Source organism: Chlorocebus sabaeus, chromosome 11, assembly GCF_047675955.1.
Source record: "Chlorocebus sabaeus isolate Y175 chromosome 11, mChlSab1.0.hap1, whole genome shotgun sequence".
NCBI classification, from domain to species: domain Eukaryota; kingdom Metazoa; phylum Chordata; class Mammalia; order Primates; family Cercopithecidae; genus Chlorocebus; species Chlorocebus sabaeus.
Genome location: NC_132914.1, coordinates 7642296 through 7761760, shown reverse-complemented (window position 1 = coordinate 7761760; position 119465 = coordinate 7642296). Strand labels below are relative to the sequence as shown.

Here is a 119465-nt window from a genome sequence, read left to right as displayed (position 1 = left end):
GGTACCAGTACCATGCTGTTTTGATAACTGTGGCCTTGTAGCATAGTTTGAAGTCAGATAGCATGATCCCTCCTGCTTTGTTCTTTTTGCTTAGGATTGTCTTATCTTTGCGGCCTTTTTTTGGTTCCATATGAAGTTTAGAGTAGCTTTTTTCCAATTCCGTGAAGAAAGTCAATGTTAGCTTGATGGGAATAGCATTGAATCTATAAATTACTTTGGGCATTATGGCCATTTTCATGATATCGATTCTTCCTGTTCATGAACCTGGAATGTTTTTCCATTTATTTGTGTCCTCTCTTATTTTCTTGAGCACTGGTTTGTAGTTCTTCTTGAAGAAGTCCTTCACATCTATTGTAAGTTGTATTCCTAAGTATTTTACTCTCTTTGTAGCAAATGTGAATGGGAGTTCACTCATGACTTGGCTCTCTGTTTGTCTGTTATTGGTGTACAGAAATGCTTGTGATTTTTGCACATTGATTTTGTATCCTGAGGCTTTGCTGAAGTTGCTTATCAGTTTAAGGAGATTTTGGACTGAGAAAGTGGGTTTTTCTAAATATACAATCATGTCATGTGCAAACAGAGATAATCTGACTTCCTCATTTCCTATATGAATACACTTTATTTCTTCCTCTTGCCTTATTGCCCTGGCCAGAACTCCCAATACTCTGTTGAATAAGAGTGGTGAGAGAGGGCATCCTTGTTTTGTGCTGGTTTTCAAAGGGAATACTTCCAGTTTTTGCCCATTCAGTATGATATTGGCTGTGGGTTTGTCCTAAATAGCTCTTATTATTGAGAGATACATTCCATTGATACCTAGCCTATTAAGAGTTTTTAGCATGAAGGTCTGTTGAATTTTATCAAAGACCATTTCTGCATCTATTGGGACATGTGGTTTTGTCATTGGTTCTGTTTATATGATGGATTACGTTTATTGCTTTGCTTATGTTGAATCAGCCTTGCATCCCAGGCATGGAGCCTACTTGATTGTGGTGAATAAACTTTTTGATGTGCTGTCAGATTCAGTTTGCCAGTATTTTATGGAGAATTTTTGCATCAATGTTCATTGGGGGTATTGGTCTGAAAATTTTTGTTGTGTTTTTGCCAGATTTGGTATCTGGATGATTCTGGCCTCCTACAATGAGTTAGGGAGGATTCCTTCTTTTTCTATTGATTGGAATAGTTTCAGAAGGAATGGTACCAGCTCCTCTTTGTACCTATGGTAGAATTCGACTGTGAATCCATCTGGCCCTGGACTTCTTTTGGTTGGTAGGCTATTAATTACTGCCTCAACTTCAGAACTTGTTATTGGTCTAGTCAGGGATAATGACATGATCAAATTCACACATAACTATATTAATCTTAAATGTAAACGGGCTAAATTCCCCAATTAAAAGACACAGACTGGCAAATTGGATAAAGAGTCAAGACCCATCTGTGTGCTGTATTCAGAGACCCATCTCATGTGCAAAGATACACATAGGCTGAAAATAAAAAGATGGAGGAATATTTACCAAGCAAGTGGAAAACAAAAAAAAGTGGAAGTTGCAATCCTAGTCTCTGATAAAAGAGACTTTAAACCAATAGAGATCAAAATAGACAAAGAAAGGTGTTACATAATGGAAAGGGATCAGTGCACCAAGAAGAACTAACTGTGCTAAATTATATGCACCCAATACAGGAGCACCCAGATTCATAAAACAAGTTCTTAGAGACCTACAAATAGACTTAGACTCCCATACAATAATAGTGGGAGATTTTAACACCCCATTGTCAATATTAGACAGATCAACAAGACAGAAAATTAACAAGGATATTCAGGATTTGAACTCAGCTCTGGTCCAAGTGGACCTAATAGTCATCTACAGAACTCTCCACTCCAAATCAACAGGGTATACATTCTTCTCAGCACGTCATCATACTTATTCTAAAATTGACCACATAATTGGAAATAAAACACTCCTCAGCAAATCCAAAAGATTGGAAATCATAACAGTCTCTCAGACCACAGTGCAATCAAATTAGACCTCAGGATTAAGAAACTCACTGCACAACTACATGGAAAGTGAACAACCTACTCCTGAATGACTACTGGGTCAATAAAGAAATTGGGCAGAAATAAAAATGTTCTTTGAAACCAATGAGAACAAAGACACAATGTACCAGAATCTCTGGGATACATTTAAAGCAGTGTGTAGAGGGAAATTTATAACACTAAATCCCCACAAGAGAAAGCAGGAAAGATATAAAATCAACACACTAACATCACAATTAAAAGAGCAAGAGATGCAAGGGCAAACAAATTCAAAAGCTAGCAGAAGACAAGAAATAACTAAGATCACAGCAGAACTGAAGGAGATAGGGACATGAAAAATCCTTAAAAAATCAATGAATCTAGAAGATGGTATTTTGAAAAGATCAACAAAATAGATAGCCCACTAGTCAGGCTAATAAAATCAAAAAGAGAGAAGAATCAAATAGATGCAACAAAAAATGTTAAAGGGAATATCACCACTGATCCCACAGAAATGCAAACTACCATCAGAGAATACTATAAATGCCTCTACACAAAAAAACTAGAAAACCTAGAAGAATGGATACATTTCTAGACACATACACTCTCCCAAGTTGTTGTTGTGTTATTGTTGTTTTGTGTGTGTGTGTGTGTGTGTTTTTTTTTTTTTTTTTTTTTGAGACAGGACCTTGCTCTGTCATCCAGGCTGGAGTGCAGTGGCTTTTTCATAGCTCACTACACCCTCAAACTCCTGGGCCCAAGTGATCCTCCTGCCTCAACCTCCCATGTTGCTGAGACTTCAGATGTGTGCCACCATGCTTGGCAAATTTTTAAAATGTTTTTTTCTAATAGAGACAGGCCCTCACTTTATTGCCTAGGCAGGTCATAAACTCCTGGTCTCAAGTAATCCTCCCTTCAGCCTCCCAAAGTGCTGTGATTACAGGCATCCCCTATGTTTTCTTGTAAGACTTAAAATTTTCAGTCTTATATTGAAGTCTTTAATCTTTTGAGTTGATTTTTATATACAGTGTGAGATGAGACTCTAATTTTATTCTAGTGCATGTGGATATCCAATTTTCTCAACACTGTCTATTAAAGAGACTGCCCTTTCTCTGGTCTGTGTTGTTGGCAACTTTCTTGAAAATCAATTGACCACAAATGAGTGGATTTATTTCCAAACTGTCTATTCTGTTCCATTGCTCTATACGTCTGTTGTTATGCCAGGACCATGTTGTTCTGATCACTATAGCTTTGTAATATATTTTGAAATAAGGTAAACCAATGCCTTTAACTTTCTTTTTGATCAAAATTGCTTTGGCTATTCAGGGTATTTTGTGATTTTATCCAAACTTTAGGATTACTTTTTGTATTTCTCTGAAAAAAAATGTTATTGAAATTTTGACAGTGATTGCATTGAATCTGTAGATCTTTTTGGGTAGCATGGATACTCTAACAATATCAATTTTTCTAATCCATAAATATGGGAAATCTTTTCATTTATTTGTGTTTTCAATTTCTTTCATCAATGTTTTATAGGTTTCAGTATAAAAGTAGGCCTTTCACCTCACTGGTTAAACTTCTTCCCAAGTGTTTTATACTTTTTGATGTTATTGCAAATGGGATTTTAAAATTTCTCTCTTAGAAAGTTCATCATTAGTGTATAGAAACACCACTGATTTTTATGTGTTGACTTTGTATTCTGCAACCTTATTAAATTTGTTAGTTCTAACAGTTATTTGGTGGAGTCTTTATTATATGTGTGTATGTGTGTGTCAGTCTGTCTGTCTGTGTCATCTGTAAAAAGGGACAATTTAATTTCTTTCTCTTTCATTTAGATGTCTTTCATTGCTTTCTCTTGCCTAGTTGCTCTAACTATATCTTCTTGTGTTGACTAGAAGTGGGGAGAGTGGACATTCTTATTCTTTCCTTATTTCAGAGGAAAAAACTTCATAATTTTTTTCAAACCTTGAATCTCATATTAGCTGTAGGCTTGTCATATATGGCATAAAAATTACTTTGTTTAGGTACATACCTGATGTACCTAGTTTGTTGACTTTTAATTATGAAAGGATATTGGATTTGTCAAATGCCTTTTCTGCATCTCTTGAGATGATTATACAGGTTTCTTTTCTATCATTTCTTCTGTTAATGTGATATATCACATTTATTGATTTGAATATGTTGAACCATCCTTGCATTCCACTTGATCATGGTGATAGATCCTTTTAATATGCTGTTGAATTTGGTTTGATATTATATTAAGTACCACGTTATGTTTTGATACATGTTTACAATGCGGAATGATTAAATTGGGCCAACTGACAAATTCATCACCTCACACAATTTTTTGTGGTGAAAACATTTCAAATCTATTTTCTTGGCAGTTTTGAAATATACAATGCATTAATATTTATTAGAGTGACTATTCTGTTAATAGAGCAGTAAAGCTTATTCTTTCAGTAAAGCTTATTCTGTCTAAATGCAACCTTTTACTTTTTGATCAATATCCCTCTATTTTCCATTTACTACTCTCCAGTGTCTGGTAGCCATCAATCTACTTTTCTATGAGTTCAACTTTTTTAGATTCCACATATAAGTGAGATTACATGTCATTTGTCTTTCTGTGACTGGCTTATTTCATTTACCATGGTGTCCTCTAGATTCATCCATGTTGTCACAAATGATACGATTTCTACTATTTTTAAGGCTGAATGGTATTCCAGTAGTATGCCAAATTTTCTTTGTCCATTCATCTGATGATGGACATCTAGGTTGCTTCTATATCTTAGCTATTGTGAGTAATACTGCAATAAAAACTGGAGTGCAAATATCTCTTTCACATACTCGTTTCATTTCCTTTGGATGTATACTCAGAAGTGGTATTGTTAGATTATACGGTAGTTCTATTTTTAGTTTTCTGATAAACTTCCATACTTCTTTCCATAATGGCTACATTAATTTACATTCCCAGTGACAATGCACAAGGGATCCCCTTTTCTATACCCTCACCAACACTTGTTATCTTTCATCTCTTTGATTGTAGTCATTCTAAGAGCTGTGAATTGATATCTCATTGTGGTTTTAATTTGCCTTACCCTGGTGATCAGTGAAAATGAACATTTCTTCATATATCTGTTGTACATTTGTATATCTTCTTTTGAGAAATGTCAATTTAGGACCTTTGCCCATTTCTTGATTGGATTATTTGTTTTAAAATTTTTTTTTTTTTTTTTTTTTTTTTTTGCTATTGAGTTTTTTCAGTTCCTAAAGAAGCTTTTTAGTTTGATGCAATTTCATTTCTTTATATTTGCTTTTTTTTTTTTGCCAGTTCTTTTGGGGTCATACGCAAGAAATCTTTGCCAAGACCAATGTCATTAAAATTTTCCCATGTTTTCTTCTAGTAGTTTTACACTTTCACTTTTTTTTTTTTTTGTACTTTATATTCTAGGGTACATGTGGACAATGTGCAGGTTTGTTACATATGTATACATGTGCCATGTTGGTGTGTTGCACCCATTAACTCATTTACATTAGGTATATCTCCTAATGCTATCTCTCCCCCTCCCCCCACCCCACAACAGGCCCTCATGTGTGATGTTCCCCTTCCTGTGTCCAAGTGTTCTCATTGTTCAATTCCCACCTATGAGTGAGAACCTGCAGTGTTTGGCTTTCTGTTCTTGGATAGTTTGCTGAGAATGATGGTTTCCAGCTGCATCCATGTCCCTACAAATGACATGAACTCATCCTTTTTTATGGCTGCATAGTATTCCATGGTGTATATGTGCCACATTTTCTTACTCTAGTCTATCATTGATGGACATTTGGGTTGGTTCCAAGTCTTTGCCACTGTGAATAGTGCCACAACAAACATATGTGTGTATGTGTCTTTATAGCAGCATGATTTATAATCCATTGGGTATACACCCAGTAATGGGATGGCTGGGTCAAATAGTATTTCTAGTTCTAGATCCTTGAGGAATTGCCACACTGTCTTCCACAATGGTTGAACTAGGTTACAGTCCCACCAACAGTGTAAAAGTGTTCCTATTTCTCCACATCCTCTCCAGCACCTGTTGTTTCCTGACTTTGTAATGATCTCCATTCTAACTGGTGTGAGATGGTATCTCATTGTGGTTTTCATTTGCATTTCTCTGATGGCTAGTGATGATGAGCAAATTCTTCATGTGTCTGTTGGCTGCATAAATGTCTTCTTTTGAGAAGTCTGTTCATATCATTTGCCCACTTTTTGATGGGCTTATTTCTTGTAAATTTGTTTGAGTTCTTTGTAGGTTCTGCATATTAGCCCTTTGTCAGATGAGTAGATTGCAAAATTTTTCTCCCATTCTGTAGGTTGACTGTTCAATCTGATGATAGTTTCTTTTGCTGTGCAGAAGCTCTTTAGTTTAATTAGATACCATTTGTCAATTTTGGCTTTTGTTGCCATTGCTTTCAGTGTTTTAGACATGGAGTCCTTGGCAATGCCTGTGTCCTGAATGATATTGCCTATGTTTTCTTTTAGGGTTTTTATGGTTTTAGGTCTAACATTTAAGTCTCTAATCCATCTAGAATTAGTTTTTGTATAAGGTGTAAGGAAGGGATCCAGTTTCAACTTTCTACTTATGGTTAGCCAGTTTTCACAGCACCATTTATTAAATAGGGAATCGTTTCCCCATTTCTTGTTTTTGTCAGGTTTGTCAAAGATCAGATGGTTGTAGATGTGTGATATTATTTCTGAGGGCTCTGTTCAGTTCCATTGATCTGTATCTCTGTTTTGGTACCAGTACCATGCTGTTTTGGTTACTGTAGCCCTGTAGTGTAGTTTGAAGTCAGTAGTGTGCTGCCTCCAGCTTTGTTCTTTTTGCTTAGGATTGTCTTGGCAATGTGGACTCTTTTTTGGTTCCATACAAAGTTTAAAGTAGTTTTTTCCAATTCTGTGAAGAAAGTCTTTGGTAGCTTGATGGGATGGCATTGAATCTATAAATTACCTTGGGCAGTATGGCCATTTTCACGATATTGATTCTTCCAATCCATGAGCATGGTATATTCTTCCATTTGTTTGTGTCCTCTTTTATTTCATTGAGCAGTGGTTTGTAGTTCTCCTTGAAGAGGTTATTCACATCCCTTGTAAGTTGGATTCCTAGGTATTTTATTCTCTTTGAAGCAATTGTGAATGGGAATTGACTCATGATTTGGCTCTCTGTTTGTCTGTTGTTGGTGTATAAGAATGCTTGTGATTTTTGCACATTCATTTTGTATCCAGAGACTTTGCTGAAGTTGCTTACCAGCTTAAGGAGATTTTGGGCTGAGATGCTGGGGTTTTCTAAATATATGATCATGTCATCTGCAAACAGGGACAATTTGACTTCCTCTTTTCCTAATTGAATACCTTTTATTTCTTTCTCCTTTGTCTTTGGTTCTGTTTTTATGCTGGATTACGTTTATTGATTTGTGTATACTGAACCAGCTTTGCATCCCAGGGATGAAGCCCACTTGATCATGGTGGATAAGCTTTCTGATGTTGTGCTGGATTCAGTTTGCAAGTATTTTATTGAGGATTTTTGTGTCGATGTTCATCAGGGATATTAGTCTAAAATTCTCTTTTTTTGTTGTGTCTCTGACAGGCTTTGGTATCAGGATGATGTTGGCCTCATAAAATGAGTTAGGGAGGATTCACTCATTTTCCATTGATTGGAATCGTTTCAGAAGGAATGGTACCAGCTTCTCCTTGTATATATGGTAGAATTTGACTGTGAATCTGTCTGGTCCTGGACTTTTCTTGGTTAGAAGGCTATTATTTATTGCCTCAATTTCAGAGTCCGTTATTGGTCTATTCAGGGATTCAACTTCTTCCTGGTTTAGTCTTGGGAGAGAGTATGTGTCCAGGAAATTATCCATTTCTTCTAGGTTTTCTAGTTTATTTGCATAAAGGTGTTGCATATAGTATTCTCTGATGGTAGTTTGTATTTTGGCAGGGTCAGTGGTGATATCCCCTTTATCATTTTTTATTGCGTCTATTTAATTCTTCTCTCTTTCTTTTTTATTAGTCTTGCTAGCAGTCTATCAATTTTGTTGATCTTTTCAAAAAACCACCTCCTGGATTCATTGATTTTTTTTGAAGGGATTTTTGTGTCTCTATCTCCTTCAGTTCTGCTCTGATCTTAGTTATTTCTTGTCTTCTCCTAACTTTTTAATGTGTTTGCTCTTGCTTCTCTAGTTCTTTTAATTGTGATGTTAGGGTGTCAATTTTAGATCTTTCCTGCTTTCTCTTGTGGGCATTTGGTGCTATAAATTTCCCTCTACACACTGCTTTAAATGTGTCCCAGAGATTCTGGTATGTTGTATCTTCGTTCTTATTGATTTCAAAGAACATCTTTATTTCTGCCCTCATTTTGTTTTGTACCCAGTAGTCATTCAGGAGCAGGTTGTTCAGTTTCCATGTAGTTGAGTGGTTTTAATTGAGTTTCTTAGTCCTGAGTTCTAGTTTGATTGCACTGTGGTCTTAGGGACAGTTTGTTATAATTTCTGTTCTTTTACATTTGCTGAAGAGTGCTTTACTTCCAATTATGTGGTCAATTTTGGGATAAGTGTGATGTGGTGCTGAGAAGAATGTATACTCTGTTGATTTGGGGTGGAGAGTTCTGTAGATGTCTAATAGGTCTGCTTGGTGCAGAGCTGAGTTCAATTCCTGGATATCCTTGTTAACTTTCTGTCTCGTTGTTCTGTCTAATGTTGATAGTGGGGTGTTAAAGTCTCCCATTATTATTGTGTGGGAGTCTAAGTCTCTTTGTAAGTCTCTAAGGATTTGCTTTATGAGTCTGGGTGCTCCTGTATTGGGTACATATATATTTAGGATAGTTAGTTCTTCTTATTGAATTGATCCCTTTACCATTATGTAATGGCCTTCTTTGTCTCTTTGGTCTTTCTTGGTTTAAAGTCTGTTTTATCAGAGACTAGGATTGAAACCCATGCCTTTTTTTGTTTTCCATTTGCTTGGTAGATCTTCCTCCATCCCTTTATTTTGAGACTACGTACGTCTCTGCACGTGAGATGGGTCTTCTGAATACAGCAAACTGATGGGTCTTGACTCTTTATCCAATTTGCCAGTCTGTGTCTTTTAACTGGAGCATTTAGCCCATTTACATTTAAGGTTAATATTGTTATGTGTGAACTTGATCCTGTCATTACTATGTTAGCTTGTTGTTTTGCTCATTAGTTGATGCCGTTTCTTCCTAGCATCGACGTCTTTACATTTTGGCATGTTTTTGCAGTGGCTGGTACCGGTTGTTCCTTTGCATGTTTAGTGCTTCCTTCAGGAGCTCTTGTAGGACAGGCCTGGTGGTGACAAAGTCTCTAAGCATTTGCTTGTCTGTAAAGGATTTTATTTCTCCCTCACTTATGAAACTTAGTTTGGCTGGATATGAAATTCTGGGTTGAAAATTCTTTTCTTTAAGAATGTGGAATATTGTCCCCCACTCTCTTCTGGCTTTTAGAGTTTCTGCTGAGAGATCTGCTGTTAGTCTGATGGGCTTCCCTTTGTGGGTAACCCGACCTTTCTCTCTGGCTGCCCTTAACATTTTTTCCTTCATTTCAACTTTGGTGAATCTGAGAATTATGCGTGTTGGAGTTGTTCTTCTCGAGGAGTATCTTTGTGGCATTCTCTGTGTTTCCTGAATTTGAATGTTGGCCTCCCCAACCTGGGCAGCAGAGTGAATCTCTGTCTCAAAAAAAAAATGATGCTGAGATAACTGGCTAATCATATGCAGAAGATTGAAACTAGACTCCTTCCTTACACCATTTACAAAAATTAACACAAGGTGGATTAAAGATTTAAATGCAAAACCCAAAACTATAAAAACCCTGGAAGACAACCCAGGCAATACAATTCAGGACATGGGCAGGGCAAAGATTGCATGATGAAGATGCCGGAAGCAATTACAACAAAAACAAAAATAGACAAATTGAATCTAATTAAAGAGCTTCTGCACAGCAAAATAAACTATCAAGAGAGTAAACAGACAACCCACAGAATGGGAGAAAAATTTTGCAAACTATGCATCCAACAAAGGTCTAATATCCAGCATCTATAAGGAACTTAAATTTACAAGAAGAAAACAACCCCATGCAAAAGCGGACAAAGGACATGAACAGAGACTTCTTAATAGAAGACATACATGCAGCCAAAAGGCATATGAAAAAAACTCGATATCACTGATCATTAGAGAAATGCAAATTAAAACCACAATGAGATACCATCTCACACCAGTCAGAACGGTTATTATTAAAAAGTCAAAAAATAATGGATGCTGACAATGTTGTGGAGAGAAAAGAATGCTGTTGGTGGGAGTGTAAATTAGTTTAGCCATTATGGAAGACAATGTGGCGATTCCTCAAAGACCTTAAAGACAGAAATACCATTTAACTCAGCAATGCCATTACTGCGTATATACCCAAGGAATACAAGTCATTCTGTTATAAAGAGACATTCATGTGTATGTTCATTGCAACACTATTCACAATGGCAAAGACACAGAATCAACTTAAATGCTCATCAATGGAAGACTGGATAAAGAAAATGTGATACATATACACCAAGGAATTCTATGCAGTGAGACTGTCCTTTGCAGGGACATTATCCTTAGCAAACTAAGTCAAGAAGAGAAAACCAAATGACACGTGTTTTCACTTATAAGTAGGAGCTAAATAAGTTGATGAGAACACATGAACACTTACAGGGGAACAACACACACTGGGTTTTTTGGAAGGTGGAAGGTGGGAGGAGGGAGAGGATCAGGAAAAATAACTAACAGGTACTAGGCTTAATACCTGGGTGATGAAATAATCTGTACAACAAGCCCCCATGACACAGGTTTATCTACGTAACAAACCTGCACATGAACCCCTGAACTCAAAATAAAAGTTAAACAAAAAAAGAGAGAGAATTCAAATGGGATTGAGTGTTGTTACCTAAGCCTGTGGTCATGGCAGCCTCTGAGCACTAGAGGGCACCCTAAGCCTCAGAATGCTACAATTTTTGCAGACTCAGATACACAGCCTTGGTGGACTTGGGAAAGATAAAAGAGAATTCCCTGGGTTCCCAGATGGATTCTGGGCTGCCTGAAGTTGTGAAAGGTATGATTGAGGCACTCTCATGGCCACCACAGCTGGCACCACACTGAGTCACACCTGAGGCCAATGGCCTCCCAGACCAACACAGTACTTGGGCTCACCCAAAGTCTGAGGACACTACTACCTGGCTACCACTGATGTTTATTTAAGATCCACCGCTACCTGTAGTCAGCAGGTGGGGAATTCTGCTAGGGTTGGGTCTGTCCCACCAGAACAATGGATTCCCTTTTGTCCTGGGGTGGGCCTAGAAATGCTATTCAGGAGGAAAGGCTTGGAACTGAGGTCTTCAAGAATCTGGTGCTTTATTTTACTGTGGCTCAACAGGTACCCGAGTTGCCAAAGTCCTCCATATTCCTCCATCTTCTTCCCCCAAGTGGAAGAGTCTCTCCACATACTGCACTGTCTGGAGTTGAGGGAGAGGTGATGCAGGCACTCCCATGGCCACCACAGCTGGTGTCACACTGGGTCATATTCCAAGCCCACTGCCTCCAAAACCAGTACAGCACCAAGGTTTGCCCAAAGACTGCAGTCACTGTGGCCTGACTGCCACTTGAATTTATTAGGGTTCCCAGGCCATTGTAGTCAGCCAGTGGTGAAGCTGGCTGGGACTCAGTTTTCTTCCATTGGGATTGAGGATTCCCCTCTGGCCCAGTGCTGGTCTAAGTGGGCACTGGTAGAATGCTGCCTGGTGTTGAGTTCCACTGTAAGAGGGTGGCACTGAGCTCCAATGCAAAGTCTCACACTCACTTCACTCTTCTTCCCCTAAGCACACAGATCCTCTCTCCATGCTGTGTTGCCCGAGGCTGGGGGTGGGTAGTGTAGACAATGCAAGACTGTCCTTCCTACCTTCTTCAGTGTCTCTTTCCTTGTTATTATATTAAAACCAGGTACCATGATCTCTCACCTGTTTGTTCTGTTTTGTTTGTTCTTATGGTTGTGCTTTCTTGCTTGGATATTTGTTCAATTTAGTGTTAATCTCTTGTGGTCCTTAGTATTTATGGGACATCAGTTGTAATGTCTCCCTTTTCATACCTGATTTTATTTATTTGAGTGCTCTCTCTTTTCTTCTTAGTCTAGGTCAATGTTTGTCAAATTTGCTTATCTTTTTAAAAATCAACTCTTAGTTTTTTCAATCTTTTGTTTGCTTTTCTAGTCTGTTTGGTTTACTTCTGCTCTGTCATTTATTCTTTCCTTTTTGTACTTAGCTTTAGGGTTAGTTTTTTTTCTTTTTTTAGTTCCTTGAGTTATAGCATTAGGTTGTTTATTGGAGATTTTTTTAATGTAGATGTTTAGTGCTGTAAACTTCCCTCGTAGAACTACATTTGTTGCATCCGATAAGCTTTGATATGTTATTTCCATTTTCATTTGTCTCTAAATACTTTTTGATTTACCTTTTAATTTCTTCTTTGACCCATTTGTTGTTCAGAAGCATTCGATTAATTTCCATATATTTGTGAATTTTTTCAATGTTTTTGTTACTGATTTCTATTTAATAGTATTAAGTTTGGGAAAGAGACTTGATGTAATTCTAGTCTTCCTAAATTTGTTTAGACTTGTTTTGTGACCTAACATATGATCAATACTGGAGAATGTTCCATGTGTGCTTGATGAAAATATTTATTCTGCTGCTGATAGAATGCTTTGTATATGTCTATTAAGTGTAGTTTAATCTTATGTTCCCTTATTGATTTTCTGTTTGAATAATTTGACAATTGCTGAAAGTTGAGTATGTAAGCCCCCTACTGTTTACTGCATTAAATTCTCTCTCTCCCTTTGGATCTATTAATATTTACTTTATATGTTTAGGTTCTCCTATGTCGGATGTGTGTAGATTTACAATTGTTATGTCCTCTTGATTAATTGACCCCTTTAGCATTATATAATGACCTTCTTTTTTTTTTTTCCTTTTAAAGTTTCTTTTTTCTTTTTCTTTTCTTTTTTCTTTTTTTTTTTTTTTTTGAGACAGAGTCTGGCTCTGTCGCCCAGGCTAGAGTGCAGTGGCAGGATCTCTACTCACTACAACTTCCACCTGCTGGGTTCAAGCGATTCTCCTGCCTCAGCCTCCCGAGTAGCTGGGATTACAAATGCCCACCACTGTACCCAGCCAATTTTTGTATTTTTAGTAGAGATGGACTTTCGCCATGTTGGCCAGGCTGGTCTCAAACTCCTGACCTCAGGTAATCCACCTGCCTCGGCCTCCCAAAGTGCTAGGATTACGGGCGTAAGCCACCGTGCCTGGAGCTTTTACAGTTTTTAATTTAAAGTTTATTTTGTCTGATATAAGTATAACCTTTGCTGGTATAAGTATAACCTTTGCTCTGTGTTAGTTTCCATTTGCATGGATTAACTTTTCCCAGCATTTCATTCTCATTCTGTGTGTGTCCTTAATGTTAAAGTGAGTCGCTTGTGGTCAGTGTATTGCTGAGTCCTGTTTTTTTAATCTATTCAGCCTGTCTGTCTTTTGATTAGAGAATTTAATCCATTTACATTCAAAGTAATTATTTATAAGTAAGGTCTTACTACTGCCATTTTGTTAATGATTTGCTGGTTGTTTTGTAGATGTTTTGTTACTTTCTTGCTTGCTGTTTTCATTTGTCATTAGATGGTTGTCTCTAGCGGTATGCTTTGATTTCTTACTCTTTTTAAAAACAGAGACGGGGGTCTCTGTTGCCCAGGCTGGAGTGCAGTCGCATTCACAGGTGTGATTATAGTGTACTATAGCCTCAAGCTCCTAGACTCAAGTGACCTTCCTGCCTTGGCCTCCTAAGTAACTGGAACTACAGTCATATACCACTGCATTGGTTCTGATTTGTTACTTTTTATTTTTGGGGTATCTACTATGGGTTTTTGCTTTGTAATTACCATGAGGCTTATATAAAATACCTAATAGTTATAATAGGCTATTTTTAAGCTGACACAATGTAACTTTGGTTGCATAAAAAATAAGACTTTCACTCTGCTGCTCAATACATTTTATGTTTTTGATGTCATAGTTTACATCTTTTTACATTGTGTACCTCTTAACAAATTATTGGAGCTATTATTACTTTATTCATTTTGTCTTTCAACTATCATACTAAAGATATAAAAAATTTACATACTAAAGATATAAAAGATATAAAAATTTCATCATTGTTACAGTATTAGAGTATTCTGAATTTGACTACCTAAGTACTTTTATTAGTAAGTCTTAGACTTTCATGTCTTGATGTTGCTAATCAGCTACCTTTTTTTTTCAGCTTGAGGAACTTCCGTTAGTATTTTTTCTAAGACAAGCATAGTGTTGATGAACTCCCTTAGCTTTTCATTTTCTGGAAAAGTCTACCTCTTTTTCATTTTTAAAAGACAGATTTTCTGGGTAAAATATTCTTGTTTGTTTTTTTCCTTTGGCACTTTGAATATATCATCTCACACAGTTCTGGCTTGTACATTTTCTTCTGAGAAGTCCACTGCTCTTCTTTTTGGATCTCCCTTGCATTTGATATGCATCTTTTCTCTTGCTGCCTTTAGGATTCTCTCTTTGTCTTTGACAGTGTGATTATAATTATATGTCTTGGAGTCTTGTTTGCATTATATCTGATTGGAGACCTTTGTCTTCCCTATACCTCGATATTTATTTTCTAAAATATGTTTTCTGGCCTTTTGTCTCTTTCTTCTCCTTTTTTAAATCATATAATTTGGATATTTACTCATTTGATGCTGTTTCATAAATTTTTGTCATTTCTTTTTATTTCTTTTTCTCCTCCGACTGGTTTTGAGTTCACGTATATTATACTTTCTTCTGCTTGATCAGTTCTGTGGTAGAGGCTCTCCATTGCATTTTTATTTCTTCATTGTATTTATTAGCTCCAGAATTTTTATTAAATTTTTTTCTTTTTTAGAATTTTAACCTTTCTGTTAATTTTTAAATTTATTTTGGTAATTGTTTTCTGAATTATATTGAATTGCTTCTCTGTATTATCTTGTTCACCAAGCTTCTTTAAAACAATTATTTAGAATTCATTGTTAGACAGTTCATATATTCATTTCTTTAGAGTTGGTGTCTTAGTCTGTTTTGTGTTGCTATAAAGACATACCTGAGACTGAGTAATTTATAAAGAAAAACATTTGTTTGGCTCACAATTCTCATGTCTGGAGAATCCAAGAGTGAGCATCTTATAAGAGCCTCAGATTGCTTTTACTCATGGCAGAAAGAGAAGGGGTGCCAATGTGTGCCAAGAAAACTTAGCAAGAGGGAAAGCAAGAGATAGGGTCGAGGCGTCAGTTTCTTTTTAACAACCAGCTCTCACAGGAACTTATAGAGTAAGAACTTACTTAACCTTTAACCCAGGTAGCGCATTCATCTATTCAAGAGGGATCTGCTGCCGTGACCCAAACACTTCCTATTAGGTTGCACCCCAACACTGGGAATCAAATGCCAACATGAGACTTGGTGGAGACAAACAACCCAATCCAAACCGTATCAATTTTTTACTGGTGCTTTATGTTGTTTCTTGGTGATGCCATGTTTGCCTGATCCTCGTGGCTGTGTTCTTGATCCTCGTGGCTATGTTGGTGTCTGTGCATTTAAAGAGGTAGGGACTTATTGCAGTCTTTGGAGACTTGCGTTGTATGGGAAAGCCCTCTATCACTCAGCCCATCCAGAAGTTATGGACAGGTCATTTGGCATGGTTCGCAGAAAAGCATGCTACTGAAGTCCTCATGCAGGTAGGCCTGGGGCCTTGGCCAGAAGGTGGGTGAGCCTGGTGTCAAGATCCATGGGGTTGGGCCTGGAGCCTGGATCTACTTGAGTTTACCTTCTGATTGGGTCCGTGGGAATAAGCATAGATCCTGGAGCCACAGGCATTGGCTTGATGCTAGATGGGCCTCAATCCTGTAACTGCAGGTGTCAGTCTGGAGACTTGGTTCATGGATGCTAGCTTGATGTCTAGGGCTGCAGGAAAAGGCTGGGAGTCTGAGTCTTTGGGGAATGGCCTGGCCCTAGGGTATATCTGAAGCCCAGGACTGCTGGGGCCAGCCTGGTACTAAGGCAGTCTGCAGTCTGAGGCCATTGGAGTAGGTCTGGTGGTATGGCAGGACCCAAGACTGAGTCCAACAAGCATGGTTGGAGCCTAGGGCTGTAGGATCTGGCCTGACACCAGCATGGGCCTGGAACCCAGTCTATGACTGCGACCCTGGAGTCTGGGGCGTTGGGCCTGCCCAGTGTTGGGTTTTGCTAGGGCAGGCTCAGTGTTGAAGTTCTAGGCAAAGTCTTATGCTTACTTCCCTTTCCAGGGAGGGTATCTGTCTCCACATCATGCTTTCTGGGTTTGGGGCAGAGGTGATGTTGATCATGTAAACCTGTCCTTCCTCTCCAATGCATCTTTTCTTATTGCTGTGCTACACACATGTTCTATAGTCTGTCACCCGGTTTTCTTAGCTTTTGTGAGGTTATTTTTGTGCATGAATAGTGTTCAAATGTTTCTGTAGGGAGCGAGTGTTGGAAAACTCTATTGTGCCATCTTGCCGAGATCCAGGTGAAAGGTGAAAATTGATTTTTAATCCTTTCTTAGTATCCAGGTATTACAAACACCCCTTTCTGACATTTAAGTCTCCAAAACAACCCTCTTGTGGAAACATGCCATTTGGCACACTTTCTGTATTTTTGTACTTCTTGTCAATTTCAAATATATATTTGACATAAATTAACTAAATTATTTAGTCATTTATTCAACAAAACCTTTTGAGCACATACTATGTGTCAGGTATTATGTATTAAATACCCAATTATATTCCATATACTATGCATCCAATCATATGCCAGGTACTATATATATGTGTGTGTGTAAATATGAACACGTGTATATATCTTTTTAGAGTATATATACTGAGGAACTCTGCCTATATACTAATTAACATAAATCTTTATGTACATGTTTGAAAGTAATATTTAATATAAAATAGAGTCTTTACCTATATTTTAGATTTATTTTTATCAAAATTATGTATCAGACATTAATTGTTAAAATATTTCCTGTTAATACATTCCTAGATGGTTAAAAAATATTGTTGTGGTGCTTTCAGACTTTCCATCATTGTTTGACAGAATATTAGTAGTAATGTTCTCTCCCCTTCTTTTATTGCTCAATATTTCCTCTTCATGGTGAAATCTCCACTCCATATAATAAGAGTTAACATTTACATAGTGCTCACTATGTGCTAGGGATTGTCTCAATGCTTTATATGAATTAAAAACTTAATACTCGCAATAACTTTATGAGGTACATACTTTTTTATACCCATTTTAGATTTGGGAAAGCTAAAATACAGAGAGGTTAAATGACTTGCTTAAAAGCATGCAGCTAGTAATGACAGAGCTGAAATTTGAACCCAGGTGCTCTGGATCAAGTGGCCACATTCCTCACCATCATGTTATATTGTTTTTCAAAACAAAATACAGTTTATATGGAGTCAAAACATTTCCAATTTTCATTGTCTTATATCCACTTAAGCATAAATTTGTGAAACTGTTACTCTTTGTAGGTAACCTGTTTACTTTGATGAAACAAAGGCAAACCTAGAATAAGGGCCACCTCCATACAGATAAGAAACAAATTTATATCAGCAAAATTGTCCTCTCAAGGTTTGCTTTTGTCTCTGTCTAGTCTCAATTTTTTCTTATCTTTAATGTCTATATCACTTGGCCACTTCAATCACCTAGTTAAACAAATCATGTTCTTTGGAAAATGATGTACTTTAGAAATAAAAATGTTTATCTTTGCCACCTTAATAATTATTAGATTACTTTTTTAAATTACTCCTTTACAGAATTATCTCCTTCTGTTGTCCACCCAATACAATTCATTCATTATTAATAATCTCTCTCTCTCTCTCTATTGTATGTTGTAATGTAACAGTCCTAACACTTCTTGTTTAATTGGCTCCTAAGTAAGTTTGTGCATTTGTTGTCATTAGAAATGTATCTTTTTTCTTCCAATTTTTGACTGGATTATTGCTAATATAATACAGATTTCTGTTTCTCTTGAAAATCAGGAGGTCTGAAAACATTGGGCCATCATTTCAACATGACAACAGTGACTTGGAGGTGAGTAACCTCTTCTTCCTTCCGACAGGACATGCACCTGCCATTGTACCACATTCCGATCTCAGCTCACTTCATGCATTTACATTAGTTGCCTCGTCACTATGGGCAAATGCATTTATTTAGAATTGGGTGAGTCATAGATACAGATGTTGGCATTACTTTGATGAAACAGTATCATGTCTTCTGCTTGGTGCTGCTGTTGACTCTGTGATCTCACCAGCTCAATCTGTAAATATAAGCCCTCCTTCTTGGCCTGTGGGGATTTCTGGGTTCTTATAGCTCTGTCTATTTTCTGTAACCTGCCACTGTCCTTTCAGACCAAAAACAAATGCTATGTCCCCCTACCTAGTCATATCCTCCAATGTCTTGCCCTTCCTGCCTAGCATGATCTCATGGTTATCTGACAAATAGGTAGGCCCTAGAGTGGTTGTAAATATTTTTTTTGTCATCTAAAATCTTGTTTGTATATGTGTTCTAGTTTTCTCTAAAGGTTTTCTAGTTAGAAACAAAATTTTAAAGCCAAAATTTTAAAAGATATTTCTGGCCCTAGAATTCCTCACTTTTTCCTTACCATATTGTTGCTTACCCCAAATTTCTGCTATAGTATCTATAAGGAGACCACATAATCTATAGGGAAGGAAAAAGGAATTTGTCCCTCACCACTGAAATTTATTATTTTTGGAATCACAGTGGACTATAAAAACTCCTAATAAATATATCTAAAGAAAGACTATAATTCAAGAAACGTATATTATATACATATATGTATAAATTTGTAATAACATCATAAATTATACAAATAGGTTATGTTTGCATTTGAAAATGTAGGGTAGCTTGCTCATTTTCCTTCTTTCAGCATATTTCCTCAAATGTTCTATAAACATACTTTTAAAAGATACACTTCTCACTTCTCTTTTAAATAAACTTTTTATATTCGAATAATTTAGATTTACAGAAAAGTTGCAAAGATAATAAAGAGAGTTTCCATTTACTGCTCATCCATTTTCAATTTCCCCTAATCTAATAGTTATCATCTCATATCATCATGGAACATTTGTCAAAACTTTGAAACCAGCGTTGGTACATTATTGTCGTGGACTGAATTGTGTCCCCACAGAAGATATGTTCAGGTCCTAATCCCTTGTGTCTATGAATGTGGCCTCAATGGGAAATAGGGTCTTTGCAAATGTAATCAGTTAAAATGAGGCTCTACTGGATTAGAGTAAGCCCAAATCCGATGATGTGTCCTTAAAAGAGGAGGAAAATGTGGACTTAGAAACCCACGGGAAGGATGCTGTGTGGTGGTGGAGGCAGAGGCTGGAGTGATGAATCTTCAAACCAAGGAATGCTTATGATTGCCAGCAGCAAGCAAAAGCCAGGAAGAGGCAAGGAAGGCTCCTTCCTTAGAGCTTTTGTAGGGACATGGCCTGCTGACACCCTGATTTCATTCTTGTCATTTCCAGAACTGTAAAAAATATATATTACTATTGTTTTAAGCCACCCAGTTAGTGGTACTGTGCTGTGGTAGCCCTGGAAAACAAATCCAATCACTATTAAATAAACTCCAGATTTTTAAAAATGTCAGCAGGTTTTTAAAAATGAATGCCTCTTTTCTGTTTCAGCATCCAATTCAGGATATTACATTGCATTTAGCTGTCCTGTCTTTGTAGTGTCCTCTGGTCTATGCCATGTTCTCAGTCTTTTCTTATTTCTTATGACCTTGACAGTTTTGAAGAGTACTGGTCAGGTGTCAGGTGTTTTTTAGCGTGTCCCTCACTTGGGGTTTGTCTCATGTTTTACTTGTGAATAGATTGGAGTAATGGGGTTTGGGAAAGAACACCACAGAGGTAAAGTGCCCTACTCATCACAAAATATCAGGGCATACATGATATATACGTGTTATCACTGGGGATGTGATCACTGATCATTTGTTTGAAGTGGTATTTGCTAGATTTCTCCACTGTAAATTTATTTACCATCTTCTATACTCCATGCTTTGGAAGTAAATCACTAAGCCTAATATAGATCTACTGGTAATGATGTCTCTCAAGCTTTGTTTAAGGGTTTTAAAATTTCTCCTTCAGTTTTTAAATATACATTCACTATGCAGAGTATTCTTAATCGACAGGTTCTTTTCTTTCTTTTAGCACTTAGTAGATATCATCTTCATTGTCCTCATGCATGCACAATTTTGACAAGAGGTCATCTGTAATTTTTTTTCTCTCTATATATACATAATGTGCTTTTTTCCCTCTGGCTGCATCTCTCTCTCTCTTTCTGTCTCTCTCTCTCATGCCTGTGCAGATTTACATATGTTATACCTAGGTAGAGAGTGTGTGAGTGTGTGTGTTATTCTTTTCTTACTTGGTGTCCTTTCAGTACATTGTACTGTGGTTTGCTGTCTGTCATTATTCTTAACCATTATTTCTTTGAGTCTTTCTTCTGCCCCATCCTGTCACCATTTTTCTCCCGGCATTCCAATTATAAGTCTGCTGCATATTGTCCTATAGTTTTTAGTTTCTCTGGTCTATTTTTTGTTCACTTTTTGTTGTAGATTTCTTCCAAAATTGTTCCAAATTATGGCTGCCTTCACATATTCGTGTTCAGTGTAATCTGCTCCCCTTGTGTGTGGGCCGGATCTAGTAACTTGCTTCTAATGAATAGAATATGGCAAAAGTACTGAGATATCAATTTCAAGATTAGGTTAGAAAGGACTGTGACTCCATATTTCTCTCTCTTTCTCTCTCTCTCTCTCTCTCTGTGCAAGATTTTACACTCTTTCTGTTCTATGGGGATGTCCTCCTGGTAAGAAACTCAGGGCAGCCTCAGTCCAATTTAGCAAGAAACTGAGCCCCTCAGTCCCACATTCTGCCAGCAACCATATTAGGGACTGTATTAGTCTCCTCTGGCTGTCATAACAAAATACTACAGACTGGGTGACTTAAGCTACAGAAATTTATTCTCTCACAGTTCTGGAGGCTAGAAGTCTATGTTCAAGGTGCCAGCAAATTTGGTTTCTGGTGAGGGCTCTCTTCCTGGCTTGCAGACAGCCACCTTCTCTCTGTGTCCTCACATGGCCTTTCCTCTTTGCATGTGTGAAGAGAGCTCTCTGGCGTGTCTTGTTTTGTTCTTATAAGGATAGTAATCCTGGATTAGGACTTTATTCTTATAACTTTATGTAACATTAATTACTTCCCTAAAGGCCCTATCTTCAAATATAGTCACATTAGGGCTTCAACCTGTGGATTTTGCGGGGGACAAAATTCATCCCATAACATTCCACCCTCCACTCCCAAATTCATGTTATTCTCACATGATAAATATATTCATCCCATTCCAACAACACATAAAGTCTTAACCCTTTCCAGCATCAGTTCTAAAGTCTAAAGTGCAAAGTCTCATTTAAATCAGGTACGGGTGAGACTCAAGTTATGATTCATCCTGAGACAAAATTCCTTTCCAGTTATGAACCTGTGAAGCCAGACAAGTTATTTGCATCCAAAAAACAGTAGTGGGACAGGCATAAGACAGACATTCTCATTCCAAAAAACGAGAAGTGGCAAATTCCATTAGATCTTAAGGTTCAACAATTATTATCTTTGGCTGAATCCTCTGTCCTTCAGGCCCACGGGGGTGGCATTGTCACCACTACAGCTGTAAGTAGCAGCCTATTAAAACTTTTTGTGGACGCTTCACTCCTCAGATACTGGATGGAGGCAGCTGGTCTGTTGAAACTGAGGAGATGGTCTCATCCTCTGAAACTGAAGACAAAACAGCCTTTTCCCTGGGCCTACAGTGGGAATGATAGCACTGATGACCCCTGAATCACCTTCAAGGTCATTTATCCCTTTCCTTGAAGGATAAAGCATATTCACAGCTGAATAGCTCTGTTATTTCATCTTACAGAATCTCAGAAGTCAGAAAGCCTTCCGTGATTTATTTCAACCCATCTCTATTCTCTTTGGTCCAAACTGGCAGGGTCTCTGCTGATATAATCCCATCTCTATTCATGGCTCTTGCTAAGGTGATGAAAAAAGTCATGGTTAATTTCTCTATGGAGTGATTGAGGAGCCACACCATTGATGTTCTCTCCAGAACACACGTTATCATTTTTTTACTATATAAATAGGCCAAGAATTTTCCAAATCTTCAGTTTCTGGGTTGCTTTTGTTTTTGTTTTTTCGCCTAACGATGCTGTCAATTTATCTTTCCCCTCTAGCCTTTTACCATGAGCAATTAGGAAAACCGAGGCTGTGCTTTCAACACTTTGCTCACAAATCTTCCCTTTTAAAAATCCAAAGTTGTAATTCACAAGTTCTACACTTTACAAAACACTAAGCCACAATTCAGACAAGTTATTTGCCACTTTAAAACAAAAATCATCTTTTCTGCAGTTTCCTATAACATGTTCCTCACTTCCATGGAAGACTTCATCAGAATTGCTTTTAGCATTCATATTTTTATTGACAGCCCCTTCAAGGCAATTTAGACTTTTTCAGGCATGCACCTGAAAACTTTTCTAGCCTCTATTCACTGCCCAGTTCCAAAGGCACTTCCACATTTTTAGGTTATCTGTTACAGAAGCATCTCACTTCTCAATACCAAAATCTGCATTTGTCTGCTTGGATCAACATAACAGAGTACTGTAGACTGAGTCACTTAAAAATGACAGAAATTTATTTTTTCACAGTTCTGGAGGCTAGAAGTTTATTATCAAGGTACTGGGAAATTTTGTTTCTAGTGAAGGCTCTCTTACTGGCTTTTAGACATCCACTTTTTGTCTGTGTCCTCATATGGCCTTTCTTCTGCACATATGTGGAAAGAAAGAGAACAAGCTCTGGTGTCCCTTCTTATAAGGACATCAATCCTATTGGATTAGGGCCTCACCCTTATAATCTCATGTAACCTTAATTACCTCATTAAAGGCCCTATCTTGAAAGATAGTCACACTGGGGGGCTTTAATCTATAAATTTTGGGGCAACACAATTCAATACATGGAATAACAGTGGCCATGGAAGCAGATCCTTCCTCAGTCAAGCTTCCAGGTGAGACCACAGCCCCAGTTTACAATGTGATTATAACCTTGCGTGAGATCTTGAAGCAGAATATCCAGCTATTTCCCCAAAGAGATAGTTATCACATCCCTTATGCCTTTTTATCATAAAGGCAAGAAAGGGACTCATCTAGATTAGAATCTGCTACCAAATATTTGGAGTGAGAAGACTTGGGAGTCTAGAAATGGGAGAAGCTCAAAACAGTAGCAAAGATATTGTGGAGGCATATGTTCTATCAAAGAATAGCAATAATCAGGTTTTCATTGTTTTCTGTTTTCAGTTCCCACTTCTGTGAGATCATTTTACCAGCAGTTAGTTTGCTGTGGATTCTGTTAGCATGAAAGAGTTTCCGGTCATACTGTATTTTAAAAATTTCAGGCAATTTTTCCTCAACATGGTTGAGAAATAATATAGTAGAACAAGTTTCAGCATCCTCTTTTTGTGTCTTCCATTCTTCCATCATGTGACCTATCCTAGTTAGTAAATTACATTTTCCCAAAGACATTTCATTGCAAGCTTTCCCAGAAAATATTCTCCCTGTTTTCTTTCTGATTTCTTCTGACTTTGGGCATCTACCTCAGTTCTGAGAAGTAAAAAAGTAACTACATTTTGAGAAAGGCACTTTATCATTTCAGAGGCACATCTCGCTAATATCTAGCAAGCTCCAATGTTTAATTGACTTCAAAATACATGGCATTAATTGCAGCAGAATTTTATTTAGCCTCTGTTATATAAAGGTTTGTTCATATCCTTTGCCCACTTTTTGATGGGGTTATTTGTTTTTTTCTTGTAAATTTGATTGAGTTCTTTGTAGGTTCTGGATATTAGCCCTTTGTCAGATAAGTAGATTGCAAAAATTTTCTCCCATTCTGTAGGTTGCCTGTTCACTCTGGAGGTAGTTTCTTTTGCTGTGCAGAAGCTCTTTAGTTTAATTAGATCCCATTAGTCAATTTTGGCTTTTGTTGCCATTGCTTTTGGTGTTTTAGACATGGAGTCCTTGGCAATGCCTATGTCCTGAATGGTATTACCTAAGTTTTCTTCTAGGGTTTTTATGGTTTTAGGTCTAACATTTAAGCCTCTAATCCATCTTGAATTAATTTTCGTATAAGGAGTAAGGAAAGGATCCAGTTTCAGCTTTCTACTTATGGCTAGCCAATTTTCCCAGCACCATTTCCCCCACCATTAAGTAGGGAATCCTTTCCCCATTTCTTGCTTTTGTCAGGTTTGTCAAATATCAGATTTTTGTTGATGTGTGGTATTATTTCTGAGGACTCTGTTCTGTTCCATTGGTCTATATCTCCGTTTTGGTACCAGTACCATGCTGTTTTGGTTACTGGAGCCTTGTAGTATAGTTTGAAGTCAGGTATTGTGATGCCTCCAGCTTTGTTCTTTTTGCTTAGGATTGTCTTGGCAATGCAGGGTCTTTTTTGGTTCCATATGAACTTTAAAGCAGTTTTTTCCAATTCTGTGAAGAAAGTCATTAGTAGCTTAATGGGGATGGCATTGAATCTATAAATTGCCTTGGGCAGTATGGCCATTTTCACGATATTGATTCTTCCAATCCATGAGCATGATATGTTCTTCCTTTTGTTTGTGTCCTCTTTTATTTCACTGAGCAGTGGTTTGTAGTTCTCCTTGAAGAGGTCCTTTACATCCCTTGCAGAAAACCAAATACTGCATGTTCTCACTCACAGGTGGGAATTGAGCAATGAGATTACTTGGACACAGGAAGGGGAACATCACACACTGGGTCCTATTGTGGAGAGGGGGTAGGGGGGAGGGATAGCATTAGGAGATATACCTAATGTAAATGACGAGTTAATGGGTGCAGCACACCAACATGGCACATGTATACATATGTAACAAACCTGCACGTTGTGCACATGTACCCTAGAACTTAAAGTATTAAAAAAAAAAAAAAAAAAAAAAAAAGGTTTGTCATGTATCTAAGTCGAAAAGGGACAAGAATAAACAAAGTTCTTGAATTCATTGATGGAGATTTATAAGGACTTATTTATCTAAAGTATTTAGATATTGTATATCTCATTTTAATTTCTGTATATATTAGCTTCTTTTTCACTAATAGGCCTACTCGACATCGAAGTATGGTACAAAAAATCCTGGCAAACCCTCTGATGGGCTCACTTGGGTCATTGACTTTTCCTTGAACTTGTCACTGTAATTGGGGAGACATGGGCCTGTGAAAAGATGTAATCTACCACTCTTAGATATAATCTACCATTCTTAACATATCAAGGAATGGAAACAGCAATTTTCCCAAAGAAGCAGGGCAGGATGTACAGACCCATCCAAACACAGAACAATCACTATGAGCTCAGAAGTCACTCATGGTTTTCTGCCTAATGGTTGAAATCATTTAAACGAATATTTTCCAAACTCATTTGATGACCTAGCTTTATTTTCTTTTACATAATCATTAACAATAAAAAACCACTTTAAAGGACTCCATTTTTGTTAAACATTTTTATAGACATGAACTTTTTCAAATATGTTTATCTGTGCTCATGTTTCATCAGCAAAGCTTTCATAGACTAGCCAGTTTTCGGCAATGTAACCTCTTCGGATCCTTTCAGCATAACTGGTTGAAATATGTATGCTAAAGCAAACAAATTTGATGATATATTTTATCTTTTAAATATCTATAAAACTATGCTTACAAGATCACATTTATAGAGCAAAAATTTTTAAATGTGAAACATGAGTCTTTTTTAAAATTTAGAGTGGAAATTTACAGTTCTCTTTATTCTGTGAGACTTTCCAGGCATATTATTTAACTTCCTTTGTTTTCCATATCCTAACATGCTAAGGAAGTGGCAAAGAAAAAACAACCTCAGCTTTTATAATGACTTCCCCTTTGGAGAACTCTGAACTCAATTTTACAGTATTGTCATTTCCAAATAGCAGATCTGTTTTCACCTCATGAGTACACTTCTGAGATTATATATGAGAGGACCCAGGAGTTAAATCAGGACTCAGGAAGAGCTAGTCCCATAATGATGCTGCCTCAAAACTCTTGGCATATTGGTAAGGGTTTACTTTTATTTTGCTCTGCCATGTGGGAGATGGTGGGTGTAGTAAGAATACGTGTAACAACAGAGAGATATAAATATTATGTAGTAAGGTAAAAAGAAAACAGGACATGAGAAATGTAGAAAAATTGGAAGTTTTGTGGAACTTAGAGTAGCAGCAATATTGGAGGCAAAATTGAAATCCAAGAAAGGAGGAAATCATTAATAAAGTAAACAGCAAATGTATTCTAAAGACTGGAGATTAGAAGTCACACAAGGATATAAAGTTGTGGAAATGGAAAGAAGGGATAAATTAGAAACTTATTGTTCTCAAGTGGCAGGTACTACAGTAAATGCTTTAGGTCATTTCAATTTAATTCACGCATGTAACCTATTTTACAGATATTATTGTCTCCATTGGTAGATGGAACATGAAGACTTATAAGGACTAACTGATTTATGTAAGGCCATATAGTAGAATCTAAAGTATAATTTAAATTCAGGACCAGCTAAGTCTGAGCCCTTGATCTTTCTGCTATAAATTTTAATAAAGCAAATAAATAAAAAGACATTATGATAAAAAACAAAGAATAAGTCTTTGATGGACCCTAAAGAGTAAGGATTAAGAAAGGAATATATGGCTAAGAAGTATTTTAGAGCACGTCTGAAATTAGTAGTATCCTTTCAACTTGCACTTCATAGACGTTTAGTGGAAATAAAGAATCACGAAGGGAGGTTTTTGCTGTATTCGGGACTTATAACTCCTAAATAGGATTGAGGCTTTTGAAAATGCAGTGCTCCTTCTGTTGGCACTGTGTCTCTGTACCATTCCTCAGTGCCATTACTACGAGTCAACTTAATATTTTGTAACTATTTTGCTTATGACTAAAGACCAGCATATTTCTACAAAACCAGCAGAAATTCTGATATTTTTCAAAGCCTTCTTTTTGAAAAAGGCTTTCTACAGTTTGAGAAGCTTGGCTGCCTTCTATCTGGCAAGACTCATCTTAATGAATTACAGTTTTTCTTAATTCATGTGTGTTACTTAAAAGATAATATTATTTCACTTTCAACATGCTGTCTGCCATGTATCTAGTTAGAAAAGGAATGGGAAAGATGAAGGTCTTGAATTGGTGAGATGGTATTAGATATATAGAGGGTCACAAGTTCTGGCAATTATACTTTAATAGTTCCCCTTCTCAAGACTTTCCTACTGCACTGTTTGTTCACATTCATCAGATCTTGATTGTGTTGGTGTCAGAGCTTACTATCCTTTTCTTCTTTATAGTTCATCTTTAGCTCTAACCATTCTTACAAATGGGAACTCAGAGTTTTCTGGAAGGATTTAGGCAGATGAAATGACCTCCTAGGATAATCGTACACATGAGGTTTGATGGAACTAAATATTCTTATCATTAGGAACAAAAGAAATAAGATAAAAAAGAAGACCAACTTAATAAGTGTTTTGGACAAGATGGAAAAGAAGGAAATTGGGACACTAATTGCCCATTCCACACTTATTTCTCCCTGTTTGGTTCTATAGGGAGGATTTTCTCTTGATTTGGGTACATTTTCCAAGAATGATGGATGTGACTGATGATAGTTGTAATAATAATGTCTCCTCTATGGTTATTGCTGACTGTTGCCAAACTCACTTGGGATTACTTCTTCTTAGAGAAGCGCCCAGGATCCATTTTAGTTTCAAAGCATCACTTGAAAAACTAAAGATGTCCACCAAAGCAGCTTGCGTCTTCTATCTCTGCTTTTGCATGGCCCAAGCAGCATGGGCCTTTCCACGTTGGGTACTGTTCCTTCTGCCCTCTTAGGGTTGTTGTTTTTTGTTGTCTGGGATTACACATGCTCAGTTTAACTCTGACTTCATCATTTCCATAAGATACTAGTGAAAATACTATTTAAGATAGTTCTGTAGCAGTTACAGCTGTTACATACCCCTCAAGTAAACAGGATGATAAATATTATTTTTAAGTATTTCTTATATATTTATTTATCCCTACGAATTAATCATCCCATCTTTCTTTAAAATAATCTTTCTATAATGTAAATTTTATTTATTACACCCTGATTAAATTCTTTAAAGTCTCCAAATAACTCTCAGAATAAATTCTCAACTCCTTCGCTTGTGTATTGCTCCTGCCTATCTCAATTCATTCTTTCTGCACATGTGTAGCATAAACTTTATTAGATGCAGAACTGAGCATGACTGAAAAGACAGGGAGAAGTGAGGAAGTGGCAAGATTCTGTAGGAATAATAACATAGTGACCCTGAAGAAAAGTGGATAGCTTTGGTAAATAATCATGAGCTCAATCAGCAGTTATTATAGTGACCTCCAAATGTTGATTTGCTTGTACATTCCAGTCACAAGCCACTGAGTGGAATGCAGGCAAGAACTCTTATTCATTCCTCTGTTCCCATAATGAAGCACAAGATCTGGTACAGATGTTATGCTCCAAAAAGGAGCCAATGAATGAACAAAGTAGGGTGATAACGTTAGGAGGAAAAACACATTAGTAAAACTGAGGAGACGGTCAAAGCGTTGAGAAGTAAAAATAACTCAATAACCCAAAATGCTAATCAATTACCCCAAACAGCCACAAAATATATTTGGACATAGAATGCAATTTTTCAGTGAATCATGTGCTAAAATATCTGCCCTGTTACAAACCATTTGGTGCCTTTCCATCACAAACAGGAGCTAATCCTGTGGCTTTTCCTGGGAAAAAGACTTTCTTTTGTAGTATCCTTGACAGGTGGAAGAATAATTCATCTTACTCCTTCTATTTTATTTTGGATTTAAGTCATTGAGGTCATCTGACATTTCTTAGAAATACATGAAATTCTACCCTGCTATATTTTGTTTCTCCAGATTTTGGAAGATGTTGCTGTCATCAGAACCTTTTCTCTGCTATGGTAACTTGCATCCTGCTCCTGAATTCCTGCTTTCTCATCAGCAGTTTTAGTGAGTTCCGACAGATGATGACTTTTGGGCTTACAATCCTCTATCCTACCTTTCCCCTACTCACTACCCTAAATGCATATTTGGAGGGAAATAGAACATGTAAAAATAATGTTGGACCTTCAATAGCTATATCCTGTAAATAAAGGTGTCTAAATTATTTTTACGCATTTCATATTAAACTTTTTGTTGACATTTTTCTCCTTCAGATAAAGATAATTTCCAAGTTCGGCCGGGCACAGTGGCTCAGGCCTGTAATCTCAGCACTTTGGGAGGCCAAGGCGGGGAGATCACCTGAGGTCAGGAGTTCGAGACCAGCCTGGCCAACATAGTGAAACCACGTCTCTATTAAAAATACAAAAATTAGCTGGGTGTGGTGGTTGCGCCTGTAACCCCAGCTACCTGGGGGGCTGAGGCGGGAGAATTGCTTGAACCCAGGAGTCGGAGGTTACAGTGAGCCTAGATCATGCCACTACACTCTAGCCTGGGCGACAGAGCAAGACTCCATCTCAAAAAAAAAAAAAAAAAGAAAGAAAAAAGATAAAGATAGTTTCCAAATGTAAAGTGTCTCATTGAAAAAATATGGATATTGTATTTTTGCAAATAGAAAAATACGTTAATAAAAACTTACAAGATACAGAAATCAAAGAATTAAACAAAATTAAAAACATATATGTGTTATACACCACGGAATACTATGCAGCCATAAAAAAGGATGAATTCATGTCCTTTGTAGGGACATGGATGAAGCTGGAAACCATCATTCTGAGCAAACTTTCACAAGGACAGAAAACCAATCACTGCATGTTCTCACTCATAAGGTGGGAACTAAACAGTGAGAACACTTGCACACAGGGTGGAGAACATCACACACTGGGGCTTGTCACAGGGTGGGAGGATAGGGGAGGGATGCATTTAGGAGAAATACCTAATGTAAATGACGAGTTAATGGGTGCAGCACACCAACACGGCACATGTATACATATGTAACAAACCTGCACATTGTGCACATGTACCCTAGAACTTAAAGTATAATAAAAAAATAAATAAATATATGTATTAATATATTAACAGCCAGAGAAAAGCACTGTTGTTTGAAATACCAATTTGTGGCATTTTTAATAGTTTTATATAATAATGTTTTAAGAAAATTTTGCATTATATTTTATCTATTGGTTATTACCTGTATAGTTCTTTAACATTTTTATTTTATCACATATCACTTATAATATCTTGTTTTATTGGCTGTGTAGTTTTCCATCATTTGGATATACCCAAATAGATTTTAATAAGACTTATGAGTGATTATTGAAGTTATTTAATTGCTTGGTATTTCAATAATTTTTCAAATATATTACATTTCATAGATCTGACACTGAAATTGTTATTTTTAAGGTTTTTCATTATTTTCTATGTTTTTCATTAGTGCCAAATTTGCAGTTTAAGTAAAATTTTATTGTTGTTAAAGTAGATTCTTTTTTTTTAAAGAGACAGAGCTTCACTCTGACACCCAGGCTGGAGTGCAGCTACAGATGTGTGCCACTATACTCAGCTAATTAAAAAAATTTTTTTGTATAGATAGAGTCTCACTATGTTGTCCAGGCTGATCTGGAACTCCTGGCCTCAAGCAATCCTCCCACCTCTGCCTTTCTAAGTGCTGAAATTACAGACATGAGCCATGGCATCTGGGCTAAATTAACATTTTAAATGCTGTTGAGATTTAATCATGGTATTCAAATGATTATTTATTTTAATTGAATGCTTACTTTATTTGTGCAATTTTCTTATTTCTGTTTAATCTTAGATAATATTACTATATCTTTGTATACTCCAAAATAGTATTGGTTCTTGCCTAGTTACAAATATTTTTGATTAATGTATTTGTTTTTGTTTTTGTTTTTGAGATGGAGTCTCGCTCAGTCGCCCAGGCTGGAGTGCAGTGGCGCGATCTCGGCTCACTGCAAGCTCCACCTCCCGGGTTCACGCCATTCTCCTGCCTCAGCCTCCCGAGTAGCTGGGACTACAGGCGCCTGCCACCACGCCCGGCTAATTTTTTGCATTTTTAGTGGAGACGGGGTTTCCCTGTGTTAGCCAGGATGGTCTCAATCTCCTGACCTCGTGATCCTCCCGCCTCGGCCTCCCAAAGTGCTGGGATTACAGGCGTGAGCCACCGCGCCTGGCCGATGTAGTTGCTTTTAAAATGCTTTACATTTCTTGCTGTTTAATATTATATTTTATTAGACAAAAATGGCCATTTTACAACATATATACAAATCATTAAGCTAATGTAATGTCACACATAAATCCATTCCTCAAGCAGGTGACTGGATTTTTATCAACCACTTTTTTCTAAGTATGTTTTCTTCTTCTCTCCCACCTACCTTCCAACCCCACCAGAGATAATGTCTATTCCGAATTGTGCATTTCTCACTACCTTACTTTTTAATAATAAAATACTTTCTAATAATATGATAGATATAGATGCAGAAATAATGTATTGTTTAGTTTTGCTTATTTTAAGCTTTATAATATATCAAACTGCATTTAGTGTTCTGGGCCTTGCTTTTATCTTTCAATATTATATTTCTAAGCTTCATCTCTGTTGTTACAATGGCTATAATTAATTCAGTTTTCATGAAGCAAAATATATTACCTTGTATAAATAAATATTCCCAATGAATTCATCTATTATCCTGTCAATAGTTATTTGGATTTTTCATTACTATGGTAAAATATACTGCTATAAATATGTCTCTGGTGCAGATTTGTGGGAGGTTACTAGGGTCTATAGGTAGAAGTAGACTTACCAGGTTCTGGGATGTGCATGTTTTCAACTTTACCAAATAGGATGAATTCTGCCAACAATGTATATGTATTTTCAATGACCCATATCCTCACTAATATTTTAAATATTCAGAGTTCTAAAGTTTTGCCAGTCAAGAGAGTATAAAGCTATATCTTTTCATCTTAACTTTCAATTTCCTTAAGACTAACAAGTTTAGGCATTTCTCCATGTATTTAATGGTCATGCCTTTTGTTTTCTTCTGTGAAATATCTGTTCAAGTCATTTGCCCATTTTGCTTATTTTTCTAAATATATACATTTAAAAAATATAATCTAGAGACTTTTCCATAGTCATAATATGTGTTGCTAATATATTCTTCACATTTGTGACTTTTCACTTTTTATATGGTGTATTTTGAAGAATAGAAGTTCTTAATTTATCAAGTTTTCTTCAATAATTTTTATCACACTTTGGTAGAAATTTGGTATGTCTGAAAATTAGTAGAAATCCTAATGTACACATTGAAAAAATACCTTAATCAATATATTGACAAAATAGAAATGGCAAATATCAATCATATTAGAATATATATCTCTGTGTATGTGTGTGTGCGTGTGTACCAACTACATTTTTTTTTTTTTTTTTTTTTTGAGACGGAGTCTCGCTCTGTCGCCCAGGCTGGAGTGCAGTGGCTCAATCTCGGCTCACTGCAAGCTCCGCCTTCCGGGCTCACGCCATTCTCCTGCCTCAGCCTCCCAAGTAGCTGGGACTACAGGCGCCCGCCACTGCGCCCGGCTAATTTTTTTCTATTTTTTAGTAGAGACGGGGTTTCACCATAGTCTCGATCTCCTGACCTTGTGATCCGCCCGCCTCGGCCTCCCAAAGTGCTGGGATTACAGGCGTGAGCCACCGCGCCCGGCCACAACTACATTTTTAAGAGCTTTCATTAGACTTATGAGTTATATGATATGGGCACAGGCATTAGAATGCCCCTCACACACATTTCAACTAAAAAGAAAAATGTACATATGGAAAGAAATAGGAAACAGTAGCAGCACTAGGAACTCCGAAAGAGAAATATAAAGAAACCAAAATTTCTGGTTATTCTCGTGAGTGTAGTATAGGCAAGACCACACTGAATGAAGACTTATGGTTAACTCACAATCCACTTTCAGAACGAATATTGTTATCTCTTGTGAAAAATATGTTCTCACTGAGCCATTGTGGACTGAAACTCAGAAATGGGAAGCCTTTTCTATTGTATTCTCTCGCCCTGTTTCTCTCTCTCTCTCTGTCTCTTCCTCTCTCCTTCTCTCTTTCTCTTTTTCCCTCTTTTTCTTCCTCCTTATTGCTTCTCTCTGTCCCTTTGGCTCACTTGCTCTTCTTACTAACACACCATCTCATCGTCATCATATGCGCAGAATTCACCATAAAGTTTCACGTTGAAAAGTCATGGTTGCTTTAAAGTTTTCTCCCTTCACATTGGCTTCCCAATTAAATTTTTATTGTCTGTTCCTCAAAATTTTGGCTTACAAGTAGATTTGGGTTAATATTAATTTCACTTGTTTTAAGTGGATTTTTTTCACTTAGGATTTTTTAAAATCTATTTTACTCATTTCATATTTTTAAGACAGGACTATGAGTAGTCAGTGGTCATCTGAAGGACTGACCTTTTCTGAAGTAGTTGTCTACCTGTGATCCACATAGCTGTTGATTAGGGAAGGTGGAGTAACATACTACAATCCTGGATGACTAGGTCTTCTCCTCCTGCAAAGCCTATTGCAGAATGTATTTAAAACATTTGAGGATATAAATACTCAAAAGTATTTAATGCTGTAGATTTTATTGAGTAGAAAATTATTATGTCAACCTTACAGGATGTTTTCAGTTGTTAAGTATATAAAACATCTCCTTCAAAAATGTGAGGTGGAATCCTCAGATACAGATTATTTTGAAACTGACTAGCCAAGGGACTTTCATTCTGCCTGCAAAACAGCCAACCTTACCTTTTCTGTGGTTTATATTGGTGGGAATTGCATAGAAAGGAAAAATTTCTTTCCCTTCTTTTTATTTTCACATTACAATGCAAAGCAAAACTATTCTGCAATGTGGTCTCTAGTTCCCTTTCATGAAAAATTACAGCTTCTCACCTCAAATTTTCTCATTTTTCTTTTCTCTCTACTATGAGTTCTAATAACAACATTTAAGCTAAATGATCATCATCCATCTCACCTACTTATATTATTTCTGCCTTCTAATCTTTGCCATCTCTAATGTATGTTTCTGTCTTTCTTGTAGATGGAACAGATTTGGAGTTGAGGCTGGTCGATGGAGATGGTCCCTGCTCTGGCAGAGTGGAGGTGAAATTCCAGGGACAGTGGGGAACTGTGTGTGATGATGGGTGGAACACTACTGCCTCAGTTGTCGTGTGCAAACAACTTGGATGTCCATTTTCTTTCACCATGTTTCATTCTGGACAAGCCGTGACTAGATATGGAAAAATTTGGCTTGATGATGTTTCCTGTTATGGAAATGAGTCAGCTCTCTGGGAATGTCAACACCGGGAATGGGGAAGCCATGATTGTAATCATGGAGAAGATGTTGGTGTGAACTGTTATGGTAAGAGTCTAACTAGAATAGGAAGGCAAGGTAAGACCTACTCTCAGGAATCATCTGCTGGAAGGTAGGGGTTTCTATTTTGACTTTGATAGTATTCCTCTGGGAGGTGTAGAAAATATTTTATATATTCTACCCTTCCCTTACTTCCAAAGTAATGTTTAATTGCTTTTCTTTTTATAACTGTAACTGAGTTTAGAAAGAAATGGAGAGAGACAGACAGAGAGAGAGAGAGAATATATTACAGTTACCAATGTAATATCTTTATCATAACTGTAATTGAGTTTAGAAAGAAATTAAGAAGGTTGGGAGCAGGGATAGTTTTGATGTCAGTACCCTTTTTCATGTACCAGGTACACTAACAGAACAAATATTTTCTGAAAAATGAGGTATAAAATTAAAGCAAAACGATAAAGAATATCATACTAATGATTGATTTTTTCACCTAGGATTTTTGTTTGTTTGTTTGTGTATTTGTGTTTAGAAAACAGTCTCACCTACCCCTCCTATAAGTATTTTCAGTTAGGTTTTTTTTTTTTTATTTTTGGTAACTTCATTCATAAAAGGGCTATCTTCTAAGAATCCTTTTGATTTTATTTCAGGTTCAAAGTTGAATCAATTTTTCATATGTCTGCTTGTCTTTCTCATAGGTGAAGCCAATCTGGGTTTGAGGCTAGTGGATGGAAACAGCTCCTGTTCAGGGAGAGTGGAAGTGAAATTCCAAGAAAGGTGGGGGACTATATGTGATGATGGGTGGAACTCGAATACTGCTGCCGTGGTGTGCAGGCAACTAGGATGTCCATCTTCTTTTATTTCTTCTGGAGTTGTTGATAGCCCTGCTGTATTGGGCCCCATTTGGCTGGATGACATTATATGCCAGGGGAATGAGTTGGCAATCTGGAATTGCAGACATCGTGGATGGGGAAATCATGACTGCAGTCACTACGAGGATGTCACATTAACTTGTTATGGTAAGAGCCCAAGACATGTAGAAGAAAGGAACAATTTGTTTAGAAATAGTATGTATGGAAAGAAAAGGGTCAATCATTCTCTGGAGAAGAGTTTTCTCTGGTTATAACAAATTTTTGTTACCCCTGAAATTGCTCCATTCTGGAGTTTTCCTAAACACTCTTCCTAAAACTGCTCTTCCTAACAAATGTAAAGCACATTTTGAGTTTCAATATTTCTGATTACTCAGCAGTATTCCATAGGCTGATCAAATCTTTTTTCTAAAAACCTTTTTCAAATAACTTCCTGACATAGTATCATATTTTCCCCTTCTTTCTCTGAGGTCACTCATTCTTAGTCTAGTTTCCCCACTTTACTAATTCTTTCCAGCTACCAAAACTTAGATTTCATCAGGACTAAGTCCCTAATCTCGCACTACACTCTTTCTCTTGGCAATTTACTTTCTTAGCTTAACGTTACTTTTGGAAACGTTAAGGTTCAGGTACATTTTGGACCCTTGGCAATTTACTTTCTTAGCTTAACAAAAATTCCACACCAGACACCTCCTAAGAGCTCTAGATACATATATCCGTGTACCTGAACCTTAACGTTTCCAAAAGTAAGCTTATTATCCTTGTTTACTCATCATCAAATCTTCCTAAGCTCAGTAAATAGCATTACTTCCCACTTCATTGTTCAAGTCAGAAATCTAAGGGATCACTTTTTTTATATATATACTTTAAGTTCTAAGGTACATGTGCACAACGTGCAGGTTTGTTACATAGGTATACATGTGCCATATTGGTTTGCTGCACCCATCAACTTGTCATTTGCATTAGGTATTTCTCCTAATGCTATCCTTCCCCCAGGCCCCCACTCCCCGCACGGGCCCCGGTGTGTGATGCTCCCCGCCCTGTGTCTATGTGTTCTTGTTGTTCAACTAGGGGATCACTTTTAAGTCCTTCATTTCTCTGTTAGCATACTATATTCATTACATGACCAGATGGAAATGATTATACTATTTAAATATTTTAAAATGTGGCTTCTTTTTTGGGGGGACAGAGTCTCATTCTGTCACCCAGGCTGTTGCCCAGGCTAGAGTGCAGTGGCGCAATCTCTGCTCACTGCAGAGCCACCACACCCGGCTGAAGAATGTGGCTTCTTTTCACCATTTTCATTGCTATCAATATAAACCAAGCAACAATCACTCACCACCTCTAAGAAGTCACTATGCAAAGCAACGACCTCTCCCCAGTGGCCTCTCTGCAGTCATTACAAACACCTTCACATCCATTCTCCACACTGCAGTGGAAGTGATGTTTTTTGAAGCACATTTAGTTGACCTTAAAGTAATACAGGAAATTTCTTATTATCTGCAAGATGTTGCTACTCTCTCCTCTTTTCTGCTTGATCTCTGCTGCGTTCTTCATGTACATGATATTTTCTGTCCCACCTCAGAACATTGAGACATTCTTTTCCTCTAGGTAGAAAAAAACTCTTCCTCCTTCATTTCTCTTAGCTAAATTTGGTTATCCATTAACGTCATCTTAAAGAACATTTCCTCAGGGAAGACTTTCTCAAATATAAACATATCCTATTCATATGCTGTGATGGCACTCTGTCCTAATTCTTCATGTGTTAATAACATTTTAGTTATTTAATTTCTTGCCTTCTCTCAAATATGCTAATACCAGAGGGATGGGAATTATTTTAGACTTATTTATTCCTAACAATTAGCATAGTTTTCAGCAATTTTAGGTGATCTATACATGTTTATGTTTTAACTGGTTAATTTATTAGAAACTCAGGAAGGTGGAAGAGGCGTAGAAAATATGATGTCTTTGTTCCTATTCTTAAAATCCAGTTCCTCCCGATCATTTTTTTATGTTTGGAATTTCAGGAAGATACAATATTCTTTAATTTCTAAGTGATCTGTCTCCTACTGGCTGACAGAGTTCTTACAAAAAGTGAATAATAATCTGAAAGAACTTAAAGTCTTGGAGTAGTTCAAAGTCAGGAAGAATACTTAGAATCTTCTGTAAAGTCTTCTAATTTCTTCTATGAATATCTATAGGTTTGTAAACTCCAATAAATGTTTTGAAATAAAGATACAAATTAGTATCAGATTATTTAATAGGATGACTTACTTAATGTAAGTCTTTAGAATTGGGTTACTGAAATCTGAGGTGTTAAAAGCAGTTTTTCAACAAACAGTATTTCAAAGGGACAAACCCAATTCTCCTGAAGTAAGAAAGGACTTGGTGGCCTCCAAGGGTAGAGAAAACACTGGAGTAGCTGTAACTTAATGAGGAAGGTTGCGTGATAGTTGATGAAGCTGAGGGCTTGTACTCAGAGACTGGGGAGCTATGGCAAGAGTTTTCGACTTTATTTTAATAGCCAAGGGTATTCTTTGAAGGGTTTTATGCAGATAATTACCATGATAAAATTTGATTATTATAATATCATGTGGACTAACTGAATGAACAACAGCTTTTGAGAGCCAAGCTTGGATGCAGAGACATGAGTTAAGAAGACCCTGAAGGAGGTCAGGTAAGACATGATAGTGGTTTGACTAGGGCTAAAATAGTTAAGATAGAGATAAGTGGATGGATTGGAGTTATAATTACACAGCAGCTTTGATACTACCAAGAGAAGTGAAAAAAGAGGTGAGAAAGAAAGAAGGGTAAGAATTTTCCCCAAATTTCTTATGTATACAGCCTTGTAGCTAGTAGTACCGTTTAAAAGCAAGATGCTAAGAGTGTTAGAACATTTTTGAGGTACTTGGAAAATATGCAGGTGGATATTCCCACTGGAAATTCTCAGAAGAAATGTCTGAATTAGAGATATAAATTTAGTATCAGCATATCAGCAGTGCTTGAGGACTTTGCAATTGATAAAATCTTGGGAGATTTTAGAGGAATTAAGACAGATATGATTTTGTGGTTTACAAATTTACTATAAAGACAAATCCAAGGAAATTCTTAAAACATTTTTGATAATTTGCAGTAATGCCTACTGAAGTGGACATTTTATTTTGATTTATAAATGTCATAATAGCCCCTAAGAATTCTGTTATTTAACCTAAAATGTGTTTTAATTGTTACATGGTTTGAAAACATTTCTCCTCATGACAAAATGGGGAAAAGTATCCAGTTACAATTTCAAATTTGAGATAATATCCTTTATTTTACGTAGTTTTTTCTTGTTTATTAAACTTTGCTACACATATCTTCTGATTATGTTTAACAATTTTGGCACATAACACAATATTGTATATATAATTATATTTTTAAGTCAGTTTTTGTAGAAGAAACTCAGATTAAATAATTTGTTATTTATATTTTTACTTTGGTATTGACACCTATAGACTAGTTTGATTGGATTATTTGAGTCTGCAAACATAATTTATTTACTTCTTCCAGCTACCTGGATGTGAAAGGAACATCAGCAGCAGAATTAGCAAAAGTTAGTTTTATATTTTCACTACGTTTAAGTGACCACAAATGTGCCCCAAAGTGCAAAAGAGAGTATCAAATTCTCACCAAAATTACAGCTATTGAAAGCAAGTAGTAATGATGAGGGTGGTATATAGGTATAGAAACAAAAGAGAACAAAGGGAAGTCAAGTCTAGGTTTGATACAATACAACTGAATGGGAAAATGAAGAAGCGAGGAAGGGGGCTTTAGTCCAGAAGCTGGTAAATCATATGAAAATACTGGCTTACAGTGCAGGAATACTACTCTGAGTGAAGAAAGGAACTACAGAGATAAGTAATAAGTGACAAAGAGATGATTTTTCTAGGGCTTTTTCTTGTTGTGTACTAGACACAATGACTGATTCTGTGAAAAATAAGAAAAAGGTATGTGTTACCTATTTTGTCCTCAAGGAACTAATAATCTACTGGGCAAACAGTATGAATACATGCCATCTAAAGAACATTGAAAGTGAACGTATATTTCACACTAAATAGATTCCATTGACTTAAAAAAATTTTTTTTATCGGTACAATTGTCTATGTTATGTAGTTAAATACAATTCTCTAATTTTACTCCTTATTTTAGTATCTGGATGATAGTTAAAACCATAAAGGGGGTATCTTGGCAATCAAAATAGTCTTGGATTTTACAGTTTTATTTAAAGGTGTTTGGCTTCAGTTACAGACTTTTCAGTTACAGAAACCCAGTTTTGCCAAGGGCAGCCAGACATTATTTGATTCAGCAGAATTTATCTGTTACTAAATTTATAACAGAATGACATATAAACAAAGCTTCAAATTATTGTTTTGCAATTAGCAATGTAACTATCAAGTAGGCCAGAATGTTTTTGAAAATTGGTCAGAATATACACTCTTCATAGGAAATTTATTATATAATTATATAATAAGTTTGATGAGACTTAACTAAGAACAAAAGAAGCAAGGGAAGTAAGTTGTAATTAATCATTGACCAGCACCATTAAATACAGACAGTCTGAAACCTCTATAACTTGGAAGGATGCCTGCATGAGGGGAATGGATTGTCATGTTCACTGAACAAGAATCACATTAGCAAGTATGACATTGTCAAATTCTTGCTATCTGGCCTGCCTTTATCATTTTATTAAAGCCCTTAAATGAGTTTGTTTGACATGTAAAAAGCTGTACATATTTAATATACACAACCTGATGAGTTTAAGAAAAACTGTAAACCCACGAAACCATCACCACCATCAAGGCCATAAGAATATGCATCACTTCCCAAAGTTTCTTCCCACCCCTTTTATTATTAATTTTTTGATGGCAAGAACATTTAACATAATAGCTACCTTCGTAGCTGCTTTTAAGCATGCAGTACAGTATCTGTAGGTCTTTTGAGGTAGAATGAACATTTTAACAATATTAATTCTTTTAATCCATAAACGTGGGATATCTTTCCATGATTTTTATCAATGACTTCTGGTTTTCAGAATACAGATATTTCACCTCCTTAGTTAAATTTACTCCCAGGTATTTTGTTCTTTGTGATGCTCTTACAAATGGAATTGTTTTCTCAATTTTTTTCCAGGCAGTTTGTTGTCAGTATATAGAAATGCAACTTTTTAGGCCCGGCACTGTTGCTCACGCGTGTAATCCCAATACTTTGGGAGGCCGAAGCGGGCAGATCACTTGAGGTCAGGAGTTCCAGAGCAGCCTGACCAACATGGTGAAACCCCATCTCTACTAAAAATACAAAAATTAGCCAGGCCTAGTGGCACGTACCCGTAATTCCAGCTACTTGGGAGGCTGAGGCAGGAGAATTGCTTGAACCTGGGAGGCAGTGAGCCAAGATCATGCCATTGCACTCCAGCCTGGGCGACAGAACAAGACTCTGTCTCAAAAAAAAAAAAAAGAAAGAAAGAAAGAAAGAAAAAAAGAAAAACAAATCGCAGCTGCTTTAAAAAATATTTTCTGTATCCTGCAAATTTACTGAATTTATTTATTAGTTCAAGCATTTTTTTTTAAGTCTCTGCAGTTTACTGTATATAAGCTCAAGTCATCTGAAAACATAGACAACCTTATTTCTTCTTTTGCAATTTGAATGCCTTTTATTTATTTCTCTTGCCTGATTGCTCTGGTGAGGACTTTCAGTACTATATTGAATGGAAGTGGTGACAGTGAGTATCCTTGTCTTGTTACTAATCTTAGAGAAAAACTTTTTAGCTTTCATCACTGAATATAATGTTAGCTGTGGGCTTGCTCTATCTGGTATCTATTACGTTGAAGTACATTTCTTTTGTACCTAATTTGTTGAGAGAGTTTTGTTTGTTTGTTTGCTTGTTTGAGACGGAGTCTCGCTCTGTTGCCCAGGGAGAATTTTTATCATGAAAGAGTGTTGAATTTGTTTTCAACATTCTTTGAAAACGTTTTCAAATGTTTTTTCCTGCATCAATTGAGATGATAATATGATTTTTATCTTTCATTCTATTAATATGATGTATTCTATTTATTATTTTCTATATGTTGAACTGTTGTTGCATCTCAGGGATAAATCCCACTTAATTATGGCTAGTGATCCTATTAATATGTGGTTGAATTTGGTTTGCTAGTTGCTAGTATTTTTTGAAGATTTTTGCAGCCATTTTTATAAAAGATATTTGTAGTTTCCTTTTCTTATAGTGTCCTTGTCTGACTTTGGTCTCAGGGTAATGCTGGCCTCTTCAAATGAGTTTGTAAGTCTTTCCTCCTCTTTGATTTTTTGGAAGACTTTAAGAACTATTGGCATTGATTCTTCTTTAAACGTTCGATCAAATTCACTTGTAACATCAGGTCCTGGGCTTTTTCTTATGTGGAGATTGTTGATTACTGATTCAATCTCCTTATTTATTATTGGTCTTCTCAGATTTTCTGTTTATTTTTGAATCAGTCTTTGTAGATTGTATGTTTCTAGGAATGTAACTATTTCTTCTAGATTATAAAATTCACTTTCAATAATTGTTTTAGTAATATTTTATGATTGTGTTTCTGTGGTGTCAGTTGTAATGTTTTTTCTTTCATTTATTATTTCATTTATTTGACTTTCCTCTTTTTTCACAGTCTAGCTAAGTCTGTCAATTTTGTTTTTTTTTTTTAAAGCTCTTAGTTTTGTTAAAATTTTTGTTTTTATAGTCTCATAGATTTATTCTCTACCATTTATTATTTCTTTTCTTCTGTTGACTTCAAGCATAACTTGTTCTTCTGGTTTTGGGAATTTTCAGCATTTATGCACTGGTTTTTCCTCATCTTCATGGGTTAATCTACCTTAGATCTTTGTGACTGAAGACCTTTGGATGGGGTTTCTGTGTGGACGTTCTTTCATTGATGTTGATGTTATTGCTTTTTGTTTGTTAGTTTTTTCTTCTATCAGTCATGCCCCTTTTCTCCAGGTCTGCTGCAGTTTGCTTGGGCTCTACTCCAGACCCTATTTACCTGGTTATCACCAGCAGAGGGTGCAGGACAGCAAATATTGCTGCCTGCTCTTTCCTCTAGAAGCTTTGTCCCAGAGGGCACCGGCCTGATGCCAGCCAGAGCTCTCTTGTATGAGGGGTCTGTCAACCCCCGTTGGGAGTTCTCTCCCAGTCAGAAGTCATGGAGTTCAGGGACCCCCTAGAGGAGGCAGTTTTTTCCTTAGCACATAGCTCAAGTGCTGTAGTGGTTGAATCCTCCTTGTCAGGATCTGCTGCTCTATTCTCCATTATATCATTCTTATACCTTTGCATCTTCATAGCTTAGTTCCCACTTATGAGTGAGAACATACCATGTTTGGTTTTCCATTCCTCAGTTACTTCACTTAGAATAATGGTCTGCAATTCCATCCAGGTTGCTGTGAATGCCATTATTTCATTCCATTTTTATAGCTGAGTAGTATTCCATGGTGTATACATAGATATAGATATAAAAAATATATATATATATCACAATTTCTTTACCCACTCATTGATTGATGGGCATTTGGGTTGTTGCCATGTTTGTACAATTGCAGATTGTGCTGCTATAAACATGCATGTGCAAATACCTTTTTCAGATAATGACTTCTTTTCCTCTGGGTAGAAACCCATCAGTGACAGACTGGATTAAGAAAATGTGGCACATATACACCATGGAATACTATGCAGCCATAAAAAAGGATGAGTTCGTGTCCTTTATAGGGACATGGATGCAGCTGGAAACCATCATTCTCAGCAAACTATCACAAGAACAGAAAACCAAACACCGCATGTTCTCACTCATAGGTGGGAATTGAACAATGAGATCACTTGGACACAGGAAGGGGAACATCACGCACCGGGGCCTGTTGTGGGGAGGGCAGAGAGGGGAGGGATAGCATTAGGAGATATGCCTAATGTAAATGATGAGTTAACGGGTGCAGCACACCAACAGGCACATGTATACATACGTAACAAACCTGCACATTGTGCACATGTACCCTAGAACTTAAAGTATAATAATAAAAATTTAAAAAATATCTATTTCAGACTTTCTGATGTAGGCATTTAAGGCTATGAACTTTCCTCTTAGTACCACCTTTGTTGTATTCCAGAGGTTTTGATAGGTTGTGTGACTATTACCATTCAGTTCAAATAATTTTTAAATTTCCATCTTGATTTCATTGTTGACCCAGTGCTCATTCAGGAGCAGATTATGTAATTTCCATGTATTTGCATTGTTTTGAGGATTTCTTTTGGGGCTGATTTCCAATTTTCTTCCACTGTGGTATGAGAGTGTACTTGATGTAATTTTGATTTTCTTAAATGTGTGGAGACTTCTTTTGTGGCCTATCATATGGTCTATTTTAGAGAATATTCCACGTGCTGATGAATAGAATGCGTATTCTGCAGCTGTTGGGTAAAATTTTCTGTAAAAATGCGTTAAGCCCATTTGTTCTGCTGCTTGTTTGCCATTTTTTAACCTCTCCACTCTGTTTTTTCATTAGAGAATTTAATCAATTTACATTTAAAGCAATTATTGATAGGTAAGAACCTGTTGATGCCATTTTATTAATTATTTTACACTGTTTTGAGACACAATAACAACAACAAAAAACTGCAGGCCAATATCCCTGATGAACATTGATGTGAAAATCCTCAATAAAATACTGGCAAACCGAATCCAGCAGCACATCAAAAAGCTTATCCACCATGATCAAGTCATCTTCATCTCTGGGATGCAAGGCTGATTCAATACATGCAAATCAGTAAATATAATCCTTCACATAAACAGAACCAATGACAAAAACCACATGATTATCTCAATAGATGCAGAAAAGGCCTTCAATAAAATTCAACACCCCATCATGGTAAAAACTCTCAATAAGCTAGGTATTGATGAAATGTATCTCAAAATAATAAGAGATATTTATGACAAACCCATAGCCAATATCATACTGAATGGGCAAAAGCTGGAAGCATCCCCTTTGAAAACCAGCACAAGACAAAGATGCCCTCTCTCACCACTCCTATTCAACATGGTATTGGAAGTTCTGGCCAGGGCAATCAGGCAAGAGAAAGAAATAAAGGGTATTCAAATAGAAGGAGAAGAAGTCAAATAGTCTCTGTTTACAGATAACATGATTGTATATTTAGAAAACCCCATCGTCTCAGCTCAAAATCTCCTTAAGCTCATGAGCAAATTCGGCAAAGTCTCAGGATATGAAATCAATGTGCAAAAATCACAAGCATTTCTCTACACTAATAATAGACAAACAGAGAGCCAAATCATGAGTGAACTCCCATTCACAATTGCTACTAAGAGAATAAAATACCTAGGAATACAACTTACAAGGGATGAGAAGGACCTCTTCAAGGAGAATTACAAATCACTGCTTAAGGAAATAAGAGAGGACACAAACATAGAAAAACATTCCATGCTCATAAATAGGATCAATATCATGAAAATATCATGAAAATTACTTTAGGCCATACTGCCTAAAGTAATTTATAGATTCAATGCTATCCCCGTCAAGCTACCATTGATTTTCTTCACAGTGCTAGAAAAAACTACGTTAAATTGCATATGGAACCAAAAAAGAGCCTGTTTGGCCAAGACAATCCTAAGCAAAAAGAACAAAGCTGGAGGCATCATGCTATCTGACTTCAAACTGTACCTCAAGGCTACAGTAACTAAACAGCATGTTACTGATACCAAAACAGATATATAGACCAATGGAACAGAACAGAGGCCTCAGAAATAATGCTACACACCTACAACCATCTGATCCTTGACAAACCTGACAAAAACAAGCAATGGGGAAAGGATTCCTTACTTAATAAATGGTATCAGGAAACTGGATAGCCATATGCAGAAAAATGAAACTGGAACCCTTCCATACACCTTATACAAAAATTAACTCAAGATGGATTAAAGACTTAAATGTAAGACCTAAAACCATAAAAACCCTAGAAGAAAACCTATTCTAGGTTTTCTAGGTATTTCTAGGCAATACCACTCAGGACAAAGGCATAGGCAAAGACTTCATAACTAAAACACCAAAAGCAATGGCAACAAAAGCCAAAATTGACAAATGGGATCTAATTAAACTAAGGAGCTTCTGCACAGCAAAAGCAACTATTGTCAGAGTGAACAGTCAACCTACAAAATGAGAGAAAATTTTTGCAATCTGTCTGTCTGACAAAGGGCTAATATCCAGAATCTACAAGGAACTTAAGCAAATCTACAGGAAAAAACAAACCAGCCCATCAAAATAACAAAAGCAGAGGCACTGTTTTGACTCAAAGAGCTGGCATGCCCAATTGTGAATCACTTTGAGTGTGCCTAGATCCAAGGTTCCACATTATTTCTGGGAATCTATTTCCTTAATCGATAATTAGATTAAGAAAAAAATATCTAAATAGTTAGAAGAGAAGATTTAGAATGTTCTTGCCATGAATAAAAGACAAAATTTTGAGGTGACAGATATCCAAATTACTCTAATTTGAATATTTCATACTGTATATAGGTATCAGAATATCACATGTATCCCCAAAATACATACAACTGATATATATCAACAAAAATAAAAAAATAGAAATAGTTTTAAAATATTGCTAGTATAACATTCTGTTTCTTGAACCTAGCAATATATTAAAACAATAATACACTGTAACTAACTGTCTTTCAATGAATGAATGGGGTAACAAAGTTCTATATTCTCACTGTGGTAATAGTTACACAAATTAATTCCTGTATTACAACTTAGAGAACTATACACACACAAATGTACACAAAACCAGTCGATTTTACTGTGTGTTAATTTATTAAATAAAGGTAAATAATCTGTAAAAGAGACTCATTCATTTAACTGACAGATATGGGGACAAAACAAGCAATTGGAGAGAGAGGGAGACAGACAGACAATGTATTCTTGGATTCTTGGAAGACCTAGGCAAATATAATATATAATATAAAATTATTTTTTATAAAATATTTTTTTTATAAAATATATTTTATATTATATATTATATTATAAAAATGTATTTTATGTTATATATTATATTTATATTATATAATATATTATATATATATAGTGGTCAATTTTGCTAAGTGTAAAAATATGTATGTACACACACAGTTGGCCTTTAGAATCTGTGGGTTTCATATCCATGGAGTCAATCAACCGCTGATGGAAACTTTGCATTTAGTTGAATCCGTGGGTGTGAAACCAGCAGACACAGAAGGCCAACTAAGGAACTTGAGTATCTGCAGATTTTAGTATCCATAGGAGTCCTGGAACCACACCCCTATGGATATGGTGAGATGATTTTGTGTGTGTGTGTGTGTGTATGGATGTGTGTGTGTGTGTGTGTGTGTATCCAAATTCTCAATCTTTCCTTATTTCCTTATATCACTTAGCAAAATTGATCACTATGTATATACATACATATATAAAATATCCAAATTCTCAGCCTTTCCTTATTTCCTTTTTTCTTTATATCACTTAGTAAAATTGACCACTACGCATGATATATATATATGTAGTGGTCAATTTTGCTAAGTGATATAAAGAAATAAGGTAATAAGGAAAGGCTGATAATTTGAATTAAATCAACAGAGTATTTTAATAATATGACAAGTCCATAATTTATGGTTGGCCACACTTGCTTTCACCTTTGGAAGTTTTATTTTTCATTTGTTTCATTTGTTCCATTTCATTCAAGAGTAAATTCCAGTAAGATGAATAATTGGAAGTTATATTGCAAGAAGTTGGAGTTAAATGTTCATTTAAAGGAAGAAAAATTTTTGAAGTAGGAATAAGAGAATGATGACAGTGATGACAATGATATCTTATTGCCACTGCTTATACACAGTTACAAGTTCTAAAATGGTTGCTGGCTAGACTCAGAGCCTGCAAGGCTCATGTTTTGACAACAAATTTACATGCATTCTTGACCTTTGATAGATTTATTCTTAACTCACAATCAGAAAGGGCATTTCTACTCTCTGTTGTGCTTTATTCCCCAAATGCCAGAGATTCTGGTGGATTGTCAACATCATAGCACGATCCTTTCCTGGGGTAGATTCTATTATATTAATCTTGTACGTGTACAAGAATTTTAAAAAGCAAGAGTTAGGCATTCATTGAATCTCAATTTGGATAGCAGGATCTGGAATCTGAAGTTTCTGATCAAAACTTCACCTGGGCTTTGTGTTTATATTTCTGTTTCAGATAGTAGTGATCTTGAACTAAGGCTTGTAGGTGGAACTAACCGCTGTGTGGGGAGAGTAGAGCTGAAAATCCAAGGAAGGTGGGGGACCATATGCCACCATAAGTGGAACAATGCTGCAGCCGATGTCGTATGCAAGCAGTTGGGATGCGGAACTGCACTTCACTTCGCTGGCTTGCCTCATTTGCAGTCAGGATCTGATGTTGTATGGCTTGATGGTGTCTCCTGCTCCGGTAATGAGTCTTTTCTTTGGGACTGCAGACATTCTGCAACCATAAATATGGACTGTATTCATCAGAACGATGTGTCTGTGATCTGCTCAGGTAAGACTTACATCCACATGATTATATCAGATAAAATTCCTTTTTTGGAGAACTAGGACCAAACCCTGAAGAAGTTACAACCAATTGTGATGTGTAAGAATTGACACTTTCAATTCTTCCTCAGGGAACATGTCTGCGTTTTATGCAGCATATTACATTGTAAGCCTCATGGGAATAAGGTTTTTACCCACCCCCAACACACCATTTTACTTAATTCTAATTGGTGCAACAAAATATCCAATCTAGTCAAAATTGCTATTAATCTATACAAGTGTATGGCTTATATTAATATTCAGTATAATTTTTAAATGTATAATCACTTTGCATATTCATAGATACAACTATATTTTTCTGTTATCATTGAGTTTGTTTTAGCACTTCCTCTCATTAAAATAAACTATTTCCAAAGAGTACCTATCTAAAACTTTATGACTTTGCTAATTACTTTGTACCTTATACTAGTAGAATTTTTGTCTGCAGCCATTTGTTTTCTAGTTTGCAACTCTCAACTACAAGCAAGTTACCCCTCACTGTTTATTTATAGTTTTGTATATCAGGGGTTAAAATATCGCTCATATTTCTCTCACAGTAGTATTTTATGTTCAAAGATGTAATTAAACGTGTTCACTGTCTTAATAAGATTAAATCCACACCTTCTAATATTCTTATGAAAGGAGAATCCCTAGATGTAGAGCCAAGTATTTTCCTCTGAGAGTCAGTTTGTCTTGATGGAAGAGGCTTCTTTAGTAAATTATTACTGACCTTATTCTACCAGCCTTACACAGGATGCCTTAATCTTATTTCCTATAGAATTTGAGATCAGGTCGCCTCTTTTAAGAAGAGTTTTGCTTAAGTCTAGAGTATGCAGCAGGGAACAATATACATAGAAAAACATATGTAGACAGTGGTTTATGGGTTTAGCTGTACCTTAGCCACAGGATTTATGCCATCCTCATAGGACTTTTGGGAAGGATAATACATTCAGAACATCTTTTAATCCTTTTCTTTCTGTTTATACTAGTTTGCTTGCAAGTTTTATCTGGGGAACGACCACTTTCACCATTCAAAAGAGTTTCCCACAGTATATGTGATCAATCCATCATTTTACAAGAAAAATTTTCCTCCACATAAAAGGGAGGTAGAGAAAAGAGGGAGACATGAGAAGATGAGAGAGATGAGAGGAGAGGGGGAGGAAACAGGAAGAGAGAGAGAATCTTAATCATTTTGATACATTTTCTTACAATGAAGTGAATTCATAACAGTGTGCTTCTGACTTGATATAACATCCCTAACTGTAAGACCAGTTGCTATTCAAACTCTGGAACTTCTGGAACGATGTGCCTCTGGAAGAGTAAGGAAGGGCCAGGAAGAATGATGCAGATGTGAAAACAAGGTGGGAAAACAATCCCAACACTGAAAATAGATGTGTATGTGGCCAACCCACAAGAAAATGGGTAGTTAGATACATTGGCCTTCTCCGCAGCCCTGTAGTCAAAGGATTTTTTTTTTCACCAAACAAAAACAGTTCACAGTTTCACAGTTTAAAATCTGTCACTTGATAATTATGTGACCCTGTATAAATCAATCTCCAAGTTGCAGATTTCTTATATCATGACTAGGATAACAGCATTAAATAAAATAGTGCAGGGAAAATACCTAAAATGTGCCAGGCAACCAAGAAGTTCTCCATAGGTTTAGGCATAATTATTATCATCATTATGACCCACATTATTTATAGGAAAATAAACCTCCAAATCTCCCGAGACTAACCTATTCAATGTGAACCAGATTTCTCACTAGATAGCAAATTACACTTTTGTAATGATGTATGAAAAGCTTGAATAATGGGAGGAGATGAGGCATAGAAATTATATCTTCTTTCCTCAATTATTTCAAGAAAAATTCTCCACATTTTTACTTTCTTGGGGTTATTTAATATATTTATTTGTATGCATGAAAAAGCAGAGTCACAGGGACACAAAGAAGTCACGTGATGTACATGCTGACAGAGCGAAAACACATAGTTCCTTCAAAAATTACCACTGAACAAATTTCATTTCCTACAGCAAATATGTTTAATAAGCAAAGGCTTGCTTCTTCATAGAAAACAGTATGAGAAAGAACATGTTTCTATTTAAATCCAAGAGAGATTTTTTCCTAATTGCACATTCTTTTTGTCCCTTTTCTTTCTGAAGTTACTGAAAGGCAAGTATTTCCCAACACTTTATTTTATTTTATGGTGTTAAAAATAATCGCTCTAATATTTTGAAAATTAATGTAATTAATGGCATATAGGATTCTAAGGCTTTTTATTGTAATGTTTAGTTTCTTAAATTTTAGCAAGGCTAAAGCAAGGTTCTTAGGATTCTAATTTCAATGTTCATATTGAAAAGAAGATTGTTGCCATAAAGACCGACAAGTACTTTAGCATTGAAGTCTTCTTGTTGAAATTTTGAAACAAAATGCATTTCCAGTCTTTACTTTTCTCAGTATGTGAAGGATACGTCTAATCTTCACATGGGGAGGTTGGAGGAGAGGGATGCTGATGATATTGTCCCAAATCCAATTCAGACGTTTCTCTGTGACTTCATCCTAGATGGAGCAGATTTGGAACTGCGACTAGCAGATGGAAGTGACAATTGTTCAGGGAGAGTAGAGGTGAGAATCCATGAAGAGTGGTGGACAATATGTGACCAGAACTGGAAGAATGAACAAGCTCTTGTGGTTTGTAAGCAGCTAGGATGTCCGTTTAGCGTCTTTGGCAGTCGTCGTGCTAAACCTAGTAACGAAGCTAGAGACATTTGGATAAACAGCATATCTTGCACTGGGAATGAGTCATCTCTCTGGGACTGCATATATGATGGAAAAGCAAAGCGAACATGCTTCCGAAGATCAGATGCTGGAGTAATTTGTTCTGGTAAGGTTCAAAGATCATGAGAGAGTACACATTTGAATTTTTAGAAATAATTTGTTGGGAGGTTAGAAGCATTTAGTAGCTTGAAAAAAAGGTTTTTTGGTCCTTAAAAAAACCACAAAGTACTCTTAAGCAGCACAAATAACTTTTCAAGTGCACAATGTAAAAAGAGAGTTTCTCCTCACTAGCAGTCTCTCCTGAAATCAGATACAGCTGGTACCACTGCATGAGTATAATCTGTATCTCTAAAATAACTGGGAAAACTCTCTTCATATTAAACTAATGAGTTGTACTAGTTTACAGTTTTCTTAACAGTTTTTCTGCTGCTTTTTAAGTTTTTTATTTAATAGTATACACTGTTTATTTCTGATTATAAATTAAGGCTTATTATAGAGAATTAGGAATATATACAAATCCATGTAGCTGATATAGATATATTTATATACATATGTTGATATGACGTATAATTCTGTAAGAATCTAGAATATCATTAGTAGAATTGAAAACAAAGAAAATCTGTGTGTATAATACTTATGAATTATTTTAAGTATAAAACATTTCCAAGACCTTTTAAACAGAAAAAAAAGGTTAGATATTTAAAAAACAAAGCTAGGTGCAGCGGCTCATACCTGTAACCTCAACACTTTGGGAGACTAACAAAGGAAGATCACTTGAGGCCAAGATTCACAATCAACTTGGGTAATATAGCAAGACTCCCTCTGCAAAAAATTTAAAAATTATCTGGGTGTGGTGGCACATGCCTGTGGTCCTAGCTACTCAGTAGGCTAAGGCAGGAGGATTGCTTGATCCCAGAAATTCAAGGATGCAGTGAGCCGTGATTGCGTCACTGCACTCCAGCTGGGGCAACAGAGTCAGACCTCATCTTGTAAAAAAAAAAAAAAAATGAAATAGATAAATAAAATCCAGTCATCATTATTCTCTGTGGCACTTTATGAAGGGAAAAAAAAGGAATATCTAGAGAGTCCTAAGTGGGAGGGGGCACAGGTGTCAGGGGAGTATTGTGAGCCTACATAACCATTTCCAATGATGCTATTTACATGAGAGTATACCTAGATAGTCCTGTTATTTATCGATATCCTAAAAGCCTGATAGATGATAGATATAGGATAAATGAAGAATGATGTTCTTGTAAATGAAACACACACACATACCTTGTATGTGGATGGAAGGATAGAAATATAGATAATGCAACTCCTTATTTTGAATCTTGTCTCTCACTTGCTATAACATTTGCATTTTCCCACACCCTTAAACTAATTTTTTTTTTTTTTTTTTTTTTTTTTTTTTTTTTTTTTTTTTTTTTGAGACGGAGTCTCACTCTGTCGCCCGGGCTGGAGTGCAGTGGCCGGATCTCAGCGCACTGCAAGCTCCGCCTCCCGGGTTCACACCATTCTCCTGCCTCAGCCTCCCGAGTAGCTGGGACTACAGGCGCCCGCCACCTCGCCCAGCTAGTTTTTTGTATTTTTTAGTAGAGACGGGGTTTCACCGTATTAGCCAGGATGGTCTCGATCTCCTGACCTCGTGATCCGCCCGTCTCGGCCTCCCAAAGTGCTGGGATTACAGGCTTGAACCACCGTGCCCGGCGAAAACTAATTTCTTAAAAATTAAAATTAAAAAACTTTATGTTATTCTATCATATGAGTACAGTAAATTTAACCTGAGCTCTTTTCTTGGTGTTTAGGCTGTTGATAATTTTTCACTATTAATATTATACTAACCTGACATTCTTGAATGTACACCTTACATACACCTTATATTCAAGAATGTCAGATTAGTATAATATATAATGGTATCCAGAAATTGCAGAGTGGAGTTTGATTTATGAATCTATTTATCTATTCTGTTCACATTTAATGTGATTAATTTGGTAGGCAAAGTTAACTATCAATTCTTTTGTACACATCAATTTTATTTTAGTTTTCTCTTTCTCATAGATTGATATAAAACATTATAAAAATTGCTTTTGCTTTTTGGAAACTACTTTTTCAAATTATAAACCCAGTGAAAAGGTCAAAATACAAAAAAATTAAAAGAATTTTTTAAATCCACATGCAACGCTGCCATTCATTCTTTTTTTTTTTTTTTGTTTATATTTCTAGACCGTGTGTGTGTGTGTGTGTGTGTGTGTACCCTTTGTGCTGAACAATATACCACAGACATATTCCACATGGCCATTACTAATCTATCTTAATGTTAAAGGCTACTTACTATATTGCATAAATGTACTATAATTTATTTAACTATCTCATCATGTTAAGTTGTAAAAGGTTTTCAAATTTTTATTGTTAAAAATATGATTTTATTTGATATACTGAGAAGTACATTTTTCACACTTGATTATGTAATTTGCCAAATACTTAAAAATGAAATTGTCATGTAAAACCATATGCATCTTTTTTTAAAGTCTTGGATATATATTAACAAATTATTGTCTATAAATTGTGTTTTTTTCTTCTATTCGATTTCAGTTCCATATTAGTCCACTGTATCATATTAACACTGAATGTTTTCATATTTTAGAATAAATGTTAATCTGATTTTAAAAATATAATAATATTAATGAACAGTTATTGAATATTTATGGTGTTCCAGGCAGTGTTCTATTAGTTTACATATATGGGTTCATGGAATCCTCATGGAATCCCAGGAAGGGGGTTACTATTCTAATTTCTATTTTACAGTGAGGAAATAGAGGTACTGAGAGAAAGTAACTCGCCCAGGTCACTCAGCTGTCAGGGCAGTAGTGAAGCTGGAGTTCAAATATGGACTGTTTTAGCTCCAAAGTCAATGCTCAAAAATCTTACTTCCTTGATAACAAATGAGAGCTTTTTCCCAATTCTTTATTAGCAACTTACTTGTATTTGTTCATGTGTTAGCATTTCTGGTTCTTTGGCCATTTTTCAGTTGTGTGAGGTCTTTGTCTTCATAATGTGTAAGAACTCTATGTATTTTACAGAGTCCCTTTATAAAATACATAGTCCCCCTCTTCTATTTCTAGAACTATCACATTTAACTTTAACTACTTTAACTAACTTTAACACATTTAACTATTGTAGCTTTCTATAGGCTAATATGTACTGAGATATATATTCCCTAAGTATTCTTATTTTTCATAAAATTCCTTGCTACTTTTTTCTTCTTATTCTTCTAAATATGGATTAAAATTAGAATTGTTTTTAAGGTAATATTAAACCTATGAATTGGTTGGGCATGGTGGCACATGCCTGTTGTCCCAGCAACTCAGGAGGCTGAGGCAGGAATATCACTTGAGCCCAGGAGATAGAGACTGTAAGGTGCTATGCTTGCACCTGTACATAGCCACTCCACTCCATCCTGGGCAATGTAGAAAAGCCCAGTCTCTTAAAATACCATATAAATATAAATTGGTTTGATTTGTGCAGAAATTATATCATTATACTATCCAGTTACCCTATACTAGAATAGGATACACTACTTCATTTGTATATTTATTTGCATCAGGAATTTAAATTTTTTCTTTGCTTTGTTTCTATGAATTTTTATTTAGTATATCTGGAAATGATATATATTATATATACATACATCATATATCTGTTCATACACCCATACATTTAACCTACACTGAATACATTGGTTTCCATTATATCATGGAAGTACTTGGTGACATACTCAAAACTTTATGTGTAAGGATGTCCATGGCAGCGTAATTTGTGAAAATGAAAAATTAACCATAACATAAGTAACCAAGAATTGTGTCTTAATTAAATAACTTACAGAATCTCTATATCTCCATATGATGGTATCCTATGCAATTATTAAATATTATATTTTAAAACACACACACACATACTAGGTTGAATAGAATGTAAGATTATTATAGACACATGGAAGAGTTGTTGTACTGGATAGCAAGTAAGGAAATTGGAAGGCTTTTAGAATTTTTAAAGTGACCCATTATAAAATATTATACCTTTCCTATATCACAGTAGTACCTGCATAGCAAAATATTTCTTGGCTGGGCACGGTGGCTCATGCCTGTAACCCTGGCACTTTGGGAGGCCGAAAGGAGGTCAGGAGTTCTAGACCAGCCTGGGCAATATGGTGAAACCCTGTCTCTACTAAAACACAAAAAATAGCTGGCTGTGGTGATGTGCGCCTGTAATCCCAGCTACTTGGGAGGCTGAGGTGGGAGGATTAAACCCTGAAGGCAGAGGTTGTAGTGAACCAAGACTGTGCCACAGCACTCTAGCCTGGGTGACAGAGCGAGGCCCTGGAAAGAAAGAGAGAGAGAGAGAGGAAGAAAGGAAGAAAGGAAGGAAGAAAGGAAGAAAAAAGAAAGAAGAAAGAAAGAAGAAAAAGAAAGAAAGAAGAAAAAGAAAGAGAAAGAAAGAAAGAAAGAAAGAAAGAAAGAAAGAAAGAAAGAAAGAAAGAAAGGAAGAAAGAAAGAAAGAAAGAAAGAAAGAAAGAAAGAAAGAAAGAAAGAAAGAAAGAAAGAAAGAAAGAAAGAAAGAAAGAGAAAGAGGAGGAGGAGGAGGGAGGGGGAGGGGAGCAAGGACAGAAAGAAAAGAGAAACAAAGAAAAGTCAGAAAGAAAGAAAGAGAAAGAGAGAGAAAGGAGAGAGAATGAAAGAAGAGAGAGAAGAAAGAAAAGAAAGAGAGAGAGAAAGAGAGGAGAAAGAGGAGAGAGAAAAAGAAAGAAGGAAAGAAGAAAGGAAGAAAGAAGAAAGAACTGAAGAGAGAAAGAATGAAAGAAGACAGAAAAAGGAAGAAAGAAGAAAGAGGAAGAAAGGAAGAGAAAGAAAGAAAGAAAGAGAAAGAAAGAAAAGAGAGAAAGAAAGAAAGAAGAAAAGAAAGGAGGGAGGGAGGAAGGAAGTAAGGATTTTCTCAAAATTTGTCAAGTGCTCTGAACACTGGAAAAATTAAGAATTAAAAAGGAATTTATTTTATGAAAGGGCAGTTTCATGTACATATGCCTCCCTTTATCTTATAAAACATGGCGGACAAACTAAAATGAAGACTATGAGGGAATGAGCTTTGGTGCTGATGCTGGACTCCACTGCAGAAACCTGCCAGAGTTATCTCCTGAATTATCCATACCTCAAAGAACTTCTCTGCATGCTTCCACGTTGCTCATCTTATCCAAATCCATCATTCTTGGAGGCTTTATAACATTCCCCAGGCTTTACTTCAGTAAATTTGCTTTTGTTGTTTCATGCTTTAGAGACACATTCTCTCCAAAAATTGAATAAAAAATTGTCAAAAGAAAGAAAACCAAACTTTTCATCCAAAAGTATGCCTAATATATCACCTATTAGGCAAAGCCTTATAGTGGTGAATTTAGAGAGTCTTTTCAGTCTTCTGAAAAGACCCTCTCATTTGATCTCAAATATGTGGTTTTGTCTTGCTTGCAGATAAGGCAGATCTGGACCTAAGACTTGCCGGGGCTGATAGCCCCTGTTATGGGAGATTGGAGGTGAAATACCAAGGACAGTGGGGGACTGTGTGTCATGACAGATGGAGTACGAGGAATGCAGCTGTTGTGTGTAAACGACTGGGATGTGGAAAGCCTATCCGTATGTTTGGTATCACCTACTTTAAAGAAGCATCAGGACCTATTTGGCTGGATGATGTTTCTTGCATTGGAAATGAGTCAGATATCTGGGACTGTAAACATAATGGATGGGGAAAGCATAATTGTGTACACAGAGAGGATGTGATTGTAACCTGCTCAGGTAAGACTTGTTCTTGTTTATTATTTCCTGACAAGAGAAATAGTATTCCTCATAGGAGGGGCTTCTGGGTCTATAAACTGGCTCACATCTGGGAATTGATTGAGGGGTCATGACTCTTGTCTTTAAGTTAGACTTCAGTTCACTTTACCTGGAACTCTTCCGCTTATACAGGTAAAGTAAGAAATTAGTAGACAACCCTGACCATGACCCTTTTGATCCCTTCCCCTACCAAATACAGAAGCAGTCTGGCCTTTCAACTTCATTAAGCGTAGGCCACCTTTGGGTACATGTTTCACCCAACCAGTCCAACAAACTATTAGAGCCTTTCTAACCCTTAGCTGCATCATTAAATCTAGAATCTCTGCTTAGGGCTCATATCCTTAAATTCACCCTGATCCAACTTTATGTTCCTTCCAGCATTATCTCAGATCCTTAATATTCATTCTCACATATATTCTGATACCTGTCTGTGTAAATTGGAAAAATCATGGTTGTTTGTGTGCACTTCCACATTAGACACTTTGTACCTCATGTTTTGGAGCTTGCTGGGACTTGAGTCTAGATGTAAAGAGGGCTGATGGAATGGGTGCTAGGAGAATCAGGAGTGCCTTTCAAGGCAATTATCTCAGGAGAGATTCAATTTCTTCAAGCAAAGTAGAATTAATATTCTCATACAGAGGTGGATGGTTGTCTCTACTGTTAAAGGAGAAACAGTAGAATTTAGGGTTTCAATGTTCCCAGCCTTATCAGGTCTCCCCATATTACCCCATCCCAATGTTCAGAATTCCGTTCCATCCCAATTAAATCCCTCACTTAAACAGTAGACATCTTGTGAGGTTGAGAATTCAGTACCTTACCAGGGGAAGGTTTTCAGTTATCTCAGTTCTGTGGCTATGAGAGACATGAGTTTCTTTCCAGGAAGACATAAAAACTTGCAGGTTCAGGTGGGAATTTGAATCTCTAAGTTCATTCTTTTCTTTCCCCACTTTGTCCAGTGCAATGGGTTGTAGCCAGCCAATCTCATTATGCTTGTAAGTTTGACAGAAATGTCCTAGGTTAACAAATACATGTTCATTCAGAACTTTACCTCCTATGAGTATTTGATTAGGAATATCTAATGATGAGATTTTGTATATATCTATTGCCACATCATGCCATAGATTTCAGTGCCCTCTTTACTACTGGATATAGAATCATTAGTGTCATTAAATTTTTATCAGGTTAGAGAACCAATTCTAGAATCAATTTATGAATTATAGTATCAATTCATAAAACTCATCCTTAAGATTTTGTTCCTCTAGAACCACTATTAGTACCAAAATCTGCATTATTCAGGGTTCTCCAGGAAAACAAAACCAATGGAATGTGAGCCTTTCTTCTCTGTGTGTGTGTGCGCGCGTGTGTGTTTTATTTTAAGGAATTGGTTCATCAATTTTATAAGCAATTGTGGGGACTTGTAAGTCCAAAATCTGAAGAGGAGGCCAGCAGACTGCAGAGAAGAGCTGATGTTGCAGTCTTGAATCTCAAGAAAGTGTGGAAGTAGAATTCCTTCTTTCTTGGGGGACTTCAGTCTTTTCTCTTAAGGTCTTCAACTGATTGGATGAGGCCCACCCACATTATGGAGGATAATTGGCCATACTCAAAGTCTGCTGATTTAAAGGTTAATCACATCTGAAAAAATACCTTCACAGCACTGTCTGTTTGACTGGTGTTTGACCAAATAACTGGGTATCATAGCCCAGCCAAGTTGACATATAAAATAAACCATCACACCCATTAACTACTTGCTTCATTGTTCTTGTTGCAGGTAATACAACATGGGGCGTGAGGCTGGCGGGCGGCAGCAACCGCTGCTCAGGAAGACTGGAGGTGTACTTTCAAGAACAGTGGGGCACAGTGTGTGATGATGGCTGGAACAGTATTGCTGCGGCTGTGGTGTGTAGCCAGCTGGACTGCCCAACTTCTATCATTGGCATGGGTCTGGGAAACACTTCTACAGGATATGGAAAAATTTGGCTTGATGATGTTTCCTGTGATGGAGCTGAGTCAGATCTCTGGTCATGCAGGAACAGTGGGTGGGGAAATAATGACTGCAGTCACAGTGAAGATGTTGGAGTGATCTGTTCTGGTAAGATACCCAAACCAGGGCTTCCTTAAAAGAAACTGCCTGGGTTCTCTAACATGCCTTCTACATACCTTCTTTTTTCTTAATCAGTACGTTTATGACCGAGTACTCATTTCTTTCTCACTTTTTTTAGAGCTAACCATATCTCATATTCTCATTCATTTTTAATATCTTTCTATGGGATCAAACCTGTTTTCTCAAGAAATGAAACCTAATTTTCTAATATCTATCCAAATTTTCCCAAAGTTAGTTTCATCAAACCACTAGTCAATACAATTCTACAAAAAGATGTTATCCATAGTCAAATCAGTTTAGGAAAAAATAATGAGAATTCAGTTGTTTATTTAAATAAATAAACCCTTATGTTGAATCACCCAATTTTTCAAAAATTGGTACCCAAGATTACTCAAATACTCATTGTTACCTGAAAGGCTTATTTATGTAAGGTCAATCCCAACAGCATCAGAACAAAAAAACTTCATCCAGAGGTCTGGGCTTATGGATTATATAATTTTTTTTTATTATTATACTTTAAGTTCTAGGGTACATGTGCACAACGTGTAGGTTTGTTACATAGGTATACATGTGCCATGTTGGTTTGCTGCACCCATCAACCCATCATTTACATTCGGTATTTCTCCTAATGCTATCCCTCCCCCAGTCCCCAATTGACCGACAGGTCCCAGTGTGTGATGTTCCCCACCCTGTGTCCAAGTATTCTTATTGTTCAATTCCTACCTATGAGTGAGAACATGCGGTGTTCGGTTTTCTGTCCTTGTGACAGTTTGCTCAGAATGATGGTTTCCAGCTGCATCCATGTCCCTACAAAGGACACGAACTCATCCTTTTTTTTTGAGTGCGTAGTATTCCATGGTGTATATGTGCCACATTTTCTTTATCCAGTCTATCATTGATGGGCATTTGGGTTGGTTCCAAGCTTTTGCTATTCTGAACAGTGCTGCAATAAACCTACATGTGTATGTGTCTATTGTAGAATGATTTATAATCCTCTGGGTATATGCCCAGGAAAGGGATTGCTGGGTCAAATGGCATTTCTGGTTTTAGGCCGCACTGTCTTCCACAATGGTTGAACTAATTTACACTCCACCAACAGTGTAAAAGCATTCCTATTTCTCCACATCCTCTCCAGCATCTGTTTCCTGACTCTTTAATGATCGCCATTCTAACTGGCATGAGATGTTATCTCATTCTGGTTTTGATTTGCATTTTTTAGATGACCAATGATGATGAGCATTTTTTCATGTGTCTGTTGGCTACATAGATGTCTTCTTTTGAGAAGTGTCTGTTCATATCCTTTGCCCACTTTTTGATGGGGCTGTTTTTTTCTTGTAAATTTGTTTAAGTTCTTTGTAGATTCTGGATATTAGCTCTTTGTCAGATGGTTAGATTGCAAAAATTTTCTCCTATTCTATAGGTTGCCTGTTCACTCTGATGATAGTTTCTTTTGCTGTGCAGAAGCTCTTTAGTTTAATTAGATCCCATTTGTCGATTTTGGCTTTCGTTGCCATTGCTTTTGGTGTTTTAGTCATGAAGTCCTTGCCCATGCCTATGTCCTGAATGGTATTGCCTAGGTTTTCTTCTAGGGTTTTTATGGTTTTAGGTCTAACATTTAAGTCTTTAAGTCATCTTGAATTAATTTTTGTATAAGGTGTAAGGAAGGGATCCAGTTTCAGCTTTCTACATATGGCTAGCCAGTTTTCCTAGCATCATTTATTAAATAGGGAATCCTTTCCCCATTTCTTGTTTTTGTCAGGTTTGTCAAAGATCAGATGGTTGTAGATGTGTGGTGTTATTTCTGAGGCCTCTGTTCTGTTCCATTGGTCTATATGTCTGTTTTGGCACCAGTACCATGCTTTTTTGGTTAATGTAGCCTTGTAGTATAGTTTGAAGTCAGGTAGCATGATGCCTCCAGCTTTGTTCTTTTTGCTTAGGATTGTCTTGGCTATGTGGGTTTGTTGTTGTTGTTGTTGTTGTTCCATATGAACTTTAAAGTAGTTTTTTCTTCACAATTCTGTGAAGAAAGTCATTGGTAGCTTGATGGGGAAGGCACTGAATCTATAAATTACCTTGGGCAGTATGGCCATTTTCACGATATTGATTCTTCCTATCCATGAGCATGGAATGTTCTTCCGTTTGTTTGTGTCCTCTTTTATTTCATTGAGCAGTGGTTTGTAGTTTTCCTTGAAGAAGTCCTTCACATCCCTTGTAAGTTGGATTCGTAGGTATTATATTCTCTTTGTAGCAATTGTCAATGGGAGTTCCCTCATGATTTGGCTCTCTGTTTTTCTGTTATTTTTGTATAGGAATGCTTGCGGTTTTTGAACATTGATTTTGTATCCTGAGACTTTGCTGAAGTTGCTTATCAGTTTAAGGAGATTTTGGGCTGAGATGATGGGGTTTTCTAAATATACAATCATGTCATCTGCAAACAGGGACAATTTGACTTCCTCTTTTCTTAATTGAATACCCTTTATTTCTTTCTCTTACCTGATTGCCCTGGCCAGAACTTCCAATACTATATTGAATAGGAGTGGTGAGAGAGAGCATCCTTGTCTTGTGCTGGTTTTCAAAGGGGATGCTTCCAGCTTGTGCCCATTCAGTATGATATTGGCTATGGGTTTGTCATAAATAGCTCTTATTATTTTGAGATGTGTTCCATCATTACCTAGTTTGTTGAGAGTTTTTAGCATGAAGCAGTGTTGAATTTTGTCAAAGGCCTTTTTTGCATCTATTGAGATAATCATGTGGTTTTTGTCATTGGTTCTGTTTATGTGGATTACATTTATTGATTTGAGTATGTTGAACCAGCCTTGCATCCCAGGGATGAAGCCAACTTGATCGTGGTGGACAGACTTTTTGTTGTGCTACTGGATTCGGTTTGCCAGTATTTTATTGAGGATTTTCACGTCGATGTTCATCAAGGATATTGGTTTAAAATTCTCTTTTTTTTGTTGTGTCTCTGCCAGGCTTTAGTATCAGGATGATGTTGGCCGCATAAAATGAGTTAGGGAGGATTCCTTCTTTTTCTGTTGATTGGATTAGTTTCAGAAGGAATGGTACTAGCCCCTCTTTTTACCTCTGGTAGAATTCGGCTGTGAATCTGTCTCTTGGATTTTTTTTGGTTGGTAGGCTATTAATTATTGCCTCAATTTCAGAGCCGGTTGGTGGTTTATTCAGAGATTCAGCTTCTTCCTGGTTTAAGTCTTGGGAGGGTGTATGTGTCCAGGAATTTATCCATTTCTTCTGGATTTTCTATTTTATTTGCATAGAGGTGTTTATAGTATTCTCTAATGGTAGTTTGTATTTCTGTGGGATTGGTGGTGATATCCCCTTTGTCATTTTCTATCGCATCTATTTGATTCTTCTCTCTTCTTTATTAGTTTTGCTATCGGTCTATCAACTTTGTTGATCTTTTTGAAAAACCAACTTCTGGATTCATTGATTTTTTTTAAGGGTTTTTTGTGTCTCTATCTCCTTCAGTTCTGCTCTAATCTTGGTTGTTTCTTCTGCTAGTTTTTGAATTTGTTTGCTCTTGCTTCTCTAGTTCTTTTAACTGTGATATTAGGGTGTTGATTTTAGATCTTTCCTGCTTTCTCTTGTGGGCATTTAGTGCTATAAATTTCCCTCTGCACACTGCTTTAAATGTGTCCCAGAGATTCTGGTATATTGTGTCTTTGTTCTCATTGGTTTGAAAGAACATCTTTATTTTTGCCTTCATTTCGTTATTTACCCAGTAATCATTCAGGAGAATGTTATTCAGTTTCCACGTAGTTGTGTGGTTTTTTGTGAGTTTCTTAATCCTCAGTTCTAATTTGATTGAGCTGTGGTCTGAGAGACTGTTGGTTGTGATTTCTGTTCTTTTACATTTGCTGGAGAGTGCTTTACTTCCAATTATTTGGTCAATTTTAGAATAAGTGTGATCTGATGCTAAGAAGAATGTATACTCTGTTGATTTGCTGTGGAAAGTTCTGTAGATGTCTATTAGGTCTTCTTGGTGCAGAGCTGAGTTCAAGTCCTAGATATCCTTGTTAACTTTCTGTCTCGTTTATCTGTCTAATATTGACAGTGGGGTGTTAAAGTCTCCCATTAATATTGTGTGGGAGTCTAAATCTCTTGGTACGTCTCTAAGGACTTGTTTTATGAATCTGGGTGCTCCTGTATTGGGTTCATATATATTTAGCATAGTTAGCTCTTCTTGTTGAATCGATCCCTTTACCATTATGTAATGGCCTTTGTCTCTTTTGATCTTTGTTGGTTTAAAGTCTGTTTTATCAGAGACTAGGATTGCAACCCCGGTTTTTTTGTTTTGTTTTGTTTTGTTTTGTTTTGTTTTGTTTTTGCATTCCCGTTGCTTGTCAGATCTTCTTCCACCCCTTTAATTTAAGCCTATGTGTGTCTCTGAAGGTGATGGGTCTCCTTAATTCAGCACACTGATGGGTCTCCTTAATTCAGCACACTGATGGGTCTTGAGTCTTTGTCCAAGTCTTCAATCACTGATATCCTTTCTTCCACTTGATTGAATTGGCTATTGAAGCTTGTACATGCATCACAAAGTTCTCGTGCCATGGTTTTCAGCTCCATCAGGTCATTTAAGGTCTTCTCTACACTGTTTATTCTAGTTAGCCATTCGTCTAACCTTTTTTCAAGGTTTTTAAGCTTCCTTGCCATGGGTTAGAACATGCCCCTTTAGCTCGGAGAAGTTTGTTATTACAGACCTTTTGAAGCCTAATTCTGTCAGCTCATCAAATCCATTCTCTGTCCAGCTTTGTTCCATTGCTGGTGGGGAGCTGCGATCCTTTGGAGGAGAGGCACTCTGGTTTTTAGAATTCTCTACTTTGCTGCTCTGGTTCCTCCCCATCTTTGCAGTTTTTGGTCTTTGATGTTGGTGACCTACAGATGAGGTTTTGGTATGGTTATCCTGTTTGTTGATGTTGATAGTATTCCTTTCTGTTTGTTAGTTTTCCTTCTAACAGTCAGGTCCCTCAGCTGCAGGCTTGCTGGAGTTTGCTGGAGGTCCACTGAAGACCCTGTTTGCCTGGATATCAACAGCGGAGGCTCAGTTGGAAATGCAGAAATCACCTGTCTTCTGCGTTAATCACACTGGGAGCTGCAGACTGGAGCTGTTCCTATTCGGCCGTCCTTTACATAATTTTAAAGATGTCAAGAATTGCCTTGTAGATTCCTTCTCTAAGACGAAAGTTTTTATTAGACAACTGTAAAATGGTACAAAGAAAAATTTGATATACAACTACCCATGTAGTAAAATTTTTAAAAGAGTTGGATTCCCTGACTCAGATACATCATTGGTCTTTGGGCTTCCTTGTTTTCAACATATTTATTCCTTAGTCTATACATTATTTCTAAGATGAGTGGATAAGATATTAAATTATATTTTAAAGAATCATTAAGCTCTGATATAAATTTGAAATTTTCCTTTTAAACTTTCATAATTCTATTCTCCCTTTTAATGTAGGTAGACATAGAGTTACGATTTACAAACAGTCACAATCTTTCTTCAGAGATCTTCCAATTTGAATTTTACCTGTTGTTTTCTGGAAGCTTGTTCTTCCAATGCACTATTCTCTTTTTATTATTTTTACTGATCTATAATGTGTGTACATATTTATGGGGTACATGTGACATTTTAACTCAAGCATGGAATGCTGCATGAGTGTAAATGATCAAGTCAGGGTACTTAGGATATCTTTCTCTTCAAATATTTATCATTTCTTTGTACTGATAACATTTCAAATCTTCTCTTCTAGCTATTTAAAAATATACAATATATTGTTTTTAACTATAGTCACCCTACTGTGCTATTGAACATGAGAACTTACTTATTCCTTCTGTTTAACTGTATGTTTGGACCTACTAACCTCTCCTCATCCTGCCCACCCACCACACACACACCCTTCCCAGCCTCTGGTAACTATCATTTACTCTCTGTCTCCATTAGATGACTTTTTTAGCTCGCATATATGAGTGAGAACATGTGATATTTGTCTTTCTGTGCCTGGCTTATTCTGCATAACGTAATGTCATCCAGGCCATCCATGTTGCTGCAAATAGTAACATTTCATTTTTGGGGGGACTGAATAGTATTCCATTGTGTGTGTGTGTGTGTGTGTGTGTGTGTGTGTGTGTGTGTATATATATATATACACCATGTTTAATTATTAATTCATCCTTTGATGGACACTTAGGTTGATTTCATATCTTGGCTATTGTGAATAGTGCTGCAAGAAACATGGGGGTACAGTTATTCCTTTGTTTTTTAATTTTTAAAATTATTTTTTTAAATGTCTGTGGGTACATGCTAGGTATATATATTTATGGACTACATGAGATGTTCTGATACAGGTGTGCAATGAGAAATAAGCACACTGAGGAGAATGGGGTTTCCATTCCCTCAAGCATTTATCCTTTGTGTTACATTCTTTACATAAAGCAATCCAGTTACATTTTTTAACTTATTTAAAAATATGCAATTAAGTTATTATTAACTATAGTCACCCAATTGTGCTATCAATAGGAGGTCTTATTCATTTTTTCTGTTTTTTTTTGTACCCATTCACCATCCCCACCTTCTCCCCAGCCCCCCATTACCCTTCCCAGCCTCTGATAAACATCTTTCTACTCTCTATGTCTATGAGTTGAATTGTTTTGATTTTTAGATCCCAGAAATAAGTGAGAGTATGTGATGTTTGCCTTCTTGTACCTGGCTTGTTTCACTTAACATAATAGGCATAGGAAAAGGTGCTCAACATCATTGATCATCAGAGAAGTGCAAATCAAAAATACAATGAGATATCATATTACCCCAGTTAAATGGTTTATATCCAAAAGACAGGCAATAGCAAATGCTGGTGAGGATGTGGAGAAAAGGGAACACTTGAACGCTGTTGATGAGAATGTAAATTAGTACAACCACTATGGGGAACAGTTTGGAGGTTCCCTGCAAAACTAAAAATTGGGCTACCATGTGATTCAGCAATTCCATTGCTGGGTATATACCCCCTAAAAGGAAATCAATATATCAAAGAGATATCTGCACTCCTATGTCTGTTGCAGCACTGTTTACAATTGCTAAGATTTGGAAGCTATCTAAGCATCCATCAACAGATGAATGGATGAGGAAAATGTGCATATACGCAAAGGAGTACTATTCAGACAAAAAAGAATGAGATTCAATGATTTGCAACAATATGGAGGTATTCTTTTGGTATACTGATTTCCTTTCCTTTGGATAAATAAGATTTCTGGATCATATGATTAAGTTCTATTTTTAGTTTTTGAGAAATCTCCATATTGTTATCTTATTTTGAGAAATGTCTATTCGTCTATTCGTAACCTTTATAACCTTTGCTTCCACCCCCGCCTTTTTTTTTTTTTTTTTTTTTGAAACTGGATCTCACTCTGTTGTCTAGGCTAGGGTGGAGTGGCACAATCTCAGCTCACTGCAGCCTCGACCTCCAGGGCTCAAGCAATCCTGTCACCTCAGTCCCCTGAGTAGCTGGGACCACAGGCATGCACCATCATACCCAGCCAATTTTTGTAGTTTTTTGTAGAGATGGGGTTTCACTGTGTTGCCCAGGCTGGTCTCAATCTCCTGGGCTCAAGTGATCTGCCCTCCTTGGCCTCCCAAAATGCTGGAATTATAGGCATAAGCCACCATGCCCAGCCCACCCACTTTGTAATGGGGTTGTTTGTTTTGTTTTCCTGTAGAGTTATTCAAGTTTTAAAATATTCTGGATATTAGCACTCTGTTAGATGAAGAGTTTGTTTGCAAAAATTTTCTCCTATTCATCAGGTTGTCTTTTCACTCTGTTAATTGTTTCCTTTCCTGTGTAGAAGCTTTTTAGTTTGTCTAAAAGTTTGTCTCCTTTTGGTTTTGACGCCTGTGTTTTTGAAATCTTAGCTATAAAATATTTGCCCATCAATGTCTTGGAGTCTTTTCCCAATGTTTTCTTCTAGTAGTTTTATAGGTTGAGGTGTTATATTTAAGTATTTAATCCATTTTCCTTTGATTTATATGTATGGTGAGAGAGGGGTATGGTTTCATTCTTCATGTAGATATCCAGTCTTCCCAGCATCATTTGTTGAAGAGGGATCCTTCTCTCGATGTATGTTCTTGGTGCCTTTTGTCAAAAATCAGTCAACTACAAATACATGGACTTACTTCTAGGTCCTCTATTCTGTTTAATTGGTCCATGTGTCTGTTTCATACCAACAGCATGCTGTTTTGGTTACTGTAACTTTGTAGTGTATTTTGAAGGTAGATAGTATGATGTGCCTCAAACTTTATTCTTCTTGCTCAGGGTTGCTATGGTTATTCAGGTTCTGGGTAGTGTCTTAGTACATTTGCATTGCTATAAAGGAATACTTGAGGCTGGGTAATTTATAAAGAAAAGAGATTTATTTGGCTCACAGTCTTACTACTGAACAAGCATGGCATCAGCATCTGCCTCTGGTGAAGTCCTCAGGTAGCATGGCAAAAGGGGAAGGGGAGCCAACATCACATGATGAAAGAAGAGAAGGTACCAGGCTCTTTTTAACAGTCAGATATCAAGAGAACTAATAGAGTGACAACTCACTCATTACCAAAAGGATGGCCCCAAGGCAACCATGAGCAATCCACCATCAGGAGGCAAACACCGCCCATTAGACCTCACCTCTGACATTGAGAATCAAATTTCAACATGAGATTTGGAGGGGTAAACATTCAAACTATATCATGTAGTATGATCGTTTTAATAATATTAATTCTTCCAATCAAAAAGCATGAGGTGTCTCTTCATTTCATTTGTTTGTGTCTTCCTTAATTGCATTCATCAATGTTTTGTAGTTTTCATCGTAGAAGTCTTTCACCTCCTTCGTTAAATGTATTCCTAGATATTTTATTTTATTCTTTTTTGTGGCTATTGCAAATAAGATTGCCTTCTTGGTGTCTTTCTCAGTAGTTTGTTATTGGTGTATAGAAATGCTACTCACTTTTGTATGTTGATTTTATATGCTGTAACTTTGCTGAATTTGTTTATTAGTTCTAAGAGATTTTTTGATGGAGTCTTAAGGTTTTTCTAAATATTCAATCATGTCATCTGCAAAGATGGACAATTTGATTTTCCCTTTTCTGATTTGGATGCCTTTTATTTCTTTCTCTTGTCTGATTGCTCTGGCTAGGACTTCTAGTACTATGTTAAATAACAGTGGTGGAAGTGGGCATCCTTGTCTTTTTCCAGTTCTTATAGGTAAGACTTTCAGCTTTTCCCCATTCATTATAATGTTAGTTGTGGGCTTGTCCTATATGGCCTTTCTCATGTTGAGGTATGTTCCTTCTATGCCTAATTGAGAGTTTTTATTATGAAGGGATGTTGAATTTTTTCAAATGCTTTTTCTACATTTATTGAGATGATCATATGGTTTTTGTCATTCATTCTGTTGATATAATGTATCACTTTTATTGATTTGCATATGTTCAATCATCCTTGCATGCCTGGACTAAATCCCACTTGACCATAGTGGGGTTTTTTTTGTTTTTTTTTTTTTTAAGTGTTGGCAAATTTGGCTTGCTGGTATTTTGTTGAGGGTTTTTATATCTATGTTCATCAAGGATATTGGCCTGTATGTTTCTCTTTCTGTTGCTTCCTTTTCTGGTTTTGGTATCAGGGTAATACTGGCCTCATAGGATGAGTTTGGAAGAATGCCCTCCTCTTTGATTTTTTGGAATAGTTTGAAAAGAATTGATGTTAGATTTTCTTTATTAGTTTGATAGAAGTCTGTAGTAAAGCCATCTAGTCCTGGGGTTTCCATTGTCTGGAGACTTTTTATTACTGCTTTAATCTCATTACTCATGACTGATCTGTTCAGGATTCCTATTTCTTCCTTGATTAATCTTGGGCAGATTGTATGTGTACAGGAATTTATCCTTTCTTCTAGATTTACCAGTTTGTGAGTATATCGTTGCTCATACTTATCTCTGATAATCTTTTGTTTTTCTGTGGTATCAGTTGTAATGCTTCTCTTTTAGTTTGTGATTTTTATTTGAATCTTTGCTCTTCTTTAAGCAAAAGGTTGATCTTATCTTTTCAAAAAGTCAACTTTTTGTTTCATTGATTGTATTGGTTTTTAGGCTCTATTTTGTTTAATTCTGCACTGATCTGTATTATTTCTTTCCTCCTACACATTTTGGGTTTGGTTTGGTCTTGCTTTCCTAGCGTGTTATGATGCATCATTAGATTGTTTATTTGAAATTTTCCTACCTTTTTGCTTTGTTTATTGCTATAAATTCCTTCTGAATTGTGCTATTGGTGTATCCTATAGGCTTTGGTATGTTGTGTTTCTATTTTCATTTGTTTCAAGAAATATTGTCATTTCCTTCTTAATTTCTTAATTAACTCAGTGATCATTCAGGAGCATGTTGTTTACTTTCCATGTATTTTTAGTTTCCAAAATTTGCCTTGTTATTGATTTCCAATTTTGTTCCGTTGTGGTCTGATAAGATACTTTATATAATTTTGATTTTTAAAAATTTGTTGAGACTTGTTTTGTGGCCTTGAATATGATCTATTCTGGAAAACGTTTTATGTGCTGATGTAAAGAATGTATATTCTACAGCTGTTGAATGAAATAGTCTGTAAATGTCCATTAGGTACATTTGGTCTAAAGTCTAGTTTCATCTGATGTTTCTTTACTGGTTTTCTGTCTAGACGATATCTTCAATATTGAGATAAATAGTTGAAGTGTCAATTATTATTGTATTTGAGTCACTCTCTCCCTCCAGGTCTAATAATATTTGCTTTATATGTCTGAGTGCTTCATTGTTGGGTGTATATGTATTTAGAATTGTTATAGCCTCTTAATAAATTGATCAATTTATCTGTATATGATGATTATCTTTGTTGGTTTTTTTTACAGTTTTTAACTTAAAGTTCACTTTATCTGATGTAAGTATACCTATTTCTACTTTTCTACTTGCTTTTGGTTTTCATTTCCATGGAATATCTTTGTCCATTTCTTCACTTTCAGTCTATGTCTATTTTCACAGTTGAAGTCACTTTCTTCTAGGCCACATATATTTGGGTCATTGTTTTTTTTTTTTTTTTTCATCCGTTCAGCCAATCTATATCTTTTAAGTGGACAGTTTAATTAATTTACATTCAAGGTTATTGTTGATAGGTATAAGGACTTATTTCTGTCATTTTATTCATTGTTTTTTGTTGTTTTATATATCCTTTATTTTCTTCTCTCTTATTTATTATTCCTGTTTTATGGTTTTCTATGGTGGTAACATTTGGACCCTTTTTTTCTCATTTGTCTGCTTAGTGAGTTTTATACTCTTATATGCTTTCATGATGATATACACTTCCAGATATAGATTTCCATAAGTGTTTCTTGTAGGACCAATCTAGTGGTGATGAATTTCCTCGTGTTTTGCTTATCTGGGAAAGACCTTATATCTCCTTCACTTTGGAAGGATAAGCCTTTTGCTGGGTATTGTATTTTAGGCTGGCATTTTTTTCTTTTAGCACTTTGAATACACAATACCTTTCTTTCCTGGCCTATAAGATTTCTGCTGGGAAATCCCCTATTCATCTGATCTGGGTTTCCTTGCACATGAGTGGCCGTTTTTTTCCTGTTGTGTTTAACACTTTTTTATCTTGGGCTTGTCACAGTTTGACTATAATGTGCTTTGGAGAATACATTTTGTGGGAGGAGGTGTAGCTATTTGGAGATCTTTCAACTTCTTATATCTGGATATCTAAGTATCTTTTAAAACTTTGAAAGTTTCAGCTATTTTATTAAATAAGTTTTCTATGCCATTATCCATCTCTTCTCCTTCTGGAATACCCAAAATCCAAATATTTGGTCACCTTATGGTGTCCCATGTGTTGCAAAGATTTTTTAATTAAAAAAAATTCTTTCTTTTTCTTTTACTAGGTTATTTCAAAGATTTATCTTCAAGTTCTGCAATTCTTTCTTCTGCTTTATTTGATTGTATTTTTTATGTTTTTCATTGAATTATTTAGTTCCATGGTTTCTGTTTGTTTCTTTTTTATGATTTCTCTTTGTTGAATTTCTCATTAATATCTTAAATTGTTTTTCTAATTTATTTGTATTATTTATCTGTGTTTTTTGTGTGTGTGTTTCACTGAAATTCTTTAATATCATTAGTTAAAATTATTTTCAGGCAGTTTATCAATTTTCTTTTTGCTGAAATGTGTTGCTGGAGAAATTATTGTGTTCCTTTGAAGGTGTCATGTTTCCTTGCCTTTTTATGTTTCTTGTGTCCTGACATTGATATCTGTGCATCTGGTATAACAATCATTGCTTTCGAATTTTGGGGTTGGCTTTCATAGAGGAAAACTTTTTGTTATAGATATATCTATAGTGTTGGTTGAGTAGGGCAGTTTATCTTTGATCCTGGGTACATGCTCTAGTGTAATCTCCATGATTTCTTCAGTGGTAATAAGTGTCAAGAGTGTCTGGAATTTCCTCTTTGGCTTAGACTGTGTTTATTAGTTAAGGCTGTTGTGAAGCTTTGCTAAGAATAAGGATATCAGACAAGCCAGTCCTTGGGTCTCAGTGGTGGTGGTAGCAGGCTGAGCATGCCTGTCCATGGGACCCTAGGTGGCACATGCAAGCACCAATGTGAGCTGATCTAGGTGGGTCAATTCTTGGGCTTCCAGGTGGCTTGCTTGTCTACCAGCAGTGGCAGCATTGGGTTAGGCAGGTGGGAAAGTTCTCAGGCCCCTAGGTAACATGCATGGTGTCCCCAACGGCAGTAGTGGTGGCAGGCCAACTCTCAGGTTCCCAGCTGGTATACACTAGTGCTAGCAGTGCTGGGCAGGCAATTCTCCAGGCCCCCAGGTGGCACATGTAGGTGAGTGCTGGAGGCGGTGGTGGCACCCAGCAGTGCAGGTCTGTCCTCAAGGCTACTGATGTTGCACACAGGGTCAGGATATGATGAGTGGAATGGGGCAATTTACAGGCCATTGAGTGGCATGCTTAGGTGGTAGCAGGTGGGGCAAGCCTCCATGTAGGTCCTTGTATGGCATCCTGGCAAGCCATTTTCAGGCTCACTGAAGGCTCATGCAAGTGCACAGTGTCCCTGCTGCTGTGAGGAAGTGAGGCTGCTCTCAGTGATAGTGACCCCAGGCAGGTGGCTCTCAGGCTCTGGGGAGACATGCTTCAGCTCTCTTCATCATGGGGGAGCTCCTCTGTGAACTACCCATTTCCCAGTGTGTGAGACACTGTGTGGAATAGATGGCTGGGACCTAGATACACTGCCAGTCCAGCCAGCATGCAGCCCTCCGGATGGACGAAGGAGGGTATCAGTGGGGCTCTAGACTTGCAGAGATGTAGGGTTTACTGAGGCCCAGGACAGGATGCAATCTTGTGGGAGATGGACTCTCAAAATGGTGCCATGCTGCAGTTACTTGGTTCTTGGGATTGGGGATTGGGATGTAGGACTCAGCATAAACTTCCCCTCTGGAACAATGCTATTGTGCAAACTCTAGGCAGCTCCCTATATTAGTCTCAGAACCCACAGAAGCTGAGGGGCTCTCCCATGGCTAGGATTGCAAGGGCCCACAGTGGGAATGTGGACTGCTAGGAATCTCTTGTTTATTCTTTTTCTACAGTGGGGATCCTTACCAGGCTTCCAGTCAATCCTAATCAGACAATTGCTTCACTTCTTTCTCTCTCTGTGCCTCAGAAGGATCTGTTCCCTATCACTTGCCTGCTGAATTCCAGTGTTCTATCTTACACACTATTCGTTGTGAAATTATCTACTTGCGTTTTGATCGTTTTTGGTGGTGAGTGTTGGGTGCCTCTAGTAGCCATCTTGAAGCCTCCCACTTGAGCTATTCTCTTTTAAGGGAAAGTTCTTCTCTCCATAGTCATGAGTATCAGTGTGTCTTTCAATAAGACAGTTGAGGGTTCCTGAACACAGGACCCAACTCCAGTCCGTAGAAACTACCCACACCTTTCTTCTCTGTGCTTGTATCTGTTACTGTAAACTACAGACTTTCTTATTGGTAATAATTGTTTTATATATTGAGAATTATATATATCTCTGTGTGTATATATATATTTAAAACAATTATCTATAACAATTATATATAAACAATTCTATATAAAACCATTATATATAAAATATATAATTGTGTATATAAAATATATAATTATGTATATAAAACAATTATATATAAATATATTTTTTTAATTCAGAAAAAACTAAAAGTCAACGTGATGTCACCTTTTTATGATGGATCACCTGAAACACCTGTTTTTCCACCTAAGACTCTCTCTCAGAGTGGACATATGTTGCTACAAAGCAGTGAAATATGTTTTTCCCTATATTTAGCGTAGTTCATTTAGGGAAGAAAGTTCATCTGTTTCTAGACACCCTTTCATGGAATCTCAATTTCGATAGAGATTCCTACGATATATATGTTTATTCTTCCCACCCTCCCCGCCACCACACACAAAATTAGAGCTCTCCAAACATCGGTACCTACAATAAGTCCCATTTTAAAAAATTTCTTTTTACTTTTATGGTAAAGTTGCTAAGACTGATCTGCCACCCTCACACAATTATTATTTTGAAACTCCTGCCAATTACAAACAGAAACTCATGTTTCACAAACCCTGTCACTGAGCTCCAAAGACACAGAGTAACGAATAGGCTTAAAATGGAAATACATTGCAACTCTATTTTTCTGCTGAATGAGAGTTTTATTTAGAGAATCATCTCATGTCTACACAAGATTATATCAAAAGAACCAATGTAGTAAAATTTCATTCAGCTGTTTTATAAGGCAGGAAGTGGGGCTGAAGTGGCAGGATAGGACAGACATTCCAGGTCCTCTAGACCATGTTCATTATATTTTTCTTCTTCTCAAGGCCAATAGGAAGTAACTTGGTCAGGTTTGAGCTGGTCAGACAAAGTCAGAGTTGATTTTCTGACATGTCAGATCTGTCAACATTAGGAAGTCAATAAATCTATTAAGATAATGTAGTATATGTGTACATGTGCCTGTTGGTGTGCTGTACCCATTAACTCGTCATTTACATTAGATATTTATCCTAATGCTATCCCTCCCCCGTTCCCCACCTCATGACAGGCCCTGGTGTGTGATGTTCCCCACTCTGTGCCCAAGTGTCCTCATTGTTCAATTCCCACCTATGAGTGAGAACATGCGGTGTTTGATTTTCTGTCCTTGTGATAGTTTGCTCAGAATGATGGTTTCCAGCTTCATCCATGTCCCTGCAAAGGATGTGAACTCATCCTTTTTTATGGCTGCATAGCATTCCATGGTGTATATGTGTCACATTTTCTTTATCCAGTCTATCACTGAGGGACATTTTGGTTGGTTCCAAGTCTTTGCTATTGTGAATAGTGCCACGATAAACATACGTGTGCATGTGTCTTTATAGCAGCATGACTTATAATCCTTTAGGTATATACCCAGTAATGGGATGGCTGGGTAAAATGGTACTTCTAGTTCTAGATCCTTGAGGAATCGCCTTGTCATTAAATTATTTCACCTCTTCCTAACATTCTCTTCAGTATCTAACATGTAATATGTAATTCTTCAAATATTCAGGCAAGAATTAGGGCCATTAAGTAACATTATTTTTTATCCTGTCTCTGATAAGATGTTGTAAGCGAAATTGTATCCTTGCTTTATAAGCCAGAAATGTTCATGGATTTGAAACATACCTTGGTGTACTTTTGTTATTTTATTTTTTATCCAATAAAAAGGAAAATTAAGTTTGAAGGAAAGGACAAAATAAAATTAAACACTGGTGAAGCCAGGACCTGAACAATCTCTCAACTTTTGGCCACTGGTCTATGTTAGTGTATGTGAATGGATAAGAATCTGTAATGTCTCACACAGAGTGCTTCTCTAAAATCATTGTGGTATTTGGTTTCAGATGCATCAGACATGGAGCTGAGGCTTGTGGGTGGAAGCAGCAGATGTGCTGGAAGAGTTGAGGTGAAAGTCCAGGGTGCCTCGGGAATTCTGTGTGCTAACAGCTGGGGAATAAACATTGCTGAAGTTGTTTGCAGGCAACTTGAATGTGGGTCTCCAATCTTGGTCTACAGAGAGCCTCATTTCACAGAAAGAACATTACACATGTTTATATCTAATTCTGGCTGCACTGGAAGGGAAGCGTCTCTCTGGGATTGTATACGATGGGAGTGGAAACAGACTGCATGTCGTTTAAATATGGAAGCAAGTTTGATCTGCTCAGGTAATTTCTGGACAAAGATAAACACACTTATTCAATTATTTATTTTTTGCACTTATTTAATACATGTTTATGAAGTGGCTACTTAACAGTATTAGGTCAAAAGTAAATGAACTAGATAAAAGTAATCCTACCCTCTTATCTAGAAGACAGGCATATAATAAAAATATATAATAAAATAATTGTTTATTTAAAATTGTGTGAAGTAGAAGCACAAGATGAAATGAGAAGGCATAATTAGAAGATATTACCTATTTGCAGAGTTGGAGAATACTTCTGTGAAGTGATAGTTAAGGAAAGATGCGAAGGACAGGTATGATTTAATCATATGAAGAAGTGTTGGGAAGATTAATTTAAACAGCAGTATTTTATTCGAGTACTACACTTGGGAATAAGCTTGTGTTATTCCAGGAACTAAAAGATGGTTGAAAGAAGAGGTATTAGATCCAAGTGAACAAGGGTGAAAAGTTACAGTAAAGTCTTGGTATGTAGGGAAGGGAAAGGTTATTTATGGAATAGGAATTCTGGACTTTATTCTAAAGTGAATGATAAACCATTGAAGGTTGTAAGCATGATACAATTTGCATTTCAAAGACAGCACTCTGGCTGCAGTGTGTGTCTGTGTGTGTATTGGAGAGAGGAGGCTATTGGATGCTGGGAGTCACGTTGACTAATTCTAGGGCAGATGCGGAATTCTGATTAGGATGCTCACTGTAGAGCTGCTGAAAAGCTTCCAAATTTCAGAAATATTTCGTAGCTGAAACCAGCAGAACTTAATACACTGAATGTGGGAATAAAGATAAAGGTTTCTAGACTAAGCAGATGGGTGCACTGCAGTTTCATTGTCTGGAAAGATAATCTTGGAAGAGGAGCAGGTTAGAGAGAGTGGGATGATGAGTCCAATTTTGTATGTGTGAAATATGAGGCAATAGTAAAGCAGTCATCAAATGAAGAGGGTTGGAGGAAATATGATATAAAATTTAGGTGATCAGAAGACTTCTATTGAATGGAGATGTAACTATTAGAGTCCTAGATATGTGGATGGAAACTAAATCTAGGAATAAAATGTGAATTGAGAATTTTTAAAGCCTAGATCAAAGAAAGAGGAGCTCTTAGGTCTGAGGAACAATAATATTTAATAGTTTATTGACATAAAAGAAGTTGGAAAAGCATACTGAGGAATAGTGGTTGCAGAATGTCACATCACTAAAGCCAAGGGAAGAAGATGTTTCAAAAAGATGGAGACATGGATTTTAAAAAAACCCTAAGAAGCCAATATAGATGAAACTGAACAATTTCCACTAAACTTAGCAACAGAGAAGTCATGAATAAATTTAATAAAAGTAGTTTTGTCACATTAGAAAAAGGAGATCATTTCAAGTTTAGAAGGAAATGGGAGGTAAAAATGTTGGAATAATAGGCATAGATTATTTCCAAAAAGTTGAAATTTTAAGGGGAAGAAACAGATAAGGTGATGACTAAAAAGGAATATAATCTCTAGGGGAGTTACTCAATTTTTTTTATTGATAGGAGATTCTAGAGTAGTGCTGTTCAAAAGAGCATCACTTTCTGTGATGAAGTAAAATATATGCTATTAGCTGATCTTAGAAGCTATGGGAAAAAAAATAGAACTAGAAAATAGAATCCAGAGTGTTTATGGGACAGAATGAAATTCCAAATAAAATGATTGGGGTAGGCCTTACTTAAAAGGTGAAACATAGACAAAGACTTGAAGGTCATGAGAGAGTCAGTTATATGCATATATGCAGAAGGAAAATACAAATAGAGATACAGCCAGTTGAAAAGCCTTGGGGTAGGATTATGCCTGATATGTTTGAAGAAGAGAAAGGAATCCAGTGCAGCTGAAGAGCAGTAAGTAAAGCATCAGAACATGGCACCAAAAGAAGCAAATGAGCAGGGGAAGGTCACTGAGGGACAAGTAGATCTTTGTGGGAGTTTAAGTTTTTACTCTGAGTAAAATATGGAGTCATGGGAGGATTTGGGGCAGAATACTGATTTAACCTGATACATCATTTTAAATGACCTCTCTGGGTTTTTATTTTTTTAAAAGATGAACTATAGAGGAATAATTATAGAAACAGGGAATCTGTAGGAATCTATTACAGTAACTCAGGCAAGTAATGATGGTGGCTCAATCCAGGCACTAGGGTTGAAGAGGTGAGAAGTTTTGGGATTGTGGACATACTTTGAAAATACAGAAAACAAAACTTTCTGAAAGGCGAGATAAATTATGCAACAGAAGTCAAGAATTATTTCAAAATATTTGAATGTCTGGAATGGTGGAGTTCTATCAATAGGAATATGGAAGTCTGTAGCCTTGGATAGAAGTTTGAAAAAACTCCAAAGAATTCACATTGAGATGTCTATAAGAAATCCAAGTGGAAATGCTAAGTAGAAATTGGATAAATGAGTCAGGAGTTTAGAAAAATGGCTGGGTTGGAGACAGATAATTTACATTACTAATATAAGTAGTTTTGCTGCAAAGAATAGAGTCAGAATAATGGGCAGTATTTTTTTGTTGTTTATAAATTACTCATTTAGATGGATTACTGGGATCTAACCAGTAGGTAGAAGTCTTTCTATTCTTACATTACACCATCTTCTTAAGATGACTACAAATCTTCATATATGTTGTTTAATGCTGAGGTTACTTAGTAGTTGTTAATGTAAACAAATTGTGTAATTCATTTCCTTCTGAGGAGCTCTAAATCTAGGATTAGTGGGTCACCAAGGCATAGAAAATAGATATGTAATCCAGATCTATGAATTTAAGTCTGTACTGCTAATCTCATCCTCTGAGCCCCTACAAATGGGATATTCTAAAGATGAATGGAAAAAAATTGCTCTGGAGTTAGAGGTGGAGATTGGAGACAGGGATAGATATTGGAAAACCCTAAAAACTAACTTTTGAAATACTATTTTATAGCCCACAGGCAGCCCAGGCTGGTTGGAGCTGATATACCCTGCTCTGGACGTGTTGAAGTGAAACGTGCAGACACATGGGGCTCTGTCTGTGATTCTGATTTCTCTCTTCATGCTGCCAATGTGCTGTGCAGAGAATTAAATTGTGGAGATGCCGTATCTCTTTCTGTGGGAGATCACTTTGGAAAAGGAAGTGGTCTAACTTGGGCCGAAAAGTTCCATTGTGAAGGGAGAGAAACTCACCTTGCATTATGCCCCATGGTTCAACATCCGGAAGACACTTGTATCGACAGCAGAGAAGTTGGAGTTGTCTGTTCCCGTGAGATTTTTAAATAATCTTAATTGGTGGGGCTAGAGATGGGGAGTATGAGGCTGGAGCGGATAAGTCATGATGTCTCTTCTATGGCCTTGTCTCCTCCCAGGATATACAGATGTCCGACTTGTGAATGGCAAATCCCAGTGTGACGGGCAAGTGGAGATCAAGGTGCTTGGACACTGGGGCTTACTGTGTGACACCCACTGGTACCCAGAAGATGCCCATGTTCTATGTAGACAGCTCAGCTGTGGGGCTGCTGTCTCAACCACAGGAGGAAAATATATTGGAGAAAGAACTGGTCGTGTGTGGGGACACAGGTTTCATTGCTTAGGGAATGAGTCACTTCTGGATAACTGTCCAATGACAGTTCTTGGAGCACCTCCCTGTATCCATGGAAATACTGTCTCTGTGACCTGCACAGGTAAGAGAACAATGCTTATGGTTAACTACTGTCAGTATAACCCAGAGATGGTAGAGGGAGTGTGGGATTAAAGGAAACAGGGGTAAGAAAATGGGGGCACAGGTGGAGAGAGGATAGGCATGACAGTCAAAGAGTAACATGTAAGAAATAATGATAACTAGGGCCATTCCTAGGGTGAAGTTAACACCTCTGTGTTAGGGATTTACAAGTAGACATCATTAATAAAAATGATTTCAGTAGACGACAGGATTTGAAAAGTGCTTACCACAATTGCTGATTCCATGTTATCACAGAACTCTTCAGCCTTTTCCATGTAGTTTGGTTTTACTTTTGCCCCATTTCCTACACCCTCCACCAGGAAGCCTGACAGGGCCACCGTTTCCATGCGTTGCAAATTTATCTGACCCGTATTTGTCTGCAGTTCCAGAGGGCCGTGCTTTCATCTGCTTAGGTAAGCAGAATCAGTTTTAGGAAACACTGCGACCCTAAAGAATGTGACCTATTAACTGGACTTTCTCCTCTAAGAGGACAAACGGCTCCGCCTGGTGGACGGGGACGGCCGCTGTGCCGGGAGAGTAGAGATCTATCACAACGGCTTGTGGGGCACCATCTGTGATGACGGCTGGGACCTGAGCGATGCCCACGTGGTGTGTCGAAAGCTGGGCTGTGGAGTGGCCCTCAATGCCACGGTCTCTGCTCACTTTGGGGCGGGGTCAGGGCCCATCTGGCTGGATGACCTGAACTGCACAGGAACGGAGTCCCACTTGTGGCAGTGCCCTTCCCGGGGCTGGGGGCAGCACGACTGCAGGCACAAGGAGGACGCAGGGGTCATCTGCTCAGGTCTGTGCTACTACCTTTGCACCCTCCTCTACACATACGTGCACACACTTGCACACACACAATTGTAAAGTATAGTGAAAAGTGTATGGCCTAGGAATAAAAAAAAAAAAGGCACTTGATTTTAATCCTAGTCTTATACTGATTTCTTAATACCCTTGTCATATTACACTTGTCTGGGTATCATTCATAACTGAGAAAAATAAGATTGGTCTTACTGTCAGAGCAGGTTAGACCCCAAGAAAGGGACCTTACGTTACATCCACCTTGGCTCTGAGAACACACTGTCAACCGTGTCCAATCTGCCTTATTTTGTTGTTCTGTTTTGTTTTGTTTTAGGCTTTTAGTAGCCTGAAGCCATGGTTATTAGTTTCTGTCTCTAGTGGTAAGCGGAAAAGAGGGATGAGGAAGGGGCTTTACCAGCCTGACCAGAAACAGAAACTAAGAACCCATAACTGTATTCTCTCCCTTGGACATCCCTGCAAATGGGATTAACCTCCTGATTATTTCCTGAATTGAATTTATGTTCGAGAGTACACTGTAGAAGGTTGCATTTTAACTTAAGTTGATACAAATTTAAAGCTCAAATACCATATTTGGGAAACCCACGCTAATCGTGAAATCACACAAGACCCTTAGTTTCCATCAGATTTATGCTGTTAATATGTCAGAGTGATTTATGAAATTGTATCGTGAGCCCTAATATATTATTTCCAAGGGAAAAATGGATTCCCTGGGGAGGAATTTTCCAACTCCAAAGGAAATATTTAACACTAAGTTTTGTATTTCTCTGTAGAATTCACAGCCTTGAGGCTCTACAGTGAAACTGAAGTGGAGAGCTGTGCTGGGAGATTGGAAGTCTTCTATAATGGGACCTGGGGCAGCGTTGGCAGGAGGAACATCACCACAGCCATAGCAGGGATTGTGTGCAGGCAGCTGGGCTGTGGGGAGAATGGAGTTGTCAGCCTTGCCCCTTTGTCTAAGATAGGCTCTGGTTTCATGTGGGTGGATGACGTTCAGTGTTCTAAAACATATATCTCCATATGGCAGTGCCTATCTGCCCCATGGGAGCGAAGAATCTCCAGCCCAGCAGAAGAGACCTGGATCACATGTGAAGGTGGGTATCTTTCTAAACACTGCTGTCACTGAAGCCCTGTGAAATATAACTTAGCACAAATAGCAAATCTTTCCATTCAGGAGCACATGGCAGACTCACTGAAAAGTGCATGACAGTAAATCCTGATTTATCACATCTATTCTATACTGAAATTTTATCATTTTGGTTTAGTATTTTACAGGGTATTTAAAAATGTATATTGTCTCTTTTGATTCCTTTAAGCTCGTTGTCAGAAGCTGGATGAAAGCACATAAAGGGATAACAACTCATAAAAAATTATAGTGTTTTAAAAAATGAAAATATTATGTATATACTTTGTCTTAGAAATTCTAGAAAGCCCAGAACTTTTGAGGAAACGTGAATTAATTAGGGAGACTAAACAGCTCTATTTTTTCCTGCAGAACATTTTACTATGGGAAGTTAGTTGATTATTTATAAGACACTTGTAAATTGTCTTATTTGATTAAAATTTGATATGTTTATTATAGAGATTTTAGAAATTGTACAATTATAAACAATAAAATGCATTCCACATTTAATCTGATTATCAAAAATAACCATTACTAATATTCAGAAACATTAACTATTAGACTTCCTTTTGTACAAAAACTTGAAGTTATGATTGTGTGTATGAAATATAGATATGTGTACATGAAATATAGATACTGTATATGTGTATATGTATATATAGTATGATATATATGCATGTAATATATAGCATTACACTATATTTAGGATTTCTGTATCCTACTTTTATATGTAAGAGTATACTGTAAATATATTCTAATTTCAATGAATAGCTTTCAAATGGTATGTAATATTTTATCATGGGAACATAAATAACCATGTGATTATTGGTGTTAAGGCTATTTCTCAATGTCAAACTAGTATAAATAATGCCATTATAAGCATCCTTATTCATTTTCAGTGAATCTCTGATTATATCTGAAGGTTATATTTCTAGTCCCATAATGAGTGAGTAAAATGAGTGAACATTTTTATGATTCTTTATATGTACTAGCTAATTACTCCAGCAGAAAACCTATGCATTAGTTTTTATTCTTATCACCAGTGTATGAGAGCATTGATTTTATTTCACCCTTCCCATCAATGTTACACACAGAGAGAAACATATACACAGACATACACATAACTCCCCAAATTAGAATTTCACCTAAATCAACATAATTTGCATGGGCTTGGTTAGTAGTGGATATGGACATTATTTGTGAGTATTGTCCATTTGTGGTTCACACTTTTAAGCATTTTGCTTCTTTTTACTATTGTAATTTTGTCACAAAATATCATTCCCCAAAAAATTGAAAAAAAAACCCAGAAATGTTGAAAAAAACCACAAATATCACCTATAGTACCATGATCAGTTGATGATATATAGCTGATGTTACACTCTTGAGTATCATATATGTGTATATATTTTTTATATATTCATATATTTTATTGCAAAAAAGTTATACTATGCATTTTTGTGCTGCCTGCTCTTTTGATTTAGCAATATTTTCTCAAGTTAAAGTATATTTTTTTTACCATTTGATACACTGTAATCTGATGCACCAAATCCCTGTCATTGGACATGTAAAAATTTCAAGTTATTTTTCCATTTTAAGTAACATCACATTAAATATCTTTAAATACAGAGAAAATTATTTTAAGCATATTTCTCAATATTTTCTTCCCAAAATCTATTTTCCTATTTGATCAATTATATTACCTGAAATTTTGGATTCCAACTATCTTAAGTTTTAATTTATCAATATTGTATGTTAAAATTTTGCATCTATATGTATATGAATGATACTATGCAATAGATCTTCTTCAGTGCTCTTTTTATATTTGTTGATATTAGCATTGGAGATTTGTTGGAATATAAAATTGACTAGGATGAATTCTGCCAGCTTTTATGATCTTTAATAGTATATGGAATAAAATCATTGTGTTTCAATATTTGAAAGATAATAACTACAGCTATTTTGGATAGTAATTTGTTAATACTTAAAAAGAATGTCCAGGACTATTGGCTTATTCTTATTTTCTTGAGTCAATTTTGTGAAAGGATGAAAGAATGCATTAGTCAGTTCTCATGCTGCTAATAAAGAAATATCAGAAACCAGGTAATTTATAAAGGAAAGAGGCTTAATGGACTCACAGTTCCACATGGCTGGGGAGGCCTCACAATCATGGCTGAAGGCAAAGGAGGAGCAAAGTCACGTTTTACATGGTGGCAGGCAAAAGAGCGTGTACAGGGGAACTCCTCTGTATAAAACCATCAGATCTTGTGAGACTTATTCACTGTCACAAGAACAGCACAGGAAAGACCCATCCCTATGATTCAATTACCTCCTACCAGGTCCCCCCAACAGCACGTGGGAATTATGGGAGCTACAGGTCGAGATTTGGGTGGGGATACAGCCAAACCATAGCAAAGAAGTAGGATTAAAAAACATACTCTGAATTTATTATTATATAGGCCATTCAATGATTTATTATTATATAGGCCATTCAATGGTAGGAGGTAGAAACTAGTCTAAAAGTATTTATTAATGAGCAGGAGATTTACAAAAATGAAGAGAAAAAATAAACTCTTTCAAGATGTTTGGCTATGCGAGAGAGAAAAGAGTTAACCTGGTAACTGGAGAGGGACTCTTATGACAATGAGAAAGGAAAATTTTTAAAGGGTACATGTGAAAGTTATCAGGTTTGGGGACTTGGGGATGACTTATCAGACCTGGGGATAAGATGTTTAGATCAAAAACATCCTTTTGAATAGAAGCCAAATTACCTAAAAGTTAATTATCTACTGAAACTGTAACTTTTCCTATATTATTACGGGAACTAAGATCCAATAGAGAAATCCCGAGATTCTCTTTTGGTCTTCATGTGGTTGGTGGGCAGAGGTAAGGCTGAGGCTTAGAATATGAAAGAATGTGTAACAAAATAATAAAGAATGAGAAATAAAAATGATAAGATCATTCTAAAATATCGAGGATTCTGCCAACTTTTTTGGCAGCAAGTTTAAAATGACCCCAGTTATAATTATCTGCAGTGAAACTCAGTATTTCAGGAACCAACTTAAAGGAGGCGGAGAGTTAGGCTTATCCTGCATTTGTACACAGCCATGTGATGAGAGGTCACTAGTGCCAAGGCATTGTTCATTTGGGAAAGAGAGTGTTTGTAGTTATGATCTTAGTATACATACTTACAGGGAGCAAAGTGAAGGCAAGAAAGGATTGATAATTGGAAGACATAGAAGAAGCAATGGTCTATGGATCAGACTTGAGCCAAATGAACATTAGTTATATTTGGAGAAATTGTGAAAATGAGAGGGACAAGACAGGAGGTTTGTGTCAGATAGGACATTGAAATTTGGAAAATGAAATCAATATGTTTTGTTTTCAAACACCTAGAGTAGAAAATGAATATCTGGTTTGGCCTCACTAGAGATGCTTCACCCCTTGACTGTGATTAGGACAAACCACAGTCATGTGTAGGGGCTTATTCACTTTACAGGTTCTTGTCTAATCTATGTAACATTGAAATTCAGCCTTCCTTACCACACCCATATTCATCAAGCACATTTATTACCTTCAAGTTTTTCTACCTCAGCATTCTCCCACAACCTCCTTCAGGAGTAAAGACAGCCATGTTTTGTGCCTTTGTAGATAGAATAAGAGTGCGTGGAGGAGACACCGAGTGCTCTGGGAGAGTGGAGATCTGGCACGCAGGCTCCTGGGGCACAGTGTGTGATGACTCCTGGGACCTGGCCGAGGCGGAAGTGGTATGTCAGCAGCTGGGCTGTGGCTCTGCTCTGGCTGCCCTGAAGGAGGCTTCGTTTGGCCAGGGAACTGGAACCATCTGGTTGGATGAGATGCAGTGCAAAGGAAATGAGTCATTTCTATGGGACTGTCATGCCAAACCCTGGGGACAAAGTGACTGTGGACACAAGGAAGATGCTGGCGTGAGGTGCTCTGGTAAGTGTGAAAAGGCCATGCTTAAACTGAGCCTCCCAGTAATGGTAGAGAACACTGGGAAACAGCCTCACTCAGAGAGTTGAGCTGAAGATACTAGGATTTCTTGCTGAAGAATGAAAGGCTATGTTAAACTAACTTTTTTCCACAACTAAATAAGATAATGTTCCACAGTTATCTAAAATAGCCCCCATAATTTTGAGGGAAGAAAGCTGGATTTAGCCTTAGACTAAATCCTCTTAGCAAGAGGATTCTGAGGAGTGATATTTTAAATGACAGCCAATATTCACAGATGTAAAAAGGATATTTAAATGACATCCAATATTCACAGGAGATGTAAAAAGAAATACCCAGTTCCTTTTCGTTCATTTATGTCTTTCTCTCTCTCTCTCAGGACAGTCACTGAAATCACCGAATGCCTCCTCAGGTATAGTCTTCTGCCTATCCGTGCTGACACCAATACCTAAGGCTATAAGGAAGGTCAAGGGAGGGCAGAAACTGCTATGATAATCAAAGAAGACTCTGGATTGCAGAAATATGAGTCTGTGGGTCGCAGCCAGTGGTATCAATAGCTCTATAATTGCTTTGCTATGCAGTCCTTCTCTCTAGAAAAATTCTTTTTACACGCAGAGAAGGATAAGACTCTCGTGGTACCCTCATAGATAGAATTATCTTTCTAGATTCTCAAGTATTCTTTATGAGACTGGCAGAAACAGCTCAAGCCTCAGGAGAATCACTTAAACCCAGGAGGCAGAGGTTGCAGTGAGCCAAGGTCATGCCACTGCTCTCAGCCTAGGTGACGGAATGAGACTCCATCTCAAAAAAAAAAAAAAAAAAAAAAGAAACAGCTCACAGCTCAAGCTCTAGTATTTTCTGATTTCTGATGTTTTAGTAGTGAATGCAATGCAAGAGGAAAGGTTTAATTATCAAATCTTTCGCATAAAATTGGAAGTAATTTAGGGCAATAGAATTATGGAAAGATTTAGATTCAGTTGTTCCTAGATAGTTTTCATCTAAAATCGCTCTCAAAGATTATGTGTTGTTCATGAATATGCTGAAATGGATAGCCATTATTCTTCTCAGCAACTAGGGAACCAGTTTTTTTTACAATGTATAAACCCACAACTGATATCTACTAGTTTAATACTTACCAATGCTTAATTTCTATACAGGTCATTCTGCACTGATTTTATCTAGTATCTTTGGTCTCCTTCTCCTGGTTCTGTTTATTCTATTTCTCATGTGGTGCCAAGTTCAGAAACAAAAACATCTGTCCCTCAGAGGTGAGAGCCCCACTAGGATTGTATAAAATGTAAGTTACCTGCCACCAAGGGCACACAGGATGGGGGATTCTTGCAGAGGGGAAGAAATGCACTTGCCACTTTGAGTGAGATGGATTGGAAAGTGCCAGGCCAAATGCAGAAGCATGTGGAAGGATCAAGAATCAGCCCATCCACAATTTCCATTTACACAAATGTAATCTTTTAGAAGCTGTAGCTTGCAATACAGATGATGAGTCAGAGAGGCAAATATCTTAGCTGATAGAAGGAAGGGAATTGTATGTTTGGGTTCAGAATCTAGATTGCAGAAATAGCCAATAGAAAATGTAGAAGCATGGTGGAGGATTAAGAACAAGAGTGTCCTGGGTTTGAACACCACTTACATAATTTACTAGCTGTGTGGCCTTAGGCTAGAAACTACCTTTCCAAAATCCAATTTCCTAATTTGTAAAGATAGTAATAGTACTACCTCATTAGGTTAAGATAGTTAAATAAATTAATCATCTGTATGAAAAATGGCCAGCACATAGTAAGTACTATGTAAAGAACTTAGTAATAAAAGTAGAAGAATATCAAGGGTTCAAGAAAAAGGAAGATAAATATTAAAATTGTTAAAAATTCACTAGCAGGGTAGGTGCTGAAAGGGCCAATGGATTTTAGCTCAGAGGGATTAATATGTGTCAAACCTTAGCATTAAGTGTCCTAGTATAAGGGATAGGCCATTTGAATTTGAATCCTAACCATGAAGCATCCATTCTCAGTTTCAACTAGAAGGAGGGGTTCTCTCGAGGAGAATTTATTCCAGGAGATGGAGACCTGTCTCAAGAGAGAGGACCCACATGGGACAAGAACCTCAGGTCTGTGCAACTCCAGGGGCCTCACTCCATGGAGAGGGTGGGAATATAAATACCACTGATATTTAGGAATTCCCACCGGATGGAGATGTGTCTCAGCCTCTTATACAAAATACACGAAAGGGAAACAAACGGGGAAGAGATAAAATAAAATATGACTCAAAATTAAGAAAACTGGAATATACATTCTCACTTATTTCATCCTTAGTGTCATATTTAGTTCATGGCAGAGGCACCAAGCAGAGAAGACTAAAATAAAAAGTATTGTTTCTTCTAATATTAAGTCAAATACTTGTCCACAGTTTCATTACAAACCCAATAAACAATAATTGTTTTCCAATTTCGTTACATTCTATTTTAGTATGGTGGCTAAGTTCCTTGAATCTTATCTATATTTGTACATTTATAATTATTTAAAAAATAATTTTATTATGATACGCAGTGTGGACAAAACAGTGCAAAAAACTACATCTTTTTTGGAATAACTTATAATGGAATTACTGTGACAATACAATGAACACCATCTGGCAAAGCGACTTTCCAATAGCTATAACAAATTTTACTCCTCTAAGTTATAAATGAGAATGTATTTTACTGAATAATCACTAACACTAAATAGTTTCATCTTTTATAATGTTGCTAATTTAGTATTTGATAAGTGGCATCTCATTGTTATTTTAATTAACATTGTTTTTAAATTTTATTTTTGTATTGATGTACATAGTTTCTAGGTACTTGTGATAATTTAGTACATTCATATAATTTGTAAAGATCAAATTACTATAATTGCCTTATCTGTCACTTCAAATATTGGTCTTTTTATTATACCAGAAACATCTGAATTATCTTCTAGCTATTTTGAAATAGCAATAGATGATTGTAAATTATAGTCACCTTATTGATTTATCAAACACTTTGTATATTTGTACTCAAGCAACCTCTCTTTATCCTCCTTTTCCCCTACCCATTCCAGCCTCTGATAACCACCAATCTACTCTCTATCTTCATGGGACATTTTTAGCTCCCACATATTAATGAGAACATGGATATTTGTCTTTCTGTGCTTGGTTTATTTCATTTAACATAATGACCTCTAGTTCCATCATGTTACTACAAATAACATGATTTCATTTTTTATGGCTAAAAATGTGTGTGTATATATACCACGTATTCTTTATCCATTCATTCATTGATGGACACTTAGGCTGATTCCATATTTTGGCTATAATAAATAGTACTGCAATAAACATGGTGCAGCTATCACTTTGTTATATAATTTTTATTCTTTTAGATACATATCCAGAAGTGGAATTGCTGAATCATATAGTAATACTATCTTTAGTTTTTTGAGGACAATCCATACAGTTTTCCAAAATGACTATACTAATTTATATTCCCATCAATAGTGTATGAGGGTTCTCCTTTCTTCATATCCTTGCCAGCATCCATTATTTCCTGTCTTTTTGATAAAAGCCATTCTGCCTGAGGTATGATATCTCATTGTCTTTTTGAGTTACGTTTCTCTGATTATTAGTGTTGTTGAGCATTTATTTACATATTGGCCATTTGTATGTCTTTTGAGAAATGTCTATTCAGTTCTTTCACCCATTTTTAAAATCAGATTAGTTGGTTTTTTGCTATTGAGTTGTCTGAACTCTCTCTATATTTAGATTATTAACCCGTTACTAGATGGATAGTTTAAAAATATTTTCTCCCACTCTGTGGGTTGTCTCTTCACTTTGTTGATTGTTTCCTTTGCTGTGCAGAAGCTTTTTTGATTGATGTAATCCCATTTGTCTATATTTTTGCTTTGGCGGCCTGTGCTTTTGAGGTCTTACCCAAGAATCTTTGCCCAGACCAATATCCTGGAGAGTTTCCCAATGTTTTCTTCTAGTAGTTTCACAGTTTCAGGTCTTACATTTAGTTATTCAATCGTTTTTATTTGATGTTTTATATGGTGTGAGATAGAATCTAGTTTCATTCTTGTGCGTGTGGTTATCCAGTTTTCCCAGTGCCATTTATTGAAGAGACTGTCTTTTCCCAGTGTATGTCCTTGCTGTATTTGTCAAGAGTGGCTTGGCTATAAATGCATGGATTTATATCTGGGTTGTCTATTCTGTTCCACTGGTTTATGTGTCTGTTTTAGTACCATGCTGATTTGATTATTATAATTTTGTAGTATATTTTGAAGTCAGGTAATGTGATACCTCCAATTATGTTCTTTTGCTTGGAATAGCTTTGGCTATTGGAGGTCTTCTGTTATTCCATCTAAAATTTATGATTGTTATTTCTATTTCTGTGAAAAACATCATTAGTGTTTTCATAGGGATTGCACTGAATCTGTAAATTGCTTTGAGTAATTGCTTTGGTTATTTAACAATATTAATTCTTTCAATCTATGAGCATGAAATATAGTTCTATTTTTTTGTCCTCTTCTATTTCTTTCATCAGTGTTTTATAGTTTTGTTTGTATACATCTTTCACTTCTTGGTTAAATTGATTCCTAAGTATTTTATATTATTTATAGCTATTGCAGATTGGATTGCTTTTTGATTTCTTTTTCATGTTATTTGCTTTTGGGATATAGAAATGCTACTGATTTTTTTATGTTGATTTTGTATTCTGTAACTTTACTGAATGTATTTATTAGTTCTCACAGTTTTTTGGTGGATTCTTTAGATTTTTCTAACTATAAAACCATATTGTCTGCAAAGAAGGCTAATTTGACTTCTTTCTTTCCAACTAGGATGACCCATATGTCTTTCTCTTGCCTAACTGCTCTGGCTGGGACTTCCAGTATTACGCTGAATAAATGTAGTGAAAATGGACATCTTTGCCTTGTTCCACATTTTAGAGGAAATGTTTTCTATTTTTCCCCATTTAGTATCATATTAGCTGTGGATTTATCATACATGGCTTTATTATGTTAAAATATGTTCCTTCTATACCCAGTATGTTGAGGCTTTTCGTTATAACAGGATGTTGAATTTTACGAATGATTTTTTAGCATCTATTGATGTGATCATATGGGTTTTGTTCTTGATTCTGACACTTTTTTATTGATTTGCTCATGTTGAACAATCTTTGCATCCCTGGAATGAATTTCACTTGATTTTGGTGAAAAATCTTTTAATCTGTTGTTGAATTTAGTCTGCTAGTATTTTGGTGAGGATTTTTATGTTTTTGTTCATCAGTGACATTGGCCTGGAGTCTTCTTTCTTTGTTGTTTCATTGTCTGGTTTTGGTATCAGGGTAATGCTGGATCTATAAAATGAGTTTAGAAGTGTTCTCTCCTCTTCAATTTCATTAAGAGTTTGAATAGAATTAGCATTAGTTCTTCTTTAAATGGTTGGTAGAATTCAGCAGTGAAGCATCAGGTCTTGGGGTTTTCTTTAGTGACAGGTGTTTTAAAATTATTATTATTATGGCTTTGATCTCATGACTTGTTATTGATTTGTTGAACTTTTCTATTTTTTCATGGTGCAGTGTTGGTAAGTTTGTATATGACTAGAAATATATCCATTTCTTCTAAGTTTTCCAGATTGTCTATAGTTGTTCATAATATTTTTAAATGATTCTTTGTATTTCTGTGGTCTCAATTGTTATGTCTCTCTTTTCATTTCTGATTTTATTTATTTCAATTTTCTCTCTTCTTACTTAGTCCAGCTAAAGGTTTATCAATTTGTTTTATCTTTTCAAAAAATCAACTTATTAATCTTGCTGCTCCTTTTGCTAATTTGGGGTTTGGTTTGTTCTTTCCTTTTTTTGTTTCTTGAAGCGCACCATTAGCCTGTTTATTTGCAGTCTTTCTACCTTTTTTTCCCCTTTTTAATATGGAGTCTCACTCTGTCACCCAAGCTGGAGTGCAGGGGTACAATCTCAGCTAACTGCAACCTCTACCTCCCAGGTTCAAGCAATTCTCCTGCCTCAGCCTCTGGAGCAGCTAGGATTACAGGCACATGACACCATGCCTGGCTAATTTTTTTTTGTATTTTAGTAGACATGGGGTTTCACCATGTTGGCCAGACTGGTCTCGATCTACTTTTTTGATATAGGTGTTTACTGCTATAAACTTCCCTCTTAGTACTGTTATTTAGTGTATTTTTTTTTTTTTTTTTTTTTGCTGTATCCCATATATTTCAGTATGTTGTGTTTTCATTTCCATTTTAAAAAAAAAACTCTTAATTTTCTTAATTTCTTAATTTCTTTCCTTTTCATGGCTGAGTAGTATTCCATGGTGCATATCTATATAGATATATATATACCACATTTTCTTTATCCACTTGTTGATTGGGCTGGGTCCATATTTTTGCAATTGCAAATTGTGTTGCTATAAAAATGCATGTGCAAGTGTCTTTTTCATAAAATGACTTCTTTTCCTCTGGGTGAACACCCAGTAGTAGGATTGCTGGATCAAATGGTAGATCTCCTTTTACCATTATGTTATATTATATTATTATATATTAATGTTATGTTAATAATATAATCATATCATAAATCATATATTATATTTATACTATATTATAATATGATATAAATTTATATTATATTAATATAATATATAAATTACATTATATAAAAATTACAATATAATATATAATTTATATATTAATATATAATATATTATATGTATTATAGGTAATATATAAATTACAAGATAATATGATGTAAATTGCATCATATTATATTAAATTAATATACAATATATTAATATATAATTGTGTTATGATTATTAATTTAATATATTAATATATACTATATTATAGAATAAATTATTAGAATAATTTAATGATATGTAATTATATATGATATATTATAAATAACATATTATATAATTATCTATAATAATTATATATTATATAATATTTAATATATTTATATTATATTATATATTATATATTTTATATAGTTTAATGTAATTATATAGCATAATTACTATATAGTCTATAATATATAAGTTATATATTATATAATCTATAATAGGTAAGTTATATATTATAATATATAATATAAAAATAATATATATGATATATTATATAATATATAAGTAATATATACTATATATAATTTATATAAGTAACATATAATATATAAAAATAATATATAGTATATATAATATAGAAATGTACCTTATATATATAAATACTCCATTTTACATGTATGTGTATATACACAATGGAATGTAGGTGAACTTTAGGGAAATTATACTAAGTGAAATAATTATGCTAAGTAAAATAAGTCAGCCAGAAAAAGACAAATACTACATGATTCCCTTTATAAGAGGTACACAGAGCAATCAAATTCCTAAAAACAGAAAGTAGAACAGTAGTTTCCGGGGGCTGGAGGAGGGAAAATGGGGAGTTATTCTTTAATTAGTGTAGAGTTTCATTGTGCAAGAGAAATAGAATTCTGGAGACAGATGGTGGTAATGGTTGCACAAACAACTGAATGTACTTCATTCATCAAATCATACACTTAAAAAAAAATCTTGGGACTCTGAAAAGTAAATAACACATTGAAAAGAGATGTCAAACTGAGGAAAGACTATTGTGATCATGATGGTAAATTTTCTGTTTGTTTTTTTTTCTTCCTAGACTCCTAAAAAAGCCCATCTTTCTGGCTAGAGGACAGGGGAAGGAAAATCCAGGGAATATGGGGGAATCTTCCTATTTTTTAGTTTGCTTTCTTGGCCCTAGCCGTAGTCCAGTTTCAAAGGCACATCTGCCCTGCTACAGCCAATGTGGCACAGGCAACCAAGTTTGAGAGAAGATTTATTTCTCTGGATAGCAGAGCATGAAAGAATGACCCCTGTTATGCAAATCGTTTGTGGAAAATCCTCATTCTCTTTTCTCTTATTACTTCCTAGTCATGTGAAACTTTACTGCAGTATGAGAAAATAAAACTGTGAGATAACCCATTTATTTTCTTGCCAGAGAAAATAGAAAAAGAAGCCACTGGAAGCTAGAGACAATAGAGGAAATTCCCTAGAGGGAAGATCAGGAGAAGAGGTCTTGAAGCAATACGAGTACCAGGTTTACCTTTTAGCTGCAAATATGCAGAACATCCACAATAAAGCAAAGTATTTGAGAACTGAACAAAAATATGTATACTACTCAAATCCCAGAACGACTCATACTGGTACATACAAAAAGCATACCCAAACAGAATAGCAAAGTCTTTGAGAACTGAATTGGCACTAAATAAACCACCACAGATTGCAATCTGAACCTAACTGGGTTGATGGCTTGCTAAAACAAAACAAAACAAAAATCCACTTTCTCCAAAGTGTTTTAACAAAACTTTTGTAAGACTTAGAAGTCTTACAACATAATATTCAAAATATCCAACATACAAACCAAAATTATTCAACATACAACCAGGAATATCTGATCAATTCTCATGGAACAGACAACCAGCAACTGCCAACCTACATTAAACAGAGGTTGGAATTATCATACAAAGACTGTAACAGCATGAAAGCTGTTATAGCCATATTCTATGAGGCAATGCCAAGCTTTCTAGAAATGCATAGAGAAATTTTTTCAGGAGAGAAGCAGAATCCCATGGAAATTTAAAAATTAAAAATGTCAGTATATGAAAATTTTTCAAAAAATCACTGGATTACCTCAACAACAGAATGAAGATAACAGAAAAAAGATCAGTGAACTTCAAGACAGACCTATAGAAATTATTCAATAAAATAGGAAAAAAGATGCCTTAAAAATGGGGAGAGAGGAACCTATGGGAATATATCAAAAGATGTACATACTGGTGGTGTGTGGTGGCTCATGGCTGTAATCCCAGCACTTTGGGAAGCCGAGGTGAGTGGATCACCTGAGGTCAGGTGTTTGAGACCAGCCTGGCTAACATGGTAAAACCTCATCTCTACTAAAAATACAAAAATTAGCTGGGTGTGGTAGTGGGGGACCTGTAATCCCAGCTACTTGGGAGGCTAAAGCAGGAGAATTGCTTGAACCTGGAAGGCAGAGGTTGCAGTGAGTGGAGATCGCACCATTGCACTCCAGCCTGGGTGACAAGAATGAAACTCCATCTGAAAAAAAAAAAAAAAAAAAAAAAAAGGCATACATATCATTGGAGTATTAGAAAAAGAGAGAACTTAGACATGGTGCAGCATTTGTTTTTAAAGAAATATTGGCTGAAAACTTCATAAATTTCTTGAAAGACATGAATTCATAGATTTAAGAAGCTTAGCAAACACCAAACTAAATGTATACATTCCCAGACACATCATGTTCAAATTACTGAAAATAAAACACAAAGGAAAAAATATCAAAAGCAAGAAGACAAAAATGACACATTATGTTTAGAGGAACAACAATTAAAATGAATACAGATTTCTAAAGGGGTCAGGAAACAAAATCTTTAAAGTGCTAAATGAAAAGAACTGTCAATCCAGAATTCTATATCCAGAAAAAATAACTTTCAGGAATGAAGATGAGCAAATTTATCTGTTAGATCAAATAAGAGTAAAAAATTTTTAAGGATTTTATTTTATTTTACCTGTATTTATTTCTTCTCTAATGCTTCCTTTTTTTTTTTTTTTTTTTTTTTTGGTAGATCAGAGCTTCTGACCTATATCATTTTCTTTCTTTCTGAACAATTTCTTTTATAATTTTTTGCAAAGTGACTGTAATGGCAACAAAAAACCTCAATTTTTATTTGTCTGAGAAAACCTTTTATTTCTCGTTCACTTTTGAAGGATACTCTGCCTGAACACAGAATTCTAAGTTGATGGTTCTTTTTTATCACCCTAAATATTATACTCACTCTTTTTGCTAGTATAGTTTTTGAAGAGAAGTTCAATTTAATTCTTATCCTTGCTCCTCTATAGACAATTTTTTTTCCTCTGGCTTCTTTTAATATTTTTTCTTTGTCTTTGATTTTTTGCAGTTTGAATATGAATGCCTAAATTCCGGGGTTTTTTGTTTGTTTTGTTTTGTTTGTTTTGTTTTGGCATTTATTCTGCTTGGTGTTCTTTGTGCAGCCTGGATAAGTGCTTTGGTTTCTGTCATTAGTTGTGAGAAATCCTGTCATTATTGCTTCATATATTTTTCTGCTTCTTTCTCACCTTTTTCTCCTTCTGGCATTCCTATTGTATGTACGTTACATCTTTTGTAGTTCTTTCACAATTTTTGGATATTCTGTTCTGTCTTTTTTATTCTTTTCTCTTTGCATTTGAGTTTTTGAAGTTTCCATTAATGTTTCTTCAAGCTCACTCATTTTTTTTTCCTCAGCTGTGTCCAGTCCATTGACGGGCCCTTAAAAGACATGCTTCATTTCTATTACAGTGTTGTTAACGTCTAGCATTTTTAATTCTTTCTTTGAATTTCCAACTCTGTGCCTACATTGCTCATATGTTCCTGCAGGTTGTCCTCTTTTTCCTTTCGATCCCATAACATTAATCATAGTTGTTTTAAAGTTCTAGTGTTATCATTTCAACATCTCTCTCATATCTGAGTCTGGTCTGATGCTTGCTGTCTCTTCAGACTCTGTTTTTTGTCTTTCAGTGTGCCTTGTAATTATTTTGTAGAAAGTCAGACATGACATATAGTGGACACAAAGAATTGATGTAAAGAGGGTGTCGGTGTAAGGTTTTATATTTATCTGGCTAGGGATTAGGCTGTATTTGTTGTTTGCTGTAGCTGTAGGTGTCAGAGGCTAATATTTTCTTTGGTGCCCTTGTTTTTGTCTCTCCTGTTGTCTTTGGGGCTCCCTAGTGAGTTCTTAAATAAGATCTCTGATGTGCAATTTTATTCATTGTATTCCCCGGTATTTTATGGGAACCCTATTGAAGTGTTCTTCGTTAAGAAGAACACAATATTTTATATGTACTTCAAAATGACTGCTTTCCCCTCCTCCTGATAGAAAGCACAAGATGATTTTGCTCCAGTCTTCACTGTGATAACTTGGTAGGGCTTCTAAAGGTAAAACAAAAATGTAGGTCCCCTGGAGTTTTTAACACTGAAACTTTTCCACTCTGAGCCTACAGTAATTTGTCAATTACAGTTTAGATTTCCCTACCCCATTACTGATTTCCACAGGGATTTCTGCCTATGAGGTCCTGCTCTATAAGTTGTAATTCTCTGTCTCTGCCTGTCTGTCTCTCCCAATTTTGGTGGTCTTGGTTTGCCCTATGACCTCAGTTCTTTGATGGACCTAAGAAGAGTTGTTGATTTTCAGTTTATTCACCTTTTTTCTTGTTATGTGATTGGCAGTAATGACTCCCAAGCTTCTTATAGGCTGCATGGGCAACTAGAAGTTCAAATAATTACTCTTAAAAGATGCAGTCATATTCAACCTTCTTGATATTTAGTTATCTAAATTTATCCACGGACAACAATTCTTTATTTCTCTCAATTCTGCCAAAAATGGAACAACTCCCTAAATACAATTTTTAGTACCGTCCTATCTTTAGACAATGATGCTTACCATTGAGTTTCACTTGTCCCATTTTAAAACTCAAAATATAAATATCACAATTCTAGGCTTTTAAGATATTGGGAGCAAATCTAATAATCTGATAAAAACCTGTATTATTTGTTTTGGTAACACTTAATGGTTTATCCTTTTAAATATGGTAATTGTTTTACTTCAAAACAGTAACTAAGCATGCTCTTAGTTTATGTAATAGTCGCTTCTTGCTCTATTATACTTTCCCAGCTGATCAAACACTGCACCTAACAGCTCTTCCCTCTGCAGAAGGGTTTTCTACTACTCAATAATACAGATTTTGCCTCTTTCAGATGATACCCCCAACCATGGTTGTGAAGGTGCTAGAGACACATCACTGTTGGAGGTTCTTCCTGCCTCTGAAGCTACAAAATGACTTTAGACTTTCAGGGCTCACCAGGTAAGTTGAGAAGTATCATTCTTACTAAAACTAGTAATTTAATCTCCCACTGTTGCAGAATTAAACACATTTTTTCCAGTATTTATGTTACCATATATTATGTCACTGGTTCTTATCCCCAGTATATCAAATATTCTATGTTAACCTCTGGAAAGCAGAGAGGTTGGTGAGAAAGTTGTTCCTATAGAAAATTTACAGAGTTTATCAGAATTGGTTTTGAGCATTGGCTGGGGCTGCAGATAGTCTGTCACTAAGGAAGAGGTTGATTAGATCTCAGCTTTACATACTGCTCATTGATAACCTCAATTCCTAGGATTTCTGTTCATTTTTGTTACACAGAGTAGGATGTTCACATTTATTCTCTTAAGTACAGCTTAGATTCCATGCATGAATATCACTCCTTATTGCTTTAATCACCAGTGCCTGACAGATGATACATGCTTCATATTTAATCAATGTAGGTGGCTTTGTCTGATGAGAAAACATTAATATAATAGTAATGAAATCATTCTCTAAAGGTTTAGAGAAACAAGCATTCATTATATAATAATGTTGCATTGAGGCAATTCTAAAACACTCACTGGTGCCAGGACAAATAACTAAAATCAAAGTCAACTAGAAAATCTAGCACAAAAAGAACAGTGCTTTCTCTCAAGTACTGTGGATGGTCCAAATATGATGGAGAGAAAAATTGAACTCAGTGAAGTCAAAGGACTAGAAAGCACTGTGCTTTCTAAATAGTGTTGAGAACACCTTTTAATTCCTAGCATGAATGAGCTAGCAATTCTGAAAAGAGCATTTCTGTGTAGCCCAAAGATAATTCTAAATTTTTTATGGGAATAAATGCCAGGGAGCAAAGATAAGTCATATCTCCTGATTTTTATTACAGAATAACTAGACATCACCAACACAAAACTATTTCAAATTTGACCCAAAGATCCAAGTGAATGGGCTTGAGTTTCTCCATTTTTTTCTCGAAAATATATTATTACCATAATAACAATAAAAGAAATACCAGAGGCAAAATGCACAAAAACCATTTAGATAATAACTAGCTCCAACATAATTTAATGGTAACTCTTCTAATACCAAGGCTTATATTTATGATTGAAGCCTTTTTCCTCTTTATAGGCTATTGATAATTTCTCTATTTGGAAAGGTTCATTGAAAAACTTAAAATATATCCTAAAGTGTATCTTATGGTGTTATCATCTGCATGATATAAGGAACAAATGATTTAGTCTATATTATTCTAAACCAATTTTAATAAATACTAATTTATATTAGCACAATTTTTCTTTGCCAGTGGATACTATGTGTTGTTTTTAAAGTACTTGAAATTAGGGTTCTATATTAGAAAACATTTTCCCTCAGCAGTTCTGCTTAGTGTATTAGTTTTCTAGGGCTGCCAAAAGAAAATACTACAAACTGGGCAGCTTAAACAACGGAAATTTGTTTTCTCACAATTCTGGATGCCAGAAGTCCATGATCAAGATGGTGGGAGGTTTGGTTTCTTCTGAGGCCTCCTTCCTTCCCTTGCAGACGGCCATCTTGTTATGCCCTCAGATGGTCATCCTTTGGTCTGTGTCACCTGTGATCTAATTTCTTCTTGTAAGGACACCAATCATACTGGATTAGGGCTCACCCATGTGACCTCATTTTACTGTAATTAACTCTTTGAAGGTCCAGTCTTCAAATACAATCACATCCTGAGGAAGTAGGGGTTAAGACTTGAACATGTGAATTTGGGGGGATCCAATTCAGCTCATAACACTGAGCAAGTCTATTACTGTATGATACAAAAAAAAACTACTTTTGCCCTGTCTAAACCTCATTAATCATCAGTTCTGACTTAGAATCCATCCTAAAAACTTTTGAAAGATTAATTTCCAGAGGCTTTCCAAAAAGCAAAACCATATGTAATTGTACCTTCCTTTTTAATTTTGGTGTTATTTAACACTTTTTCTTTGATAAGTAAATTATTACATTCTGAGACTCAGAATTCTAGACTATGGGACAGAAAGAAAATTGCATCATATTTGCATATGCACAAAAAAGAAATATCAGTACATAGCACCTACTAAATCTGTCCTAATCGATCAATTCTTTGTGAGGTGTGTGTGTGTTTGTGTGTGCACGCACACACGTGTCTTAACTTTAACCTCATGTAGGCTAGCATTCTTATTTAGAAGAATAGTAACTTGTTGCCTCTTGTTTTATAATTTCAGATAAACCTCTAAATGTCTTTGAAGGAGACAGCAACTTTTAAATGAATAAAGGTGAAGTCAAGTTGCCCTATGGAAAACTGGTCCAAATAACATTTCTTGAACAGTAGGAGAGCAACTAAATTGATAAAGACTGGTGATAATAAAAGTTGAATTATGTGTATCACTGTTAAATGGACTGAATGTTTGTGTTTTCCTTTCCCCTCCCACACACAAAAAAAAATGCATATGTTGAAATCGTAACGGCCAATGTAATGGTATTAGGAAGTGGAGCTTTGAGGAGGTAATCATGTTGTGAGGGTGAAGCCCACATGAATGGGATTAGTGCCCTTAATAATGGAACCTCAGAAGCTCTGTCACTGTCCTTACCTTATGTGAATGTAGAATGGGAAGTCAGCAGTCTACAACTTGGTAGGGAGCCCTCATCAGATCTGAATCATGCTGGCACCCTGATCTCAGGCTTATAACTTCCCAAACTGTGAGGGAAAAAAATTCTGTTGTTTATATGCCACCAGTTTATAGTACTGTCTTATGGCAGCCCAAACTGAGACAATCACTAACTAAAAAATCACTCCATACCATGTCCTAGTCCTACTCCTGCTGAACAATGAAAAACATTATTTGAGGCTGACTTGTGGCTGTTCTTGTAGTTCAAATTAGTGTAATTCCATAGATATTTGAATATAGAAATCATTTTCAAACTTTAATGTCAGACTAGTCATCTTTATTTTTATCCCTGATAGATTGATTAATGACAGCTTTGCTCAATTGCCCTTGCTTCTAACTTGGCTTCCTCAGATTTTGAACATATTGTTGTTCCTATAGGAATTATAACACATATATTATAGTAACAAGTACCTATCATAAGAGAAAAATAATTTTTAAAAAATCAGTAGGCTTCATGGAGCTGTTACAAGAGATGTAAAACAAACAAAAGAAGCCTAGGTTATTAGAAAAGACATTTTAAAATCTTTAAGACCCTAAATAAGCTTTATTCATTTAGGATCTCTACCCTCAAAGAGTTGGAAATCCTAAAAATCAGGAGACTTTTGTTCACAAATCTGATAAAAAAGGATAATTATTCCAATGCCAAGAAAAGCTTGTCTGAAGGCTTCTTCTCAAGAGATAGCAAGATTTTAGATTGTACTTCAAATACTGGGGCCTCTCTGTGCAATATGTTTGCAGTATATATTATGAGGAAATGTAGTAGAGAGTTTAAAGACTACAATTTAATCCTAGCCAATTAATATATATTTCATTAATATTGTTGTACTGCACTAAAATTATTATAGATTCATACACTAAAATAAAGAGCTGTCCCTATTTCTATGTTTGCAAAGTTTAAGTTTTTATTATAACATTAATACATGTTTAAAAAATATTGAAAGAGCAATAATAAATATGAAAAAGTCTATCATTCTGAAATAAGCACTGTTAACATTTTGGAATGTTTCTGTCACTGTTTTGTCTGTCCTCTCTCATGTATAAATGAATGAAATTATTCACCTACATAAAATAAAGATTATTAATTCTTATTATATTATTTTTTGAACTTTCATTAAATGCAACATTAATCGTATTGTTGTTTTCTTGCACATGATGAATCATTTTTCTCTTACTGTTTCCAAGATTTTCTCCTTGTCCCTATCTTTCAACAGCTTGATGGTATCTAGATAAGGATTTATTTGTGTTTCTTCCTTAAGTTTCACTGGATTATTTGGATTTTCAAATTAATATACAAATCTGAGACATTTTCAGCTGTTATTTTTTTCAAACATTTTTCTACCTCTTTCTCTCTCTCTTCTTCTATGCCTCCCTTTACATGTGTGCTGATATACAAGCTCTGTTAATTTTTCTGCAGTATTTTTTTCCATGTTCTTAAGATTGATCATGTCTATTAAACTACAAATTTGCTGCATTTTTTTCTCTTCTGGAATTTTAAATTTACTATTTAGCCTTTTTATAAACTTATCATTTCATTTATTTCATGTTCCAACTCAAGAATTCCTATTGTTTTTTGTTTTACAGATGTTATTTCTTCTTATTTGTAGAGCCATTGTCATTATATTTTTCTTTAATTCTTTAAATATGATTTTCTTTAGTTTTTCAAACTTATTTATATAACTACTTTGAAGTCTTTATTTAGTCCAGCACCTGGGCCTCCTCAGAGCTAGTTTTCATTGATTGCTTTTGTTTTTCTTGGTATGAATAGATCACTTCCCTGTTTCTTTCATATCTCTTTTTTGTTTGTTTAGATCTGTACATTTTAGATAATATACTGCAGTAATTCTGGTTTCTAATCTCTCTTCCCCAGGGCAGTTGTTGTTGCTGTTTGTTTTTTGATCTACTTGTCTGCTAACTTGCCTGGACTACATCTATGGACTCTAAGTCCTCCATACTATGCAGCCTCTGAGGTCTCTGCCGAGTTTTTTATTCTTGTTTTTATTTTCAAACCTGGATTTTAAACAGGTCATCCCTCTATCTGTCTAGCTCAGTGTTCAGCCAATAATTGGTTAAACATTGCACCCGAACATACTGAACCAGTAAAGCTTCATCCTCTGCCAATAGATCTCTCTGTGTGTTAGGAAACATATTCTAAGTTCAGGTACTTTTAAAGTCTGCCCTTGTTTCAAATTTCTCTCTAGAGTCTCTTTTGTCTCTTCTTCTGCATGTGTGTGTGGTCTTCAGTCAGTCAGGAATGTGTGGAATCCCATCCGGCTCATCTATTGCTATCTCGCTTACCAGATCTCCCTGTTAAATACCCTCCTAGTCTTCTGGTTGTTTCTATTTTTAGAGATGTGGGGAGAAAAGAGCAACCCCAGCAATAAAGCCAAAGATTTCCACTGTTCTCACTCTAAGTTTAGTCATTTTTCATGAATAAATAGTTCTCAAACTATTTTTTGCCTTTGGTCAGTTTCCAGAGTTCTAAAATGGTCAGTTTTGACTGTTTTGTTTAGTTTTATAATTCCTTTTGGGAGACAGGATTTGTCAATCTGTTCATTCTATCATCTCTCACTTACCAGAGTTAACATTCATATACTATCAATTGTTAATATGATGATTGCCAAAAGTTATTTTTAAATCCATTCATGATTTTACTTTATTTGTTGAAATTCTACTGTCAGTAAGAGCTTTTTCTTCTTCCCTATTTATTTTCTTTATTTATTCAATATAAATTCACAAGCTCTTACTTCATTGAATGATTATATCCTATTGCTAACATTATTTATATTGATGCAAAGCCATCTCACATTTGGCCAGCAGGAGCCCCTCATATTAGTTCCTATGTCTTTTAGACCCATTTACGTCATTCTTTGACTTCCTTAACTTATGGGACAATTACAGTTTTCAGGCTTATCTTGTGCTTTCTCTTCCCCAACCCTAGAATCAGGCACCTTTCCAAGGAGCCCTGGTTTATTTTAGAGAGAAATAAAATTTAGAAAGCAATATCTGAGTTCTAAGTGATCTAATTGTTCCTGAAGTGTCATTTGTAGTCTGATATATATTCAGTTGGTCCCTCCAAAATTCATATGTTGAATCCCTAATCTCTGCTGTGACTATATTTGGAGACAGGGCCTTAAGCAGGTAATGCAGGTTAAATGGGATCATAGGGTGTGAGTCCCATTTGACAGGGCTGCTGCCTAATAAGAAGAGGAAGAGACATCAGAGTGCTCTGTCTTCACCATGTGAGACCACAGTGAGAAGATGGCTGTCTGCAAGCCAGAAAGAAAGCCCTTACCAGAAACCAAATCAGCTGGCATGTTGATCTTGGACTTTCCAACCTCTAGAACTGTGAGAAATAAATTCCTGTGGTTTAAGCTACCAGTCTGTGGTATTTTGTTATGGATGCTCATGCTAAGGCATACTCGTCTCAGCAGAAAGATGGAAAAATAGATATACATACACATGTATGCACACACACATATTACATACATATACATATTTATATGTATTATCTATCTATATATCTATATGTATTGATGTATATCATCCATATATCTATACATTTATCTATAATATTCTGAATTCATTAGATCAAAGAAGACTTTATAAAGAGACATGACAATTAAGTTCAATGCATGATCCTTGTCTGAATCCTGGATGAGAAGAAAAAGTCATTACAAATAATATTATTGAAACAATTGGCAATATTCGAATATGAACTTTGCATAATATAATATTTTTGTTTGATAATTGTACTCGGTTACATAAAATGATCTTTTTGTTCTTATACATATTGATGAATTTCAGGTAAAGGGTATGATATCTGCAGCTCAGGAGAAAGGGGTAAAGGGAATGAAGTAAATGCTAAATGGATAAAGAAGAGTAGTTCTTTTAATATTTTGGCAATTTTTGGTACCTTTAAAATTATATCAAAATTAAAATGAATAAACATTTCTAACATCTGTTTGTGTAATTATCAAAACATCTAGAGTTGATTGAAAATAAAAACAGCTGAAAAGCTTATAATAGTAACTTCACAACATCTGATTGTTATCTTCCAGGAAGCAGTTTTCACATCTAAGTATGTATTACTAATAGAGTACTATGATATAAATTTAAATTGACATTTGTAAGTTGAGGAAAGAGGACAGAAAGAGACAGGAACAGAAAAGCAGAGACACGAAGATGCGGTAAATGGATGGATAGTTGAATATCACAAGTAAATTAAAGGAAATAACCAACCACATAACTGTAAGAAATGACAACCCAGAATTCCTTAGCTGTTTGCACGTTGCATTTGGGACTAGAAATGGAAAGACACACTAAAGACGCTCTCTAAAGTTACATTGTTTCCTGGGATTCACAGAGCTCCAGTTCATGAAAAGTAGCTTTAGATATGAGGGGTGATTTGAGATTCACATCTTAGGTCTAGGAACTCTCTGTGACTCCAGCTTGGCACCTGGAGCTGCTAATATTCTCTGACTACAACCCAGCTTCTGGAACTGCTTCTGCAACAAAGGAGCATATTTTAGCAAATGAAGATAGCTAAATTTAGGACTACACATTTATTTGCTCAAGAAATGAGTCTGCACACCTCGCTAGTGACTTTCTCCATAGCTCCTCGTATTTCTGCATAAACTCTGCTTCTGGGAGCTCAGAGAAGGGAAACATTTAGTTTAGTCCCGGGTACTGCATTTTTTACATCAGGAGAGAATGTTAGCAATAAAGACAAAGGGAAGAGGGGTAATTGTTCCCAAGCTATGTCAGTTTCATGTATAAGATATTTGGAAGAGTATAAATATACTATCACTCCTCAATGAGCTCAATGAGATACTTTCTATGAGAAAGTCTAGGACATCCTAACTACTTTGGAAACATCCTGTCTTCCCCCAGCTTAGTGTATTGTTCCCATTACTCCAGAAAAACATTTCTGAAAAATAATTTAGTCAACATTTGTAGAGTAATCAAAATGCCCAAAGCTTAGTACAAGTGGCTGAGGATACACTTACAAATAAACATATCTGCCCACTCCACGTGAGTCAGATCATTTGGTGTGGCCACAACACCTGTAGGGTATGACCCTTATACATCTTTTCATTCTCCCACCTTTCCCTGTGGTTTGTTATTCCAGTCACTTTTATTACCTGCAATTCCTGAAAGAAATAATTTTTTGCTTAACCATAGACCCTTACTAAAATAATTTAACTTCATCTTTCAAAAACAATCTTTGTATTGAGAAATTACTAATTACCATGCATTAAGTCATCCAAATCTCCCAGCAAGCATCCAAGAAGATTTCCATTAGTTATTTATACTTCCTAGTTGAGGAAAGTATAACTCAATCTGTGACTTTGAAATATGAGTAATTTCAAAATAGTCAGTGTCAATCACATCTGAACTACTTCTGCAATATTTAACACAGAACCCAGGATATAATTTAAAAATCAATATATAATTAAGGGTTTAGTAAATGTTATTTGATTAAAGATAAGAAAGTAATTTCTCATGTGCTCTAACTGCCATTTCTGGATTTCCACAAGCTTATCAGTCTCTAAACATACTTCCATGGAGACATTCATACTTGAATTCTCCACAATTTCTCGACTCAGGATCAAATCCAGCTCAGTTTAGCTAACCAGCGTGATTTGGACAGAAATCCAGATTCAGCGTCTACCTCATTGTAATTTTTCCCCTTAAGTCTCAGAAGAGGGAGCTCACAACCTTGACCCTGACCTCCCAAAGTGTTGAGATTATAGGGGTAAGCCATCGCACCTGGCCATACTATTTTTCAACTCTTTTGTAAATCTAAAAGTGTTCCAGAGTACTCAGTTTTAAAAAAAACATTTATTTTGAAAACAAAAAAACATAACAAGGACTTATTATTGCTTTGTGAGGGCCTTCCAGCTTTCTTCTAACCTAAGTAATGAATATGTATTAACTATGTACTATATGTAAAGCCTTGTTTTAAATGCTTAGTGTATTTTACTTCACATGAAAGTCCAATAACTCTGTGAAGTAACTACTATTAAAATTCTCATTTTTTTTTTCAGTTAATAAAATGAAAACTGAGGCTCAGAAAGGTAACTTGCTGAAGGTAACAAAGCTTATAAATGAAGAGCCTGGATTCAAACCCAGGCAGTTTGACTCAATAGCAATATACTAAATGGCATGCTATGTTCTAACCATAGGATTATCCATTACTGGATGGGCTGGAATAGACGCATGGACTAAGAAATCTACTGTCACCCATTCTCTTCTTCCTTATTAATAGGGTCATAAGTGGTAAACCATATGCCATTCTCTTCTTACAAGCAATAAGATTTTCAGCTAGGTCTGTGCATTAGCTGTGTTTCTCAACATTCATTACAACTCGTTATGGTCATGTGACTGGGTCTCACCAATGAAGAGTTGTGATGTGGGCCACTTCCCTGCACAGTCCATGCTCTTTCCCCTTGCACAGAGTGGTGGCAGATGATTGACGCTCCCTAATGAATGGCAGAGCCTCCTTATGTGGAACTCTGTTCAATATTTTTATTAATTTTAGCATAGCCTATTTACATCTCCTTGTATTATAGACAAATATAAGAAAAAACACATTTCTAATAGTCATGAGTTGAAGGGGATACTTTAAAAACTAAAAATATTTGCCTTTTCTTTAACAATGATGTTTGAAAATGTGTTAATTTAATGATGCAAAGTAGTAAATAATTAAAGAAGAAAAATGTGGGTTTGTGGACACTTGAATGACATGTGAAGCTTATGTGGAAACACAATAATAGTTCAATGCAACCAGTGTTTAATTTTATATTTGTTATTATTTTATCAAGGGAATGGCAATTGAGAAGTTTCTGGTTGTTTTATCCCATGGCATCCTTAGCATAAGAGACTATTCCTTTTTACCTTCAAAATTAACCAAGATAAACTGGTTATACAGATATAAGGAAAGTAACCACCCATTGCAATGAAGAAAACTATTAGGCTAACTTTTAACATCCCAGAGATTGGGTTACAAAGAATATTTTTAAATAAATACATCAGGTATTCATTAGCCCAAGAGGATCTTTGAAGAGCAATGATTTCCTGGTAAGGAAATTAAAATGTTGGTGCCCATACACAAAGATATGTAAACTTAAGTAAACACAATTTTAGAGAAATGAACTGAAAGCTATTGCAATTGTAGTGTGCTTTTAGAAAGACACACAGAGAAAAAATTTCTTTAAATTTTTAAATTTTTAAAAAAATTTCTTTAAAAATAGAATCTTGGTATGTGGCCAATGTTAAGCTCTCCCAATCCAGCAAACTGAAAACTCACCATGAAGAGCAGCAGTCAAAGGAACTAGGGAAATCCTACAGTGTGATCAGTTTTTCTGCTGCAGGTAAACCAAGAGCATCCCTTTGCACTGAGTAGACCACTGAGCTGCATTACTGCTTATTAATTCCTCATCATTCTTGCCTCCTTTTACGTTCTCCCTGAATGACTAGGTTTGCGGGGCTAAGAACTTTATTTCCCACAATCCCTAGCAGGAAGAATCTGGGCCCGCTTCTACCAGAGAGACTTATTCATGGAAGACATGGTTTCCCAAGGGTCTTTGTACTTGTCCTGAAAACTGCTAGCCTTGGTATTACAGCATGGTGACCTTTAGCAGTGGTTTCCTGGGTGTTTTAAAACTTCCTGATGAGGGTTTTGTAAGCGCAATTATTTCCTATAGTAAACCACTTCCTGCTTAAAATACCTAGGTGACTTTTTGTTTGTTGTCTGATTTTAGAGCTCTTGGTCTCCTTGAATTTGTTTAACCCTGGAAAGAATTACATTTTAGGGAATGGAACAATAGAGCCTTAAGAGTTGCATTCTCTAATTCCAAATAGTGAAACAGGAAGAATGAAACAACATTGGCAAGAAATGTATTGGGCAGACAGAGAAAAAAAGAGTGAAAGAAATTATACTCAGTAAGAAGTAATCCAAGACTTAAGAAACAAACAGTAATAGGAAAGACACACACAAGCTAAAAGATAAAGAAAGCAGGAAAAAGGATTTTAAAATTTTTTAGAGAATCAGAGTAATAAAAAGAATCAATGCAAATTAATAGAAAACATAGAAAAGGGGAGAAATAAAAAATAAAATGGAATAAAAAAGAATAAATGTAACCCCCAGGAATTTTGGGGGCATCTACAAAAACAAGATATCTACAATCACACAAAGTAATACACACGCCAAGGAAACCCATGCAGACACAAGAGACTAACATCCATGGCTATATAGAACATCTTCTTAATATACATACAGTTTTACAAACATCAGAGTAAATTGGTCATGTGGTTTGGATATTTGTTCCACCGAAATCTTATGTTAAAATGTAGGCCCCAAAGTTGGAGATTGGGCCTAGTGGGAGGTATTTGGGTCATGGGCACAGATCCTTCATGTCTTGGTGCTGTCCTTGTAATAGTGAATGCGTTCTCCCAAATATATGGTTCTTTAAAAGTGTAGCATGTCCCTGCTCTCAGTTTTGCTCCTGCCCTTGCCATGTGATAAGCCACTCTACCCCGTTTGCCTTCCACCATGGTTGTAAGCTTCCTGAGGCCTCATCAGAAGTCATCCAAACAGATGCCAGCACCATGCTGCCTGTACAGTCTGCAGAACTGTGAGCCAATTAAACCTCTTTTCTTTATAAATTACCCAGACTCCGTATTTTGTTGTAGCAACACAAGGACAGCCTAATGCAGAAAATTGGTGCTGTGGAGTGGGGCATTGCTATAAAGGTGCTTGAAATTATGGAAGCAACTTTAGAACTTGGTAATAGGCAGAGACTGGAAGAGTTTGGAGGACTCAGAAGAAGACAGGAAGATGTGGGAAAGTTTGCAACTTCTTAAAGACTGGTTAAATGGTTGTGACCAAAATGCTGATAATGATATGAACAGAGAAGTCCAGGCTGGGGAAGTCTCAAATGAAATTGAGGAACTTAATGGAAACTGGAGTAAATGTTACTCACATTATGCCTTAGCAAAGAGCTTGGCTGCTTTCTGTTCATGCCCTAGGGATCTATGGAAGTTTCAACTTAAGTGACGACTTGGGGCATCTAGTGGAAGAAATTTCTAAGCAGTGAAGCATTTGAGCTGTGGCCTGGCTGCTTCTACTAGCCTATATTCAGCTACAGGAGCAAAGAAATGACTTAATGTTGTAATTTATATTTAAAAGAGAAGCAAAGCATAAAAGTTCAGATAATTCATAGCCTAGCCATGTGGTAGAGGGAAAAAAAAAAAAGAAGCATTATCAGTAGAGAAATTCAAATGGGCTGTGGAGCAACCACTTTCTAGAGATACTTGCATAACAAGAAGGGAGTCAAGTGCTAATAGCCAAGACAATGAAAAAGAGGCCCTGAAGGCATTTCAGAGATCTAAGAAGCAGCCCCTCCCATCACAAGCCCAGAAGCCTAAGAGGAAAGAATGGTTTCAGGGGCCAGGCCCAGGGCCTACTGCCCTGTGCAGCCTGGGGACACTGCTCCTCACATGTGCTCCATTTGCAGCCTCAGTTCAAAGGGACCCAGGTACAGTTGTAGCACCAGCTTCAGAGAGCACAAACCATTTGTCTTCGTGCCTTCCATGTGGTTTTAAGCATGTGAGTACACAGAATCCAAGAGTGAAGAAGGATTGGCAGCCTCAGCCTAGTTTTAGAGTATTTATGAGAAAGGCTGGGTGCCCAGGCAGAAACCTGCTGCAAGGGTGGAAACCTCACAGAGAACTCTAGGGCAATACCAAAGGGAAATGTGGGATTGGAGGTCCCACACAGCCTCCCCATCGGGGCATTGCCAAGTGCAACTGGGGGAAGGGGGTTATCACCTTCCAGACCCAAGAATGGTAGATCCAACAGCAGTTTTCAATATCAGCCTGAAAAAGCCAAAGGGGCAGAGTTGCCCAAGGCCTTGGAAGCCTACCCCTTGTACCAGTGTGCCCAGGATGTGGTACTTGAAGTTAAAGCAGTTTATTTTGGACATTTAAGGTTTAATGACTGAGCTAGGTATGGTGGCTCATGGCTGTAATTCCAGCACTTTGGGAGGCCGAAGCAGGCAGATTGCATGTAGTTGAGAGAGGTGAACACAGAGGAGGAGTTAGAGACCAGCCTAGGCAACATAGTGAAACCCCATCTGTACAAAAAAATGCAAAAATTAACCAGGTGAGGTGACACATGTCTGTTGTCCCAGCTCCTAGGGAGGCTGAGGTAAGAGGATCACTTGACTCCAGGAGGTCAAGTCTGCAGTGAGCCATGATAACCCACTACACTACAGCCTAAGTGACAGAACAAGACCCCGTCTCAAAAAAAAAATTAAAATTAAAATTAAAAAAGGTTTAATGATTGCCCTCCTGGGGTTTCAGACTTGCTAGGGGCCTGTTGCTTCTTTCTTTTGGCCCATTTCTCCCTTTTGGAATGGGAATGTTTACCCAGTGTGTACTCCATTGCATCTTGGAAATAAATAAAGTGGGTTTGATTTCATAGGTTCATAGGTAGAAGTAACTCATCTCCAGATGAGACTTTGAACTTGGACTTGGGACTTTTGAGTTAATACTGGAATGAGTTAAGACTCTAGAGGGCTATTGGGAGGGCATGAGCAAATTTGGCAATGTGAGGACATAAGATTTGGGGGGCAAGAGGTGAAATGATATGGTTTGGATATTTGTCCCACCCAAGTATCATGTTGGAATACAATCTCCAATATTGAAGGTGGGGCCTGGTGGGAGGTGTTTGTGTCACGGAGGTATATCCCTCATGACTTTGTGCTATCCTCAGGATAGTGAGTTCTCACAAGACCTGGTTGTTTAAAAGTTTGCGGCACCTTCCTGCTCTCTCTTTTGCTTCTGTTCTCTCTGTGTGATATGCTGACTCTCCCTTTGCCTTCCAACATGATTGTAAGCTTCCTGAGGCCTTATCAGAAGCCAATAAGACGCCCGGCACCATGCTTCCTGTACATCCTGCAGAACCATGAGGTAATTAAATCTCTTTTCTTTATAAATTACCCAACTTCAGATATTTCTTTATAGCAATGTAAGAATGACATTGAGATTGAGATTTCAACCATTCTTTGTCACAAATTGTTATAATTATGAGACAGTGAAGAGACTTTCACAAACCATTTTAACTTCCCATTCCATACTGAGATTCCTCACATAACTGTTCTGACAGGTAGCACCAGACTTTAACATTTCTACTGACAAGAGTTCCTTTCATCTCAAAACAACCTATTCTATGTCTCCAGTTCATATCTCTCTCCCCTCCTCTTTCCTTCTCTCTCCTTCTCTCTCTCTCTCTTCCTCCCTCCCTCTCTTCCCCCATTCCTAATATCCTCTAATGTATCTAACTAGAGGTTTCCACTTTGCTGTCTTATTGACCCATCATGACAAAAGATATTGCATGTAGTTGAGAGAGTGAACAAAGAGGAAGAGCAGGTAAACAGGTATAAGTTGGTTAAGATAACAGAGATTATAGGATGAGATTTACGTGAAAAGAAAACCTGATGTGGGAGAGGAAAGAGAAAAAGTACTTTCATTTAACACTAAATAAATAATATTTTGGAGTCCATGAAGCTTTGGGTAGAAAATAAAAACTGTAGCAGTTTCTCCCCTATGCATCTTTCTCCACTTGCCTGTAGTCCTGGCTACTTGAAAGGCAGAGGCAGGGGGATCTCTTGAGGTGGGGAGGTCCAGGCTGCAGAAAGCCATGATCATGCCACTGCGCCACCGTTTCCTTGGGTAAGTGTTGTGCTCCTCTCCAAGGCTGGAGGAAAATGCAGCCTGGACAGAACATTTTTGCCAAGACCAGCTCAGTCAGAGAGACCTTAAACCAGTGGCACTAGAGGAATTAAAGACCCACACACAGAAATATAGAAGTGTGGAGTGGGAAATCAGGGATCTCACAGCCTTTAGAGCTGAGAGCCTCGAACAGAGATTTACCCACATATTTATTAACAGCAAGCCAGTGATAAGCATTGTTTCTGTAGATATTAGACTAACTAAAAGTATGCTTTATGGGAAATGAAAGGATGGGCCAAAATAAAGGGATGAGTCTGGCTAGTTATCTGCAGCAGGAGCGCATGTCCTTAAGGCACAGATCGCTCACGCTATTGTTTGTGGTTTAAGAATGCCTTTAAGCAGTTTTCCACCCTGGGTGGGCCAAGTGTTCCTTGCCCTCATTCCGGTAAACCCACAACCTTCCAGAGTGTGCATCATGGCCATCATGAACATGTCACAGTGCTGCAGAGATTTTGTTTATGGCCAGTTTCGGGGCCAGTTTATGGCCAGATTTTGGGGAGCCTGTTCCCAACACATTTTAGAATGTCCAGGTGATACTTCTGTGGACCATCTTGAGAGGGGAGAGAGGAAGGACTCAGCTGTGGCCTGGGATTCAGAGTTTGCTGAGTCATATAGTAACCATGAGCTTCTCTTCCCTAAAGCTCCACACGTGGCTCTAGGAGCAGAAGACAGCATGAGTCATTTACCTAGGATTTCACCTGAAAGTGGGAAATCTGTGTGAGATTTGAATTGACTAAAATCAATTATGTGGAAGAAGTTAGAAGTTCAACAAATTTCTTGGTAACACAGAACTTTTCTGAGAGTCTCAAAATATTTATTACCATTTTTTCAATATAAACATTGATAATAAGGGTCTCAAAAATTCTCATCTCTCTAAAATATAATGTCACAGGTAATTCTTTACAGGCTAAGTGACTCTCATACTGAAGGCCCAGGGGTAGAGATTTCAACCTCAGAATCCCTGGGCTCTCTTGTCACTTTCACAAGTAGTAAGGGGTCTTTTCCTACCCCATCTTTCTTTCCTCCCAGAACTCCTCTCCTTGGGGACTCCAGAGGACAACCTGAAACAAGAAAATTGCCTGGTTATATCTGTGACATAGCAGAATGACCGCACACATTTTAGACAGCAGAAACAATGCAAGAGATACAGATCATAAAAGTTTCTCTACATCATAAAATGCTTGGGGCTATTATGTTAGGGCAGGACTATGTAACTCTTGACCCATAGTCTGGAAAATATTTGTTACAAGAGATTATTATTTCTCAAGCTGAATACACAAAAAAATGGAAAAGAGGAAACCACAGTTCCAGAACATTTGTTCCTCAATGACAAGTCAACTCTTTCTTTGCAACTATGTCCTGATTCCCACATCTATGCAGATAATCCCAACCTGTATAGATTGTTCATAAATGAATGTTACCTAAACTCTGAAAGTCACCAAACGTCCCACAACTTTCATCTTACATAAGAAACAGAAAATAAATTGATATTTTCTTCAGCTCTACGTCTTCTAGATCTAATGTTCTGTGACTTTATTTTTTAAACCTGGAATAATGTTCTTCTCATCCAACCCAAGAAACTAAGTAAGGAAAATTAATCTATTATACTAGGAGCAATGGTCACCATAAGGTAGGAAAATGTCAAAAATACGTCCATATTTTAGCAACTTCCCACACTTTGGACACATACAGAATTAGCACAAAAATCATTTGATGGTCCAAAGAACTAACATTTGAATTTGGAAAATGTGGTCGTAATGGCATAACTTGTATGCATCAGTGAATGGGAATGGGGTTGCAGGAGGCATATTCAGATTCTGAGTAGGCTTCTGTCTCATACACCAACTTGCAGAAAAGTGGAAGTTGATGTGTAAGAGAGATAGGAGCCCATTCAGAGTTTGAACTCTCTGAAAGGCTCTTGGTCATTTACAAGAAGCCCTGGATAATAAGCCTGGGTATCTCTACCCTTCCTGGGGGAGATACTCCTCTCATTGCTGGAATGGAAAGCTTCAGAAAAAGCCACCCATTTGACCCCTTTGAAAGCAGCTCTTGGAGTATTGCTCTTCTGCCTATGGGTTCTAAGGGCAAACAACAGTCTCAAGAACAATAGCAGGTGAGGAAGTGGTACATGAATTGAAGTGAGGAATCAAAGACATTTGTACAAACAACTGGGAGTTACAGTGACTTCATGTGAACTTTGTGGTAATACACATTTCCAACTATAAGTGTTAAGTTACATATTCTCACTATAAATTACATATTCTAATTTATGTAATTGCAGTGTTTGGAGAGACATTCTGATGGTCTACAATTGAAATCATCATATACTTTTATTACGGTGGGGATGCAACAACCCAAAAATGTGGTACCATTCTTCCCTTGAGTTAATAAGCAAAAATGTTCCCAAATCCAAATACATACTCAGACAGAAATGTATTTTCACCCTGTTTTACTTATCTCAAAGCAACACAAGAACCTTTTACAGACTAGGCATTTTAATTTTGTATGAGGGAAACCTGTTCAGAGTATCTATAGGACATATTCATAAAATGGTTGTGCAGCAGGGGGCACAAAGAACCCTAGAATTTAGTGTGTTCCCTCTCTGTGATGTGATGAGGGAGCCTAAAAACAGCAAAAAAGCAAATTAGAGCTGACCTTGACTGGAGAGGCAAGTTCCGTAATATACACAACCTGCAGGAACTATGATTAACACATGGTCATAATGTCGCCCAAAAAAGTGGACTTTCAGTCTCCTCAGGCCATTTCTACGATGATCTCATACCTACAAAGTCCCTCTGCCCTTATCCTATCACAAAAGCAAATTTATAACCACTTCCTGGAGACCAGCCACCTTTCTTTTCATTGTCTAGCATGAAAAAATGATATCTAAGTCACTGAGTCACGTGAGAGGGAACCTCTCTAGTAGGAAGAGAAATATCACAAGTACAGATTGCAAAAGAAACTTTTCAACCAACAAGAGTTAACAGGGCTCAGAATCAAACCTCTGCCTGAAAAATATCCTCTAGAGAGAAGTCTCAGTGGTTTTAGGTTAAGCTTAGAGGAAGAGAGGTCATGTGCACATTTTGAAGAGTCTGTTTCACTGAGACCAGAATTGAGCATGGGGTTAGCTATCTGGCACATAGACTACAGAACTGACTGGAGTTGCCAGGTTATGGCCAAAAGAACCCAGAGGCAAAGGGCAAAGAATACTTACCTGTCCTTTCTAGATGGTCCATCTTTATCTCACTGTTTTTTTTGTCCTTATGCACAGTGTTACACAGAGAATACCTGCATCTGATCAAAACTAAGACAAAGCATACTGCATCAGAGACTCTCATCTGAAAACTCTCTCAAATATCCCCAGATTCCAAACAGTGTACCATATTTTTATACTGAGTATTACTATTGGCTCAGTCAGGGCCCAAGATACTTTCTTATGCTCCATGAGGACACCAGGAATGGACTTCTTAGTCTAGTTTTGTTCTGTGTCCTCCAAGTATATTAATTATATATAAGATTATAATGTCTAAGAACTCTAAGTCCTGGGTCATGGAGCCTTGGAGACCAGAGAAGAGCAAACATTATTTTCTTGTTTCTCACATTATAATAAATATCTTGCCCCCCTTCATACATTTATTATCTCACTATGTTTCCCTGTGCCCTCAGGCCCACCCTGACACTTACATTTCTTTATGTGCTGGTCTATCTCAAGTAAAAAGGGAGAAAACATGGCAAAAAGAAAAAATACAAAAAGCATAGCAAACACAACATAGAGCCAAGGAACACCATTTGGGAGTAAACTGGCTCCTGGTTCAACCACCGCCATTGGGATGTGAGAGAGGACACGGAATTCTCTGCCCAGCTCTGTTGTCTCCTTGGTGATCAAAGTGATGAAGTCACAACTTCAGACACAATGGGAGTGATGAATATCTGGGTGGAAATTGGCTAAGCCTCATCCCATATGTGCCATATAGGAATGATAAATCTCAGGCAGTTTCCCTTCCACCAGAGGTCTATTGAGCCTAAAACACTAGATCAGCAGGGTAGACCAGGAGGAAGGTAGGTTACTACACAGATATTCAGAGTAAGCATCTCACTGCAAAAGAACCACATCTGTGTATACAGGGAAGGGCCTATTTCCCTAGACTTCTCAGCCCTAGAGCCAATCTTACTCAGCAACGTGTCATCTAAGTTGAAGCACCAAGGAAAGCATATTTTCCCAAAGAAAGACTTCAAGTTTTTCCCTAGAATTCCTGGCATTCCCTGTCTTAACATGCTTATTCATGTCAGGAATATCTCATGTGTATCATAAAACTATCTCCCCAGAATATGTGTCAACATGAAGGGAACAGTTTATTTTTCTTTCTATTTATTTATTTTTTAAAATTATACTTTAAGTTCTGGGACACATGTGCAGAACGTGCAGGTTTGTTACATAGGTATACCTGTGCCATGGTGGTTTGCTGCACCCATCATCCCATCATCTACATTCAGTATTTCTCCTAATGCTATTCCTCCCCTTGCCCTTCATCATCTGACAAGCCCCAGTGAGAGACATTCCCCTCCCTGTGTCCATGTGTTCTCACTGTTCAACTCCCACTTATGAGCGAGAACATGCAGTGTTCAGTTTTCTGTTCCTGTGTTAGTTTGCTGAGAATGATGGTTTCCAGCTTCATCCATGTCCCTGCAAAGTACATGAACACATCCTTCTTTATGGCTGCATAGTATTCCATGGTGTGTATGTGCCACATTTTCTTTATCTGGTCTATCACTGATGGACATTTGGGTTGGCCCCAAGTCTTTGCTATTGTGAATAGTGCTGTAACAAACATACGTGTGTATGGTGTGTATGTGACTTGAGAGTAGAATGATTTATAATCCTTTGGGTATACAAGCAGTAATGGGATTGCTGGGTCAAATGGTATTTCCAGTTGTAGATCCTTGAGGAATCACCACACTGTCTTCCACAGTGGTTGAACTAATTTACACTCCCACCAACAGTGTAAAAGCGTTCCTACTTCTCCACATCCACTCCAGCATCTGTGGTTTCTTGACTTTTTAATGATTTACATTCTAACTGGCGTTAGATGGTATCTCATTGTGGTTTTGATTTGCATTTCTCTAATGACCAGTGACGATCTTTTTTGTTATGTTTGTTTGGCTGCACAAATGTCTTGTTTTGAGAAGTGTCTGCTAATATCCTTTGCCCACTTTTTGATGGGATTGTTTGTGTTTCTCTCATAAACTTGTTTAAGTTCCTTGTAGATTCTGGATATTGGCCCTTTGTCTGATGGATAGATTGCAAAAATTTTCTCCCATTCTGTAGGGTGTCTGTTCACTCTGATGATAGTTTCTTTTGCTGTGCAGAAACTCTTTAGTTTAATTAGATCCCATTTGACAATTTTGGCTTTGGTTGCCACTGCTTTTGGTGTTTTAGTCATGAAGTCTTTGCCCATGCTTGTGTCCTGATTGGTATTGCCTAGGTTTCCTTCTAGGGTTTTTATGGTTTTAGATCTTACATTTAAGTCTTTAATCCAATTCTTGTGCTTGTGGATTAATCCAATCCACCTTGAGATAATTTTTGTTTAAGGTGTAAGGAAGAGGTCCAGTTTTTGTTTCTGCATATGGCTAACCAGTTTTCCCAACATCTTTGTTAAATAGGGAATCCTTTCCCCATTTCTTGTTTTTGTCAGGTTTGTCGAAGATCAGAGGGTTGTAGATGTGTGATGTTATTTCTGAGGCCTCTGTTCTGTTCCATTGGTCTATATATCTGTTTTGGTACCAGTACCATGCTATTTTGGTTACTGTAGCCTTGTAGTATAGTTTGAAGTTAGGTAGCATGATGCCTCCAGCTTTGTTCTTTTTGCTTAGGGTTGTCTTGGCTATACGGGCCCTTTTTTGCTTCCATATGAACTTTAAAGTAGTTTTTTTCTAATTCCGTGAAGAAAGTCAATAGTAACTTGATGGGAATGGCATCGAATCTATAAATTACTTTAGGCGGTATGGCCATTTTTCACGATATTGATTCTTCCTATCCATAAGCATGGAATGGTTTTCCATTTGTTTATGTACTCTCTTCTTTCCTTGAGCAGTGGTTTCCTTGAAGAGGTCCTTCTCCTTAAAGAGGTCCTTCGCATCCCTTGTAAGTTTTATTTCTAGGTATTTTGTTCCCCTTGTCACAATTTGAATGGGAGTTCACTCATGATTGGACTCTCTTTTGGTCTATTATTGGTGTTTAGAAATGCTTGAAATTTTGGCATACTGATTTTGTATCCTGAGACTTTGCTGAAGTTGCTTGTTAGCTTAAGGAGTTTTGGAGCTTAGATGATGGGGTTTTCTAAATATACAATCATGTAATCTGCAAACAGAGACAGTTTGACTTCCTCTCTTCCTACTTGAATACCTTTTATTTCTTTGTCTTGCCTGATTGCCCTCACCAGAACTTCCAATACTGAGTTGAATAGGAGTGGTGAGAGAGGGTATCTTTGTCCTGTGCCAGTTTTCAAAGGGAATTCTTCCAGCTTTTGCCCATTCAGTATGATATTGGCTGTGGGTTTGTCATAAATAGCTCTTATTATTTTGAGATATGTTCCATCATCACCCAGTTTGAGTGCTTTTAGCAAGAAGGGGTGTTGAATTTTATCGAAGGCCTTTACTGCTTTATTGAAATAATCATGTGGTTTTTGTCATTGGTTCTGTTTATGTGATGGATGACATTTAGTGATTTGCATATGCTGAACCAGCCTTGCATCCGAGGGATGAAACCCACTTGATGGTGGTGGATAAGCTTTCTGATGTGCTGTGGGATCTCGTTTGCCAATATTTTATTGAGGATTTTTACGTTGATGTTCAGAGATATTGGCCTGAAATTTTCCTTTTTTGTGTGTCTCTGCCAGGTTTTGGTAGGAGAATGATTCTGGCCTCATAAAATGAGTTAGGAAGGATTCCTTTTTTTTTCTGTTGTTTGGAATAGTTTCAGAAGGAATGATACCAGCTTCTCTTTGTACTTCTGGTAGAATTCAGCTGTGAATCCATATGAACCTGGGCTTTTTTTGGTTGGTAGACTATTAATTACTGCCTTAATTTCAGATCTTGTTATTGGTCTCTTCAGGGATTCGACTTCTTCCTAGTTTAGTCTTGGGAGGGTGTGTGTGTCCAGGAATTTATCCATTTTTTCTAGATTTTCTAGTTTATTTGCATAGAGGTGTTTATAGTATTCTCTGATGGTAGTTTGTATTTCTGTGGGATCAGTGGTGATATCCTCATTGTCATTTTTTAATGTGTCTATTTGATTCTTCTCTCTTTTCTTCTTTACTAGTCTGGCTAGCAGTCTATTTATTTTGTTAATCTTTTCAAAAAACAGCTTCTGGATTCATTGATTTCTTTGAAGAGTCTTTCATGTCTCTATCTCCTTCAGTTCTGCTCTGATCTTAGTTATTTTTTGTCTTCTGCTAGCTTTTGAATTTGTTTGCTCCTGCTTCTCTAGTTATTTCAATTGTGATCTTAGGATGTCGATTTTAGATCTTTTCTGCTTTCTTCTGTGGGCATTTAGTGCTATAAATTTTTTCTCTAAACGCTGCTTTAGTTGTGTCCCAGAGATTCTGGTATGTTGTTTCTTTGTTCTCGTTGGTTTCAAAGAACTTATTTATTTCTGCCTTAATTTTGTTATTTACCCAATAGTCATTCAGGAGCAGGTTGTTCAGCTTCCATGTAGTTTTGTGATTTTGAGTGCATTTCTTAATTTTGAGTTCTAATGATTTCACTGTGGTCTGAGAAATTGTTTGTTATGATTTCTCTTCCTTTACATTTGCTGAGGAGTGTTTTACTTCCAAGTATATGGTCAATTTTAGAATAAGTGCTATTTGGTGCTGAGAAGAGTGTATATTCTGTTGATTTGCGGTGGAGAGTTCTGTAGATGCCTATTAGGTCCATGTGGTCCAGAGCTGAGTTCAAGTCCTGAATATCCTTGTTAATTTTCCGTCTCATTAATCTGTTTAATATTGACGTTGGGATGTTAAAGTCTCCCACTATTATTGTGTGGGAGTCTAAGTCTCTTTGTAGGTCTCTAAAACTTGTTTTATGTATACAGGTGCCCTTGTATTGGGTGCATATATATTTAGGATAGTTAGCTCTTCTTGCTGCATTGATCCCTTTACCATTATGTAATGCCCTTCTTTGTCTCTTTTGATCTTTGTTGGTTTAAAGTCTGTTTTATGAGGGAC

The 119465-nt window shown here is 36.5% G+C and overlaps 1 protein-coding gene across 2 annotated transcripts; it reads left to right on the top strand.

Annotated features, from left to right (window-relative positions):
• The first annotated feature begins 26212 nt into the window (after nucleotides 1–26212).
• On the top strand, nucleotides 26213–100538 carry CD163L1 (CD163 molecule like 1). 2 transcript variants are annotated; one of them, XM_007967470.3, is made up of 20 exons: nucleotides 26213–26321; nucleotides 29191–29283; nucleotides 34364–34684; nucleotides 35332–35652; nucleotides 47785–48105; nucleotides 50702–51022; nucleotides 56430–56750; nucleotides 58558–58878; nucleotides 74836–75156; nucleotides 78101–78415; nucleotides 78519–78833; nucleotides 79192–79284; nucleotides 79359–79673; nucleotides 80467–80787; nucleotides 84465–84773; nucleotides 85165–85197; nucleotides 85943–86053; nucleotides 86812–86907; nucleotides 96669–96775; nucleotides 99004–100538. In XM_007967470.3, the coding sequence occupies exons 1-19, from the start codon at nucleotides 26291–26293 to the stop codon at nucleotides 96749–96751; spliced, it is 4362 nt and encodes a 1453-aa protein (XP_007965661.3). In that variant the 5' UTR covers nucleotides 26213–26290; the 3' UTR covers nucleotides 96752–96775; nucleotides 99004–100538. The 2 variants fall into 2 exon arrangements, with proteins under 2 accessions (XP_007965661.3, XP_072876545.1); XM_073020444.1 differs by lacking the exons at nucleotides 96669–96775; nucleotides 99004–100538 and having other exon boundaries at nucleotides 85943–86082; nucleotides 86812–86876.
• The last annotated feature ends 18927 nt before the right edge of the window (nucleotides 100539–119465 follow it).

Coding starts and splice junctions, on each gene's coding strand:
- CD163L1 (XM_007967470.3), top strand. CDS start 26,291: ATGATGCTGCCTCAAAACTCTTGGCATATTG. Junction 58,879..74,835: donor TGTTGGAGTGATCTGTTCTG/GTAAGATACCCA, acceptor ATTTGGTTTCAG/ATGCATCAGACATGGAGCTG. Junction 80,788..84,464: donor GACCTGGATCACATGTGAAG/GTGGGTATCTTT, acceptor GTGCCTTTGTAG/ATAGAATAAGAGTGCGTGGA.